This window comes from Natrix helvetica (assembly GCF_964273705.1).
Source record: "Natrix helvetica genome assembly, chromosome: 3".
NCBI lineage: Eukaryota > Metazoa > Chordata > Lepidosauria > Squamata > Natricidae > Natrix > Natrix helvetica.
This window is the reverse complement of record NC_138549.1, coordinates 176,924,068-177,059,805: the sequence shown is the minus strand read 5'-3', so window position 1 is coordinate 177,059,805 and position 135,738 is coordinate 176,924,068. Positions and strand designations below refer to the sequence as shown.

Here is a 135,738-nt window from a genome sequence, read left to right as displayed (position 1 = left end):
GAGGTGGAGGGAAACTGTGTGGGGTGCCTTGGTGTTCTTTAAACTTGGCTTCATTTTTTTGCAGATGTTTTATTATCCAACTAGGGAACTTGTATCAGTTCTGTTTCAATACCCAACTAGATCTAGCACAGATGATGTTACTAGTCAGGTAGCAAAACATCTGCAAGAAAACAGCCAAGCTCAGAGAGCACCAAGGACCCCACAGTCCTCCTTCTTCTCTTCCTCCCCCTCTTCCTCCCCTTCTCTTCCTCCTCTTCTCCACATTACCCCTCCCTTCCAACATTGATGATGTTCCCTAGTTGGGTCATGAAATGTCTGCAAGAAAACAACCAAGCTCAGAGACCACCAAGGACCCCTCAATTCAATCCTGAGCTGCAAATACTCTATTGATACCTGACCTAATTGCTCCTTTGTCCCCCACTCCTCCTCCTCCTCCTCCTCCTCTCCACAACCCTCCACCCTTCTAGCACTGATGCTGTTCCCTAGCTGGGTCGCGAAACATCTGCAAGAAAGCCACCAAGCTCAGAGAGCACCAAGGACCCCACAGATCAATCCCGAACAGCAAATATTCTCTTTTATTGGCATATGTCTTTTTTTAAATAAAAAGATGCCGTTACATAATGCCCCCAGGGAGCTCCAAGTGACCTTGGGGGCTGCTGCTTGGCCGTCTCTGATCCCAACCGAGAACATTGGAAACCTGCCTCTTGAGCCCCGAGGAAGAGGTCATGTGAATGCTCCCAGTTCCCAGTGAACGCTTGCTTGTTTCTGCCGCTTGCCTCCATCCAAACAGATCTTAGGCGTAGGGGTTGCAGCGGCTGAAGTTAACCCAAAGCCCTTGGAAGACAGACTGCAAAAGATGACTCACGGCCAGAAGGGGGGAACCTTGGTGGGTAAACAAATAGGACACTTAGCATGCAAGCACCGGGAGTAATTTATACACCGAGGTTGAACAAAGAACATATTCTGCAATGGTCCGTGGTTATGATAACTCCACAGAATTAATCTAAGGAAGAGAAAGAAAAAAATAAGGAGGTGCTTGAGTTCATTTTGCAAGCCTCTGTCCAACCAGGAGAGAACTGTGCAAAGTTTCCTGCCAAGAGCTGCTATAAGCCGGAGGGAATTGTGTGGACAGGAAACAGGATCTTCTGTTTACACCCCACCCCCCAAAATCCAGTTGGTCCTTCTCTAGCCGGTGGTCTTGGCAGAGCATGAGAAGCCCCAGTTCCAGGAAGGGTGAAACCAAGGCCAGCCACGTCTGCAATTTCCCAGCTGTGGCATCGTTGGATCCCTTCCCTCCGGCATGCTCCCTCATCTGGCTGCACCTTTGAGTCCGTCCAGGTGGTGGGAGAGATTTAGTCTAGAAAAGGACTGGTCAAGAGGTTGAGGACTGGACACTTGATAAGGACAACATTGTCTGAAATGCTGTAGGATCTCTTGCTTGAGCAGGAGGGCTGGACTAGAAGACCTCCAGGGCCCCTTCCAGCTCTGTTTGGATTGATTGAGAAAAGCAAGCTGGAAACGGCCTCCTAAACTTTGGGCTGCTTGATGAGAACAGAGAAAAACAGAGTTGGAAGGGACCTTGGAGGTCATCTAGTCCAACCCTTTGCTCAAGCAAGAGATCCTACAGCATTTCTGACAAGGGGCTGCCCAGTCTCTTCTTGAAACCCTCCAGTGATGAAGAGATCACTGGAAGGGAGGGGTGATTTGAGGGCAGGTTTGGCCAGAGGTTAGAACATAGAATAACAGAGTTGGAAGGGGACTTGGAGGTCCTCTAGTCCAGCCCCCCTGCTCAAGCAGGAGACCCTTACAGAATAACAGAATAAAAAGAGTTTGAAGGGATCTTGGAGGTCTTCTAGTCCAACCCCTTGCCCAAGCAGGAGACCTTACACCTTTTCTGACGGATGGAAGTCCAATCTCTTCTTGAAAGCCTCCAGTGATGAAGCTCCCACAACTGCTGAAGGCAATTTCTGTTCCTTTGGTTGACTGTCAGAAAATTCCTCCTTATTTCCAGGTTGAATCTCTCCTTGGTCAGTTTCCATCCATTCTTCCTTGTCTGGCCTTCAGGGGCTTTGGAAAATAGCTTGACCCCTTTCTCCTCTCTGTGGCAGCCCCTCTGTTAGATCTGGGCAACGAGAGAACAGACTGCGGACAACGAAGTGACTTAACAGCTCTTTATTAGTAGTAGTAGTGATCCAGCTTGCTCTGTGGCCGGAGGGTTCCCCTTTTATAGGGATCGGGTACGCCTCTCGACCAATCAGAGCGATACCTGTTTCCCGCTGTAGCAGCGGACCAGAGAGGAGACTTACTACGATATATGTTAATATCTAACACCCCTCCCCTCTTAGACGGAACATTGCGGTTAGTTATGTAGTCCTTAAGGTATGTTGGCGTTTGCCTTACTCGGGAGGAGCATCGCAGTTCGGTTGGTCAGAAGTAGTTGCAGGATCAGTTGCTTTCTTTGCTTCGAGTTCTGGGGTTTGCAGGCTTTCGTTGCTTGGGCGTTCAGGGGTCTACTCGCTTACGTTGCTTGGGGGTTGTTCCGTTTCGCGCTCGACCTCTTGTTCTGTCCTGGGCTCCCAGGTGTCGTAGTTCTCTGTGTTGGGGCTCTCGAGTGGCTGACTTTGCATTGGTAGGTAGCTCTCGTCCTCGGCTCGTAGGTCTGAGTGCGCCAGGCGACCCCGAAGTTGATCGATGTGCCTTTTCCAGTTCCGCCCATCTTCCAGTTCTAACAGATACGATCGTGGACCCGTGATGCCAATGACCTTTGCCGGCATCCACAATGTTCCCCCTGCATAGTTCTGGGCGTATACCGAATCCCCTATGCTAAAACTCCGAATTTTACTTGTGGAGTCTGGGGGTGCTGTGGCAGAGTAATTGGGGTGAAGACGGTCCAGGTGAGACCGTAGACGGCGGCCCATGAACATTTCAGCGGGGCTCCTACCCGTCGTTGCGCTGGGGGTAATGTGCTGAATGAGGAGGTAATGGTCAATGCGTGTTTGCCAGTCACCTGGACCCATCCTAGCGAGGGCCTCTTTTGCGGATCGCACCATTCTCTCCGCCTGTCCATTTGATGCCGGATGGAATGGCGCGACGAGGGCATGCCGAATTCCCTGACCTGCTAAGTACGTTTCGAATTGCATGGCCGTGAATTGGGGCCCGTTATCGGATACCAGGAGGTCGGGCAGGCCATGAGTGGCGAAAAGTCGCCGTAGAACCTTAATGACTGCCTCTGCCATGGTCGAAGTCATTAGGACTACCTCTAGCCATTTGGAGTATGCATCCACAACTATAAGGAAAGTCTGACCTTGAACTGGCCCTGCGAAGTCGATGTGTATTCTCGACCAGGGTGCTTTCGGCTTTTCCCATTCTGTGGCGGGCGCTTCCGGGGGTGCTGGTCTCGATTCTTGGCATGGATCGCAAGTGGCCACCCACTCCTCTATCTCTTTGTCCATGTTTGGCCACCACACGTAACTTCTCGCTAAAGCCTTCATCCTAACGATCCCCGGATGCCCAACATGTAACGCATCTAACACATTTCTACGTAAAGCATAAGGAATAACAACTCGATCCCCCCACAATAAACAACCCTGTAACACTGAGAGTTCGTCCCGTTTCGACCAAAACACTTTGAATTCCGGGCCCACGTTTCCCTTCGGCCACCCCCTCCAAACCCAAGTTTGAACATGCTTTATTATATTGTCTTTAGAGGAGAACCTTGCAACGTCGCAGGAAGAAACCGGTCCTGAGTCCAAACAGTCAATGAGTAACACCGGTACTTCGGGAGTGGGGTCTGGCAAAAGGTCCGGTAGTGGGCAACGGCTGAGTGCGTCTGCGTGTCCTAGAGTGGAGCCGGGTCGATGTATCAGCTTGTATGAGTACGCGGCCAGGAAAACAGTCCACCTGGTCATGCGTGGAGAAAGGGAGACTGGAGTGGGGCGGTTTCCCGCCAAAAGTCCCAACAGCGGCTTGTGATCTGTAATCAGTTCAAAATCGCGGCCGTAGAGGTATTCGTGGAAACGTTTTACTCCAGCTACAGCAGCTAACGCTTCCCTGTCCATCTGGCTGTAATTCCTCTCGGCCGATGAAAGAGTCCTGGAGTAGAATGCGATGGGTGCTTCGTTTCCGTTTGGCATCCTGTGGCTGAGGACTGCGCCAACTCCAAATGGTGATGCGTCGCAGGTCAATACCAGCGGGAGCGTCTGGCTGTATTGGACTAGCAGTGAGTCAGTGGTGAGCAGGCGCTTTACTGCAGCGAAGGCTGCTGCTTCGGATCGTCCCCATCTCCATGTTGCGTTCCTCTGGAGTAGTCGATGTAATGGCTCAGCAACGGTCGCCTTCTGTCTCAGAAAAACGCTGTAGAAATTAAGTAGTCCGAGGAAGGCCTGCAGCTCAGTCTGATTACGTGGTGTGGGGGCGTCCTGGATTGCCTTAATTTTCTTTGAAGTGGGGTGTATTCCCTGACCATCGACTCTATATCCCAGGAATTCTACGCTAGGCACGTTAATTTGGCATTTTTCCTTTTTAAGGCGGAGACCCTTCTCTCTGATTCTGGCCAAAACAGTTCTGACTCTTTTATTTAATTGCTCCTCGTTTGCAGCGGACACCAAGATGTCGTCGAAATAGGGGACGACTCCCGGTATCCCTTGCAAAAGTCATTCCATGACGCTCTGGAACAAACCTGGAGCAATGCTCACACCGAATTGTAGCCGGTTGCATTTGAATGCCCCTCTATGCGTCACTATAGTTTGGGCCTCCGCTGTGGCGCTATCCACGGGCAACTGCTGGTAAGCTTGTGCCATGTCTAATTTAGCAAATATCTTTCCTGGCCCCAACGAGTGCAATAAGTGCTGTACTACTGGCACAGGATATGCGCTTTGTTGTAGCGCGACATTAATTGTGCATTTATAGTCCGCGCAGATGCGGACTGACCCGTCTGGCTTGACTGGGGTCACGATGGGAGTTTCCCAGCGCGCGTGATCCACCGGCTCAAGGATTCCTTGCTCCACTAACTTATCTATCTCTTTGTCTATTTTTGGGCGGAGTGCAAAAGGCACTCGTCTCGGTTTAAGTCGGATTGGCGCCACTTTGGGGTCTAAATTGAATGAGATTGGTTTACCCACATACTTACCAAGACCGGGGCTGAACACATCCTCGAACTCCTTAAAGATCTGCTCAGCGCTGCTGTTCTCCACGGTGTTGATTCCGGTGACTTCTAGCCCCAAGGCTTCAAACCAATCTAGTCCTAGAAGGTTCTGTAACGGTGCGCTGGCGATGGTCACGGGCAGCTGGGCTACGATGTCCTTGAAACGGATCTGGAATGTGCCTTGGCCCACGATGGGGACTCGGTTCCCCTGGTAGTCTCGAAGCAGGATGTCTGGAACGCGTAGTTGGCTCTTTTTGAGGCTAGGGATAGCCTGTTTCATGGATGCCCATGAAATGATAATCAGGGACGATCCTGTGTCAACTTCCAGCTCGCAAGGTGAGCCCTCCAAGAGGACTGTGACTTTCAGCTTTTTAGGCCGCTTGGTGCGGACCTGACTTATTGTGGTGAGATACGTTCGCAATTCCTCTCTCTGGGTCAACTCTATCTCAGCATCTGTATCCTGAAAATACTCTCGTTGAGCGTCTTGATAGAACGCTCTCTCAGCTCTTTGTGTGTAATCTCTCTGGGGATACGCTCGCTCAGCTCTTTGGGGATTTTCTCTCTGGGTAAACACTTGTGGATTTCTCTCTGGGCGCCCTTTTTGACTTCGCCAAGCCCCTGGGTTGGGCTTCTGTTGGCGGTACATAGGTGGCTGCCGTGAGGCAGGGACTTCGCTCCGGCACACTCGTGCGATGTGCCCAAGTTTGTTGCAGTGTGAACAAACAACGTTCCTGAACCTACAGGTAGACCGGGGGTGATTCCCTCCGCAGCTTGCGCAGGGCGGCAAACGGAGTCCGGGTCTCCCCCTAGGCCTCATGTGACTGCTCCGCATCAGGTGACTGTCCTCGAACTCGGGATCCTCGTAGTCGGGGTTGGTGTCCTCGTAGTGAACTCTGGTGTGCCTGGGTGCTGGCTGGCTTACGCTGAAACCGCGTTGTATGGTCACCGATGATTTCTCCACTGACTCTGATGCCCTTGCTTCGTTGAGTGCTATCTGTAGGGTTAAATTTGGGTTTGCCAACAGCTTCTTTTGTAGTGAAATGTCTCTTAACCCACAAACAAATTGTGCCAGGATATGCTCGTCCAGATCCCTGAACTCACAGTGAGTTGCTGCTTTACGCAGGGCTGCAACGTATTGGTTGATTGATTCTCCCGCCTTCTGGTTCCGCGTGTTGAATTCCTGGCGGCAAACGTGGCGGGAAGGTTTTGGCGCGTAATGAGTCTGTAGAGTCTGTTGCAACGCCGTCCATGATACCGCTTGTATCGGAGTAGGCGCGGTGAGGTCTCTGGCCGTGTTGAAGACCTCTTTTCCACAGTAGCCGAGGAAGATGTTTTTCTTTCGGGCGTCGGTTATCCCCGTGTATTCGTTCGCTTCGAGAAAACATTCGAAACGGATCATGAATGCCTCCCATTCGTCGTTCGCTGGGTCGAATGGAGCGGGGGGAGTGTGCATCGCCATCTTCTCTTGTTTGAATTTGCCGCGCTGTGGTGTCCTGAGATGGCTGCCGGAATTTCTGCCGAATTCCTGGGCTGGATCAAATCCGGAGATTCTGAAGTAGCGTTCTTCGTCCTATCTGTCTCTCAATCCCACCTTCGTCGCCAATGTTAGATCTGGGCAACGAGAGAACAGACTGCGGACAACGAAGTGACTTAACAGCTCTTTATTAGTAGTAGTAGTGATCCAGCTTGCTCTGTGGCCGGAGGGTTCCCCTTTTATAGGGATCGGGTACGCCTCTCGACCAATCAGAGCGATACCTGTTTCCCGCTGTAGCAGCGGACCAGAGAGGAGACTTACTACGATATATGTTAATATCTAACACCCTCCAATATTGGAAGACTGCTATCATGTCTCCCCTAGTCCTTCTTTCTCTTAAACTAGACATATTCCCAGTTTCTGCAACCGTTCTTCATATGTTTTAGCCTCCAGTCCCCTCATCCTCTTTCTTGCTCTTCTCTGCACTCTTTCTAGAGCAGGGGTGTCCAAACTTGGGAACTTTAAGACTTGTAGACTTCAACTCCCAGAATTCCCCAGCCAGCTGGCTGGGGAATTCTGGGAGTTGAAGTCCACAAGTCTTAAAGTTCCCAAGTTTGGACACCCCTGCTCTAGAGTCTGAACCCCTTCTCAGCTATCCAGGCCCTGGTTGTCCCAAAGGTCCCTTTTTTTGAGGAGGCAACTGGATTTTCTTGTTTTTTCTTTTGAAGACGTTTCGCTTCTACTCCAAGAAGCTTCTTCAGCTCTGACTGGATGGTGGGGAAGAGCTGAAAAAGCTTCTTGGAGGAGAAGCGAAGCGTTTTCAAAAGGCACAGCAAGAAATGTCCAGTTGCCTCCTGGAAAAAAAAAAAGCACCTTTGGGACTAGCTAAAGTCCTCCTGACGAAGAAGCCACAGATGCCTCCACGGGCCCCAGCTCTAAGTTGGCTACCAGTTGACTTTCCTCAAATGTTCTTCTGTGGTCCTCCTGAGACACGCAGAAGGCTCCCCCCTCCCCCACCCCCACCCCACCCCCGGTTGAACTTTCAGCTTCTTTCCCCATGAAAGGGATATTCAGAGGCTGCTATTTGGGTACGACAGCCTGACATGCCCCATCCATAAAAAGCTCTCTGTTCTTCTCCTGCCCTCCAGTCCTTCTCTCCCTCCCCTCCCCACCCCGCTGCTTTCCAGCATATTTGCTTGGTGACCTGATGTCCAGAGAGACAGCTGAAGACACAACGGAGACCAGAAGGCTGGGCCAGGATGACCTTGAAGAAGAGAGAGAGACAGACAGACAGTCGGAGACAGAAAGAAAGAGGAAGAGAGGAGTGGGGAGAAAAACACAGAGACAGAGACATAGTGAGACAGAGAAAGAGAGGGGGGAGAGAAGAGAGAGTGAAAGACAGAGAAAGAAAAGGAGAGAGAGAAAATGAGAAAGAGGGAGAAGGAAAGAAAAATGGAAGGAAAGAGAGGGAATGAAAGGGGAGGAGAGAGGGAAAGAAAGGGGGAGAGAAAAAGAAGGAAACAGAAAGAAAAAGAAAGAAAGAAAGAAAGGAAGGAAGGAAGGAAGGAAGGAAGGAAGGAAGAAAAAGGAAGGAAGGAAGGAAGGGGAGAGACTGAGTGAGAGAGGGGGAAGAAAAAAAGGGGGGAGGGAGAGAGAGAAAGAGAGGAGACACACAAACAGAGGGAGGGAGTGAGAGCGAAAGAGACAGAGAGAAAGAAAGAAAAGGAGAGAAAAGGGAGAGAGAAAGAGAGACAGAAGGAAAGTGAGAAAGAGGCAATAAAAGAGAGGGGAGAGAGAGAGAAAGAGAGGGGGAGAGAAAGAGAAAGAAAGAAAAAGAATGAAAGAGAAAGAAAGAGAGAGAGGAGAGAGACTGAGTGAGAGAGGGTAAGAGAAAGAAAGAGAGGAATAGAGAGAAAGGGGGAAGGGAGAGAGAGAGAAAGAGAGGGGACATACACACAGAAGGAAGGAGGGAGGATGAGAGAGAGAGAGAGAGAGAGAGAAAGGAAGAAAGAAAGAGAGTGGGGGGAGAGAGAGAGACAGAGAGAAAGGAGAAGAGAGAGAGACAAAGAGAGTGAAAGAGGGGGGAGAAAAAAACACAGAGAAAGATAGATAGAGATAGAGAGACAGAGAAAGAGAGACAGTGGGGAGAGACAGAGGAAATGAACATGATAGAGAGAGAAAGAAGGAGAGAGAGAGAAAGTGGGAGAGAAGAAGAGATAATGAAAGAGGGGAGGGAGAGAGAAAGAAAGTGAGAGTGAGAGTGAGAGTGAGAGAGTGAGAGTGAGTGAGTGAGTGAGAGAGAGAGAGAGAATGAAAGAGAGAGAGAGAGGGAGGGAGGGAGGGAGGGAGGGAGGGAGGGAGGGAGGGAGAGAGAGAGAGAGTTGGCCTGGGTGACTTCTGGGGAAATCTCCAAGGACTTGAGAAGTTCCATTGAATGGAGGCTCTGTCACTTCCCAGAAAGCAGAAAAGCCACATTGGGGGTTGGGGGGGGGGCTGGTTGGAAAGGGGATTTGGGGGGGGGCAGAAGTGATGGGGAGGGAGGGAGGGAGGGAGGGAGAGAAAGACCCTCCTCTCCTCTCATCTGGGCAGCCAAAGGAGATGGGGAGGGGGTGTCAGGAGTCCTCTACCCTACCTTTCTCTTTCGAGGGGGAGGGGAAAACGTCCCGCTAAGCAAAGGCTAATTACCAAAAGGCAACTGGGGACTTGTGGTAGCAACCTGGCCAAATCCTGCTAGGGGACCCTGAGCAGGAGAGTTATAGATCCAGTGGGGGAGGGGAAAGGATCCCCCAGGACCTAAACTGGGATCTTCATCTGAAATGGGAACGGCCAGCTACCCCAGAGCTCAGGACGGGCACCGAGTTAGAGGCCGGACTACCTCAGCCATCGACAGGCACAGAGAGATAAGCCACAACTACATGCCATTCCAAAAGCTGAAAGCCCAGAACAGCCTCCTGGCCAGCCGTCCATCCCATGATTCGATTCGGACCAAGATGGACAATGGGTCAACAATCGGGAAGGACCCAACACCCCAGTCAAGGAACTCAGACAAGCAAACAGTGACGAAGAGCCTGTTCAAGGAAGCGGTAAGAAGGCCCCCACCGACACTGGGAGGGCCAGCCAATGGGTATAAATGGCCGACCCCCCCCCTCCCCTCCCTTCCAGCACTGATGGTGTTACCTAGTTGGATTGTGAAATGTCTACAAGAAAAACCCCAAGTTCAGAGAGCAACAACGACCCCACAGTCCTCATCCCACCCTTCCCCCTCCTCCTCCTCCTTTACACAACCCACTCCTTTCTAGTATTGATGATGTTACCTAGTTGGGTTATGAAATGTCCGCAAGACAAGTCCCAAGCACGGAGAGCATGAAGAACCCCACAGTCCTCCTCCCTCCCTCTCCCCCTCCTCCTCTTCTTTCTCCTCCTCCCCTCCTCCCTTCTGCTCTCTCCTCCCCATCCTCCCCTTCCTCCCCCTTCTTCCTTCTCCCTCCTTCTCCTCCCTACCTCCTCTTCTTTCTCCTCCTCCCCCCTCCTTCTCCTCCTTTCTGCTCTCTCCTCCCTCCTGCTCCTCTCCCCATCCTCCTCTTTTTCTCTTCCCTTCCTCCTCCTCCTCTTTTCCTCCTCCCTTCTGCTCTCTCCTCCCTCCTGTTCCTCCTCTTCTTTCTCCTCCCTTCTTCCTCCTTTTCCTCCCCTCCTCTTCCTCCTCCTTCCTCCCCCTCCTTCTCCCTGTTGCTCTTTCTTCTCCTCCCCTCCTCTTCTTCCTCCTCCTCTTCCTCCTCCTCCTCCCTCCTCCTCCTCCCTCCTTCTCCTCCTCCCTCCTCCTCCTCCTGCTTTTCAGAGTTCATCATATCTTTCAGCAGTTGCTAAGTGAACAGTCGTAAGGCAAGGACTTCCTGTAGTTCAGGAGAGTAGGTGAATGGGTAAATAAGCATTCTGTCGTTCCTGGGGCCTTCTGCCTGCTGGGTAATCCATTGGTATCCAAGCGACGATGCTTGCAGCATCCGGTCCAAAAAATATCCAGCACCACCAAGGGAGTTTTTGGGCCGTTCTCGGCAGGCATCCTGCAAGGACAGATCGGTTTAGAGCAGAAGAAGGGGAATTTATGGAGAGAGGAAAGGAAAAACAATGGTTGGCAGAGAGCTTTTATTCCTTTCAGCCCCCTTGAGCCAAAAGCTTTTGGCCAAAAGTCCCAACGCAGTTGCTGATAATCGTTTGATTGTACATTTTCTGAACGCCTCATAAAACGGGGCGGCCAAAGAATATGAATTTAGCTGCTGTTGTTGCTCCCCCCTGCCAGACCGAGTCTAGCAGCCCTCCGGAGAAACGGCTGCGGCATTTTCCTCTGGAACTCTGGCATTTAAAATGGGGGGGGGATTTGAGCCGGGATGAAGAACTAACCCAACAAGCAAAGAATCCCCATCAGACAGGGGCAGGGGGCTGGGGGGGCTGGGGTGGGGGCCTGTTTTAATTAAAGTCAGCGTCTCTTTGGGGGTTTCATCCACCAAGAACTTCCTCTCGGGTTGGCCCTGGAGCCTTGGCTGGAGAAAAATGCTGAAGACAGAGGTTGGAAGTGCTGCGTCTGCCTTTCAAATTACACATTGATTCACCTTTATAAATTGCACGTTTAGACTTTCAAGGTGGTTCCCCCCCCCCCTTTGCTTTTGAGCAGTTTCTGTTTTCTTTAGGATGTGTTTTGGGCCTCAGGGTTTTCAACGTTTAGGATATTATTGGCCCTTCTGATATTCTTACATTTTAGAAAAATACAGGACCACCCACACGCAAAGTATGTTTAGATGGTCTTTTCCTCCCCTCTCCCTCCTCTCTCTCTCTTTCTCTTTCCCTTCCTTCCTTCCTTCCTTCCTTCCTTCCTTCCTTCCTTCCTTCCTTCCTTTCTCTCTCCCTATGTGTGTTTCCTTCCTTCCTATTCCTTTCTTTCTCTTTCTTTCTCTCTTTCCTTCCTTGTTCTTCCTTCCTTGTTTTTTCTTTCATTCTTTCCTTCATTTCTCCTTCCCTCCTTGTTCTTTTTCTTTTCTTTCCTTCATTCCTCCTTCCCTCTTGTTCTTTCTTTCTCTCTCTTCCTTCCTTCCTTCCTTCCTTGTTCTTCCTTCCCAATCCCTCCCTTCCTTCTTTTCTTACCCAGTGATTCTTGCCATGCTGAACTCAGGATCTGGACCCATGCAATGGGGGTGCTTTCTGAGGACCTGTTTTTTTTGGGGGGGGGGGTTGAATAAACACCTGTACAACTCTTGCCATTGTGAAATATGAAGTATTTCTTCTAAAATAATATTTCATTCGAATGGAATGGAATGGAAGTAATAGAGTTGGAAGGGACCTTGGAGGTCTTCTAGTCCAACCCCCCACCCACCCAAGAAGGAGACCTTACACCATTTCTGACAGAGGGCAGTCCAGTCTCTTCTTGAAAGCCTCCAGGGATGAAGCTCCTGCAACTTCCGAAGGCAACTTCTCTTCCATCGGTTGATGGTTCTCACGGTCAGAAAATTCCTCCTTATTTCTAGCTTGAATCTCTCCTTGGTCAGTTTCCATCCATTCTTCCTTGTCTGGCCTTCAGGTGTCTTAGAGGATAGCTTGACCCCCTCTCCTCCTCTCTGTAGCAGCCCCTCCAATACTGGGAGACTGCTATCGTGTCTCCCCTAGTCCTTCTTTCTATTAAACTAGACATTCCCAGTTCCTGCAACCGTTCTGAAGCTAGTCTCTAACATGTGTGTGTGTGCCGGGGGCAGTCTAAGTGCTCTCTGCTAGCATTGTTTTGACTTTTTTGACCACACCCTGCAGACACCCCCAGACCAAACCTTAATGTTCTTACCTTTCTACCTGGGACAACCTTCTCCAGGTGTTTCCACCACGGAAGACTTCCTGCCGCCCTGCAGGTATTAATTTACCTGGCTCTCAGAAAGTGCTTGTGTTTGTTTTCCGCCAGGACCCACTGACATTTATCATGAGATCACAGACAGGCCCTTACCTGGAAGTGAGTCACCTGGAGTGTTTTTTTTTTTTTTTGAGCAGCTCCGCACCTCAGCCGGAGCTCTGAATCCTGAGCTAATTGCACATTTCGCCTTTCCTGGCCATTTAATCTCTTTAGTCTTCTACAGTGATCTCCTCTCTCTTCCCCCCTCCTTCCTTCATGCTACATGGTGGTTAGTTCAGTTGGAGATGCTTTTAATGATGGCTTGGAGGAATTATTACTTTTAGCGCCTTTTGGCTATTTTAACAAGCAAGGCAGGAGAGCAATGAGGGGAATTGCTAGTCTTGTCCCATCAATTAAGCCAGGGTCCCTCATCCCGATGCCTCCCCCTGCCCAGCTAGGCCAGGACCCTGCCTCCCCTGAATATCTTTGACAATGGGCCAGTATTACTGAAAGGCACCATGTCGGTAAAACAGTAACAAAAGTACCGCTTTATAAAGCCTCAGTGAGGCTGTTGTCCCCAAAACTGGGCTCTTGTTTGGTGTCGAAGCCGATAACTCACCGGACACAAGGGGTGGCACAGAATTATACTTTTATTTTGGTACCAAGATATAAGGACCCTGGTTTGAAAAGCTGACCGAGGGGCCAAGATTGGAATCTTACAACGGTTTTTATAGTCTGCGGGACGGTCGCCTTCAACCCTTTGCCCTTCCCCTAATAATGCACGCACAACCGATAATATTGATTGGTTATTTGGATTTCAGCCTCCTAAACCTTTAGGTTTGTTATGCTAAATAGGTAAATGTCACTCCACCTGTTTTTCACCCCAGGTATCTAGCAAAACGTGCCACCTCTATGTGGGTTTTGGGGGTTTTCTTATAAACAAGCTATTCTTGTTCCTAACATCCTGGCTAGTGGTTTTAAGGTGCTAACTTCTGTCTTGCTGTTAATGTGCAGCCCCCACCTGCCCCCCTTCCTATTGCAGAGCAGAATAAAAGAACAAACAGTTTTATCTGAGGGAGCCCACCCCTACGACCCCCCCTCCTTCCGCAGAGAAAAGTAAAAGCAGTTTAAAACTTTTGTCTGAAGCAGCAGCCCCCCCGCCCCCCACCCCCAATCCCTACACTCCCTCTTCAGTGAGAGAGGACAGGAAAGGAGCAAAGCTCTTAATTGTCAAGGCAAAGAAATGAAGACAAGAGAAAATGTTTTATCAGCATTCCTATTCCTCCCTCTCCTCTCCATTCCATCCATATCTGGGTCTTATCGCCACATATGACCCTTCCTCTGATCCCCAGGGCCTCATCTGTGCATACATTCCATCATTGATCCTTCAAGGTCACACCTGGAGTCCTGAATCCAGTTTTGGTCACCACATCATCATCAAAGGATGTTGAGACTTTGGAGAAAGTGCAGAGAAGAGCAACTAAGGTCATTAAAGTCCTGGAGACTAAAACATACGAAGGACGGTTGAGGGATTTAGGCTTGGCCAGTCTGAAGAAAAGAAGGACTAGGGGGGAACATGATAGCAGTTCTCCAGTATTTGAAGGGTTGCCCCAAAGAAGAGGGGGTCCAACTATTCTCCAAGGCACCAGAAGGGAAGACAAGAAGCAACGGATGGAAACTGAACAAGGAGAGAAGCAACCTGGAATTAAGGAGAAACTTCCTTACAATCAGAGCAATCCATCCGTGAGGTTCGGTGGTGCTCTCTGAACTTGGCAGTTTTCTTGCAGACCTTTCATGACCCAAGTAGGTCCCATCATCACTGTTAGAAGGGAGTGGGATTTGTGGAGTGGTAGAGGAGAAGGAGGGGGAGGGAGAGGGGGCAGGAGGAGGGGTAGAGGAGGAGGGGAGGACAGTGGGATCCCCCATTCAGCATGATCTCCCCTAGTTGGTTAATGTCTGCAAGAAAACAACCAAGCTCAGAGACCACCAAGGACCCCTTAGTCCTTTGCCTCCTCCTCCTCCTCCTCCTCCTCCTCCTCCTCCTCCTCCTCCTCCTCCTCCTCCTCCTCCACCTCCTCCTCCTCCTCCTCCTCCTCCTCCAAACCTCTGAGCTACAAACATTCTCTTCTATCCTAGAGTGATAAAACATCCGGATAGGGAGGGGAGGACTGGAGATAGCTGGAGTTGTGTAGCCAAAATAAAATACTTTCTCCTGGGAACCAAGGATGTTCTCACACCTGGCTGGAGGAAGCAGGAGCGGTGTCACCAGACCAGCAGAAGCTGCCTTGATTGGGCCAGGTGACTGACTGTTAGGGGAAAACTTTTGCCAAGGGGTTCCTTAGAGTTGGTTTTCACCAGCTATGTGCCCATTTGATAGCTCCCATAAAGCGATTCTTTGAGGAATCAATCGCTCATCCGCCTCGGAGTCTTTGCTTGCGATGGATCTATCACTTGGGACCCCTGGCACCCATTGAGGAATCACCCCAAAGACCAGGCCAGATCAACCCTTGAGTCCGTGCTGAAGATCCAGAGAAGATCCCCAGAGGAGGATGCTGGGAAGCCCTTGGATTTCTCCACTCCGGTCCCAGGATGACCTCTTCTCTGGCAGGCTCGAGATCCCAACGCCCGACTCTCTGCATTTGTGGCTCCTGCCCAGTTAAATTCTCCACTCTGCATTGAATGCAGGAAGACTCATAAAGAAGTCAACCCCCCACCCCCACCCAAAAGATTTTTCTCTTTGCAAGAAGATTAACAGAAGGATAGAATCAGGATCAAGGGAGGTAGTACTACTATTGCCACTCTATAAAGCCTTACTAAGACCACACCTAGAATCCTGCATCCAGTTTTGGTCACCACACAATAAAATAGATGTTGAGATTCTAGAAAAGTGCAGAGAAGGGCAACCAAGATAAGGGGATTGGAGGCTAAAACATATGATGAACGAGCAGGAACTGGGCCTGGCTAGTCTAGGGAAGAGAAGGACAGCAGTTATCCAATATTGGAGGGGTTGCCACAGAGAGGAAAGGGTCAAGCACAGGGCCTAGTTACATGCAGGATCGCATCCTGCCCCACACATCCCTACGACCAATCCGCTCTCACAGAGAGGGACTTCTCCGGGTGCCGACCGCCAAACAGTGTCGGGGGGCGACACCCAGGAGCAGAGCCTTCTCTGTGATGGGCCCAGCCCTGTGGAATGACCTCCCCCGGGACATCAGGATTACTTCCGATCTCCGCTCCTTCCGTGTACAACTGAAAACCCACCTCTTCCAACTATCTGGCCTGGCTCAACCGTAATTTTCTCGTACTCCTCCTGACTGTCTGTTTTTTAACATTTTGAATTTGGACTGTACATGGGGTTTTGTAATTAGGGTATTTTAATGGTTTTTAATTGTCTATGTATTGTATCTGTTAACCTCCTCCGAACATGTGTGTCTTTGTACTTATGTATGTCATGGATTTATGTAAATGTTATATGTTTTTTACTCCATTGTACGCCGCCCCGAGTCCTTTTCGGAAAGGGAGCGGCTAATAAATTTAAATTATTAAAAAAAAATTATTAAATTATTATTAAGCTCTTTTCCAAAGCACCCGAAGGCCAGACAAGGAAGAATGGATGGAAACTGACCAAGGAGAGATTCAACGTGGAAACAAGGAGAAATTTTCTGACAGGGAGAACCATCAACTAATGGAAGAGAAGTTGCCTTCAGAAGTTGTGGGAGCTTCATCCCTGGAGGCTTTCCAGAAGAGACTGGACTGCCCTCTGTCAGGAATGGTGTAGGTTCTCCTGCTTGGGCGGGGGGCTGGACTAGATGACCTCCAAGGTCCCTTCCGACTCTGTTCTGCTGTTCTGCTTGAGAGGGCAATGCTGGAAAGATTTTAAGAGCCATTTCTTCCCTCGCGGACAAAAATTCAGAGCTTTGGATCTCCTGAGCTGGTTTCCTTGGAAAGAGTGGGCATTTCGGCTCGCCACAGAAACGCAAGCAGCCCTTGCCGAGATGCACAGACTAGCTTTTAATCATGATTGCAACAGGAGCTGCAGGCACAATGTAGGCATGGCAATGCCAGTTCCCCTCCCCTCCTGCTGCAGCTGTGTCTGCGCCACCTGGTGGAGAGACGGGGGAGTGAATTGCAATTCAATTAATTTACGTCCTCGACATACGACCACAGTTGAGCCCCAAATTTCCGTTGCTGGGCGAGGCGTTTGTGAAGTGAGTTTTGCCACGTTTTACCACATTTCTTACCACGGTTGTTAAGTGAATCCCTGCAGTTGTTAAGTGAGTGACAATGGTTGTTAAGTGAATCGGGCTTTGCTTATCGGAAGGTTGCAAAAGGGGATCGCGTGACACCTCCCCCCCCTCAACAGAGTGGGAGGGATACAACCCAACACGTCTGTTGTGTACAACACAGGAGTCCTTTCACCCGTTCCAAGATGGCTCCACCCCCACTTGCCCCACTCAGGTGACTCTGAGGACACAGATAAAACCTCCAGGTGGCCTCAAGGACCCTCTCAAAGGAAGCAAATGACCAGCTTTGTCTGCAAGGAGCATCCATCCTTCCCTTCCCCACCCTCCAGTCAGAGTGGAGGAAGCTTCTGGGATGAGAAGAGAAACGTCCTCAAAGGAAAAACAAGAGAGTCCACAGTTGCCTCCTGAAAAAGCCCCTTTGGGACAACCCTGACTGAGAACCTCTCGAGACTTTTAGCTACACAATTTGGGATGAAGACCCTTGGAATAGGGTGGGAGGAGGAACGGATTTCCAGAGGAAAAAACTGCAGGCTACAGGAATCATTGGCACCACTCAGGTGACTCTGAGGACACAGATAAAACCTCCAAGTGCTTGAAGGAGCTTCTAAAAGGATGCAAAGGACCAGCTGTCTGTAAGGAGCATAAATCCTTCCCTTCCCCTCCATTCAGTCAGAGCGGAGGAAGCTTCCTGGATGAGAAGTGAAACGTCTTCAAAGGAAAAACAAGAAAGTCCAGTTTCCTTTTGAAAAAGCCCCTTTGGGATAAATCAGTGGAAGAGCTTGCTTCCAGATGTTGTGGGTGCCCCATCACTGGAGGTTGTTAAGAGCAGACTAGACAACTAAGGGTATGGGTCTCCTGCATGGCCACGGGGGTTGGACTAGAAGACCTCCAAAGTCCCTTACAACGTTGTTACTGTATTAGTCTACCCCACCCACCCCAGGTTTTCCCAGGTTTTCTCCTTCAGCAAAAGAGGCTTTGTTTCCCATCTTACTTTCTGCTGTGTTTGTGTGTTTGTGTGTGTATGTTATTTGTGTGTGTGTTATTTAAGTGTGTGCTTGTGGGTTGTGTGTGCGTCCGTGTCCCCCCCATTTCTTTGCAGCTGTAATTGTAATTGTACTTACAGGGAACACCCACTACTGACCTTCCTGGTTGGCTTTCTAAATTTTAAATGTTGGGGTTTTAAACTGGTTTTAGAATTGTTTTTAATTATTTAATTAGTTTGGGTTGTATATACAGACGGTATGTGTGCGTTGTTGTGTCTGATGTTTTATGTTATGTTTTGTTGTTCATACACGAACGGTCTGTACACCGCCCCGAGTCCCTACGGGGAGAGGGGGCGGTCTATAAATTTAATAAACCTAAAACCTAAAACCTAAACTTCAGTGCTGGGCGCTGGGCAGAGATGGCTCCAGGCAGGGTCTTCTCTTCCAGCCTTTGGGAGCCTTGGGGGAAATCTTTCTGCTGCTCTTCTGCTCCCCACTGTCGTCCCCCCCCCAAGGCCTTCCGGGGGGATCGACTGGGGGCCTGGGAAGCCAGGAGGCTGTCGGTTCCTGGGGACATGACCACAGAACAGGAGGCAGAAGAACCTCCCACCCAGAGCCTGGGATGACCCGAAAGGACCTTCTTGCAATAGCCTTGCCATTCCTTGCAACCCTCTCTGGAAAGGAAGGCCGTGCAAGGACGCGTGGGGTGTGAGTGGGGTGTGGGCTGCTCTTTTGCCCGAGGGGAAAGGAAAGTGGGGTTTCCCCCTGGCACCCCATTTGATATGCAGGCATCAGACACACCGGGCTCAGCATGAAGATCGGAAGCGATGCTCACATGAAAAGGTCTGCCAGGAAACCATCAAGCTCAGAGAGCACCAAAGACCTCGTAGCTCTTTTCTTCTTCTTCTGGGGTGGAAATGGGCAGCAATGGGTGGAAACTAATCAAGGAGAGAAGCAACTTGGAACTGAGGAGAAATTTCCTGACAGAACAATTAAATCAGTGGAACAGAAATTGCCTCCAGAAGTTGTGGATGCTCCAACACTGTTGGATAGCCATTTGTCTGAAATGGCATAGGGTCTCCTGCTTGAACAGGGGGTTGGACTAGAAGACCTCCAAGGTCCCTTCCAACCCTGTTCTTCTCTCCTCTCCTCTCCTATTATATTCTATCCCATCCTCTATTCGTATTCGTATTCATATTCATATTCTATTCTATTCTATTCTATCCTATCCTCTATTCCTATTCTATTCCTATTTCTATTCTATTCTATTCTATTCTATTCTATTCTATCCCTTCCTCAATTCCTATTCCTATTCTATTCTATCCCATCCTCTATCCCTATCCTATCCTATCCTATCCTATCCTATCCTATCCTATCCTATCCTCTATTCTATTCTATTCTATTCTATTCCTATTCTATCCCATCCTCTATTCCTATTCTATTCTATTCTATTCTATCCTAGCCTAGCCTAGCCTAGCCTAACCTATCCTATCCTATCCTATCCTATCCTATCCTATCCTATCCTATCCCATCCCTATCCTTATCCTATCCTATCCTATTCTATTCTGTTCTATTCTACCCATCCTCTATTCCTATTCCTATTCCTTTTGCTATTCTATTCTATTCTATTCTATCCTATCCTATCCTCTCATCCCTATCCCTATCCTATCCTATGCCATCCTCTATTCCTATTCTATTCTATTCTATCCCTATCCTATCCTATCCTATCCTATCTCATCCCTATCCCTATCCCTATCCCTATCCTATTCTATCCTATCCTATTCTATCCCACCCTCTATTCTATTCTATTCTATTCTATTCTATTCTATTCTATTCTATTCTATTCCTATTCTATTCTATTCCTATTGTATTCTATTGTATTCTATCCCATCTTCTATCCCTATCCTATCCTATTCTATCCCATCCTCTATTCCTATTCTATTCCTATTCTATTCTATTCTATTCTATTCTATTCTATTCTATTCTATCCCTATCCCTATCCCTATCCCTATCCCTATCCTATTCTATCCCATCCCATCCTATTCTATCCTATTCTATCCCATCCTCTATTCCTATTCCTATTCTTCTTCTTCCTCCTTCTCCTCTCCTCCTCCTCTCTCCCTCCCTCCCTCTCCCCTCATCTTCCTGCTCCTTTCCCCCCATAAACCCCAGTCCCTTCCAACCCTGATGATATGACCCACTTTGGTCCTGAAATGTCTGCAAGAAAACCACCAAGCTCAGAGACCATCAAAGACCACACACAGCTCTCTTCCTCCCCCTCCTCTTCCTCCCTCTTCCTCCCTCCTCTTCCACTCCATAACCCCACTCCTTTCTAGCATGAACGATGTTACCTCATCAGGTAATGAGATGTCTGCATGAAAACAACCCACCTCGTACAGCCCTGTGGGAAGCCTGGATTACGCTTTGCATAGTGAGACACCTGTTCAGTCCAAGGTTTTCTTTTGGTGCCCGTTGCTCCTCCCTGCCATCCCTGCGGAGAAGGCGAGGTTTCTAAGGAGCTTCTTTCCCTGAGACTTTTCCCGCCATCCCTGTGGGAAGAAACGTCCCTCTGGGTTCACTTCCAAGTGGGGGAAAAGACACTGGAAACACGGAGGCTGCTTGGGAAGAGGGTTTTAATGGTGGACAGGATCCCGTGGCTTCAGCTCCTGAACAGAAACGGGGGATCAGATGCTTCCAGATGTTGAGAGAAGAAGGAAAGAGAGCGAGATGCTGAAAGTTCCTGAGTTTTTAATTCCTTCTGTTCGGCCACACCTCTGTTTCCTGTTCCTGTGTAGAAAATGTATTCTGATTGGTTGTCAGACTCCCAGATGTGTGTGTTTGTGTGTGTGTGTTAGACAACTTTGTAGGTTGTGTGTCTTTTGAGTCCCAAGCTTGGTTGAGTTCCCAGATGTCATGCGGTGAGTTTCTGTAAAAGGCTAATCCTACCTTTGTTATGTAGAGTAGACCGGCTCAGGCCCTCTAATGGCCCATTGACAAAGGTGGAGGGCTATTAGGAGGGAGTCTGCTTCCTGCCTAAAAACACGTTTCTCCATTTCTCATCCAGGGAAATATAATATTCTGCCTTTTTCAATATTTCCCAGGATATTTCATTTTTCTAGGAGAGGGGTGGGTTTTTAACTTCCTCCACCCCATCGTTGTGTCTTCCAGAACTGGCCCATCCTCCTCCACCCGTCGTCTCCTTTCCTGCTCTCTCAAGGTCTTGGCTGAAGGCTCCATCCATGCCTGGTCCACCCCCCGTCCACCCGCCACCCTCTCCTCTCCCTCTCCAGAACTTTTCAGTCTTCTTCCAAAATGGAAGTTCCCCGCCCCCGCCTCTAGTTTGGATCTCACAAACTTTGGCCATTAATAATGGACTAGCTGAGAGCCCTCTGCCTCTGGCCGTAAACAAACCATCCATTACTTTCCTGCAGACCATTAAAAGGCCAAAAGCTTCGCTGGTTATTTATTGTTTAGTCCAAAAGCAGATTAACTGAGCCCCCAGACGGCTCCCAGCCTTCTTTCTATACGGTTTTTGTCACAGATGGGAGGGGGGGATTTTGTGGGGTGGGGGCAGAAGAGAGAAGGCACTCAGTCAATTTGTCATATTCAACTTTGGGACCTCTTTGCGTAGGGAGCCCATTAAGGTGGGATGGAGCCACCTGGCCTTTACGCTCTGGGGGTTCTCCTCCAGCCCCACGAGACCAAGCGGGAGGACATCCCATAATCTGAATTATGGATCCGTCCTCAATCTTCTAGGCACAGCAAAGGTCACGGGGAAACATGGCGCTTCTTCAGGGGTAAAAGAGCAGGCTCAGATTTTGACATTGAAATGGCTGGGGATGGATATCTTTTCCTCCTTCCCTCTCATCTTTCCTTCTTTCCTTCTTTCTTTCTTTCTTTCCTTCTTTCCTTTCTTTCTTTCTCTTTCTTTCTTTCTTTCTTTCTTTCCTTCTTTCCTCCCTCCCTCCCTCTCTTCCTTGCTATCTCCCTCCCATCTGTCCATCTGTCCACTCTCCCACCCATCCTCCCTCCCTCTCTTCCTCCCCTCTCCTTCTTTCTTTCTTTCCTTCCTTCCTTCCTTCCTTCCTCTACTTTCCTTCCTCTCTCCCTCCCTCCCTCCCATCTCTCCCTCCCCTCTCCTTCCTTCCTTCCCCCATTCTTCCCTCCCTCCCACTCTCCCTCCCTGTCTTCCTTCCTCTCTTCCTCCCCTCTCCTTCTTTCCTCCCTCCCTCCCTCCCTCCCTCCTGTTGGCAGACCTTCCCCTCTATATCCACAGTGATGTTCTTTGCCTTTTGATGCCAGGGCCTCTTCTTCCAGTGAAGCTGCCAGACCTCCCCATCCTTAGCCAGCCTCTCTGTGGGGCTTCCCTCCTTCCTGGAGGTCCCTGGGTCCTGGCCTGGTGCCACGCCCAATTTCTCCTGGCTTGTGGAATGTGTAGACATGTAGGACGCCAAGTGACCTTGGCAGCTTCATCACACACTACAAGGCTTGGTTTCCGACAGCTCCTTCTATCCATCAGGATGCATCCCTGATCTACATTCAACATGCTGCTGGAATATCCTAGCACCCCCCCCCCCAAAAAAAAAGACAGGTGTAAAACGGATGCCATATTTGGAGGAACAATGCCACCATCTGTAGAAACAAAAGATCTTTTTAGGAAGTTGGGCACGATTGGAGCTTCTGTTTTGAAGCAGAGCCCCACCCCACCCCCACCCCCTAGCAGAGAGCCTCCAAATCATGTTTAGGATTCTGTGCAAGCCAGGAGGGTCTTTCCTTCCGGTCTCTGAAGTCCAAAAGTCCAGTGGGGCATCACAGTGATGGGATCATCAATCTTCAGCAAGTGGAAATGATGAGTTTGATGTTTCAGCTGCCGAGGGACACATAGATGAAAGGAAGGAAGCAGGAAATCCCCATCCCTCTTCAAACAGGACCCAACCTGTCTGTGGCATGGCTCTGGCACCCTCCTTCTGCCCGGGGCTCTTTCACAAATGAAACAGAATCAGCCACCTCCTTGGCAGGCATTTCCAGACCAGGCAGGAACCACCCATCTGTCAATGTTTGGCAAGTAGATTAAATGAGTCTGAAGAGACCAGCTGGCCAAGAAACTGACTGGCTAATCAGCACAATGCTCCAGGAAGCAAGAAAAGAGAATCTTTGTGAAGTTCTGGCTAGAATGGTGAGGTCCTCTCTGAACTTGGTCGTTTTCTTGTAGACGTTTCGTGACCCAACTAGGGAACATCATCAGTGCTTGAAGAGAGTATGGTTTGGGGTGGGGGGAGGAGGAATAACAGAATAACAGAGTTGGAAGGGACTGATGAAAGAAATGTCCTTCTGGGTTCAGCTCCAAGTGGGGGAAAAGACACTGGAGACACGGAGGCTGCTTGGAAAGATGGTTTAATGGTGGACAGGACCACATGGCTTGAGTCCTGAACAGAAAAGGTGATTATTTGCTTCAGTGTTGGTGGAGAAGTTTCATATCTCAACCTGTGTCTTTCCAGTAATAGTGCAGTCTTATGTCTTTTGCCATTTGTGGAATTAATCTTCTGGTTATTTCCATGATCGAATTTGTGTGGACTTCTCTTCGCAACTTGTTGCTTTTTACATATCTTGTAAAATCTTGAGACCCTCCGTCCGCTTCTTCAATCAGCTTATCTTTGGTTATCAGTAGTGCTTTTGTCAAAGCTTCTCCTTGAATCCATCAATTCTTCTCTTTTTTCTTCTTCTATACCTTGAAATCAGGGGTAGAGCTCCTTTCCATCTATCTTCCCTTTCCTTGTTCCACTCTTTCCATCTCCAACCACACTCAGTTCACCGTCAGTATCCACAATTATCTTGCCTCTTTGTCCATTTCTCCCCTGGGTTTTTAGGACTCTAACCTCCACTTTTTCCATTTGCTGGATATCTTCAACTCTTCCATCGAATTTCACTGCATTACAATCTATATTTTCCAATCTCTTCTCAATTCTCTCTGTTGTTTCTAATAATTTTTGAATTTCAAACATAATCTGTTGTAATGTTCTTTATTTAAAGAATTTTATTGGTTTTTAAACATTTATGGGGAAAGGTAAAGGGGTACATAGAAAATTTTGGCAGCTCCCGTGCTAGTGGTAGAAATCCCTCCAAATCTCACAATTTTTACAATGTTAAAGACAACGTATAAAAGATAAGCAAAAACAGAATCTTGTTCTACATTATATCAACCATGTGTTCAATCATCTCTTTTTTTGTCACTTTCTAGTATATCAACAATTACACTAATATTTCAAATGCATTTATTTTTGTGACCTGAGCCTTTTCGATATTGCTCCCTCCTCCCTGTCCCCAGATGGAGCCACAGCCCCTCCCTCCTTCATATCTTGTACATTACTACCTTTTTCACTACCTCCCATATTTTCATCCTCTAGGAGAGAGCTGTGTTTTTTAATGAAGGCTTCTGCCTCCCCCACTGTATTAATTCTAATTCTGTTTCCCTCCCAGAAGATCAACATTCCCTCTGGCAATAACCATCTAAACCAAACTCCTTTATTATATAATTTCTTTGATAAGGAGGAGTACTTCCTCCTTTTCTCTCTTATTTTTTCCGGAATTTGCTTAAGAATGGTAATTTCTTTGTCTTTATATTTTAGTGGTCCCCCCCTTTGAGCCCCTAGCACCTCATCCCTCGTGGTCCTCCTAAGAAATTTAACATGTACCTCCCTTGGAACATTATGTGTTCTAGCATATGCTGAATTAATCCTGTAAACCAGATCCATATCCCACCACAACTGTTCTTTGTCTCTCTTAATATATTCTGCTAAAATTGTACTCATAATATCCTTAAGATCTTCATTTTCTGTCTCTGGTAAGTTCCAGAATATGAGAAAAAAGGACATTCTTTCAAGTTCTATCTTTGCCATAAAATTTTCCAATTCTAAATTCCCTTTCCAGACTGCCTTAACCTCCTTCCCCAGCCCAGCCGCCCCCTCCTCCAACACCTTAATTCTTTGTTTGTTTTCTGTTATATGATGTTGTACACCTCTGAGTTCTTCTCTGAGATCTGTCACCTCCTTTTTCAACTCATTTTGACCCCTCATAATTTCCTGAAACATTTGGGTAACGGATAAGTCTTTTGAGCTCTCTCCAGTCCCTTCTTGTTGTAACAATGAAGTAATTTTCGTCTGATGCATACTTGGGCTGGAGGTGGCAGATGTGGGAGCTGAGAATGACTTGCCCGTTGGTGGTTTTTGGGGCCCCATTTATCTGAGTTCAGAGATGGTATAAATCTTTTACAAAAGAAATGGCGTCAATGGCAATCAGCTGTGCCGATCCAAGGAGGCAGGCAAATCTGAAAGTGTAAAGTTAGTTCTCCATCACAGTTCCAAGACACGGAGGCACACCAGAAAGAGGAAAATCAAATAATCAAAATCTAATAATAATAATAATAATAATAATAATAATAATAATAATAATAATAATAATAATAATAATATTTAATGCTTCTAGACCGCCCCCTCTCCCGAAAGGGACTCGGGTGGTGTACAGTTCATACAAAATATAACAAGATACAATAAAATTAAATATGTACAGTTGACAGTTGACATGGAGGAGGTTAAAATGCCGTTAAAAGAACTGTACAAAGCAGATATAAAATAAATTCAAACCCCTAAAAACAATTACAGTAAATTAAAAAACCCCTAAAATAACCAGATATAATACGTTTGCCAGGAGGGACAGTTGAATTATGCCAGAAATCTAGGAAGACCATATAACAGGAGAGGTCCAGGGGTCCTTCAGGGGGGGTAATAATACAATGCCAGAGATTTTTTTCAAAGGTAGTTTCAAAAGGCAGACTTCATTTGTAAGTACAAAAATGAAGACGAAGGGGAGCCATCTTGGCTCCTCCTTTCACAGGGAGAAGAACAAAGATTTCCATAAAGTTTTTTTTCTTTAAGAAAACAGCTCAGCAATCACCTCTTGCAGTTGTGATATGAATCTTTCTCACATAGTTAATACAGGTGACAAGTCAGCCTTTATTCTCTCTCCATTCCGATATAGAGAGAGATAATTCAAACTTGTGAACACCTAGAAGTAAACAAAGTAATAGCCAAAAGCCAACATGGATTTGTCAAAAACAGATTGTTAGATATTAACATATATCGTGGCAAGTCTCCTCTCTGGTCCGTCGCTACGGCGGGAAACAGGTATCGCTCTGATTGGTCGAGAGGCGTACCCGATCCCTATAAAAGGGGAACCCTCAGACCACAGAGCAAGCTGGATCACTACTACTACAAATAAAGAGCTGTTAAGTTACTACGTGTCCGGAGTCTGTTCTCTCGTTGCCCGAATCTAACATTGGCGACGAAGGTGGGATTGAGAGACAGATAGGACGAAGAAGCTACCTCCAGAATCCCAGGATTCGATCCAGCCCAGGAATTCGGCAGAAATTCCGGCAGCCATCTCAGACCATCGCAGCGCGGCAAATTCAACGCAGAGAAGATGGCGATGTACACTCCTCCCGCTCCGTTTGACCCGATGAACGACCAATGGGAGGCATACATGATTCGTTTCGAGTGCTTTCTCGAAGCGAACGAATACACGGGAATAACCGATTCCCGAAAGAAGAACATTTTCCTCAGCTACTGTGGGCGAGAAGTTTTCAACACGGCCAGGGACCTCTCCGAGCCTACTCCGATACAAGCGGTATCATGGGCGGCGCTACAACAGACTCTGCAAACTCATTACGGGCCAAAACCTTCCCGCCACGTTTGCCGCCAGGAATTCAACACGCGGAACCAGAAGGCGGGAGAATTAATCAACCAATATGTTGCAGCCCTACGTAAAGCAGCAACTCACTGCGAGTTCAGGGATCTGGACGAGCATATCCTGGCAAGACTTGTTTGTGGGTTAAGGGACATTGCGCTACAAAAAAGGCTGTTGGCAAACCCAAACTTAACCCTACAAATAGCGCTAAACGAAGCAAGGGCGTCCGAATCAGCGGAAAGATCATCGGAAACCATACAACGCGGGTTCAACGCGAGCCAGCCAGCACCCAGACACGCCAGTCCACTACGAGGACAACAATCCAGACTACGAGGATCCCGAGTTCGAGGAAAGTCACCTGATGCGGAGCAGTCACATGAGGCCTGGGGGGAGATCCAGATTCCGTTTGCCACCCTGCGCAAGCTGCGGAGGGAACCACCCCCGGTCTACCTGTCGGTTCAGGAACGTTGTTTGTTCGCACTGCGACAAACTTGGGCACATCGCACGAGTGTGCCGGAGCGAAGTCCCTGCCTCCTCACAGCAGCCTCCAATGTACCGCCAACAGAAGTCCAACCCAGGGACTTGGCGAAATCAAAAAGGGCGCCCAGAGAGAAACACACGAGAGTTTACCCAGAGAGACAATTCCCATAGAGCTGAAAGGGCGTATTCCCAGAGAGATTACACACAAAGAGCTGAGAGAGCGTTCTACCAGGACGCTCAACGAGAGTATTGCCAGTATACCGATGCAGAGATAGAGTTGACCCAGAGAGAGGAATTGCGTACCTATCTCACCACAATAAGTCAGGTCCGCACCAAGCGGCCAAAAAAGCTGAAAGTCACAGTCCTCCTGGAGGGCTCTCCTTGCGAGCTGGAAGTTGACACGGGATCGTCCCTGACGATCATTTCATGGGCCTCCATGAAAAAGGCTATCCCTAGCCTCAAAAAGAGCCAATTACGTGCACCAGACATCCTGCTACGAGACTACCAGGGGAACCGAGTCCCCATCGTGGGCCAAGGCACGTTCCAAATTCATTTCAAGGACATCGTAGCCCAGCTGCCCGTGACCATCGCCAGCGCGCCGTTACAGAACCTTCTAGGACTAGATTGGTTTGAAGCCTTGGGGTTAGAAGTCACCGGAATCAACACCGTGGAGAACAGCAGCGCTGAACAGATTTTTAAGGAGTTCGAGGACGTGTTCAGCCCCGGTCTTGGTAAGTATGTGGGTAAACCTATCTCATTCAATTTAGACCCCAAAGTGGCGCCAATCCGACTTAAACCGAGACGAGTGCCTTTTGCACTCCGCCCAAAAATAGATAAGGAAATCGACAAGTTAGTAGAGCAAGGAATCCTTGAGCCGGTGGATCACGCGCGCTGGGAAACTCCCATTGTGACCCCAGTTAAACCAGACGGGTCAGTCCGCATCTGCGCGGACTATAAATGCACAATTAATGTCGCGCTACAACAAAGCGCATATCCTGTGCCAGTAGTCCAACACTTATTGCACTCGTTGGGGCCAGGAAAGATATTTGCTAAACTAGACATGGCACAAGCTTACCAGCAATTGCCTGTGGATAGCGCCACAGCGGAGGCCCAAACTATAGTGACGCACAGAGGAGCATTCAAATGCAACCGGCTACAATTCGGTGTAAGTATTGCTCCAGGTCTGTTCCAGAGCGTCATGGAATGGCTTTTGCAAGGGATACCGGGAATCGTCCCCTATTTCGACGACATCTTGGTGTCCGCTGCAAACGAGGAGCAACTATTAAAAAGAGTCAGAACTGTTTTGGCCAGAATCAGAGAAAAGGGCCTCCGCCTCAAAAAGGAGAAATGCCAAATTAACGTGCCTAGTGTAGAATTCCTGGGATATAGAATTGATGGTCAGGGAATACACCCCACTTCAAAGAAAATTAAGGCGATCCAGGACGCCCCCACACCACGAAATCAGACCGAGTTGCAGGCCTTCCTCGGACTACTTAATTTCTACAGCGTTTTCCTGAAACAGAAGGCGACCGTTGCTGAACCACTACACCGACTACTTCAAAGGAACGTAACATGGAGATGGGGACGATCCGAAGCAGCAGCTTTTGCCGCAGTAAAGCGCCTGCTCACCACCGACTCGCTGTTAGTGCAATACAGCCAAGCGCTACCACTGGTATTGACCTGTGATGCATCCTCATTCGGCGTCGGCGCAGTCCTCAGCCACAGGATGCCCAATGGGAACGAAGCACCCATCGCTTTTTACTCCAGGACTCTTTCATCAGCCGAGAGGAATTACAGCCAGATGGACAGGGAAGCGTTAGCTGCTGTGGCTGGAGTAAAACGTTTCCACGAATACCTCTACGGCCGCGATTTCGAACTGATTACTGATCATAAACCGCTGTTGGGACTTTTGGCGGAAAACCGCCCCACACCAGTCTCCCTTTCTCCACGCATGACCAGGTGGACTGTTTTCCTGGCCGCGTACTCATACAAGCTGATACATCGACCGGGCTCCACTCTAGGACATGCAGATGCACTCAGCCGTTGCCCACTTCCGGATCTCTTGCCAGACCCCACTCCCGAGGTACCGGTGCTGCTAATTGACTGTTTGGACTCAGGACCGGTTTCTTCCTGCGACGTTGCCAGATTCTCTGCTAGGGACAATATAATAAAGCAAGTTCAAACCTGGGTTTGGAGGGGGTGGCCGAAGGGAAACGTGGGCCCGGAATTCAAACTATTTTGGGCAAAACGGGATGAACTTTCAGTGTTGCAAGGTTGTTTATTGTGGGGGGATCGAGTTGTTATTCCTTATGCGTTACGTAGAAATGTATTAGAAGCGTTACATGTGGGACATCCGGGGATCGTTAGAATGAAGGCGTTAGCAAGAAGTTACGTTTGGTGGCCAAACATGGACAAAGAAATAGAGGAATGGGTGGCCACTTGTGATCCATGCCAGGAATCGAGACCAGCACCCCCGGAAGCACCCGCTACAGAATGGGAGAAGCCGAAAGCACCCTGGTCGCGAATACACATCGATTTCGCAGGGCCAGTCCAAGGTCAGACTTTCCTTATAGTTGTGGATGCATACTCCAAATGGCTAGAAGTAGTCCTAATGACATCAACCACGGCAGAGGCAGTCATTAAGGTACTACGGCGACTTTTCGCCACTCATGGCCTGCCCGATCTCCTGGTCTCCGATAACGGGCCCCAGTTCACGGCCATGCAATTTGAAACGTACTTAGCAGGTCAGGGAATTCGGCATGCCCTCGTCGCGCCATTCCATCCGGCATCAAACGGACAGGCGGAGAGAATGGTGTGATCCGCAAAAGAGGCCCTCGCTAGGATGGGTCCAGGTGATTGGCAAACACGCATTGACCATTACCTCCTAATTCAGCATATTACCCCCAGTGCAACGACGGGTAGGAGCCCCGCTGAACTTCTCATGGGCCGCCGTCTACGGTCTCACCTGGACCGTCTTCACCCAAATTACTCTGCCACATCGCCCCCAGACTCCACAAGCAAAATTCGGAATTTTAGCATAGGGGATTCAGTATACGCCCACAACTATGCAGGGGGAACATTGTGGATGCTGGCAAGGGTCATTGGCATCACGGGTCCACGATCATATCTGCTAGAGCTTGAAGATGGACGGAATTGGAAACGGCACATCGATCAACTACGGGGTCGCCTGGTACACTCAGACCTACGAGCCAAGGACGAAAACTTTCTGCCAGCACAAAGTCAGCCACCCGAGAGCCCAAATACAGAAAACCAGGACACCTGCGAGCCCAGGATAGAACAAGAGGTCGAATGCGAAACAGAACAACGCCAAAGCAACGAAAGCCTGCAAACCCTCGGAAGCGAAGCAGAAAAAGCAACCGATCCTGCAACCACTCCCGATCAACCCTAACTGCGGCGTTCCACCCGTGTGAGGCAAACACCTACTTATCTGAAGGACTATGTAACTAACCGGAATGCTCCATCTAAGAGGGGAGGGGTGTTAGATATTAACATATATAGTGGCAAGTCTCCTCTCTGGTCCGCCGCTACGGCGGGTAACAGGTATCGCTCTGATTGGTCGAGAGGCGTACCCGATCCCTATAAAAGGGGAACCCTCAGACCACAGAGCAAGCTGGATCACTTCTACTACAAATAAAGAGCTGTTAAGTTACTACGTGTCCGGAGTCTGTTCTCTCGTTGCCCGAATCTAACACAGATCATGCCAGACTAATCTTATTGCATTCTTTGATAATGTGACAAAATTAGTGGACCAGAGGAATGCCGTTGATATAGTTTACTTGGACTTCAGTAAGGCTTTTGATAAGGTAGACCATAACCTACTACAAGATAAAGTAGAAGAATGTAGGTTGGACAGCATCACCACCAGATGGATTCGTAACTGGCTGACCAACTGCACTCAATGTGTAGTCCTCAATGGAACTGCATCTACATGGAGGGAAGTATGCATGGAGTACCCCAAGGCTCTGTTTTAGGCCCAGGACTCTTCAACATCTTCATCAATGATTTGGATGAGGGAATAAATGGGGAACTCATCAAATTTGCAGATGACACCAAGCTGGCAGGAATAGCCAACACTCCAGAAGATAGGCTAAAGATACAGAAGGATCTTGACAAACTTGAACATTGGGCACTATCTAATAAAATGAAATTCAATGGTGAAAAGAGTAAGGTTCTACATTTAGGCAACAAAAATGGAATGCACAGGTACAGAATAGGTGGTACCTTGCTCAGTAGTAGTTACTGTGAAAGGGATCTTGGAGTCCTAGTGGACAACCATTTAAATATGAGCCAGCAGTGTGCAGCAGCTGCCAAAAAAGCCAACACAGTCCTAGGCTGCATCAACAGAGGGATAGAATCAAGATCACGTGAAGTGTTAATACCACTTTATAAGGCCTTGGTGAGGCCACACTTGGAATACTGCATTCAGTTCTGGTTGCCACGATGTAGAAAAGATGTGGAGACTCTAGAAAGAGTGCAGAGAAGAGCAACAAAGATGATTAGGGGACTGGAGACTAAAACATATGAAGAACGGTTGCAGGAACTGGGTATGTTTAGCTTAAGAGAAAGAAGGACCAGGGGAGACATGATAGCATTGTTCCAATATCTCAGGGGTTGCCACAAAGAAGAGGGAGTCAAACTATTCTCCAAGGCACCTGAGGGTAGAACAAGAAGCAATGGGTGGAAACTAATCAAGGAGAGAAGCAACTTAGAACTGAGGAGGAATTTCCTGACAGTGAGAACAATTAATCAGTGGAACAGAAGTTGCCTCCAGAAGTTGTGAATGCCCCAACACTGGAAGTCTTTAAGAAGATGTTGGATAGCTATTTGTCTGAAACGGTATAGGATTTCCTGCCTAGGCAGGGGGTTGGACTAGAAGACCTCCAAGGTCCCTTCCAACTCTACTATTGTATTATTATTGTAAATGCCGCTTTATCCGAGGGAGGTAAAGAGAAAGAGATATAAATTGTAAACAGTGATTAAGGTTAATGATGCTTTGTAGTGGACCAACCAGCGCAGTGGGGCACATAACAGTGTTTCCAAGGACTCTGCCCCTTTAAGATGGGTGGACTTCAAGTCCCAGAATCCCAAGCTGGGAAAATACTCCTCCGCTTCCCAACTGAGGCATTCTGGGAGTTGAAGTCCATACATCCATCTCAAAAGTGGTTAAGTGTGAAAAACAATTCTCTAGTCCTCCTGATTTCTGACTGGGGTCTTCGGGGCGGGGGTTTGAAGCCCACCCCTCTTAAAACTCCAAAGACTGAGGAAGAATGAAAGAAAGAAAGGGAACGATCCAGGCCAGAAATTAGAGGCCGGAACGTTGCTCCGCGGGCAGCGTTTCTAGAGGGGGACACTTTGGGCAACGCACCCGCAGGGCTACAGTCGCCCACGTGGTCAGAGGTTGCGCCGCGCTACCGTATGAGGAGTCGGCTCTCGGCTCTTTCCCCCCGGAAGTCCCTCTGCACTTCCGGTATCCTTCACTCAAAAGGCGCCCCCATTCGTCCCGGCCGTCCCGGGGGTCGTGGGTTGGAATCTCCCCGTCTCCTCCTGCCTCTGGTGGGCGGCGCTGCTCCCACGGGCAGCCCCGGTAAGAGACGCCCCTCTCCCGCCCCCTCCCTTCCCTGGGTGGGGGTTTCCTAGGGAAGGGGGAGGGGGTGTTCTCTGCCCGAAAAGGTGGGATAAAATTATTATTAATAATAATAATAATGATTATGGTAATAATACTAGTAATAATTATGATGATAATTTATTGAGTGAAGCAGTGAATGAAAGGAGGCTGAGGGGCTCCAGGCCAGCACCTTTCGGCCAGCCTACCTCACAGGGTTGTTGTGGGGAAGAGAGGAGGCAGGAGGATTAGGGGTCTCCTGCGCCTATAAAGGGGGCATAATGTGTGTCTGTGTGTATAATACATTACACCCACCCACAATTTTATCCCATCTTTTTAGTCACAGAAGATACATATATATATGTATATGTATATGTATATGTATATTATGTATATGTATATATATATGTATATGTATATAATAGAACCTGTAAATAGATAGTTGTAATAGTATTATAAAGTTATATCTACAGACGGATTTTCATATTTGTGTTTATGCGTATAAAAATATAAAACATGCAAAACAGGGAGGAGGATTAAGGATTACGTTCATTACGTAAAAGTCAGGATAAAATTCTATCTGTCTATTCTACCTATGTACTTATGCACCTAGTCTGCCTGCCTGCCTGCCTGCCTGTCATCTACCATCCATCTATTCTATCTGTCCGTCTATCTCTTTATATAATATGTCTATCTAATCTCTATCTCTCTTTATCTAATTTGTATCCAATATCTATCTATCTATCTATCTATCTATCTATCTATCTATCTATCTATCTATCTATCTATCTATCTATCTATCTATCTATCTTCTAATTTATCAATCTATTTCTATCTATCTAATCTCTAATTATCTATATCATCTGCCTGTCTGTCTGTCTGTCTGTCTGTCTATCTATCTATCTATCTATCTATCTATCTATCTATCTATCTATCTATCTATCTATCTATCTATCATCTATCTAATCTCTAATCATGTCTGTCTGTCTGTCTGTCTGTCTGTCTGTCTGTCTGTCTGCCTGCCTACCTACCTACCTACCTACCTACCTACCTACCTATCTATCTATCTATCTATCTATCTATCTATCTATCTACCTACCTACCTATCATCTATCTAATCTCTAATTAATTCCTCTCTCCCTCCCCCCCCTCACCTACCTACCTACCTACCTACCTACCTACACGTTTTTGGTAGAGAAAATCCCTAATCCTCTTTTCCCCACAACAACCCTATGAGGTGGGTTAGTTTGAGACAGACCTGCTCATTCATTCATACTCTCCATTCATTCATAGCAGTTTTTGAAACGATATCCCTCCCCCCCATTTTGTTTGAATGGCAGCTAGCAAGAGACCACTGATCGTTCTAATCCGTTGCTTTAGGGAGCAGGAGGGCCTCGTGCCAAGATGCTGGCTTTGCGTGGTGCGCTGGTCTGCCCGAGGCCTCTGTGTCGGTCCGTGCGCTCAGGATTCCAGGCCTGGCTTTCGACCTGTGGTCTGGATCCCGGGACCCCCCTCGAAAAACAGAAAGGGGGAGGAAGCCTCGAGGATTTCCGCTCCAAACTGGTAGGGGGTCCATCTCTGCAGCATTTCCTGCAATCGGCTGCCCCTGTGAAGGATGCCCACCGCTTGCCAGCTGATGTCTTAGAAGACCCCGCCCCTTACCTTGGACCCATCACCTTGGCAGGTTCCCCGAAGAAAGGTGAGTACGGCCACTCCATCACACCTTTCCTGAAATGTCACACGTCATTGGCTTTTAATGACCCCCATAATCCCTTGCGGGGTGGAGTCTGCACAACTGGATGAAGCTAGCAGAGTGTTTTGCCCTTCCTGTCGCCAATGCGGAGTTTTGTTCAGCAGATACATTCTCATTGTGCCCAGAGAGAGAAACATCTGCCTCTACCTAGGATCGAACTCACAGCCTCATGATTGTGAGGCGAGAGCTCTACCTCTAGGCCACCTCTGCACCACTCTCTGAAATGCTACGCAGATGCTGATTTGATTTTGTAGAGGGACATTTTTTGGGGAGATTCTGTCCTGCTGCATAACCAGTTTTCTCACATCGGCAAAATAGGGTGAAACGATGAAACAGCAGTCTGGTCCTGAGCAGAATTGAACCTGATTTGAATTTGGAAGGATGGGAGACTACTAGGAAATCCTGAGGTTGACTATATTTAATGCTGCGTATTTTAATAGTGGCAAGACTGGATTTTGCACAAAAATGGAATAATAAAGAGACTCCTTTGGAACAAGAAATAATATATAAGATACTGATGTGCACAGAAATGGACAGGCTGACTCTAGAGCTCAAAGACGAGGGGGGAGACGGGATATCACAAAATCTGGAACAAATGGTACCAGTGGTTAGAAAGGAGGGAAAAAGGCCAGGACAGAAAAACACAGACAAGCTAAGAATTGGAAAATAGGGTATTAAGAATGTGTGATAGGTAGGAATCGGATATGTATTTGTATGATTAGTAATTATATAAAAGAAAGGATCAACGGACAGGTAATCTGACTGACCACACACACCTACGTAATGGATATAAAATGTAATTGTTGCAAGATCCAAACACTATACGGAAATGTTTATGAAGAAATGTCGCACTATGTCCAATGGTTTTAATATTTATCTAATAAAAAGTTTTTTAAAAAAAGGAAATCCTGAGGGGGTAAATTAGGTCCCAGAGTCCCAGAATGAAGCTGCCAAGTTTTCCTTGTTGCTGCTAAGAAAACTGTCCTTATGGTGACCAAAAGTCGAATTGGATGAGAACTTTTATCCTAGATGGGTTTAGTTGTAGGTACCAGGTGGGCATCTCCTCTGTGAGAAATGGGCATTTGTCCAGGGACAGGGAGGGGCTGCTTACAAGTCTACAGGTAGTCCTCGACTTACGACTACAAATGATCCCACAATTTCCATTGCTAAGTGAGACAGGTGTTAAATAAGTTCTGCTCCCATTTTACAACCTTTCTTGCCACAGTTGTTAAGTGAACAGCTACAGTTGTTAAGTTACAATTGTTAAGTGAATCTCCTCCTCCTTCACCATATCTTCCTCCTCCCCCCTTCTCTTCCACCTCCTTCACCTCCTCCTCCTCCTTCACCATCTCCTCCTCCTTCTCTTTCTCCTCCTCCCCCCTCCTCTTCCTCCTCCTTCACCATCTTCTCCTCCTTCTTTCTTCTCCTCGTCCCCCTCCTCTTCCTCCTCCTTCAACACCTCCTCCTCTCTTTCTTCTCCTTCTCCCCCTCTTCTTCCTCCTCCACCTCCCCTCCTCCACTTCTGCCTCGTAGTCTACCTGGAGACGTACGGATGCCAGATGAATGTCAGCGACACGGAGACGGCCTGGGCTATCCTCCAGCGGAGTGGCTACCAGAGGACCAGCAACCTGGCAGAGGTACCCAAAGTCCAGGCTGGGCACTTTCCCGCAGTGGCCTCAGTGGCTGGAATAATGGGAGTGCCCGTTCGTTGCCCTGCCCCAGACCGACCCAGTGCACAATCTGGGGGTTGAGGGGCCCTTGGTGCTCTCTGGGCTTGTTTTGCCCCCTTGCAGACATTTCATGACCCAACTAGGTAACATCATTGGTGCTAGAAGGGAGTGGGGGTTTTCTCTCGGTTTAGATCCTAGTGGCTTGTCAGTATTGGTGTCAATGTTCCTGCTGGTGCCTTGATTAGACTATTGTTTACTGTTAGCTTGTTTATCTGTTGAGTAGTTCTTTTGATGCGGAAAACACCTTCAACCCCCAGATGAGTAGAGGCTTCACTAAGATTACCACGATATCAGCAGTCAAGAAGTAAACAATATCCCAATCAAGGAACTAGCAACCCTTGTGACATTGCCTAGTTTTTAATTTAATTTAATTTAATTTAATGCTTCTAGACCGCCCCCTCTCCCGAAAGGGACTCGGGGCGGTGTACAGTTCATACAAAATATATCAGATACAATAAAATTAAGTATGTACAATTGACAGTTGACATGGAGGAGGTAAGAATGTCATTAAAAGAACTGTACAAAGCAGATTAAAATAAGTTCAAACCCCTAAAAACAAATACAGTGAATTAAAAAACCCCTAAAATAACCAGATATAGTGCGTTTGCCAGGAGGGACAGTTGAATTATGCCAGGCCTGCTAATCGGAACAGGTGGGTCTTCAGTTTATGCCGGAAGGAGCGGAGGTCAGAAGTGGTTCTAATGTCGGGGGGGAGGTCATTCCAGAGGGTTGGGCCCATCACAGAGAAGGCCCTACTCCTCGGTGTCGCCCGCCGGCATTGTCCAGTGGATGGCACCAGGAGAAGTCCCTCCCTGTGTGAGCGTATTGGCCGCAGGGATGTATGTGGGAGGATGCGATCCCGCAAGTAACTAGGTCCCGTGCCATGGAGCGCTTTAAAGATGGTAATCAGCACCTTGAAACGCACCCGGAAAACCACAGGTAGCCAATGCAGCTCGCGCAGGAGAGGTGTTACGTGGGAGTACCTCGTACTCCCCATCACAGCCCGCGCGGCTGCATTCTGAACTAACTGCAGTCTCCGGGCGCGTCCCAAGGGCAGCCCCATGTAGAGAGCGTTGCAGTAATCCAGGCGGGACGTCACCAGCGCATGAGTGACCGTGCGTAGGGCATCCCGGTCCAGTAGGGGGCGCAATTGGCGCACCAGGCGAACCTGGTGGAACGCCCCCCTTGCCACGGCCGCCACATGGTCATCCATTGACAGCCGGGCATCAAGGAGGACGCCCAAATTGCGCGCCCGTTCCACAGGGGGCAACTGCTCGCCCCCTATGGCCAGCGATGGAATCAGCTGGCTGAATCGAGGTGCCGGTAGCCACAGCCACTCAGTCTTGGAGGGGTTGAGTCTAAGTCTGTTGTCCTCCATCCAGACCCCGACGGCCTCCAAACACCGGGACATTACTTCGACAGCCTCGTTGGGGTGGTTTGGAGTTGAAATATACAGCTGAGTATCATCAGCGTAGAGGTGATACTCAACCCCAAAACCACGGATGATCTCACCCAGCGGCTTTACATATGTGTTGAACAGGAGAGGCGAGAGGACCGACCCCTGTGGCACCCCACAAGTGAGTGGCCTCGGGGTCGACCTCTGTCCCCCTGTCAACACACATTGCTTCCGGTCGGAGAGGTAGGAGCCGAACCACCGCAAAACGGTACCTCCGACTCCCATCCCCTCCAACCGGCGCAATAGGATACCATGGTCGATGGTATCAAAAGCCGCCGAGAGGTCTAATAGGACCAGGATAGAGGAGCAACCTCTATCTCTGGCCCTCCAGAGATCATCAACCAACGCGACCAAGGCTGTCTCTGTGCTGTGCCCAGGTCGGAAGCCGGACTGGCGTGAGTCTAGATACTCGGATTCGTCAAGGTGTCGTGGAAACTGCTGGGCCACCACATTCTCAACAACCTTCGCTAGAAACGGAAGGTTGGAAACTGGACGATAGTTAGCTAGCTCCATTGGGTCGAGTGAGGGCCTCTTAAGTAAGGGCCTCACCACCGCCTCTTTCAAGGCGGTTGGTAAGGATCCCTCACCCAATGAGGCATTCACCAGGCCCAGAAGCCAGCCTCGTGTCACCTCCCAAGATGCCAGTACCAACCAGGAGGGACACGGGTCCATTAAACATGTGGTGGGTCGCAGCCGTCCACGCAACCTATCTAAATCCTCGGGGGCAACAGAATCAAACTCCTCCCAGGATGGTCTCACAAGACTCGCTGTTGGCGGCTCGTCTGGTCCACTGAGTGGGGCCCATCCGCTCCGGATCTGAGCGACTTTGTCCTGCAGATATTCCCCAAATTCCTCTGCTCTGCCCTGTAAAGGTGCCCCCTGCGTCCCCTGTGACAAGAGGGAGCGGGTCACCCTAAACAGGGCAGCAGGGCGGTTATCCGCGGACGCAATAAGGGTGGCACAATATCTACGTTTGGCCGCCCAAGTTGGGTCGTGAAATGTCTACAAGAAAGCCACCAAGCTCAGAGAGCACCAAGGACCCCTCAATCCTCTTCCTCCCCACTCCCTTCTAGCATTGATGATGTTCCTAAGTTTGGTAATGAAATGTCTGCCAGGAAATGACCAAAGTCAGCACCAAAGATCACTCAGTCCTCCTCCTCCTTCCTCCTCCTCCTCCTCCTCCTCCTCCTCCTCCTCCTCCTCCTCCTCCTCCTCCTCCCTCCTCCTCCTCCTCCCTCCTCCTCCTCCTCCTCCTGCTTCTCTTTCCTCTTCTTCCTCCTCCTCCTGCTTCTCTTTCTTCTCCTCTTCCTCCTCCCTCCTCCCTCTTCTTCCTCCTCTTCCTCTTCTGAGTCACATTGTGTCTTGTGACACAACAGTCCTGTCTCCTCCACCCTGACCCAAAATTCAATTAATGCAGGGGTGTCCAAACTTGGGAACTTTAAGACTTGTGGACTTCAACTCCCAGAATTCCCCAGCTAGTTGAAGTCCACAAGTCTTAAAGGTCCCAAGTTTGGACGCCCCTGCATTAATGGTTGTTAATGTTGTGTCATAAAATTTTGGAGCAGCAGATTCTGCCTCCCTTTTTCTGAGCGCAGCCTGAATGCTGGAGACTGCACTTTTTCTGCTCAAATGGAGCTTTTTAAGTCTTCTCTCTCTATAGATAAGGAAGGTTTGATCCCACAGAAGGAGGAAATGTTTCTTCCTTCCCCTGTTCCCTGTTTAATAATTCCAGCTCTTTCTCCCCCTCCCTCCTCTATTTCAGGCTGACGTGGTTTTGCTTGTCACATGTTCCATCAGGTAAGAGAGTTTGCTGATTTGTTTGGATTTGGAAATAATTGCAATGTGTAGCACCATTTACCTAGTGGACAACCATTTAAATATGAGCCAGCAGTGTGCAGCAGCTGCCAAAAAAGCCAACACAGTTCTAGGCTGCATCAACAGAGGGATGGAATCAAGATCACGTGAAGGGTTAATACCACTTTACAAGGCCTTGGTAAGGCTACACTTGGAATATTTACATCCAGTTTTGGTCACTACTTGTTTCTTTCTGACTCTGGTTTTTATGCAAACAGCTCCTTTGGGGAGGGTGGGGGGGGGGAGTTGCTGGGTTAGCATCCCCCCCCCCCACCCTAGAAAGATCAGTTCAGTCACAACCCCCTGTGTGAGTTGCATGGACAGCCTTAATTGATTTATGGATCCTTGTCCACACAACCTTGTGATTTGGTTTAGATGGTTGACGCCTTCCTGTGGGCCTGTCTTTGGGGGTCTCTGAAAGGGGGGAAGAAACCCCAGGTGCCCCTGAGCTGTGCCCCTTTTAGAACAGACTGAAACGTGGACTTGACTATCGAAGATGATTAGATTAGGGGACTGGAGACTAAAACATATGAAGAACGGTTGCAGGAACTGGGTATGTTTAGCTTAAGAGAAAGAAGGACTAGGGGAGACAGGATAGCAGTGTTCCAATATCTCAGGGGTTGCCACAAAGAAGAGGGAGTCAAGCTATTCTCCAAGGCACCTGAGGGTAGAACAAGAAGCAATGGGTGGAAACTAATCAAGGAGAGAAGCAACTTAGAACTGAGGAGAAATTTCCTGACAGTTAGGACAATGAATCAGTGGAACAGAAGTTGCCTCCAGAAGTTGTGAATGCCCCAACACTGGAAGTCTTTAAGAAGATGTTGGATAGCCATTTGTCTGGAACGGTATAGGGTTTCCTGTCTAGACGGGGTTGGACTAGAAGACCTCCAAGGTCCCTTCCAACTCTGTTATTCTATTCTATTCCACCTCTCCATCAAGGCTGCACCATGGAGACCTATTCTATCTAATGAAAAGGATAGCAGCCTTCCAATATTTGAGGGGTTGAGCCAAAGAAAAGTGTGTGTGTGTGTGTGTGTGTGTCAACCTATTTCCCAAAGCACCTGAAGGCAGGACAAGAAATAAGGGATGGAAACCTATTAAAGAGAAATCCAACTTAAAATCAAGGAGGAATTTCCTAAGAGTGAGGACAATAAACCACTGGAACAGAAGTTGCCTCCAGAAGTTGTGGGAGCTCCATCACTGGAGGATCTTAAGAGGAGACTGGAGAGCCACTTGGCTGAAGTGGTACATGGGGTTTCTTACCTAAATGGGAGTGGACTAGAAGACCTCTAAGGTCCCTTCCAACTCTATTATTCTGTTCTGGATTCCACATTTCCCAGAAGGGGCTGGGAAGAACCCGGGACCTCTTCTTCTACCCCGAGCAGAGTTTTGAGTGACTCTTCAGGCCTGGTCAAAGTTTCACCCATGTTTCCTTGCTTGGCAGGGAGAAGGCCGAGCAGACGGTCTGGAATCGCCTGCGGGTATTCAAAACTCTGAAGACGAAACGGCAACGTTCGCGGGGGTCTCTGCAGATCGGGATCTTAGGTAATGGGAACGCTCATAGCAAAGGGTCTTGCAGGAAGGGAGACCACCTGGGGCTTGGAGTGGGAGCATCTGGAAATCAGGTAGGTGAATTTTCCATTTTGGGGGGAGGTTGTTTTCTCCTCTGGGTTGGGAACTTAGGACTGGGATCGGTGGTTAGGCCAGGTCTTTCAAAAGCTGGAGCTACCCATAGTTAGAAGGGGCCTCACCTCGATATCCCAGGTCAGTGGTGAAGGCACCAGGCTATAGAAACTGGGAGACCGTGAGTTCTAGCCCTGCCCCAACCATGAAAGCTAGGTGACTTTGGGCCAATTACTAGGAGACAGTGAGCTCTAGTTCCCAGCTGGCTGGATTTTAGGCCAATCACCAGGAGACTGTGAATTCTAGTCCCACCTTGGCATGAAAGCTGGCTGGGTGACTTTGGGCCAATCACCAGGAAACTTTGGGCCAGTTACCAGGAGACGGTGAGTTCTAGTCCCATCTTAGACACAAAAGCCTAATTGAAGACAGAGTTCTAATTCTGCCTTAGGCCCGTGAGCCAACTCAGTGACTTTGGGCCAGTCACAGGGAGATGGTGAGTTCTAGTTCCACCGTAGGCACAAAAGCTGGCTGGGTGACTTTGGGCCAGCCCAACCCACCTCACAGGGCAGCTGTGATGGGAAATATAGGAGGAGGAAGGAGTATTAGGTATGTTCGCCACCTTGAGTCATTTATAAAAATAATAAATGTGGGATAAAATGCTAGTTGAGTATATTTTTTGGGTAAGCATTCACATGCAAAGGCGTAAGAAATGGGTGAAGATCTAAATAATAATAATAATAATAATAATAATAATAATAATAATAATAATAATAATAATAATAATAATAATAATAATAATAATAATAATAAACTTTTATTTCTAGACCGCACCCTTTCCTAGGCAGGACTCGGGGCGGTGTACAGTCATGTTAAAAACAATTTACAAATACATAGACATAAACGTAGACGTAGACATAAACGTAGACGTAGACGTAGACGTAGACGGAGGAGGTAAAAATATACTGTACAATTCTTAGTTAAAATACAAATACAATTAAAATTCCCTTAAAAAATTCCCCAATAAAATGTTTGCCAGGAGGTGGAAGATGGAACTATCAATCGGCTAAGCCAGCTAGTCGGAACAGGTGAGTCTTGAGCTTCTGTCGGAAGGAGCGGAGGTCATTAGTAGTTCTAATATCGGGGGGGAGGTCATTCCAGAGGGTTGGGCCCATCACAGAGAAGGCTCTACTCCTAGGCGCCACCCGCTGGCACTGCTTGGCGGATGGCACCTGGAGGAGTCCCTCTCTGTGAGAGCGGATAGGTCGTAGGGATGTATGAGGTGAGATGCGGTCCCGCAGGTAACTAGGTCCCATGCCATGGAGCGCTTTGAAGATAGTAACCAACACCTTGAAACGCACCCGAAAAACCACAGGCAGCCAGTGCAGCTCGCGCAGGAATGGTGTTATATGGGAGTATCTTGATCTTAATAATAATAATAATAATGAAAACTTGTGTTGAAACAAGTGTCACCCTCCTTTGAATGCTTCCCTGTAAATGGGAAACATTTTCAGCCGCGGGTGCTCGCTTGGCTGTGACTTTTAATCCGTGGGAGTATTAAAAAGTGGTTCCCCATCCTCCCCATTGCCAGACCCAAAGAGGCTCCATTTCTTCTGCAGATCAGGATTTTGAATCTGCAAAATGACCATGGAACTAAAAGGAAGAGAAGAATCGGATTTTTATAAAATAAGGAATAGAATTTATAAGTGGTTAGAAAACAGAAGCCAAAAGAGGAAATAGAAGTCTTTATTCGTGGGAAGGCAATGTAGAATGGTGAACTACAAAGGCTAAACATGAATGCCGAGACAGAAGACTGTATAACTACCATATTTTTCAGAGTATAAGACGCACCGGAGTATAAGACGCACCAAGGTTTTGAAGAGGCAATTTTTTAAAAAAGTAGGTAGGTAGATAGAGGGATAGAGAGGGAGAGAAGGAGGGAGAAATGCAGTAGGTAGGGAGGGAGAGAGAGAGAGAGTAGGTAGGTAGGTAGGTAAAGGGAGAGAGAGAGAGAGAGAGAAATACAGTAGGTAGGGAGAGAGAGAGAGTGTGTGCAGGTAGGTAGGTAAAGAGATAGAGAGAGAAATAGAGAGAGAGAGAGAGAAATACAGTAGATAGGGAGGTGTTTCTGCTGGCACAGCACCTGATCAATCTAATTCTCATCAATCAGTTAAAAGAGCTTTCCAAAAGGAAAAAAAAAGTTTTTGCACTCTGCAAACCTTCCCAAAACGGCACGTTTTTTGCAAAAACGGACCCGTTTTTTTTAAGGGCATGAATAGCCTTGCGTGGGGGCGGCTTGCAGAGTGCTCCTGCGGGGGTGGGGGGGAAACAAACAAAAAATGGCCCATTTTTCGCAAAAACGGGCCCTTTTTTGTCAAAGAAATTGCATGCATAGCCTTCTGGAGGCTTATAGAGTGCTGCTGGGGGGGGGGGGCAAAAACGCCCCTTTTTTTTGCTCATTTCTGCCTTCCCCAGCCCCCAAGAGCTCTCTGAAAGCCTCCAGAAGGCTCTGCAGGGCCATTTTGGTGAAGAGGGTGGGGCTTCAGGAGGCCAAAAATGCTGTATTCGGTGTATAAGACGCACCCAGAGCTTCAGCCTGTTTTTTTGAGGAAAAAGGTGCGTCTTATACTCCGAAAAATACGGTATTTTATATGGTTAAGCTTATCTCAGTTTTTTTCCTTTGTTTGTTGTGTCTCTTTTTTTTGTTTTTAAAGGTAAAAATGTTTAATGAAAACTATTTTTATTAATAAAAATAAACCTGTAAAATCTGTGGCAGGGAGGAGAAATCACGTGGCATCTTCAGATCAAGGTTTCTTGCCCTTCTCTTCTCTTCTGCTCACCCTTCTGCGTCTCCTTGCAGGCTGCATGGCCGAGAGGCTGAAGGAGAAAATTTTGGACGAGGAGAAGTTGGTCGACATTGTGGCTGGCCCAGACGCTTACCGGGACCTGCCCCGGCTCTTGGCAGTGGCGGAATCCGGGCAGCAGGCGGCCAACGTCCTGCTCTCTCTGGACGAGACCTACGCAGACATTTTGCCCGTCCACCTCAGCCCTGGTGCCACCACAGCCTTCGTGTAAGGGGAAACCTGGTTTGTTCCTGCTTTGATCCAACCTGGGAGCCAGGAAGGTGGAAAATGTCCGGGATTGATTGATAGATTGGTTGGTCGATTGATCAATATATACAAAGTTCATGTTTCTTAACCACCTATCTTCCTTGGGGAAGGGCTCTGGGTTAGGGTTAGGTGAACATTGATTGATTGATTGATTGATTGATGTATAGTTCATATTTTTAAGCTGGCCATCTCCCTTGGAGAGGGAGAGAGACAGCTAGAAAGGTGATAACTACCCTGTTTCCCTGGAAAATAAGACCTCCCTGGATAATAAGCCTAATTGGGGTTTTGAGCGTATGCGCTAAAATAAGCCCTCCCCTGAAAATAATGCAACACAGCAGCAGCCTTGAGGTGACCACGGTCGCCTCCTCCCGCACCTCAAAAATAGTAAGACCTTCCAAAAAATAAGGCCAAGCGCTTATTTTGGGGGTCAAAAGAAAATAAGGCTGTGTCTTATTTTCGGGGAAACACAGTAGATAGATGATAACTAGGTAATTAGCTATGATAGATTGACATAGCTAGATTAGATTAGGGAGGGAGGGAGGGAGGGATAGATAGATAGATAGATAGATAGATAGATAGATAGATAGATAGATAGATAGATAGACAGACAGACAGACAGATAGATAGATAGATATGATAGATATATGATAACCAGAGAGCTAGCTATGATAGATTGACATAGCTAGATTAGATTAGGGAGGGAGGGAGGGAGGGAGGGAGGGAGGGAGGGAGGGATAGATAGATAGATAGATAGACAGACAGACAGATAGATAGATAGATAGATATGATAGATATATGATAACCAGAGAGCTAGCTATGATAGATTGACATACATAGATTACATTAGGGGTTAGATGAGATTACGTTGATAGAGTTGATAGCTAAATAGATGATAGCTAGCCAGATAGCTAGGCAGCTAAATAATGATCAATAGAGCTAGATAGTTAGATGTAGATAGAAAGAGAGATGAGAGAGAGAGAGAGAAATGAGAGAGAGCCTTACTGGAATAAAAATGCTTCCAAGAGTTCCATTTGTGCTCCTGATGATGTCTAGCGTGCCTGGTGCTGATCTCCTTTTGCAAAAAAACAAAAACCCAACCCTCTGCAGCTCTCCGTCTTCTTCTGTGGAGATTCTCCATCGTTCAGGTCATGGTTGTTCCAGAAGTGCTTTTCCAAAAGACAGCTGGACTTTCTTGGTTTTTCCCCCCCTCAAAGACGTTTCTCTTCTCATCCAAGAAGCTTCTTCAGCTCTAGCTGGAGGGTGGGGATGGAAGGATTTCTACTCCTTGCAGACAAAGCTGGTCATTTGCATCCTTTGAGAGGGACGTTGAGGCCACTTGGAGGTTTTTCTCTATCCTCAGGGTCACCTGAGGGGTGCAAATGGGGGCGGGGCCTTCTTGGAACTGCTGAAAGGACTTGTGGTGCGAAGCTGTGCTTGCTGCAGGATGTTTTCTGAGCTGTGTCCCTTCACAGGCTGCGTTGGGAGATAAGTCTGCGTCCTTTGCAGACAGCTGCATATAAATCCCTCCATCTCTCCCCCGTCCCTCCCCCCCCCCCGCCCCATCATCCAGTCAGAGTTGAAGAGGCTTCTTGGATGAGAAGCGAAACCGCTTCAAAAAAAGACCCAGAAAGTCCAATTGCCTCTTGAAAAAGCCATTAATGCTCTCTGGGAATCGCTTTCTCTCTCGCCAGGTCCATCATGCGTGGCTGTGACAACATGTGCAGCTACTGCATCGTCCCCTTCACGCGTGGGCGCGAACGGAGCCGGCCCTTGGCCTCCATTCTCCAAGAAGTGCAGATGCTCTCAGACCAGGTAAGAGGCCTTTGACGTGAACCGTTGACCAGGCCTGATGAGTCCCTGCAAACTCTGCTGAAGGTGGAGAGAGGTTCCTCTCAGCCCCTTCTGGGCAATGGGGAGTCCAGAATAGAGCAACAGAAGAGTTGGAAGGGACCTTGGAGGTCTTCTAGTTCAACCCCTTGCTCAAGCAGGAGACCATATACCAGGTTGGGTGTCCATCCTTGAAACTTTAAGGCTTGTGGACTTCAACTCCCAGAATTCTCCAGCTTTCAAATGGGTGGACTTCAGCTCTCTGGGTTCGCAGGCAGGCAGGTGATAAAGATGATAGATAGATAGATAGATAGATAGATAGATAGATAGATAGATAGATAGATAGATAGACAGACAGACAGACAGACAGACAGACAGACAGACAGACAGATATATAGATGATAGACAGACAGACAGATAAACGTCATAGACATACAGACTGATATAGATATAGAAATAGATAAGAGAGAGCATAAAACAGAGACGCAGATAGACAGACAGATAGATGATAGAAGATAGATGATAGATAGATGATAGACTGCATAGACAGACAGACAGATATAGATATAGAAATAGATAGAGGTAGATAGCATAAAAGAGAGAGAGAGAGAGACAGACAGACAGACAGATAGATGATAGAAGATAGATGATAGACTGCATAGACAGACAGATAGATATAGATATAGAAATAGAGAGATAGCATAAAAGAGAGACAGACAGACAGACAATAGATAGACAGACAGACAGACAGAGCGAGCCTCTTGCCCCCAACAATCTGGGTCCTCATTTTACTGACCTCGGAAGGAGGGAAGGTTGAGTCAACTTTGAGCTGGTAAGAATCAAACTGCTGGCAGTGAGCAGTGAGTTAGCCCGCAGTACAGGTAGTACTCAATGATCACAAATGAGCCCAACATTTCTGTTGTTCAGTGAGACATTTGTTAAGTGAGTTTTGCTCCATTTTGCAACCTTTCTTGCCGCAGTTGTTAAGTGAATCACTTCAATTGATAAGTTGGTAACCCAGTTGCTCAGTAAATCTGTCTTCCCCATTGAACTTGGGACACAGCAATGGTCATAAACATGAAGCAATGGACAAGCCTCTCCTCGTCTCTTCTCTCCTCGTAGGGTGTGAAGGAAGTGACCCTTTTGGGCCAGAACGTCAACAGTTACCGGGACACCTCCGAGGTCCACTTCCTCTCCTTGGCATCGCCTGAGCTCAGGCAAGGATTCCGGACCGTCTACAAAGCCAAGAAGGGCGGGTTGCGTTTTGCAGAGCTTCTGGACCGCGTGGCTGCCGTGGATCCAGAGATGAGGATCCGCTTCACTTCTCCGCACCCCAAAGACTTCCCGGATGAGGTGGGTTGGGCCCCGCTGATCTCCTCCTCACCGACAGACAGCAGCAGTGCGCCAATGACGACCTCTTTGCGTTTCGCAGGTGTTCGAGGTCATGCGGGAAAGACACAATGTCTGCAAACAGGTGCACCTTCCCGCCCAAAGCGGCAGCTCCCGTGTCCTGGAGGCCATGAAGAGGGGGTGAGATGTGTGTTTGTGTGTATGTGAGTGGTACTGTAGGGGCTGCTATGCACATGGAAAACCTGCAGCAATGTGACACCCCCTCTCAGCAGCCCATTCCGCTAAAACGTTGAGGAAATTCGTGTCACCGCACAGAGCAAAGAACACAGTCACCATGTGCTTTACTGCTCAACTATATAACAGTAACAGGAAACACTAGAACTGTGATGGCGAACCTATGGCACGCGAGGCGTTATGTGTGCTGGCCAGCTGACTTCTTTTGAGGCCATTTTTCGCCTCCATTTTCCCTGAAGCCTCTGGAGCGCAAAAAAACAACCCTATGAGCAAACTGGAAGTAGGGCCGGTTTTAGTCCTCCGGAGGGTTCAGGAACCTTCAGGAGTAAGTCCCTGAGCTTCCGCTTTGCCCGTAGGGCTGGTTTTTCGCACTCCAGAGGTTTCAGGGAAGCTCCTGAAGCCTCCGGAGGGCCTCGGGGGGTGGGTGGGTGGGTGGAGGGGCTGTTTTCGCCCTCCCCAGGCTCCTATAAAGCCTCTGGAGCCTGGGGAGCGCGAAAAAAGCACGCCAAAAATGGGGGAGGGAGCGCTGGTCATGCTCAAAGCATTATGGGTGTGGCACGCCTGCGCACGACACCCCCCCCCCCTGCGCTCCCCCTGTTTTTGGCAGGCGAGCCACAAAAGTTTCCGCATCACTGCACTAGAACAAAAAGAGTCTAGACTAAAGCAGGGGGTCTGCAATCCTACACACTTGGATCCGTTTCCCACAGAAAAGAAAACACCCGGAGCCACAACACCTGGGTGGGCGTGGCCAACTCAACATCACTCCCACCTGGTCACATGGCATCCCCCCCCCCCCGCCATGCCTACCCAGGTTTCATGGCTCAGTGTTTTCTGTGGGAATAGGGTCTCTCTCTCTCTTCTCTCCCTCTCATTTCTGTTTTTCTCTATTTTTCCTCTCCCTTTCTCTTCTTCCTTCCTTTCCTTCCCTCTCCCTCTTCCTTTTTCTTTCTTTCTCATTGAATACGATAGCAAATCCAAAATAAAGTTATTAATTGTAGGAAATTGCTTCTCTGTAATCTTTTCATAGAGAACTCTTAAGTTGATAGGAGCTGGCAAGATTGCACTAACAGCAATAGGATATATATGTTTTGATTTCTTTTGGGTTTGACAATATAATCCGTTATCCAAAATTGGCCACCACGCACATCCATGCTGGAGCTGACAGCTGGTGTGCCATCAAATGCGGCTCCGTGTGCCATTGGTTCCCCATCACGGACCTATCCTGTTTCAGCACATGTCCCTGTGCGTTTGAAGAGGATTTGAGGCTGCCTAATTTTGCCACCTGGATAGAATGAGGTCAGGAAATGGATCTCCCAGGAGGGAGAAGTCAGTTTCCAGAGGAATAAGAGGCAATTCAGGCCAGATGTTATTTGTGTGTGTGTGTGAAAGAGAGTGAAGACAGCCTCTCCCTAATAATTCCCCAGAGTATATTGTGGATTCAGATAGTAGAGTCTTTAGTCTGGCAAGATTCTGTCTGTAGGTGTGAAACAATACTCAGCTTGGAAGAATCACTCTTGGTTTGGGGCCTGAGACAGGGCGACTGAGGAATTCTGGGAGTTGAAGTCCACAGGTGAGGGAGTGTACACATGATGTGATGGAATATAGTTAGGAGGTTGGCATGCTAAGAGGGAGGGGGGCATTGCAGAGGAGTAAGAGATAACAGATAGCCTGTGTGAGAGAAAGAGGAGGAAGACAGTCCCTCCTCAACAGTTCCCAGAGTTTATATGCAGAGCGTTGAGTCTTCAGCCTGGCAAGATTCTGTCTGCAGGTATAGAACTCACTTTGAAAGAATCCTTGCGTCATTCTTGGTTTGGGGCCTGACACCCACATTCTCATCCTCCCAGGTACACGCGGGAGTCATACCTGGAGCTTGTATACCGTCTCCGCGATTATTTACCAGGTGAGTCTCTCATTTATGCTTTCCGATGGCTTCCAGACTCAAATTACATTCCATGTTTTATTGATACATTTTTTTCCTTTGAAACATAGAAAATTCCATCTCTATCTGAACAGCCTGTTGTCTGGGTGCACAGTTTATTTTAAGTAGAGATACAACAATAATTGTACTAATAATCTTAATAAACATATTCATGTTGCTTTGTCATTTTTTCTAACCTAGAACTGTATTTTTCGGAGTATAAGACGCACCTTCCCCCCCCCCCCCCAAAAAGAGGCTGAAAATCTGGGTGCGTCTTATACACTGAATACAGCATTTTTGGCCTCCTGAAACCCCGCCCCCTTCGCAAAAATGGACGTGAAGAGAGTTTGGGAGGCCTGCAAAGTGCTCCTGAGGGCTGGGGAGGGCAAAAGCGAGCAAAAAAATGTGCTGGTTTTTGCTCATTTTCGCATCCCTCCCAGAAATACTCTACAAGCCTGCTAAATGCATGCCCTGTTTTTTGCTCATTTTTGCTCCCCCCCAGCCCCCCAGGAGCACTTTGCAAGCCTCTCAAACTCTCTACATACCCCTGTTTTTCACAAAAAACGAGATGCGCAGAGGGTTTGGGAGGCCTGCAGAGTGCAAAACCCTTTTTTTAAAAATTTACCTCTTCAAAATCTTGGTGCGCCTTATAGTCTGAAAAATACGGTATGTATTTTAGTCCAGTATTTTTCTTCCCTTTGGGCACGTCCACCACATAGGAGCATAGGAGCATAGGAGCCTGGTGTCTGATTACTCTTCCAACATTTAGCGGATAGATTTTGAAACGTCTTTGCTAACCTCGCTGGAGGTAAATGCCGCCCATAAAACAGTCCAATCTCTTCTTGGAAGCTTCCAGTGATGAAGCTCCCACCGCTTGGGGAGAGATGCGGGCGGGTGAACTTGGAAATGGGGTCATACGTACCCTTGGGGGGGATTCGTCATATAACTACAAACGGTCGCTAAATGAGGACTCTCTGAAAATGGAATTCACCTATAGGTGAAGCACCTATTCTAAGCAGCTGGCCTGGCTTAACTTTGATTTAACCATATCGCTCCTGACGGGTTTTTATTGGGTATTTTAATTATATTTTATTTAATTATCTAGGGGTTTTTAAATACTGTATTTTAATTGTTTTATTTGTCAGCCGACCTCCTCCTTGTGTATGTCTCGGTATATGTCTCTGTTATATGTTTGTTTTGTCCACATATTTATTTCATATGTTTCGTTGTACGCCGCCCCGAGTCCTTCGGGAGAGGGTGCGGCTAAGAAATAAATATTTATTATTATTATTATTATTCCTGTTTGCAGGGGCAACGCTGACCAGCGACTTCATCACCGGATTCTGTGGGGAGACGGAGGCCGATCATCTGCAGACGCTCTCCCTCCTCCATGAGGTCGGCTACAACTTTGCCTACATCTTTGCCTACAGCCAGCGGCAGGTGAGGCCTGGGCACCTTAGGGGCTGATTTGCATCTGTGGCAGATGTGCCCATTAGCAGAATAACAGAGTCGGAAGGGACCTTGCAGGTCATCTAGTCCAACCCTCTGCCCAAGCAGGAGACCCTACAGCATTTCTGATAGAGGGCAGTCCAGTCTCTTCTTGAAAGCCTTCAGAGATGAAGCTCCCACAACTTCTGAAGGCAACTTCTCTTCCATGGGTTGACTGTCAGAAATGTTCTCCTTATTTCCAGGTTGAATCTCTCCTTGTTCAGTTTCCATCCATTATTCCTTGTCTGGCCTTCAGGTGCCTTGGAGAATAGCTTGACCCATTGCCTCCTCTCTGTGGCAGCCCCTCAAATATTGGAAGGTTCTCTCCTGTCTCCCCTGGTCCTTCTCTTCCCTAGACCAGCCAGGCCCAGTTCCTGCAACCGTCCATCGGATGTTTGAGCCTCCAGTCCCCTCATCATCCTGGTTGCTCTTCTCTGCACTCTTTCTAGAGTCTCAACATCGTTTTATAGCGTGGTGACCAAAATTGGACGCAGTACTCTAGGTGTGGCCTTACTAAGGCTTTATAGAGTGGTATTAGTACCTCCATTGATCTTGATTGTATCCCTCTGTTAATGCAACTGAGGATTGCATTGGCTTTTTTGGCTGCTGCTGCACACGGCTGGCTCCTATTTAGCTGGTTGACCACTAAGACTCCAAGATCCTCTCACAGTTCCTGCTTTTAAGCCTGGTTTCACTCAGTTAATATGTGCACTTTTGGTTTTTCTTGCCTAAGTGTAAGACTTTACTTTTCTCTACTTTGAATTGCATTTTGTTAGATGTTCCCATGTTGCAGCTGTGAGCTGAATTGTTATTTCTTTTCTTTCTTTTCTTTCTTTCTTTCTTTCTTTCTTTCTTTCTTTCTTTCTTTCTTTCTTTCTTTCTCTCTCTATCTCTATCTATCTATCTATCTATCTATCTATCTATCTATCATCTATCTATCTAGGCGGGATTTGAACTCACTGTCTCCTGGTGATTGGCGTAAAGTCACCCAGCTGGCTTTCACGCCTAAGACAGAACTTAGGAGGGCTTGCACTGTTCTCGGGGTCACACGATCCCCTTTTGCGACTTTCTGACAAGCAAAGTCAGTGGGGAAGCCAGATTCATTTAACAACCATCTTAGCAATTTCTCTGCAGTGATTCACTGCCGTAAAACGAGACAAAATTCACTTAGCAACAGAGATTTTGGCTCCAGTCGTGGTCGTAACTGGGAAACTACCTGTCATTCTAGATCCACCTGGCGTTATTTTCTTTGTCTGGTCTACCCTACAGGGCTGACCAGTGCAGAGGCATCTCCCAGGGGCTTTCCTGGATAAGTTGGATCTCAGATTACCGCAGCAGGCTTGGGAGGGGTGCACCTCATTGGGGAATGTGATTTATGACACAGACTGAGGGGAGGGAAGGAACAGGGGCAAAATTCAGCTATAATTCAAACGAGGCTTAGATCTGACTGCAATACGGTATTGACGAAATGGTGCTCCTAATAAATGACTGGATTTCTTTTGAAACTTGGCTCGAGGCTCATGAATCAATTAGGGCATTTTTTGGAAACATGACATCTTCCTGCTTTCACTAGTCCTGACCTCCTGCTCTTCATCGCTCTGCTCTCCAGAAAACGCGGGCCTTCCACCGGCTGCTGGACGACGTCCCACCCGAAGTGAAGCACCGTCGGCTGGAGGAGCTCAACGTCGTCTTCCGGGAAGAGGCCTCCCGCCTCCACGCGGCAGCCGTGGGTCAGACACAAGTGGTGCTGGTGGAAGGGGTGAGTGTGTCCTGGGGCTAGCTGGCTCTGGCTGGTCAGGGGGCTGGTCAGGGCTTCAGGGCAGGTGAGGAGGGGAGATGAGAAGGCCTGGGATTCCACCTGGAGGTCACAGCTCCCTCCAGGGTCACTTGGGAGAGTGAAGGGAATGGCATGAAAATTTGAGAGAGAGGGGGGGGGAGGGAGGGAGGGGTTGGAGATGATGGATGGGAAGAGAGGGAGGGAGGGAGAGAGAAAAGAAGGAAGGAAGGCAGGCGAGGGAGGTGATGGAGATGATAGAGATGATGGGAAGGAAAAGAAAAAAGATGGATGGATGGATGGATAGATAGATACAGTAGATAGGGAGGGAGGGAGGGAGAGGGGGGAGGAAGGAGATGGAGATGATGGATGGGAAGGGAGGGAGAGAGGGAGAGAGGAAAGAAGGAAGGAAGGAAGGCGAGGGAGGTGATAGAGATGATGGGAAGGAAAAGAAAAAAGATGGATAGATGGATGGATGGATGGATAGATACAGTAGATAGGGAGGGAGAGGGGGGAGGAAGGAGATGGAGATGATGGATGGGAAGGGAGGGAGAGAGGGAGAGAGGAAAGAAGGAAGGAAGGAAGGCGAGGGAGGTGATAGAGATGATGGGAAGGAAAAGAAAAAAGATGGATAGATGGATGGATGGATAGATACAGTAGATAGGGAGGGAGGGAGAGGGGGGAGGAAGGAGATGGAGATGATGGATGGGAAGGGAGGGAGAGAGGGAGAGAGGAAAGAAGGAAGGAAGGAAGGCGAGGGAGGTGATAGAGATGATGGGAAGGAAAAGAAAAAAGATGGATAGATGGATGGATAGATACAGTAGATAGGGAGGGAGGGAGAGGGGGGAGGAAGGAGATGGAGATGATGGATGGGGAGGGAAGGAGGGAAGAAAAGGAAGGAATGAGAAGAAAGTTGATAGAGATGATGGGAAGGAAGGAAAAGAAAAAGTAAGATGAATAGATGGATGGATATATTCAGTTGATAGACAGGTGGAGAGAGAGAGAAAGAGAGAGAGGGAGAGAGAGAGAGAGAGAGGGAGATGGATAGCAATAGAATATAATAAAACAGAATAGGAATAGGGATGATAAGAATAGGGATACAGTTGGGACTTGAAGGTCTTCTAGTCCAACCTGCAGCCGAAGGCAGGAAACCTTACACCGTCCTGACAAATGCTTCTCCAGCGTTTTCTAGAGGTATAGGGAGGGAGGGAGGGAGGGAGGGAGGGGATGAGAGGGAGACACAGGGAAGAGAGAAAGAGAGAAAGAAATAGAATGAATGAGAGAGAATGAGCGAGAGAGAGAGGATGAAAAAGGGAGAGAGAAGGAGAATAAAAGAGAGAATGTGGAAGAGAGAATGAGGGAGAGAGAATGAGAGAAAGGGGGAGAGAGAGAATGCGAGGGAGACAGAGAAAGAGAGAGAAATAGAATGAAATAGAGAGAATGAGAATAAAAAAGAATGAGAGAGAGAAGGAGAAAGTGAATGAGAGAGAAAGAGAAAGAATGAGAAAGGGAATAAAAGAGAATGAGGGAGAATGAGAGAGAGAGAAAGGCAAAATTCCCCAATTGTGAGTCGTTCTCCCTCCCCCAGGACCAGTGGGACGCAGTGGGCACCTCGGAGCAGCTGGCATGCTGTGGCTGCCCGGTCTCTTGACGTCCGTTTCCATCCCCCCCCACCCCCCCACCCCCATCTCTTCTAGCCCAGCAAGCGCTCCCCTCTGGATCTGTGGGGCAGGAACGACGGTGGGGTCAAGGTCATCTTCCCGGACGTGGAGATGAGCAACGGGACGGAGGGGCTGTCAGCTGTCCGAGCCCAGCCGGGAGATTACGTCCTGGTGGAGGTGAGTCCCGTGGCCGCTACTCCAGCCCAGCCACACCAGGAAATCCAAACCCTGCAAGCTTTCATGCCTAAGGCAGGACTAGAACTCCCCGTCTCCTGGTCATTTGGCCCAGAGTCACCCAGCTGCCTTTCATGCCTAAGGCAGGACTAGAACTCCCTGTCCCCTGGTGATTGACCGCTTCCCCCTTCTTTCCTCCCCCTCCCAGATCTCCTCGTCCTCCCCCCTGACCCTGAAGGGCAGCCCCCTCTGCCGGACCACACTCAGAGGCAGCTCATTCTCGGCAGAGGCCACCCGTGGAGCAGCCCCGGGGGCAAGGGAAGGATTTTCGGCACCCTCCAGACAATGAGCAGCTGCCAAGGACTGGTGAGCAGCGGCTGCACCCGGCCTGGCCCCCTCTTGGCGAGAGGCTGTTCGCCCAACCGAGCCCTCTGGCGTCATTATCCGAAGCAGAGGCCGTGAAGGAGAAGCTGCGTGGCTGGACAAACAGCCTTGGAAACCAGGAGCCCATATTTTCATCCGTCAGAGGATGCATTCAGACACGCAGGGAGTTCCTGCCCGTTTTCTTCCAGGGATGGTTCACAAGTGGACGCTTTCCCCCCCCCTTCGTCTCAGACTTACGTCCGTTGGCTTCAGAGCCAACAGACTCTTGATGAGCCCACCTTCCTCCTGCAAGATTTGGGAGGTTGTGCATTGCGTGGAGAACCTTTGGGGCGGGGGGCTCTCCTCTCCCATGCAGGGGACTCTCCAGCGGGGCTGCGCAGCCCGGCTTTTGGCTCTTTAAGGATGATGGGAGTTGTGGTCGTGGAAGCTGCTGGAATTCATCAACAGGGGTTGGGACGGGAAGCAGTGGAGTAAATAAATCAACGTTTGCAAAAATCTGTTTCCTTATTTGATTTTGCTGCCATTTAATGCCACGTCTGTCCTCCAGTGCTGGGAGGATCGGCCCAGGGAGTCCTCGACTTACGACCGCAACAGAGCTCGGAATGGAGGGGGGGGGTCTGAGGGAAGTCTGAGCACTTGGTCACCCACGGGTGATGTAGTGCTCGCCACACCCATCCTGGCCCCGCCCACTCCATCCTTCCCCCCTCCCTCCCAGGTCAAACACAACCCTGACGTGGCCCTCCATGAGATGGGGCTTGAGGCCCCCTGGGCTAGGGGCTTTCACCCACCGTGACGTCCCATTTAAGCAACATATTCATTTTTTTTAATGTATGCATTTATTTTGCCTTAGGTGCGCTATCGTCTCCCAGGCGGGTTTACAAAGAGCGTGAACAGCTGGGGGAGGAAGGCACTCCAGATGTTGGCGGCGTGAGGCTTCCGCAGACAGGCGAGGTCCACCAGGGCTCCTTGGGAAGGGCGTCCCTTGGGCGATGCTCAGGAGTCGGGCATCCGGGGTGGGCGGCCTCTGTGGCAGAGAAAAGCAATGGGGGAGGGAGGGGGATGAAAGAGAAGCCCCACGGAGCACATGAGTTACAAGGTGGGAGCATAGAATCAACGCATTGGCTCCAAAGATACCCCAAGATACCCCATTTTTATGTATCTTTACCTCGCCGGTGGCTTGCTGGAGCATCTCACCCAGTCTTCGGGTTGACCTTTGCATCTGCAGAGAAGGAAGACAGTCGTTCATGCCCTGGTCATGTCTGGGTTGGACTACTGCAATGTGCTATACGTTGGGCTGCCCTTGAAGGGGATTCGGAAGCTACAAGTGGCGCAGAATGAAGGGGCACGCACAGTTCTGGAGACCTCTTGGGTGGTGTGTTTGCACCACTGTTGTGTAAACTGCACTAGTTGCCAGTTTGCTTCCTTGCAGTTGAGGTCATGCCCCTCTTCTTCATGCAGTCACAGTCACACACACACACACACACACACACACACACATGCACTGAGAAAGAGAGAGAGAGAGAGAGACAGACAGACAGACAGACAGAAACAGAAAGGGACAAAAAAGGAAACGGAGACAGACGAAAGTGAATGAGACAGAGACAAACAAAAAAGAAACAGACACAGACACAGAAACAGAAAGAAAAAAAGAAACAGACAGAAAAAAGACACACAAAGAAAAAAAAGCAGAGAGATAAAAGAGACAGAAAAAAGAAAGGCAGAAACACACAGAGAAAAATAGAAAGACAGACAGAAAAAAGAGAAGAGAAATGACAGACACAGAAAAGAAAAAAAGAAAGACAGAAACAGACACAGAGAAAAATAGAGAAAAGGACAGACAGACAGACAGAAAAGAAAGAGTCAGAAAGAGAAACAGAAAAAAGAAACAGGGACAGACACAGAAAAGAAAGAAAGAGAAAGAAAGAGACAGAAAAAAGAAAGACAGAAACAGACAAAAAAATAAAAAGACAGAAAAAAGAAAGCATTTTGTAATCCCCTCTCCCCAAATAAAAGCCTTTTGTGTGTGTGGGAAGAGAGGGCCCCCTCTCCTCTCCCTCTGCTTGCTTATTGGGAAGGATGGGACTTGTAGTCCAACTCCTTTGGGAGGCCTGGGTGTGGAAGGAAGAGGTGACCACCAGGAACTTACGGCCAAGGAGCCACTTGAGGAAGAATCCCGGGAATGGCTTGTCCTGGAGACAGAAAATCAGAAAATGATCCTTGCAAATTGTTGCTTTTTGTGCCTTTTTATTTACCCCAGCAATTTTTCATCATTGTGAGAGGCCTTTGCTTTATATATATAAATACAGTTTTACTTTGAAAAGTTTTATTTTTATTTTCCCATTGCCTCTCTTCCACCATTAATCTGACAGTGTGTCATCTGGATACAGTCTTTGTGTCATCATATTTCATAGTTACATCGTTTTAAATCTATTTTTATCTTGCCTTTTATATTTACATTTCAATTGCCTTTTCATTCAACTCTCCTCCCCTATAATTCTGTGGGGTTTTTTTCCTCCCAAATTATTCAATTTTCTGTTTCTTTTTTGTCTATATTCATTTTCTACCCAGGGATAAAAACATCCCCATATCTCATAAGACCCTGATTCTTCCTTCTCTTTCATTGCCAACCTTAATCTGTTCATTTCTGCACAGTCTAATATTTGTTTTAATTACCTTTCCCTCGGAGGGAATGTTTTTCAGTTTTGTGCAAATGCAATTCTAGCTGCGGTTATTACATGAAAAACCAAATATTTATTTTCTTTACTATATTTCTCTGGTAAAATACCCAACGAAAACAGTGCCGGCTTTAAATCAATATGCTGCTGTCTCATCCTTTCCAACCACATGCAAATTTTTGCCCAATATTTTTTTGCCTCTGCACATGTCCACCCCGTGTGATAATAGGATCCCGGCATCTGGTGACATTTCCAATCCTTGCTTGGTTTATCTTTAAACATTTTTGCCAAGATATATCAATATAATTTTATTTATAGCTTTTTCTTTGTCATGCATAAGTATTGAGCTTGATTCCCAGCTAGGGGGGTGGGGGCCGTCAATGGAGAGAGGGGGTGGAAACACTAAGGACCAAGAGGAAGAGCCCACCGACTCGTGACCCACCTTCAAATCCAGCTCAGAGAAATGCCCGGTTGAAATTGGCATGGTGGTGAGAGCGGTGTGGATTTGGCCCAAGAGCCCAGAGGTGAAGTAATCTGAAGGGGGGGGGAAGCAATGGGGGTGGGGGGCAAAGGAGAGGGTTAAATGTGGGCCCCCCATTCCTTCCCTTCGTCTCCCTGTGCCGCCTTCTCTTGTCCAGCCCCACTGAGGAGAAGGGGGCAGGCGTGGCTCTCCACCCACTTTTTGCCCTACACGGGATTGGAGATCCAGCTCCCTCTGGGTTTATGGGGACCTCCATCTCGGTTGCTGTTGTGTCGTTGTGTTATTTCTGCTTTCTCTTTCCAACTGGGGTGGGAGGGGGGCAGATGGGTCAAGGACCCCATAGTTCTCATCCCCTCTCCTCCTCCTCTCTGCATACCCCACTCCCTTCCAGGGCTAATCATGTTCCCTGGTTTGGTAATGAAAGGTTTGCAAGAAGAACCCCAAGCTCAGAGAGCACCAAGGACCCTACAGTTCTCTCCCCCCACCCCCACTAAACTCCACTCCCTTCTAGCACTGATGATGTTACCTAGTTAGGCCATGAAACGTCTGCAAGAAAACAACCCAGCTCAGAGACTACTAAAGACTCCATAGTCCTCCTCCTCCTCCTCCTCCTCTCTGCAAACCTCACTCCCTTCTAGCACTGATGATGTTACCTAGTTGGGCCATGAAATATCTGCAAGAAAAGCACCCAGCTCAGGGAGCACCAAGGACCCCACAGTGCCCCTCCTCCTCCTCCTTTCCCTCCCTCTCTCCTTCCTTGCTTCTTTCCTTCCTTCCATCCTTCCTTCCTTCCCCTCTTCTCTGCAAACCACACTTCCTTCTAACATTGATATTGTTTCCTAGTATGGTAATGAAACGTCTGCAAGAAGAACATTCAAGCTCAGAGAGTGCCAAGCATCCTACAGTCCTCCTCCTCTTCCTTCTCCTCCCCCTTTTTCCTCCTCCTCCTCACATACCCCACTCCCTTTCAATACTGATGATGTTCCCTAGTTGGGTCATGAAACGTCTGCAAGAAAGCTCAGAGAGCACCAAGGACCCCACAATTCATCCCCTTCCCCTTATTCTTCCTCCCCCTTCATTCCTCCTTCGCCTCCATTTAAACCCTCCTTCCTTCTAGTGCTGATGATGCTCCCTAGTTGGGTCATGAAACGTCTGCAAGAAATCTACCAAGCTGAAGAGAGCAGCCAGGACCCCTCAGTGTCAAGTTCGCCCAAGGACCCTGAGGTACGCCTAGGCAGGCAAAGAGAACTTACTGTTGAGAATCTGGAGTTGCATGTTGATGGCGTCAATCCAGACTTGAAATATGGGACACAACTAGAAGAGAGCAGAAATATAGAAGCTGAGAGAGAGAGAGAGATAAAGAAAAGGCCACAATGGGACCAGAAGACCTTCATCTAAGAGCTGAAGGAATCGAAGGAGAACCTTCTGGAAAAATTCCCAGCTCCTGGGTCTTCTTGGGTCTGTCCTTGGAGATGATCTGGAAACTTCAGTTGGTGTCTACACATTGACGGGTGTGACCCGGCATAACATCTTCACTGTGGACACTTCATTGGCTTCCAATAGATTTCCAAAGATCCTTTAAGGTGCCAAGATTAACATATGACAGAGGTCTTCAAACTTGGCAACTTTCAGACTTGTGGACTTCAAATCCCAGGATTCTCCAGCTGGCTCAAGCAGGTCTCTAGAACTTCACAGGTCAACTGGCTGGAGAATTCTGGGAGTTGAAGTCCACAAGTTGCCAAGTCTGAAGACCTCTGACCTGTGAAGTTCTAGAGGCCTGCTTGAGCACAGGGATTTTGGAGACTGTCTTCTCCAAACAGCTGATTCTTCTGCTTGGGAGGAGATGTTCACCTGGGAGGTGAAGACGTAGGAGCCTTGAAGTAGAACGTCTCCCAAAGGGGTGGAAGAACTCCTGGCCCTTTGAAGATAATCCCTTTGCCAAGTTCTGCCTCATTTCCACCAAAGACCCTTTGAAGCTTCCTTTACTGTTCTTGCCAAACTAAAGTAGACTGCTGGGAGCATCAAAAGGACACTCTGGGAGCTATTAGGGAGGAGCTGCTTTCACCCTCTTTCTCACACACAATCTAAATTGTGCTGGCTCAATGCAGACTACATTCCACCGCATCATCCGATCTACCAACTTTAGAAGAGCAACAGAACAACAAGAGCTGGAAGGGACCTCAGAGGTCTTCTAGTCCAACCCCTTGCTCAAACAGGGGATCCTATACCATCCCAGGCAAGCGACTATCCAGTCTCTTCTTAGAAACCTCCAATGATGAAGCACCCACAACGTCTGGTGGCAAGCAGTTCCCCTGATTAATTGTCCTCACTGTTATGAAGTTTCTCCTTAGTTCTAGGTTGCTTCTCTCCTTCTGCATCTTTAAAAAAGATGTTGAGACTCTGGAAAGAGTGCAGAGAAGAGCAACCTGGATGAGGAGGAGACTGGAGGCTAAAACATATGAAGAATGGTTGCAGGAACAGGGCATGACTAGCCTAGTGAAGAGAAGCACCAGGGGAGGCATGATAGCAGGTTTCCAATAGTTGAGGGGCTGCCCCAGAGAGGAAGGGGGTCAAGCTATTTCCCAAAGCACCTGAAGGCCAGACAAGTAATAATGGAAACTGAACAAGGAAAGAAGCCACTGGAAATAAGGAGGAATTTTCTGGCAGTGAGAACAATCAACCGATGGAAGAGAAGTTGCCTTCAGAAGTTATCAGAGCTTCATCCCTGGAAGTTTTCAAGAAGAGACTGGACTACCTTCTGTCAGAAATGGTGCAGGGTCTCCTGCTTGGGTGGGGTGGGGGGGGGTTGGACTAGATGACCTACAAGCTCCCCTCCAACCAATGGAACAGAAGTTGCCTTCAGAAGTTGTGGGAGCTTCATCACTGGAAGCTTTCAAGAAGAGACTGGACTAAGAGTTGGAGAGAGGGTAAGAAAGAGGAGAAGGGAGGAAGAGAGGGGAAAGAGAGAGGAAGAAGAAAGAAGGAAGGAAGGAGAGGAGTAAGGAAGAAGGTAGAGAGGGGAGGTTGAGAAGATGGAAGGAGTAAGATTGTTGCAAATAAGATGGAGACACAAGGTGGAAAGAAAGCAACCCAAACTGTACTATATATATATGTGTGTGTGTGTAAAAATGAGTATAGAGACTATGATAAATAGACAAATGTTAAATAGCAATTATAAGAATAGACATGAATGAATTTGAAAGGGAACAAAATATTTTTTTTAAAAAAAGGAGAGACTAGATGGCCACCTGTCACAAATAGTGTAGGGTCTTCTGCTTGGGTGGGGGGGTGGAGTAGATGACCTACAAGGCCCCTTCCAACTCTGTTACTCTGTATCTCCTTCTGATCAAACATCAAGGCCCCTTCACCTCGTCTCATTAATCACCCAAAACCTACCAGGGCTTGACTGGCAAATAGCCAAATATCACGTGTTCAGAGTTAAGATTTAAAAATAGGACATCGCGATACTGTATGCTCTGATGGGTTTGGGCTGAGGACACGATCTGAAGTGAAGCCTTCTGGATGAAAACTTCGGAAACAACTTGAACCAATCTATTTACTTTCTGCAAATGTACCGTTTCAAATGTCCCCTCTTTGTGTTTGCACATCTCTTTCTTTCCCCCTTCAAAATAGGTCCTTGTTTCCAGGATTAAGTAATAACATTTTTTTAAAAAATTGGAAACTTGTAGCAAGAGGCTAATTTAAATCAGTCCAGTGTCGTGGTGCCTGTTGTAGTGATGTTGTAATGCAGGCATTTGTCCAGAATGATCTAGGGTTTTCTGCTTGGGCAGAGGGTTGGACTAGATTAGATTAGATTAGATTAACAGTTAGAAGGTACCTTGGAGGTCATCTAGACCAGTGGTTCTTAACCTGGGCGATATCACCCCCCAGGGGGTGATTTCATTTTTCAAGGGGGTGATGGAACAAAAAGGGGAGACGTGGGGACGAAGGAACGGAAGGGGGGGGTGATGGAGCGAGAAGTTTTGGGGACACTTTTGAGACTTTTTTCATACAGTGAACCGCTGTATATCTGTCGTACAAAAACATCAGATCGCTCACTATTAGTGGATTGAACTGTGTTTTAAAATGTTCCTCCAGCTAGCTTCAGTACAGAACCCGGTACATATGTGAATACACATCGCTCATCTTCATACACGTTGCGCAGCAGCCTCTTATCACTCTACCCATACAGTGGCGCACCATAGTGATGGAGGGGCGAGCACTTCTTTCGAAACATCGCATGCTGAGTGGCTGTCCCCTGTGGTGTCAGCTGCAATGTCAATGTAATTGTTGAAACTAGGCTTATTGACGTCCTCGTGTGTTTTATAGTGTGCCAGTGCAGTCAAAAATTTAATTTGCAGTCAGTGCCTTTCATTTCGAAGACCTCTCAACATGGCTGAGAAGAGGAAGCATCGCCAATATTCGACGGAATACCTAAAATTGGGATTCATTCCATCTCCTTCCAACGTACGTTTTGCCGTTTTGCGCAAGCTGTGGGGGAGACCATGCCCGGTCTACTTGTCGATTCCGAGACGCAACCTGTCGGCTTTGCGAACGAAAGGGGAACATTGCCAAAGTGTGCCAGAGTGAATTCCCTGCCACCACATGGCAGCCCAAAGATATGCCTAACTGCCAACAGAGGCCCACCCCAGGGGCCTGACATAAATCGCAAAGGGGCCCAGAGAGAGAAACAAAGGTTACCTATCACACTGCGATAGGACAAGTCCGCACTAGGCGGCCAAAAAAACTGAAGATCACTGTCCTCATAGAGGACACTCGCTGTGAGCTTGAAATAGACACTCGATCGTCATGAACGATCATGTCTTGGTTGACCCTGAAGCAAGCCATTCTGAGCTTGAAAAAGCAGCACCTTTGCACCCCTGACAGCAGCCTGAGAGACTATCAGGGGAACCAAGTCCCCATCGTCGACCAGGGCACCTTCTGTGTGAGGTTCAAAGAATTCTGCGCAAAGCTTCCCATGACAGTGGCCCGTGACAACCTGCAGAGCCTCCTGGGGCTTGATTGGTTCCAAGCCCTGGGGTTGGAAGTGACCGGAATCAACTCCGTGAAGGAAGATGGCGCTGAGGCCATCTTTAAGGAGTTCAAGGACGTCTTCAGTCCCAGTCTCGGTAAGTATGTGGGGACGCCAATCTCCTTTAACTTGGACCCCAACATAGCGCCTATTAGGCTGAAACCCAGGAGAGTACCTTTCGCTCTGACAGGGAAATTGACAAGCTCGTGAGCCAGGGAATCCTAGAACCAGTCGACCATGCTCGCTGGGAGACCCCTATTGTGACCCCGGTCAAGCCTGATGGGTCAGTCCGCATCTGCACGGACTATAAATGTACAATTAACAACAAAGCGCATACCCTGTACCCATTGTACAGCACCTACTACATTCGCTAGGCCCAGGAAAAATCTTTGCTAAATTAGACATGGCGCAGGCATACCAACAGTTGCCTGTAGATGGCGCTACAGCGGAGGCTCAAATCATTGTGATGCACAGGGGTGCATTCAAATGCCACCGCATGCAATTTGGAGTTAGTATCGCCCCTGGACTGTTCCAAAGCGTCATGGAACATCTTTTGCAGGGGATACCAGGAGTCGTCCCCTAATTCGACGGCATCTTGGTATCGCTGCAAACGAGGCGCAACTTTTAAAACTTTCCTCGTAGTTGTGGACGCTTACTCGAAGTGGTTAGAGGTAGTCCTGATGACCTCCACTACGGCAGAAGCGGTCATCAAGGTGCTACAGAGACTTTTCTCCACGCACCGCCTGCCCAATGTCCTGGTCTCTGACAACGGGCCCCAATTCACAGCCATGCAATTTGAGACCTTCTTAGCAGCTCAGGGAATCAGACATGCCCTGGTAGTGCCATTCCATCCGGCCTCCAATGGTCAGGTGGAGAGAATGGTGAGATCTGCAAAAGAGGCCTCTGTAGGATGGGCCTGGGAGATTGGCAAACACGGGTTGACCATTATCTGCTAATTCAACACAACACGCCAAGTGCCACTACAGGGAGGAGCCCCTCCGAGCTTCTCATGGGTCGCCGGCTAAGGTCCCACTTAGACCAGCTACACCCAAACTATTTTGCTGCATCGCCCCCTGACTCCACAAGCAAAATTTGGAACTTTAGCATAGGGGATTCAGTTTACGCCCACAACTACACCGGGGGAACTCTGTGGATCCCTGCCACAGTGATAGGCATCACCGGGCCTCGCTCTTATCTCTTAGAGCTCAAGGATGGTAGAAACTGGAGGAGGCATATTGACCGACTCTGTGGCCGCCTCTCCAACTCCACACTTAGAACACCAGATGCAACTCCTGAACAAACCAGCCAAAGCCCTACCCAAAAGGAGCAAACACTCACTCCTTCTACAGCCAGCTCAAACCCAAGGATACCAAGGGACTTATCTGAATTTGTTGCAGGCCCACAGCAAGCTCCAAATGAACAAATCCCAGAAGCTCCAGCCGCGGCCTGGGAAAAGTTCCAGGAGGTTCCACCGAGCGGAGCTGGAGAGCAGACAGATCCGTCTGACCTGCCCAAAGAACCGGTTCCAAATGAACTGCGCAGGTCTGGTAGGACTAAACAAAAACCCGCCTACCTGCGTGATTACGTGACCAATAGAAACATCCCAACTAAAAGGGGAGGGGTGTTAGATATTCACTCTGTCTACCACGGTTTCCACCAAGGTCCTCTGTTCAGGCGGGAACAGAGGTTCAATCCTTTTGGTTGAGAGGTCTGACAGCTCCCTGTAAAAGGGCTGCTGTCAGACCGAGCAGTTGCTGGATTGTACATACTGTTCTACTGTTTAATAAAGAGCTGTCGTTACTATAAGCCTGTCTCTGCCTTCTCAATACTCAATCTAACAATTTGGATAAAGCCGACAAACTGCTATCGTTTTTCCAATCCTTAAAGGCCAAGTTTGAGGGTCGCAGCACTGTTGAGAGGTTATTTGGAAAATCGTCACTCAACGCCGACAAGGGGCCCATTTGTTCCTATGAAGTATCTTTGTTGAGAGCAAAATGTGGCAAACCTCACACTATCGGAGAAAGGCTGATTTTACCAGCAGTGAAACAGATTGTTGCCACCATGTTGGGGCCCAGCGCAAGCCCTTTCACACAATCGATTCCTTTGAGCAATGACGCCGTGTCAAAAAGAATTGATGAAAGGGCTGCTGATGTGGAAGAAAGGCTTATTGACACCTTGAAAAGTACAGAATTCGTGATGCAGATTGATGAGCCAACGAGTCGTGAAAATGAAGCCGTGTTATTGGCTTATGTCCGTTTCATCAACGGGAATGAAGAGTTCGGGGAAGAACTGTTATTTGCTCGAAATTTAGCCACCAACCCAAAAGTTTCTTCGATATTTAAAAAGGTTGAAAAGTTTTTTAATGAGAAAAACATCCCTTTGACAAACGCCGTGGCATGTGCAACCGATGGAGCTGCATCGACGGTTGGACGATATCGCGGATTTCAAGCTCATCTAAAATCGGTTGTACCTGGAGTTATGACTGTCCATTGCGTCGTTCATAGACAGCACCTTGTCTCAAAAAATTTGAGTGGCGGTTTGCACGACTCTATACGTTACGTCATTAACGCTGTGAATAAAATTAAGTCGAATGCCTTGAACAACCGACTTTTTCACAAGCTTTGTGAAGAAAATGACGAGGAATTTGACCATCTCCTTTTGCACACCGAAGTAAGGTGGCTTTCAAAAGGAAAGTGTTTGCGGTGATTCCATGAACGTTTTGACACACTTGTCCAATTTCTTGAATCCATTGATCCAAGTCTAAGCAATTCTCTTAAACTTCGACGTCTGGATGCAGCTTATCTCGCTGATGTTTTTGACAAGCTGAATGAAGTGAACATAAAGCTGGAAGGAGATAAAATCAATTTTCTTAAGGTCAAAGGAGTCATCTGCTCATTTATTTCCAAATTGGACCTCCTTGCAAGCAATATGAGTCGCCAGGAGCTGCATCAGTTCCCAAGCCTTGGTAATGAACATCAACTCCAAGCAGAAGATGTGGACGTTTTTTGCTGCCTTTTGAAGCAACTAAAAGAAGACGTGGAAACCAGATTCTATGATCTGAGAAATCTGGAAGTGCCCACTTGGGTGCTAAATCCTTTCACAGCAGACTTTGCACAACTTCATCCCAAACTGCAAGAGCCACTGACAGATCTGAAATACGACTGTGAAGCCCAATCTTTTTCAGAGTTACGGCTGCGAAACCTTTTGGGTGAAAATGAGGAACACTTCCCCAATATTGTGGGAGGAAGTTAAGTTGCTTCTTTTAGCCTTTCCTTCCACTTACTTAGTGGAGAAGAGCTTCAGCGCCATCCAACAGATCCTTTCTAAGTCAAGGAACATGTTGAAGATCACTGAGAGCGGCAATTTAAGAATGAGATTAACAAAAATGGTTCCAGACATCAAGAAATTGGCATCAGCTCACCAAGCACAAGGCAGCCATTGATGTTCCTTTTTTGCTTTTTGTGTACATACATTTTCTTCGTTAATAATTGTCTCAGCTCTTATAGTATTTGCTTGCATTGGATTTTACGTTCCAGTTTGAGTTTTTGGCTTCGTTTTCGAATTCTTGTTGTGCTCTGTAAAACTGTATTGTACTTCTTTAGCATGCACTCCAGTTCAATATTATATTTTCTTGGCTTTATGGTTTCAATTTTTGTTGTTGTGCTCTTCGTGTAAACTTTTTGTGTAGATATATATATATATTTCTTCAGTTTAAGGCATTAAATTTGTTGCTCTGATTTTTGTTGCTTTCCTTCTGTAAAAAATTTCTTTGTGTCTTTTTAACCCTTTTTACAGTGTGCATGAATATATATTTTCCTCGAATCTTAATTTAGTTTCAAAGTTTTCGTCTTGAAATTCTAAGTTCCTGCATTGGGGTTTTATATTTATTTGTGCGTCATAAAATTCACTTGTAATTAAAGCATTAAATGTTACTGGTTTTTTCAGGCATTTCATTTTCTTGCAATTGAATGTTGTTTTCAGTGGTCATTGCATTTAAGTGTCTTGAATAAATAAGATAATAATGAAATACGTGTATCACAAAGTTTGGGAGTAAAGTGATGGGTGGCATCAGAATTTTTCACACAGTTGAGATAGGGGAAAAAGACTTGAAATAAATTATTTGCATCGATATGTCCTGATGACAATTTTAAAGGAAACAAAAAATGTCTTTGCATAAATTGAAGAATTATTTCCCCGTGTTGTGATTGAGAGGTTATGTTGGGGGAGGGGGGCGATGATAACTTCCTCAATGGCTCAAGGGGGCGATTCTTTCAAAAAGGTTAAGAACCACTGATCTAGTCCACCCTCCCACCCGGCCCAAGAAGGAGACCCTACAGCATTTCTGACAGAAGGCAGCCCAGTCTCTTCTTGAAAGCCTCCAAGCATGAAGCTCCCACAACTTCTGAAAGCAACTTCTGTTCCATGGGTTGATTCCCAGTAGTTTACATTCACTAAAAATTAATAAGCTATGCAAATATGCCCAAAATCAGAATAGAGCTGGAAGGGACCTTAGAGGTCTTCTAGTTCAACTCCTGCTCAAGCAGGAGACCTTATACCATAGACTAATGTTTGTCCAATCTCTTCTTCAAAACCTCCAGTGAGGAAACAACATCTGAAGGCAAGTTGTCTCACTGGTTGATCGTTCTCACTGAGGAGAGGTTTCTCCCTATATCCAGGTTGAATCTCTCCTTGGTCAGTTTCCATCTGTTGTTCCTTGTCTGGCCTTCAGGGGCTTTGGAAAATCGCTTGACCCCTTGCTCTCTGTGGCACCCCCTCAAATATTGGAAGATGCTCTCCTGTCTCCCATGGTCCTTCTCTTCCCTAGACTAGCCAGGCCCAGTTCCTGCAACCGTCCATCATCTCCAGTCCCCTCATCCTCCTGGTTGCTCTTCTCTGCACTCTTTCTAGAGTCTCCACATCTTTTTTACAGTGTGGTGACCAAAACTGGATGCAGGATTCTAGGTGTGGCCTTACTAAGGCTTTATAGAGTGGTATTAGTACCTCACTTGATCTTCATTGCATCCCTCTGTTATTGTAATTTAGGATTGCATTGGCTTTTTTGGCTGCCACACTGTCTATCTTGTTGAATGCCTTGCTAAAGTCTAAATAATTTTTGTCCACAGTATTTCTCTGGAAGACTCCCCAAAGTCCCTTCCAATTCTGTTATTCTGTTACTCTTTTAAAGTTGGGAGATCTGATGACGTGGTGTGGAATGTAGCCATGATTCCCGGGAGGGAGGGGCTGCATTCCAGAGGAGGAGGAAGCGACCCAGTTTAGATTGGGCTGGGGAAAGAGGGTGAAGGCAGCTCCTCCCTAATAGTTCTTGGACCATACTTTTTGTGGACTGTGGCGCTAGAAGACCCCAAGGTCCCTTCCGACTCTATTACAAGTAGTCCTCGACTTACAACAGTTCGTTTAGTGACCACTCGAAGTCACAGCAGCTGTGAAAAAATGACTTATGACAGTTTTCCTCACTTACAACATCGTCCTCGTGCTCACGTGCTCAAAAATTGTGTGTTTGGCAATTGGCATGTACAGAGGGTCCTCAACTTACAACAGTTCATTTAGTGACCGTTTGAAGTTCCAACAGCACTGAAAAATGTGACTTGTGACCATTTTCGACACTTGGCAACTGACTTGTATTTATGACGGTTGCAGTGTCCTGGAGTCACACAATCCCCTTTGTGACTTTCTGACCAGCAAAGTCAGTGGGGGAAGCCAGATTCACTTAATGACCATGGTAGTAGTTTAACAACGGCAGGGATTCAGTTAACAATGGTGGTAAGAAAGGTTGTAAAAACGGGGAAAAATTTGCGTAACAATGCTCTCTCTTCGCAAAATAAATGGGCCACAGGTTGAGAGCCACTGGTATCGCCCTTTCTGTTCAAGCAGGGGGTCGGACTAGATGACCTTCAAAGTACCCTCCCAGCCCCTAGGATTCTCTGCTCTGTAATTCTTCCAGATCTCTAGGTTGGAGGAGAAGGTGAGACGGAAGACGCCTGCAGGCGGGTTGTAAACTATTCTTCCGGCCCCCACCCCCCACCCCCCCACCCCCCACCCCCCATCCACCCCCCCCCCACCCCCCCCCCACCCCCAGCGGGTACCTGGTCACTCACCGTCGCAGGCAGGGTGTTCTGAATGGCCGAGTTGACCACGTTGCTGACCAGCAAGGAAATCAGGCTGCGGAGAAAAGGAAAGCGGAGGATCGGAGTGAGGAGCTGAGTGGCGTTTCAGCTCCCCTGGGGAGGAGAGGGGATCAGCCCCCATCTTCCAAGGCTGCAGCCCCAGAAACCAGGCTCAAATGTTCAAGTGGGGAGGGGGAGAGAAAGAAAGAAAGCTGCACCTCTTGTGAGATCACCTGACCTCACAAGTCCCCTAAAGTCTTTCCTTTAGAGCATTTACTATTTACTTTTGCCCTGTCTGTCTGTCTATGCAGTCTATTTATGTCTGTCTGTCTGTCTGTCTTCTATCTATCTATCTATCTATCTATCTATCTATCTATCTATCTTTCTATCTATCTATCTATCTATCTATCTATCTATCTATCTATCTATCTATCTATCTTCCTATCTTCCTATCTTCTATCTATCTATCTATATATCTATCTATCTATCTTCTACATCTATCTATCTTCTATCTAACTTCTATCTATCTATCTATCTATCTATCTATCTATCTATCTATCTTCTATCTATCTTCTATCTATCTTCTATCTATCTATCTATCTATCTATCTATCTATCTATCTTCTATCTATCTTCTATCTATCTATCTATCTATCTATCTATCTATCTATCTTCCTATCTTCTATCTATCTATCTATCTATCTATCTATCTATCTATCTATCTACTATCTATCTATTTATCTATCTATTTATCTATCTATCTATCTATCTATCTATCTATCTATCTTCTATCTATCTTCTATCTATATCTATCTATCTATCTATCTATCTATCTATCTACCTACCTACCTACCTACCTACCTACCTACCTACCTACCTACCTACCTATCTTCTATCTATTTATCTATCTATCTATCTTCTATCTATCTTCTATCTATTTTCTATCTATCTATCTCTATCTATCCATCCATCCATCCATCCATCCATCCATCCATCTATCTATCTATCTATCTATCATCTATATCTATCTATCTATCTATCTATCTATCTATCTATCTATCTATCTATCTATCTCTAGTCATCGGTCATCTGTCATCTATCATCTACCATCTATCTATCACCTATCTCTCTCTCTCTCTCCATCTATCTATCTTTTATCATCTACCATCTACCATCTATCATCATCATCTATCATCATTATCATCTATCACCTATATCAGTGATGGCGAACCTATGGCACACGTGCCACAGGTGGCACGCGTAGCATTTGTCAGGGCACGCGAGGCGTGCTAAGTTCACTGTTTTAAAAGCCATTTTCCGCCCTCCCCAGGCTCCAGGGGCTTTATAGGAGCCTGGGGAGGGTGAAAAGAGCCTCCCCCGCCCCCCGGAGGCCCTCCGGAGGCTTCAAGGACCGTCTGGAGGCTTCCCTGAAGCCTTCGGAACGCTTAAAACGACCCTCCGAGCAAACCGGAAGGCTTCAGGAAAGCCTCCGGACGGTCCCTGAAGCCTCCGGAGGGCCTCCGGGGGGGGGGGGGGGAGGCTCTTTTCGCCATATAAAGCCTAGGGAGGGCGAAAAATGGCTTTTAAAAACAGTGAACTCAGCTGGCCAACGCGCGCAGGCATGCTGGCCACCTGACAGGGCAGCGCCTCGCGTGCCCTGACAATTGGCTACGCGTGCTACCTGTGGCACGCGTGCCATAGGTTCGCCATCACTGACCTACCGTGTCTCTCTCTCCCCTCAATCTATCATTTCCATGTGTCTGTCTGTTCATCCATCTATCTGTCTCCCTCTCCCCCCTCCTCTCCATCTACAGTGCTACCGTATCTCTTCCCTCAGCCCCTCTAACCCTGAATGATCTGAGCTCACCCAACTAAGCTGCTAAAATTCCCCAAACTTTGTCTAAATAACACCGCTCAAGGTCTCAAGATGGCCTGGGAAGAATATGGTGTGGAGGCAGCTTCTGGGCCCCCTGGATGGATCCTTAGACCCCCCCTCTCTCTCCTCCTTTTTGCCAGCGTACCCTGCAGGCAGCCTGACAGCAAAACCAGCCACAAGCTTTTTGCAATTTTTAAGGACCAACTTCAGGTCACCAGGTTTGTCTTGGGTGATGGCCAGGTCTGCAGTGATGTCCACATCCACGTTGATAGTCCGAAAGAGCAGCCTGTTGAAGACAAATAGGAAAGGTGTCAGGCCTGCAGCCATCTTGTCTTTTGGGTCTTTGGCCTGACACACTTTCTATTCTTCTACTATGCATTTTCTATGGTGGGGAAATGGAGGGGGGGGGAGGTTGCATGGAGTTAGATGTGATGTAGCCATAACAAAATTCTTTCTAGAAAGCCAAGGTCATCCTTTGTCTCTGCACCTGTACACCTGACTGGAACTAGATGGGTGGAAGCTGCCAGCATGGCAGTGGGAGATTGGACCATGGGATGGGCTTGTGGGTGTGGGGGCAAGATCCTGAACTTACAACTGGGTGGGAAAAATTGGGAAGCCTTCAGATAATAAACAATTGTTGAAAACATATCAAGGGGAGAAGCAACCTGGAATTAGGGAGAAACTTTCCAACAATGAGAATAATCAACCAGTGAGACAGCTTGCTTTCAGAAGTCGTGGGTGCTTTAAAAGATGCTTTTAAGAAGAGATGGACAGCCACTTGTCTGAAATGGTGTAGAGTCTCCTGCTTGAGGAAGGGGCTGGATTAGAAGATCTCCAAGGTCCCTTCTAGCTCTATTCTATTCTAATTCTTATTTTTGGACACCAAGCTGCTTCATCAATTAAAATATCCCTCTCTGCACCAGTGGGAGAAATTTTTCAAGGGAGAATGGTGCCAAGAGATCTGTTGGTTTGTTGAGGTTCTCCAGAAGCTCATTGTAACAGACATGGCTTTCCTTCCTCCTATTCCCCCCCCCCAACGACCTTCTGTAGGAGCCTGGCCTGAGAGAGAGTGACTGACCTTGAGTTCTCTCTAGAACTTTGATTGCTAAGAATGGACTAGAACCTCTATGGGTGAGGAGAGAACTATGAGAGAATTGAATCTCCTTTCCCTCAATCCAGCACTCTCCTCAATACTCCCTCTTGAATGAGAGGGAGAACTCAGCCAAAATCTCTCAGGAAGCTTCTCTGGCTAAGATGGAGACCAGAACCCGGGTTGTCACAGAGAAGAGGGGTGGTTGTCAACCTGCAGAGCAACTGGGGGCAGGACAAGAAGTAAGAGATGGAAGCTCATGAAGGGCAGAACCAAATTAGAATTAAGAAGGAATTTCCCATCAGTGAGAACAATTAATCAATGGAATAGCTTCCTTCCAGATGTTGTGGGTACTTCATCACTTGAGGTCTCAAGAAGAGCCTGGACAACCCATTTGTCCAGATTGGTATTCCAGGGTTTGGACTAGAAGACCTTCAAAGTCCCTTCCAACCTTATTCTACTTTTTATGTCCTGTCTCTCTCCTCAATTGGTCTAGTTCCCCTTCTTCACTCCTCTTTATTGAGTCTTCAGTAGAGATGGAGAGATACTCATTACAAGTAGTCACCAAGGAAATTCCATATCTATCAGGAGAATAAAATCTGGGTCTCTCCCCCTTCAAGTCCAGACCCTTCCTCACTACTTCGGCTTGGCGCCTCACAGCTGGAAGGGGGAAGAAGGGAAGGGGGAAGGACGAAAGGAGGAAGAAAGGGGGAAGGATGAAAGGCCAATAAAGGTTTGTGTGTACACGATTGGAAATTGGGAGGAGGGAATGACAGATGATAAACATTATCTTTGTACTACCCTGTTTTTGCAAAAATAAGACCTCCCCGGGGTTAAAATAGAATGGAAACCTGAATTTTTTTTATTAGGAATAATGTCTGCGAAATACAAAAAAGAAATCCAGTATTTAATACTACATATAACTACGGTGGCAAGGATTGCTTTTGCCCAGAAATGGAAAAACAAACTAACTCCAAGTGAAGATGAAATAATAAGAAAGGTTATGGACTGTGCTGAAATGGACAAACTAACTAAAGAAATTCAGGGAAAAGAAGAATCTGAATTCTACCAGATATGGGATAAATGGTAGAGGTGGTTGGAGGTAAGAAACAAGAATCAATGGAGGAATGTAAGAAAACTCAAAAATAATAGTTATGAGTAAAATAAGAAAGTTAAGAATGGTGAAACTCGGACTTCCGGTGGTGACGTCGAGGCAAGTGCGGGGAAGAAAACAGGGCTCTGTCTTCAAACCCCGATTTGCGAGTTTTGGAGGATCCCCCCGGGGATACACTGATCCTGAAGGGAGACATGGAGAAGCAGGGATACCCCAGAACTAACGAGGCGGAGGGCAATCGCCCGTTATGACTGGGGATACCCTTTTCAACCCAGCGTGTAAGCGTCTGCCGCTCTTCTTTTATGGCGGACCCGAAGCCTCAGCAAACCGCCTAATAGGAGAAGGAAGGAAGATTTAACTTGTTTCAACTTGTTGCTACATTGTTATAACGCCGTGAGAATCAACAGACCGGCTTACAAGCGAAAACAGCGGAGAGTATAGGCTGGAAAAAGATGGATCGCAGACCGCAGAGGAAAGCGGGCAAACAGGGAGTCTCCAGGGACCGGGTGAGAGAGCCCTACAACCGAAAGGCCACTGGAAGAGGTGAGAGCGACAACTTCAAAGGTAAAAACAAACCCGAAGAAACGAGGAGAAAAAAATACGAACTGACCGGGGTCTTGTAGACTCGGGTAGAGAAGAAAGAGAGCCAGAGGGAGACCTTGGTGGACTGTGTTATACCGGAAAGCAGCGGTAGACGACCATTAATTAGGAAGAAGAAAAGAGTAACAAAGTAACAAAACGGAAGAGAAAGCTGACGAAACAACGATACAGAAACAACTTAGAAGAGCCTGGACAATTTTATAAAAACTGAAAGAAAGGAACTTAAAAGAACTTAAAGAAACCCTGAGGAAAGTGGTGAATGAACTAACTATATTAATAATACATATCTATATATAATTGTATAATATTTATAAATAAGTATTTAAATCAATATTTAATATAAATATTTCTATTTATATTTACTGTTATATTCACAAATAAGTAAGTTTGAAAATCTGTGGCAATCACTATTTATATATACCTATGTTACAAATGTTTAATCAACTTAAATCTTAGTAATTTCAGTAACACTAAGGACATAGTGAACAATTTAAATATTTAAGATATAGTATTGTGGATGTTGATATGAATAAGTATTGAGTTCTTTCCCCCCCGTCCTTCCTTTCTACCTATATAACCCCCCTTGCTACCATTTCTAGGCACCATTGAATAACCTATATATATTATTTAAGACTTTTATATTGTACTAAGATTAAGACTACTGTTGATATATTAATACAGGGGGGGAAAGGGGGGGGAAAGATATTGAATGCTAATCTGGGACAATATATATAAGATACTTATAGAACAAGATAAAACCATAAAAGAAATGGCAAATATAACATCAACAGCACTAAGGACCGGAAAAAAGACAAACGTTAATCCTGAGATAAATCCGGCAAAGGTACCGACTGCCTCCCCAGCACCCAAAGGGTCAACAGAAGAAATGAATGCAACAGAAAAACCAAACCCAGGGCCGAACACTGAAAATGTACAGGCAATGCTGCAAATCATCCAAGAAACCATGTTAAAACTTCAAGAAACAGCAGCAAAAAATCACGGTGAAATGAAAACAGACATGAATGAAATGAAGTCAGAGATGTGTGAAATGAAAAGTGAAGTCAAGAATGACATACAGAAATTAGATAATAAAATGGAAATTATACAACAAACTTTGGAGAAAAATGAACAATCAATAAAAGCAGTAGAAAAAAGAACAGAACAAACAGAGATGAAGATAAACCAGGTTGAACAACAAATGAAAATATCAAACCAAAACTTAGAGGAATCGCTTATTCATATGGAAATGGACCGTGCAGCTTTTTACCTCCGCTTTCAGAATGTGACGGAGGCAAAAGATGAAGATTTAACGATAATGTCAGTCCTAATAGCAGAGACACTAAATAGAGATAAACAAGAGATTTTAAACGAATTGGACGACATATATAGAGTTAGTACTAACTATGCTAGAAAACATCGACTACCCAGAGAAGTGCACATCAGGTTCGCAAGGAAAAAAGTAAGAGACATAGTATATAAAATAACAAGAGACGAAGCAATGTTGTACAAAGGGAAAGAGATACAAATACTAAAGCAAATTCCACGAAGAGTGAGGGAGCAAAGGAGAGAATACCAATTCTTGGTGACACAATTAATCAAGCACGAAATACTATTTAGAGGATTAATACCAGAAGGGATGCTGGTAACATGGCAGGAGAAGAGGATCAAAATAGACAATTTGGAGAAAGCACATGAACTATATGAGCAACTAATAGATCCGGAAGAGAAACAAAACAGTAAAGAGGAGATAGAATATAGAAGTAAGGAGGAAAGACAACAAAAGGTAACGGAAAGAAAACAGGGAGGACAAAGCAGGGAAGAGGAAGAACAACAGAAAGAGGAGGAAGTAAGACCAAAAACAAGAAGCCAAAAAAGAAACTAGAGTCAATAAAAACAAAGACAAGTAGAGAATTAGGAGAATGGAAGAAGAAATCCGATTACTATCAGTAAATATTAATGGATTAAATTCGCCAATAAAAAGAAAACATATCTGGACAAAATTAACAAAACAAAAAGCAGACATAATATGCCTACAGGAAACACATATTAAACAACAAGATACAAAATACTTGGAATGTCCAAAATTAGGAAAACTGTATACAGTATCGGCAGAAGAAAAAAGAAAAGGGTTAGCAATATATGTTAAAGATAGGATAAAGACAAGCTTAATATACGCAGACCTAAAGGGAAGAATATTAATAATAGAGATATGGATAAATCAAAACCCAATACTGCTGGTAGTAATATATGCCCCAAATGAAGACCAGCATTTTTTAAATAAAAAATTACATGAAAAAATTAGAGAAATCGGAAGGAGGAACATCTGTATAATAGGAGATTATAATGCCATAGTAGATAGTAAAAAAGACTACGTAAGTGACAAAAAAACTAAAAATAAAAAAAAAATACCAATAACATGTTTTGAGATGATGGAGGAGTTAAATCTGATAGATATCTGGAGAAAAATGGAACCAGAAAAAAAACAATTTACCTTTTACTCCAATCCACACCAATCTTGGTCACGGATCAACATGGCATAGATGAATGGGGAAATTGGGGCAGAAGTACATAAAATTGAAATACTACCAAATACTTGGGCAGACCACAACCCCATTAAAATAATCTGGAAAGGGGGAAAAAACTAGATGAAGATGGACGTTAAATCTGCAAATACTAAAAGAAAAAGAATTTATTCAAAAATGTAAGAATGAGCTGGAACTATTTTTTAAGGAAAACACAAAAGAACAGACATCAATACAAAATTTATGGGATACTATGAAAGCCTATAAATGAGGAATCATTATAGCGTATTCAGCAAAAAGAAATAAAGAAAAATGGGCACAACAGAAGAGATTAGAGGAGGAAATAGTAGTAACTGTGAAAGGGATCTTGGAGTCCGAGGGGACAACCATTTAAATAGGAGCCAGCCGTGTGCAGCAGCTGCCAAAAAAGCCAACACAGTTCTAGGCTGCATCAACAGAGGGATAGAATCAAGATCACGTGAAGTGTTAATACCACTTTATAATGCCTTGGTAAGGCCACACTTGGAATACTGCATTCAGTTCTGGTCGCCACGATGTAAAAAAGATGTGGAGACTCTAGAAAGAGTGCAGAGAAGAGCAACAAAGATGATTAGGGGACTGGAGACTAAAACATATGAAGAACGGTTGCAGGAACTGGGTATGTTTAGCTTAAGAGAAAGAAGGACTAGGGGAGACATGATAGCATTATTCCAATATCTCAGAGGTTGCCACAAAGAAGAGGGAGTCAAACTATTCTCCAAAGCACCTGAGGGTAGAACAAGAAGCAATGGGTGGAAACTAATCAAGGAGAGAAGCAACTTAGAACTGAGGAGAAACTTCCTGACAGTGAGAACAATTAATCAGTGGAACAGCTTGCCTCCAGAAGTTGTGAATGCCCCAACACTGGAAGTCTTTAAGAAGATGTTGGATAGCTATTTGTCTGAAACGGTATAGGGTTTCCTGCCTAGGCAGGGGGTTGGACTAGAAGACCTCCAAGGTCCCTTCCAACTCTACTATTGTATTATTGTATTATTGTATTATTGAAATTAAAAATTTAGAAATACAACTGCAAAACAAGCCACAAAACGATAAAATTAGAAAGGATTGGATGCTAGCGAAACACAAATTAAATATACTAGCCCAGGAAGAAATAGTAAAAGATTTAAAATTAACGAAACTAAACTTTTTTGAGCAAGCAAACAAACCAGGGAGGTGGCTATCATACAGATTGAGAAAACAAAGAGAGAAAAGATTAATATATCAACTCCAAGAGGAAACTGGCGAATTACAACATACAACGGAAGGGAAGAAAAAGATTATACATAAATACTTCGAAAAACTATATAAGGGGGAACAAATAGATGATAAACAAATAAAAGAATATTTAAACGGAGAAGAAATCCCATCAATACCGGAAGATATGAAAGAAAGGTTGACAAAACAAATAACAAAAACAGAACTAAAACAAGCAATCCTGAAACAGAAAAATAATAAAACACCAGGCCCAGATGGATTCCCAGCAGAATGGTATAAAATAATGGATGATTTGAGTGAATCAATAGAACCCTTGATGCTGGAGATGTACAATGAGGCATTGATGAAAGCAAAAATACCACACTCATGGAGGGAAGTGCACATCACGTTAATATCTAAAGAAGGTACAGATCAAAACCAAATTCAAAACTGCAGGCCAATCTCGTTGTTGAATGCCGATTATAAAATATTTGCAACAATAATAGCGGAGAGACTAAAAAGACTACTAAACGATTACATACATCCAGACCAAAACGGGTTTCTCCCAACAAGACAAATTAGAAATAATACCAGAATAATAGCTAATATCTTGGAATATTATGAGGTGCATCCAGAGAAACAAGTGGCACTTGTTTTCCTGGATGCACAAAAGGCATTTGATAATCTAAATTGGCAATATATGAAACAACAAATTAAGAATATGAACCTAGGAAACAAATTTGAAAGATTAATAGAAACAATATACTCCACTCAAAAGGCAAACATACTATTAAATGGGGAAAACACAGAGTTTTTTGAGATAACGAAAGGAGTGAGACAGGGCTGCCCACTATCACCTCTGCTTTTCATCCTGACACTAGAAAGTCTTCTGAGACGAATTAGACAAAATCCAGAAATAAGAGGAACCAAAATTAAAAATGAAGAATACAAAATCCAAGCCTTTGCAGACGATTTGGTATTTATTATAGAAGATCCATTAGAAACAGCAAACAGTTTAATGCTAGAACTAGGAAAATATGGAAATGTGGCAGGATTAAAAATTAATAGAGAAAAGACTAAAATAATAACCAAAAATTTGAAGGAAGAACAAAATAAAGAATTAGAAAAAATAATAGGACTCCAAGTGGTAAAGAAAGTCAAATATCTTGGAATATGGCTAACTGCAAAGTGCTCAACTATAAAAGAAAATAATTATACAAAATTAGTGCAACAAATAAAAAAAGATCTAGAATTATGGGGGAAATTACAACTATCTTTATTAGGGAAAATAGCAACCAGAAAGGTGAATATAGTACCAAGAGTGCTATATCTATTTCAAACTATCCCCATAAAATTAGAGAAAATTTTTTTCACTGAACTGAACAAAATTATACTAAAATTTATCTGGCAAGGGAAGAAAGCTAGGATAAAATTGAAAGCATTACAGGATGATAGAAGCAGAGGTGGTATGGGGCTACCTGACTGGGAACTCTACTACAAAGCAGCAGCATTAATTTGGATCAAAGACTGGATAAATTTAAAAAACAGAAGAATATTAGCATTAGAAGGCCATGACCTGCAAACAGGATGGCATTTTTCTTATGGGAAGAAAGTAAAAAGAAACAAAAATATTTCCATAGACATTACATTAGAGAAGCATTGATTCAGGTCTGGGACAAAATTAAAGCAAAACATTACATGAAAATACCGATATGGCTCTCCACTATGGAAGCTATGATACATCCCAATACGCTAGATCTATCAAAAATGATTAGATACAGTGAAATTTTAGATAACCAGGGGAATTTGAAAACAAATCAAGAACTAAAAGAGAATAATATAAATATAGATTGGTGGCCATATCTGCAATTACAATCAAGATACAAAAAAGATGTAAAAGAATATGGAATATATACAGAATTGCAACAAATAGATAAAATCTTAATTGGCCCGGAAAACAAATTTATAACGAAAATGCATAAATATTTGCTAGAAGTAACATTAGAAGAAGAAAAAGTTAAAGGCTGTATGATAGCATGGGCCAAAAATTTTGGTTATAATATAGATCTAGCGGATTGGGAAAGAATTTGGAACAAACTATAAATTAACACAATCAGCAACATTGAAAGAAAATATATACAAAATGTTTTCTCATTGGCACCTATCACCAACAAGATTGGCTAAAATATACCCAAATTTGAAACCGACCTCCTGGAAATGTAAAAAAGAACAAGGGACCTTCTATCATATGTGGTGGTCTTGCCCGGAATCACAAAAAATATTGGAAAAACATTTGCAAGAAATCACGAGAGAACAAATAAAATATAAACCCGAAACCTTCTTGCTGGGAATAATCAAAGGGAAATACACACACAAAAAAAATCAAATATTTACTAACACATCTTCTAACTACAGCTAGAATTGCTTTCGCCCAATACTGGAAACAAACTACTACTCCCCCGGACGAATTAATGATAAAAAAACACTGTACTGCGCAGAGATGGACAAATTAACTCTAAAATTAAAAGATAAAGAGGAATCGGAATATTATGAAATCTGGAATAATTGGTATGAATGGTTAGAAAACAAGAAAAGTAATTAAGCCAAAAACAATATATATATAAATACGTATAGAACTGTGTATAAAAGTATGTAAATATAGAAGCGGAATATTATAAACATGTATAGATAAGATGATATAACAAGGTACAAATGTTAACATAATGATTGTAATATATGGTGAAAAGAGAAAAACATGTATAGATAAGACGATATGACAATGTACAAAATGTTGACATAACGACTGTAACATACGCTGAAAAGAGAAAAACAATAAAAATTACTAGGCAAAAAAAAAAGAATGGTGAAACTCAAATGAAATACAATTGAATGGGAAATAATATAAAGTGAGCGCTATCGATTGATAACTGCTAGTAGAAAGAACAGGAAGCTCCTGTTTGTATTGCATTGTGTAAATGTGTTGTACGTCTAAGTTTTGTGTGTGTGTATTTTATAGGAGGAGGAGCTTCCGGCGATGGCGGTCGCCTCCTGAGCTCCTAAGAACGCCATGGAGCTCCCAACCGGGTAAGGGATTGCTGCCGGCCCTCATGTCATCGGAGGGCCGAGAGTTGGACAGCTCGACCACCCTGGCTTGTTTTGGGCTCGTTTTGGCCCGCCAGGGTGGTCGGGGGAGATTGGAGGAAAAGGAGGAACGGAAGGCTGTAAACGGCCGGGGGAACAGCTGGGAAGTAATGGCGGCGGCGCGCGCAGCGCAGCGCGGCGTGAGGATTGCGCTGGCGGCGAAAAAAGGCACCGGGGAGAAGAACGAGGCACCGGGGAGGAGAATAAGGCTGGGAGGCAATTGGGAGAGGCAGTTGGAGACGGCTGCGGCAGCGGGACGAGTGGAAAGAGTGGCGCCGCTGCCAGGGACTCCTCTGTGGTATTCTGCCGTATCCTGGCTGCTCCCATGCCCCCCCCCCCCCGGGCCTTGCCGGCGCCAGCAGAGGACGCCGAATGGTTTACGATCTTGGAGAATTTTGGAGAACTTTATCCTAATCCGTGGAGAACTTTGGAGCGCCGAGTGGGGGGGCCAAGGTGGAGTGTGCCCACCTGGGCGTTCTGGATGGAAACCAGGAGTGAGGGCGAAGGTATAAAACAACGGTTGGGGGTGGCCTGGAACACCGGAGGCCACTGGAGGCCCTGTTTCAGGGCCATGGATAGGCCTGAACAGTTACCTAGGCCAAGAACAACTGGGCCAAGAACGCCCCCCCCCATCTGGAACCACCTTGGACTGTCTCCCACCTTTCTGTCATCTCTGCCATCTCTCACCACTTGAGGATATTCGATCATTTCCCGCCCCCCCCCCTTATCCAAGTACTAATCTGGACATTGAAGCCTCCTACTTCCTATTGAGACTCTAACCCCCGTTTACCAACTTTTCATTACCAGCACCCTTACCCCACTGGGTTTTTAACAATCTACTCGAGGTCAGACCTGCTCCGCCTGCGGGAGGCCCCTCTCTCGCAGGCATGGCCCTTGGCTCTTTCAAGGGCCCGCCTTGATGACGGGTTCGTGGACCTCGAGAGGTGCAGGAACCGGAAGATAAGGGGATTTTTAGTAAAATGTTTTTTATCTTTTTTAGGGGGTCCCAGGGTGGGGGGGAGGGTTAATCAGACCGGGAGGAGGGCCAGAGCCGGACAGACAGGTGAGTCCAGGAAGGACGGGGATGCGGTGGAGGGGGGGAATATAAAGGTCACTAAAGCAGAGGGTTGTCCTATTACAACGGTCGCGGGGAGGAGGGGATGCGAGGACAGGATAAGATCCCAAGGTCGGTTGGGAGACCGCGGCTGTTGGTTACGCCCGGTCGCTTGTACCAACCCCTGCAGTCTAGGTGGACAGGTCCTACAGAGCCAGGGCCTGCGGCTGATGCTTTGCAACGCAAGGTCTGTCACCAACAAGGCCCCCCTCATTAATGAGTTGATCTCAGAGGGGGAGCTAGACCTTGCAGGGATAACGGAGACCTGGTTGGGCCACGAGGGTGGTTTACCCCTCGTGGAAATGTGCCCACCGGGTTTCCGTGCATTCCATCAGCCTCGGGCCCTGGGTAAGGGTGGAGGGGTGGCGGTGGTTATGCGGGAATGTTTGGAGCCGAGGGAGTTCACTGTCCCTCAGATACCCGGGTGTGAGTCCCTTGGTGTGAACTGGGGCCCAGGGAGGCAGTGGGGCTTGCTGATTGTATACTTGGCTCCTCGCTATGCATCAGCAGCCCTGCCCGAGCTCCTCGAGCTAATCTCAGCGACGGCAGTTGAGACTCCCAGACTTTTGGTCATGGGGGACTTCAACTTGCCGTCAACGGGAGCGGCTTCCGAGGTGGCTTGGGAGTTCATGGCTTCCATGACGGCCATGGACCTGACCCAATTAGTGCAGGGCCCCACTCACGAAGGGGGCCACACACTGGACCTCATTTTTGTATCTGAACAGTGGACGAGTGATCTGGGAATAGGGGATTTAGTCATCACGCCCCTGTCATGGTCAGACCACTCATCCCTCCGGCTGGACTTCCCTGGCGCTATCCCCCACCGCGAGGAGGCGGAACCAGACTCTATAAACTGGTACCGCCCCAGGCACCTGATGGAATCTGATAGATTCCAGACGGAGCTTGGGCCAATTCCTGTAGCCTTGTCCCGCTCCCGCTCCGAGGACCTAGTGACTGCCTGGAATAGGGCGACGACTGGGGCCTTGGACCGGGTTGCGCCTTTGCGACCTCTCCTGCGGCATCGACCCACCCGGGCTCCTTGGTTTACTGAGGAGCTTAGGGTGATGAAGCGCCACAGGAGACGTCTAGAGAGCAGGTGGAGGTCCTCACGCTCCGAATCTGACCGAACACAGGTAAGAGCCTATTTGCGGACTTACCCTTGTGGCAATAAGAGCGGCCAAATGTAGACACTGTGCTGCTCTTATTGCGTCCGCGGATAACCGCCCTGCCGCCCTGTTTAGGGTGACCCGCTCCCTTTTATCGCAGGGGGCGCGGGAGACACCCTTACAGGGTAGAGCAGAGGAGTTTGGAGAATATCTTCAGGACAAAATCGATCAGATCCGGAACGGGTGGGCCTCCGTCAGTGGACCAGACGAGCTGCCAACAGCGAGTCTTGAGAGACCATTCTGGGAGGAGTTTGACTCTGTTGCCCCCGAGGATTTGGACAGGTTGCGTGGACGGCTGCGACCTACCACATGTTTAACGGACCCGTGCCCCTCCTGGCTGGTACTGGCAGCCTGGGAGGTGACACGAGGCTGGCTCCTGGGCCTGGTGAACGCCTCATTGGGTGAGAGATACTTACCTACCGCCTTGAAAGAGGCGGTGGTGAGACCCTTGCTCAAGAGACCTTCGCTCGACCCAATGGAGCTAGCTAATTATCGTCCAGTCTCCAACCTCCCCTTTTTGGCAAAGGTTGTTGAGAATGTGGTGGCGCAACAATTTCCACGACACCTAGACGAATCCGACTATCTAGACCCACGCCAGTCCGGCTTCCGACCCGGGCACAGCACTGAGACAGCCTTGGTCGCGTTGGTTGATGATCTCTGGAGGGCCAGAGATAGGGGTTGTTCCTCTATCCTGGTCCTATTAGACCTCTCGGCGGCTTTTGATACCATCGACCATGGTATCCTATTGCGCCGGTTGGAGGGGATGGGAGTCGGAGGCACCGTTCTGCGGTGGTTCGGCTCCTACCTCTCCGACCGGAAGCAATGTGTGTTGACAGGGGGGCAGAGGTCGTCCCTGAGGCCACTCACTTGTGGGGTGCCACAGGGGTCGGTCCTCTCGCCTCTCCTGTTCAACGCATATGTGAAGCCGCTGGGCGAGATCATCCGTGGTTTTGGGGTTGAGTACCATCTTTACGCTGATGATACTCAGCTGTATATTTCAACCCCAAACCACCCCAACGAGGCTGTCGAAGTGATGTCCCGGTGTTTGGAAGCCGTCGGGGTCTGGATGGGGGACAACAGACTCAAACTCAACCCCTCCAAGACTGAGTGGCTGTGGGTACCGGCGCCTCGGTTCAGCCAGCTGACCCCATCGCTGGCCATAGGGGGTGAACAGCTGTCCCCTGTGGAGCGGGCGCGCAATTTGGGCGTCCTCCTCGATGCCCGGCTGTCAATGGAGGACCATGTGGCAGCCGTGGCAAGGGGGGCGTTCCACCAGGTTCGCCTGGTGCGCCAATTGCGCCCCCTACTGGACCGGAGTGCCCTGCGCACGGTCACTCATGCGCTGGTGACGTCTCGCCTGGACTACTGCAATGCTCTCTACATGGGGCTTCCCTTGGGACGCATCCGGAGACTGCAGCTAGTTCAGAACGCAGCCGCGCGGGTTATTATGGGAAGTACTCGTTACTCCCACGTAACACCTCTCCTGCGCAAGCTGCACTGGCTACCTGTGGCCTTTCGGGTGCGTTTCAAGGTACTGATTACCATCTTTAAAGCGCTCCATGGCATAGGACCTAGGTATCTGCAGGATCGCATCCTACCACACACGTCCCTGCGACCTATCCGCTCACACAGAGAGGGGCTCCTCCTGGTGCCGTCTGCTAGGCAATGCCAGCGGGCGACACCTAGGAGTAGATCCTTCTCTGTGATGGGCCCAACCTTCTGGAATGACCTCCCCCCAGACATTCGAACTACCACCGACCTCCGTTCCTTCCGGCAAAAGTTAAAGACTCACCTATTTCAATCAGCTGGCCTGGCACTTTCTTAGTTTTACCTCCCGGGGATTTATTCATTTTAATTGGGTTTGGGGTTTTAATAAGCTTTTAATGTACTATATTTATTATTCTATATACAGTCTTACAACCTCCTTCACCTACGTATTTAATTATTTAACTGTTTTATGTATGTATTTTATAACGCATTTTAATGACTGTACACCGCCCCGAGTCCCTTTCGGGAGAGGGGGCGGTCTATAAATATGAATAATAAATAAAATAAATATGTTTGTTATTAAAATTGAAAAAAAATTGAAAAAAAAGACCTCCCCGGATAATAAGCTCAATCGGTTCTTTTGAGCACATGCGCTAAAATAAGTCCTCCCTGAAAATATTGCAGCACAGCAGCAGCCATGAGGTGACCACGCTCGCCGCCTCCTGCCCCTCAAAAATAATAAGACCACCCCGAAAATAAGGCCAAGTGCTTATTTCGGGGGTCAAAAGAAGACCCTGTCTTCATACATATATATTGCCCCGCCCTCCACCCTAACCCTCCCCCACCTCCCACACAAACCCACCCCCCTGACTTCCGCTGTATACCACGCTAACAATTCCAAACATCCCATATATTATTTACTCTGATCATCTATCAATCTAAACATTCTTACCTAAAGGCTAGATAATAACTCCTGGTCTGGTATTTATTCTGTATATAATCAATCCATTTTGCCCATTCCTGTGTGTAATCCTCCTGTTTCTGAGCTTTTAAGAAAGCTGAAATTTTTGCCATTTCAGCGAACCCCGCCACCTTCTGAATCCATTGATCAATTGTCGGTAAAAAATCTTTTTTCCAATGTTGCGCAATCAACAACCTAGCTGCTGTGACCATATACAAAACCAATTTTGTTTCCCCTTTGGTAAAATCCTTAGCTATACCCAATAAAAACATTTGGGGAGTGAATTGTATTCTTTTCTTAAATACATTCTGCATAACCCACCATATTTTTATCCCAAAAGCTTTAACCTTATTGAAATATATGTATGAATAAATTAGAAGATGGGATTAAAAAAAAGAAAAAAAAAAGAAGACCCTGTCTTATTTTCAGGGAAACAGGGTAGCATCCCACAGCCGGGCACCATGAGAAATATGTGGGTTACCCCCAAACATTTCAGAGTTCTCCAAACATCTTGGCGAACTCCGGTTGGCTGGAAACGGACTGCTCATGGTGGGGGGGAGGGGGAGGGAGGGATGAGCTGGGGCGAAACCTACACCTTATTTTTGTATCTAGTGAGCATGGGAGATTTCAGAGCTGGTTCGAGTTTACTGCAACCAACATCCCTAGTAAAAGAGCCATTTGCTTTAAACCAAAGGGAGTCAAGGGTTTCTCTTTTCCAAGGGACCAGATTGGGGCAGGTCTGACAGCCTTTTCTCCGTCAAGCAAGTTCACCTAATGACTCACCCTGGCAATTTCATGACGATCTTTGATTTCAAGTTGAGGATTAACTGCGTCCCGTGTACGATCTCCCAAGATCCTCTGATAAACTCAAGCTTCAGTAAATCGTGCCTACGAAGGAAATAGAAGGGAAAGGGGTCACCCCAAAATTGCCCTTGGCTTTTCAAGTTGGTCTCACCAGTCCCCCTCGTTTCTATCTGCCAAGGGATCCCTTTTGCTCGATAAGGGTAGGGCTCTATCAAGTGATCATCTTTCAATCAGAATCTCACTTGTCACCTGGGGAGGTCTACTGGTAGTCCTCGACTTATGACCACAACAGAGCTCCAAATTTCTGCTGCTAAGCGAGATGTGTGTTAAGTGAGTTTTGCCTCATTTTGTGACCTTTCTTGCCCCAGCTGTGAAGTGAATCACTGCTGTTGTTAAGACAGACACATGGTCGCTAAGTGAATCTGGCCTCCCTATTGATTTTGCTTGTCAGGAGGTTGCAAAAGGAGATCACGTGACCCCGGGACACTGCGACCGTCATAAGTACATGCCAGTGGCCAAGCCGCTGAATTTTGATCACATGACCACGGGAATGCTGAAACTGTCATGTGAAACGGTCATGCCTTTTTCATATCATTGTGACTTCGAGCGGTGGCGCGGTGGCCTAGAGGTGGAGCTCTCGCCTCACAATCCGGAGGCTTGTGAGTTCAATCCTAGGTAGAGGTGGATATTTTTCTCTCTGGGCACAATGAGAATATATCTGCTGAACAAAACTCCTCATTGGCGACAGGAAGGCATCTGGCCAGTAAACATTCAGCTGCATTTAGTTGCCCCGACTTCACCCCAATGCAAGGGATTAAAAGAAGACGATGATTATAACTTCGGTCATAAAATGAACTGTGATAAGTTGAGGACTGCCTGTAGTAGCATTGGTGTGATTTCTTTTAAACAACCTCACATTCAAATCAGCCGCCACGAGGCTGACGTGAATAATGAAGCTCCACCCGGTGTGGAGAATCAGTTTGTCCTGTGCTGTGAATTATCTCGAAATAATCTCCTTTATCTGGAGAGAAATTTATGGCGCTTTGCTCACCGGCATCTTCTAGTCTCTATCTAGACACACGGACGTTCCAGGTGAGGGATTAGGTCCGCAGGAAACCGCCAGGCGTTTTCTCACGCTCCATAATCTGATTTATTTTTCCCAGCTCAAACGTGAAGGATATTTTTCAATGAAGAAAACAATGTGAAGCCGTTCCGAGCCATATCTTGAAATATGCTTCCCATAACTTTCTCCTGCATCTCTCCTGCAATAAATGCCACCTTCTCAAGTAGACGTTGAGACCCTGGTGTTTTGGGACTCCTCAGCCAGCAAGAATTCAAGGAGCTGAAACTTAGGCTTTCTTCGAGGCTTCAAGTGGGAGGAGACCAAGAATAAACAGGTCATCCTGAACTGAAACCGTTTGTTTACCTGAACTCCAGCCACTGCGACATCCCCGTGGTCATGTGACCAAAATCCAGATGCTTGCCAACTGGCTTCATATTTGTGATGGATGTAGCCTCCCGGGGTGTGTGTGTGTCACGTGATCCCCCTTCTGACAAGCGAAGCCAATGGGGAAGCCAGATTCCCTTCACAACCATGTTACTAGGGATCTTGGAGTCCTAGTGGACAACCATTTAAATAGGAGCCAGCCGTGTGCAGCAGCTGCCAAAAAAGCCAACCCAGTTCTAGGCTGCATCAACAGAGGGATAGAATCAAGATCACGTGAAGGGTTAATACCACTTTATAAGGCCTTGGTAAGGCTACACTTGGAATATTTACATCCATTTTTGGTCACCACGATGTAGAAAAGATGTGGAGACTCTGGAAAGAGTGCAGAGAAGAGCAACAAAGAGGATTAGGGGACTGGAGACTAAAACATATGAAGAACGGTTGCAGGAACTGGGTATGTCTAGCTTAAGAGAAAGAAGGACTAGGGGAAACATGATAGCAGTGTTCCAATATCTCAGGGGTTGCCCCAAAGAAGAGGGAGTCAAGCTATTCTCCACGGCACCTGAGGACAGAACAAGAAGCAATGGGTGGAAACTAATCAAGGAGAGAAGCAACTTAGAACTGAGGAGAAACTTCCTGACAGTGAGAACAATTAATCATCAGTGGAACAGAAATTGCCTCCAGAAGTTGTGAAGGCCCCAACACTGGAAGTCTTTAAGAAGATGTTGGATAGCCATTTGTCTGAAACGGTATAGGGTTTCCTGCCTAGGCAGGGGGTTGGACTAGAAGACCTCCAAGGTCCCTTCCAACTCTACTATTGTATTGTATTGTATTGTATTGTATTGTATTGTATTGTATTGTATTGTATTGTATTGTATTGTATTACTAACTCAAGAGCGCACCTTCAGAGGTTGTGGGTGCTTCCTGGCTGGAGGTCTTTAAGAAGAGACTGGACAGCCACTTGTCTGAAATGGTAGAGGGTCTCCTGGTTGAGCAGGGGGTTGGACTAGAAGACCTCCAAGGTCCCATCCAGCCACTAGGATGGATAGATAGATGATAGATGGAATAGATAGCTGATAGATAGGTGATCAATAGGTGATGATAGATGGATGGATGGATGGATGGGAGGGAGGGATGATGAAACAGCTTGCCTTCAGCGGTTGGTCGGTGCTCCATCACTGAAGACTTTTAAGAAGAGACTGGACATCTGCTTGTCTAAAATGATGTAGGGTCTCATGCTTGAGCAGGGGGTTGGACTAGAAGACCTCCAAGGTTCCATTCGGTCCCTAGGATTTTATGATTCATAGATAGATAGATCTATGATAGATAGATAGATAGATAGATAGATAGATAGATAGATGGATGGATGGATGGATGGATGGATGGATGGATGGATGGATAGGACAGCTTGCCTCCAGAAATCATGGGTGCTCCATCACTGGAGGCTTTAAAAAGAGACTTGTCTGAAATGGTATAGAGCGTCGTGCTTGAGCAGGGGGTTGGACTAGAAGACCTCCAAGGTCTCCTGAAGCTCTATTCTGAGATTGATTAAGAACCGCAGTGATTCACCTCCCAACTATGGCAAGAAAAGTCGTAAAATGAGTGAAAGCTCGCTTAACAACTGTCTTGCTTTTGGGCTCAATTGTGGTTGTACGTTGAGGATTGCCTGTGCCTGCATGAGCAGGTAGGGATACCAAGGGATGTCCCCGGAGCTACATTTGGAGGGACAGGGGAGGCGGCGTTGGCCTCTTGGTCCTTATCCACTCACCACTGGAATGGCTCTTCTGGGCCTCTGCTTCCCAGACCGAGTAAGTTGAGGACATCTGTCAGTCCAAGAAGACCGTTCTGACCCGTCAGGAGATCAAGAAGTTGCTTCTGATTCAAAACTCCATTCAGGAGACCACCAGCTCCATTTAGGACTCCATTGGCTGTATTGTTGAGAAGACCCCCGACACCCCCCAGAAGACCTCCTCCATCCCCACCAACTACACCACCAAGCACGCCTTTGTCTCCACCTCCAAGGACACCACCAAGAAGTCCTCCACCTCCTTTCTCTCCACCTCCAAGGGCACCATCTCCACTGCCTTTGTCTCCACCTCCAAGGACACCACCAAGAAGTCCTCCACCTCCTTTCTCTCCACCTCCAAGGGCACCACCAAGAAGTCCTCCACTGCCTTTGTCTCCACCTCCAAGGAGACCACCAAGAAGTCCTCCTCCTGTTCCAAACAAGCCTGTGTCGAGAAGAGAATGGTTCCCATTAATCTTTTCCCCATCAACAGGACTTGCATTAATCAGACCTTCTGGGTCCAAGTGTCCCTGATATCCCTCTCTGGAGGGAAAGTTTTACTTCTTTCTTTTCTCTCTAGTTCGGTTCTCAGCAGCTTGAACTCAAGTTTCCATCGGGTACCTGCCAGGAGGTCCTCTCCACCATCTGCTTGGCTCCTACAGCCTAGCACCAATCATCATCCCCTTTTAACGACCCCATAATCCCTTGTGGGGTGGAGTCTGGGTAACTGAACAGAGCTAGCAGAATGTATGCTGGTCGGATGCCTTTCTTGTCACCAATGTAGAGTTTTGTTCAGCAGATATATTCTCATTGTGCCCAGAGAGAGAGAAATATTTGCCTCTACCTAGGATTGAACTCACAGCCTCCTGAGTGTGAGGCGAGAGAGCTCCACCTCTAGGCCTTCACACTACTCTGCATCCTAGCACTAATGCTATTACCTATTTGAGTATGCATGCATGCATGCGTGTAAGCATGTATCTATGCATGCATGCATGTATGTATGTATGTATGTATGTATGTGTTTGTTTGTTTGTTTTTTGTTTTATTATGGTGGTATTCCACCCTTTATAATATTTTTGTTACCAACAACTCAAGATGAAAAACATATCCAACCACACTTCTGATATTGCCCATCACAACATTCCTACATGGTGGGTTGGGCCAAGAGAGATTGATTGGCCCCAAATCACCCAGCTGGCTAAGGTGGGAACTAGAACTCACTGTCTTCTGGTGTGATTGACCCAAAGTCACCCAATCAGCGTTCATACCTAAGACAGGACTAGAACTCACAGGCTCCTGGTGATGAGTGCAAAGTTACCCAACTCACCGCCTCTTGGTGATTGGCCCAAAGTCACCCAGTTAACTTTCATACATAAAGTCAGACTAGAACTCACCATCTCTTGGTGATAGCCCAAAGTCACCCAGCTGGCTTTCATGCTTAGCGCGAGACTAGAACTCACGGTCTCCTGGTGATAGGCCCAAAGTCACCCAGCTGGCTTTTATGCTTAAGGTGGGACTTGAACTCATAATCTCCAGTTTCTAGTCTGGTGTCTTAACCATTAGATCAAGAGTCTCCAAATTTGGGGACTTTCCAACGCGGACTTCAATACCCAGCATGGTTGGCTGGGGAATTCTGGGAGTTGAAGTCCACAAGCCTTAAAGTTTAGAAACCGCTTGCACCAGACCAAACCAACTGTCCAATGAAACCTCAGCATGGCTGTCTGAGGAATTCTGGGAGTTGAAGTCCACACATCCTCAATTTGCTGAGATTAAGAAATCTATCCAGATTGTAACTTTAGTTTTTTTGTATATATACTCTTATGCAGTTTGGAATGTCTGCTTTCATGTTTTGGAAGAGATTATTTCTTGCTTAAATATAATTAGCTATAAGATTAGTGTCAGGTTTCCAAAAGATGCCCTAATTGATTCATGAGCCTCAACCCAAGTTTCAAAAGAAATCCAGTCATTTATTAGGAGCACCATTTCGGCAATAGCGTATTGCAGTCAGATCTAAGCCTCACTTGAATTATAGCTGAACTTTTCCCCTGTTCCTTCCCTCCCCTCAGTCTGTGTCATAAATCACATTCCCCAATGAGGTGCACCCCTCCCAAGCCTGCTGTGGTAATCTGAGATCCCACTCTAGTCGAAGGTGTGCGTGGAATGCTCTCCCGCCCCCTTTCCTCACCATGGCAACTTTATGAGTTGATGCTTAGTTTCTTCGTGAAGTTTTTTTCTGAAAACACTACGGTGGGAGATACTTAGACTCAATCTCCTTACCCAGATACGCCCATGGATGCAAAGGTAGCATTCCTGCCAGGATGAACCATTGTTCAATCATGGTTTTAGTCGGATGGAATCTGCCCAAAGGAGAAAAATGCCATTTCAGGGGATTCCCTGAACATTTGACTTACCCCTTCGGGTTCTTGCAGAGTTTAAATCTTGGAGGCTGCTGAGCCCAAGCGCTGGTCCTAGCAAGCAGCAGAAGAGGGCCAGGCAGGTGACCTCAGCCATGGTCAAGGTGGACATCCTGAAAGAGAAGGAAGGAAAGAATGGGTGGAGATGATCTGGATGGGTTCTCAGCATGTGAAGACCTTGGGACATCTATGGAGATGTCCATCTCCCGTCATCCAGATCACGGTTGTCCCAAAGGTGTTTTTTTCAAGAGGCAACTGGACTTTCTGGTTTTTTTTTTGAAGATGTTTCACTTCTCATCCAAGAAGCATCTTCAGCTCTGACTGGATGGAGGGAAATGGAAGGATTTATACTCGTTGCAGACAGCTGGTCATTTGCAACCTTTTAGAGAGTTGTTGAGGCCCCTTGGAGGTTTACCTGTGTCCTCGGGGTCACCTGAGGGGTGCAAATGGATGCAACTACAAAACAGTCCTTTCAGGAGTTCCAAGAAAGCTCCACGCTCATCTGTAGTATTCAGGGGACCCTGAGAATAAACCTCCAAGTGGCCTCAAGGACCCTCCAAAAGGATGCAAATGACCAGCTTTGTCTGCAAGGAGTATAAATCCTTTCCTTCCCCACCATCCAGTCAGAGCTGAAGAAGCTTCTCAGATGAGAAGCAAAATGCCTTCTAAGAAAAACCTTCAAAGCCACCGGTTGACATCTGCTGACCAGAATTAATGACTGCCTTTAACAACTTTTAAGTTGTGGGCTCAACCTCAAAACCATGTCAAAATCAGGAGTCATCCTTTCTGCTCAATGAAGGAAGTTGGAGAGGTTTGGAAAATTGGACACAGTTGGCTACAGAGGTGTTGTAGACTGTGATCGATGCTGCATCATTGGAAGCCTTGAAAAAGAGTTGGATTAGCCATTTGTCCAGAATAGTAGAGGGTCTCCTGCTTGAGCAGGGTGTTGGACTAGAAAACCTCCAAGGTACCTTCTGACTCCTTTGTGTTACAATACAATGCAATAGCAGAGTTGGAAGGGACCTTGGAGGTCTTCTAGTCCAACCCCCTGCCTAGGCAGGAAAACCTATACCGTTTCAGACAAATGGCTGTCCAACATCTTCTTAAAGACTTCCAGTGTTGGGGCATTCACAACTTCTGGAGGCAACTTCTGTTCAACTGATTAATTGTCCTCACTGTCAGGAAATTTCCCCTCAGTTCTAAGTTGCTTCTCTCCTTGGTGTTGTTCTGTTCTGCTCTGCTCTTTTCCTGTTCTGCTCTGTGCTGTGCTGTTCTGCTCTACTCTGCTTTCTGTCTTGCTCTGCTCCTGTTCTGTTCTGTTCTGTTCTGTGCTGTTCTGTTCTGCTTTGCTCCCGTTTTCTGTTCTGCTCTTCTCCTGTTCTGTTCTGCTTTACTCTGCTTTCTGTTCTGCTCCTGTTCTGTTCTGCTCTGCTTTTCTCCTGTTCTGTTCTGTGCTGTTCTGTTCTGCTTTGCTCCTGTTCTGTTGCTCCTGTGCAGGATGGTAGAGAGTCTCCTGCTTTGGGCAAGGGGTTGGACTACAAGACCTCCAAAGTCCCCTGCAACCCAGTTATTCCATGACTGATATTGATATTGATATGATTGACCAGTAAGTGAGAATTCAAACTCTCTTCTTCTAACTGTCCATCAAAAGTTATTCTGTTATTCCCTAATTCCACTATTCTGTTCTAATTGCTTCACCAGTAAGGGCAGGTAGTAGAATACTATCTGATTAACCTCAATGAGCCAACTACCTGCTGAAGTTTCCCCAAGGGGAAGGGCCAAAAGGGGGGAATTTTTATGGGAGGCCCTCCGCTACCAAAAGGTAAAAGGTGAACTCCATTGGCCACTGTCTTTTTCCAGAATTTTCTTTCAGTTTCCCAGTTTTAGCCTGCAGCCCTGGGATTTCCTCGTTGTCTTCTTTCTAAGACCTAAGGAGGACCGGTGTTCTGCTTAGCTTCCCAAGATCAGGCAACCCAGCTAATATTTCACATTTCCTCTCATTTTCGTCAATGTCTCCAGCAGGTTAATTAAGGCCTTTTAAAGAAGGAGAGGAAGATAACTTTCCCTCAGATGTTTCGATGCCCACTGTTTAATTTAAACCAGCGGTATTTTTCCCCCACCACCGGAGAGCATTTGAAATCCTTCCGGTTATTAATGCAACAACGCCTTTCGAATTAATGTGTCACCTTTGCTCAAGACTTCAGTTCAGGCAGAACATTTAATCAACACTTCACAGTTGCATCCCCTCCACCTGCCTTTGTGAGTTTGGAGATGATTAAACTGCGCTTGTTTCTTTCTGCCTCTGATTTTTATGCAGACTCAGCTCCTTTGCGGGGGGCTTAGAATAGAATAGAATAACAGAGTGGGAAGGGACCTTGGAGGTCTTCTAGTCCAACCCTCTGCCTAGGCAGGAAACCCTACACCACTTCAGACAAATGGCTATCCAACATCTTCTTAAAAACCTCCAGTGTTGGAGCATTCACAACTTCTGGAGGCAAGCAGTTCCACTGGTTAATTGTCCTCACAGTCAGGAAATTTCTCCTTAGTTCTAGGTTGCTTCTCTCCTTGATTAGTTTCCACCCGTTGCTTTTTTTCCTACCCTCAGGTGCTTTGGAGAATATTTTGACTCCCTCTTCTTTCTGGCAGCCCCTGAGATATTGGAAGATTGTTATCATGTCTCCCCTGGTCCTTCCCTTGCACCGGAAGACATGACAAGAAGCAAGCGATGGAGACGTATCAAGTTGAGAAGCAACCTAGAATGAAGGAGAAACTTCCTGACTGTGAGAACAGTTAGAGGAATGACTTGCCTCCAGACGTTGTGGGTGCTCCATCACTGGAGGTCTTCAAGAAGAGATTGGACAACCATTTGTCTGAAATGGCATAGGGTCTTTTGCTTGGACAGGGGGTTGGACTAGAAGACCTCCAAGGTCCCTTCCAACTCTGTTCTTCTGTTCTGTTCTCTACTGAGATACTTCAGACAGGACCAAAATTACATGGGAAGGTCTTCTGCTGATGTCTCAGCCTCCTTCAGTGGAGGAGTAACTCAACCGCCAGTTATTCAGTGGAACAACCTGCCTCCAGAAGTTGTGGGGCTCCAGCACTGGAGGTCTTCAAGAAGAGTTCCATTAATCTGGAATGGAATACAGTCTGCTGCTTGGGCAGGGGGTTGGACTAGAAGACCTCCAAGGTCCCTTCCAACCCTGTTATTCTATGTTCTCCAGAGCTTTAGTCCTCAAAACCCCCATTGAAACTGACTCTCCTGCCTGCTTCTCGAGACCCACCTTCTCCCTGTCTGGTCCTAGGAGAAGAAACTGAATGTGCTTACCTGAGAGTCTTCAGCTTTGGCAAATAAGGTTTCCTTGCCACCTTTCTTATATAAGCAAGCCGTGGGCAGGTAGAAGAGGAAGAAGGGTTGAATTTGAAACCTCTCAGCAGAATTGTTTCCTCCTCCAGTGACTTTGTGTAAGTGTGTAAAATTGAGTTCTCCCAGGACAATTTTTTTCTTCAACAAAGTCAGGGGTAGACCTGCTCCTGGTTGAGCGACAGTGGCTACAGTTCTTCCTTGGCCGGTGGAAGGAGCCCAGCAACTTGGAGAAAGGGAGTGATGTCCTTACGGTGTTATCCCCATGCTGGGAGGGGAAGGTCTACCTCACCCAAACATCCAGGGGTTGCAAGGAAGGCAGGGGTAAAAATTCAGCAGGTTCTGACAGGTTCTGGAGAACCGGTAGCGAAAATTTTGAGTAGTTCGGACAACCGGCAAATACCACCTTCAGACAGCGCTGGCTCTTTCGCTTTGAAGCGGAGATGAGCACTGCCCCCTAGAGTCAGGAACGACCAGCAACATATGTGCCAGAGGAACCTTTACCTTTACTTATTCAGGTAAAACCTCTGAAAAAGTAAAAGACTACAGCCATCCCAATAAGTTCCCACTTCAAACTCTGGAAGTCTGGAAGAGGGGTCATTGGTGCCAAGATGTACAACAGCATCAACATCACCGTCCTTACTGGCATTGTTGACTACCAGCCTCTTGACCCTCCTGGCAGTAGCACCTGGCAGACACTTCACCTTTTCCCAAACATCCAGGTCCTTTCCTAAATTGACATATCTAACAATTGAGTCACCAACCAGAAAGTGGCTTCTCTTTTTACATACTTTCCTCACCTGACTAATGTACAATACCTGATTCTGTGATGTCCGGCTCACTCACTCATATGCACAGGTAACTGTGGTTTGGTGCATTTATTAATAAGGTAAAGGTAAAGGTTTCTAGTCGCTCCCAACTCTAGGGGGCGGTGCTCATCTCCGTTTCAACACCAAAGAGCCAGAGCTGTCCAAAGATGTCTCCGTGGTCATGCGGCCGGCATGACTCAATGCCAAAGGTGCACGGAACGCTGTTCCCTTCCCACCAAAGGTGTTCCCTATTTTTCTACTTGCATTTTTACCTGCTTTCGAACTTTTAGGTTGGCAGAAAGTTGGACAAGTAACCAGAACTCACTCCGTTACGCGGCGCTAGAGATTCAAACCGCCAAACTGCCAGTCTTTCTGATCAACAAGTTCAGTGTTTTAGCCCCTGAGCCCTATGGGTTTATTAATATTCCCCAGCAATCCCCTTCACCCAAACCCCAGGACTGTCCTAGTGATGTCCAGCCCAAAGCAGACCGTTACTAGTCCACAGAGCAATGGCCAGTGAGTCCACAAGACACTTGAAAGCTTCCCAAACAAGAACAAATCCACCAGGCAAAATTAAATCCACAACACAAGAGGACTCACAAGGCACGGGGTCAATCCAAATCCAGAGAATCACAACAACCAGGAAACACACAGCTGTGAAGTGAATGCCTTGTTCCCACCATCGCGTCCATCTGTCTGCTGTGCTAAATAGCCAGCTTCTGGTGCAGCCCACCGAGAGGGGCAAAGCTGCCTCCTCGCAAGTCATCGGGCTGACCTTCTCTGCTCCTGCCTTTTCTCTGCCCTACGTGTTCTGGAATGGAGTTTGGAAGGCAGTTCCTCTTCCTCATTGCTGATGGGCTGCAGCTGCGTGCTTTTCCCACCTGAAGCTGTGCTTCAACCAAATCCCTCTTTGCCAGCTGTTCAGACCCATTGATCAGCTCCTGATGGGCCCGGGACTGGTTCACCATCCTATGAATTGACATCTGGAGAGGTGTCAGGGGAAGCGTCCGGGGAGAGTCATCACAGAGTCATACCTTCTCCTATCCAAAACAACTTCTTCCTGTCGGACCACAATCTCCTGCTCAGGTGAGTTATCTTCCTCATCGCAAACAGCTGCCCCCTTAGTATATTGATTAAGGTCATCAAGGCTTGTGTCTCTTAGGCAGGGACACCCAAAAAACTTTGTGTTTGTGGTTCACGGCTCTCACCCTGGATGTGTCCTGACTGCCCTTCTTCTTCTGCAGGACCTTTGTGGTGGAGTGGGAGCAGAGCGGGACATCTCCATGGAACAGAAGGGTTGAGCTGGACAACTAATTTTGGCTTGGAGAGCACAGACCAGAGACTCTAGATCAGGGGTGCCCAACCCTTGGCCCACGGCCTTCTATTGGGTCTTGAACTGTTTGGAACTGGGCTGAGGAAGTGGTGAGTGAGCTCACCCACGCATCCACACTCTAGGCAGTGGGTGAGCGAATTTACTCCATTTGTGTGCGTGGTGGGTACATGCTCAGGCAGATGGAGGTGCGTGCATACACTTGCATGGAACCATTCCTTCTCCCTCTCCCCCCGCTGGTCCACAAAGGCAGAAAGACCGGGGAACGTTAGCAATCTGCCCAGGTAGCTTACAAATAGGACAGTATCCAGATTTAAAAAGAGCACCACGAAAGGCAGCTGCAACATGGTGACTAAATTAGTAGACCAGCGAAGTACTGAGGACATAATATACACAGACTTCAGGAAGGCATTCGACAAAGTAGACCCCCACCTACTTCTTGGTGAGCTAGAAAAAAAGTGGGCTAGATAGCATCACCACCAGATGGATTCATAACTGGCTGACAAACCGTACTCAACGAGTAGTCCTTAATGGGTCTACGTCTACATGGAGGGAAGTAAGCAATGGGGTAGCACAAGGTTCTGTCTTAGGCCCAGGACTCTTCAATATCTTCATCAATGACTTAGATGAGGGAATAGAAGAGGAACTTACCAAATTTGCAACAGTGTAGGGTCTCCTGCTTGGGCGGGGGGATGGACTCGATGACCTACAAGATCCCTTCCAACTCTGTTAATCTCTAATCTGTAACGCAAAGGGTTGCATTAAACGAAGCCAGACATTCTGGAATCAAATTGCAACCGCAGAAGTACTTACCAAGGATGAACTAGTTCTCTTTGAAATTTCTAGCTATATGATTCTCGCACCGTTAGGCACATGGGTCCAATGGACTCCGTCTCGGTCCTCCTGAGCGCACAGTGAGCGGCTTTTCCCAGCCAGCCTCTGGTGCTGTGCCAATGCAATGCAGATGCCACCGGATGAGGGGGCTTCACCAGAGAAGCCACTAAAATTTGGGGGGACAAGACTGGAGCAGACGCATCGCCGGCACACTCAAATGCATCTCTCTGAGTTCCTAAGAAGGCAGGAGAAGCAGCCATGGATGGCTGGATGGAAACACCCTCCCTTGGTTGCCACGCCCAGTCGTTGGTATTTCAACTTGAATGACTTCGAGGACTTCTGGAACGTTCCATGCTGGAATATTCAGTGCTATGTCTTCATTGATCAATCAAGCAAGTGGGAGTTTTGTTTTTTTTAATTTGGAAATGCTGCCAGGGTTCTAGTAGTAGACCCAAAGCAATCAAAACCCTGAGGCCTAGAGCTTCCTCAAAGCCTAATTTTATTTGGGATGTCATATTGGCACAGCTGGTGAAAACCCAACTCTGAAGGACCAGGGGTTTCCCCACCCAAATCAAAACCCAAAGGTCTTGCTCCCCCCCAGGTCACATGTCCATCACGTGGCCGACTTGTCCACGCCCCTCCAACATCTGGTAACATGTCATTGGTTCTCATGAGAAAGAACATCATTTTGGCTACACATCTCCCCAGCTATCTCTACTGCCCATCTTAGGTTCCCACAGCTCCACCCAGCCTTGCTGTGGCAGCCTTGAAAATGCTCCCAAAAGACGGCTTTGGGGATGACAGGCTTCCACCTTCAGATGAGGAGGACCTCCTGCAAGAGAAAATTAAAGGGGGGCTAGGTAAAGGTTCCCCTTGCACATAGGTGCTAATCGTTCCCAACACTAGGGGGCGGTGCTCATCTCCGTTTCAAAGACGAAGAGCCAGCTCTGTCCGAAGACGTCTCCGTGGTCTTTTCCCTTCCCACCAAAGGTGGTTCCTGGTTTTCTACTTGCATTTTTTACGTGCTTTCGAACTGCTAGGTTGGCAGAAGCTGGGACAAGGAACGGGAGCTCACTCCGTTACGCAGCACAATGGATTCGAACCGCCGAACTGCTGACCTTCTGATTGACAAGCTCAGTGTCTTAGCCACTGAGCCACCACATCCCTTCATTTTTTGGGGAGATTAGATGCTCCCACAAAATAGCTTCAGGACTGAGAGATGCACTGGTGGTAGGGGAGATTACCTTCTGCTGATGGACTCAACACCATGATCAGTAAAACAGGTGGGAAGGAGAGAGGTGGATCCTAACCTCTGCAGGAAGTTCACACTCACCCCTCTTCCAGAAGAATGAAATATTTTAGGAAATATTTAAAAAGGCAGAATATTCTACCTGCCTGGATGAGAAAAGGAGAAACATCCTCTTTGAAAGCAGCCCCCACCTTTGTTAATAGCCCCAGAAAGGCTGGGCCAGCTCATCTACAACACAGAAGACCATCAGCTCCAGTGTGAAGGGATTAAGACATCAGGACATGATAGGATTAGCCCTCTACTCATCTAGCAACAGAACCCACCACATGGCACCTGGGGAGATTACATCACCGAGCAAAATTCAACCAAGCCTGGGACTCAAGACAACCTACAAAGTTACCTCTGTATGGCCCCTGCATGGGAGTCTGACAACCAAACAGAATACCTTCCCTTACACAGGAACAGGAAGCTCTAAGGCAGGGACCAAGAGAGGGTATAAATCTCTCTCTCTCTCACCCTTTGGCTCAAACCATGTGGTCCTCTCCAGCATTAAACCATCTTTCCAAATAGCCTCCATGTTTTCAGTGTCTTTTTCCCCACTTGGAACTGAACCCAGAAGGACCTTTCTTCTAACACCTCAAAGCCTTTATTCCCTATCTCTCAGGGATGGGTTGCTACCATCATCATCATCATCTTCTTCTTCTTCTTCTTCTTCTTCTTCTTCTTCTTCTTCTTCTTCTTCTTCTTCTTCTTCTTCTTCTTCTTCTTCTCCTCCTCCTCCTCCTCCTCCTCCTCCTCCTCCTCCTCCTCCTCCTCCTCCTCCTCCTCCTCCTCCTTCCACATAGTCTTGTTTTGGAGTGTTATTCTGGACACAAACATCTCTACTCAATCTGGTGACCTGAAGCTGATCTTTAAAAGGCAACATGGGATCAACAGTAGAGACCTTCAAGTTTCTAGGTTCTATAATCTCCCAGGACTTGAAATGGACAACTAACATTAGAACCATTTGTTAAAAAGGCACAACAAAGAATGTTCTTCCTGAGTCAACACAGAAAGCTCAGGCTGCCCAAGGATCTACTGACCCAGTTCTGCAGAGGAAGGATTGAGTCTGTGGAATTACATTCAAATGCATTTCATTATCGAGTCTCTCATCTGCACCTCGATAATTGCCTGGTTTGGCTCTGCAGACACAGACTTCAGAGGATAATTAAGGTAAAGCTTCCCCACGCACATATGTGCTAATCGTTCCTGACTCTAGGGGGGGTGCTCAACTCCGTTTCAAAGCCAAAGAGCCAGTGCTGTCCGAAGATGTCTCCGTGGTCATGTGGCCGGCATCACTCAATGCCGAAGGTGCATGGAACGCTGTTACCTTCCCACCAAACTGCTAGGTTGGCAGAAGCTGGGACAAGTCATGGGAGCTCACTCCGTTACGCGGCGCTGGGGATTCAAACCGCCGAACTGCCGACCTTTCTGATTGACAAGCTCAGCGTCTTAGCCACTGAGCCACCGCGTCCCTCTAAGGGATAATTAGAACTGCAGAAAAAACAATGACTGCCAACCTGCCTTCCATTGAGGACTTTGTACACTGCAGGAGTCAAAAAGAGGCCCGTGAAAATATCTACAGACCCCTCGCATCCTGGACATAAATTGTTTCAACCCCTACCCTCAAAATGATGCTATAGAGCACTGCACACCAAGACAACTAGACATAAAGCTCGTTCCCCACCCTACCATGTGCTGTCATTCTGCTGAACAACTAATTTCCACAGCACTATCTCATTTCTCGTCTTTTCTCATCTTCTCGTCTTTCCTACTATCTTCTCCTGTTGTTTTTTTAAAATTTGTCAAATGTATATTAATCATTAATTGTACGTTAAAATCGTTCATAACATGATTAATGATTGTAACGATGATTTATGATCTATGACCGATTTATCTGATGTTTATAGGTACACTGTGAATGTATGCAGCAGAGACAAATTCCTTCTGCGTCCAATCACATTTGGCCAATGAAGAAAGAAAGAAAGAAAGAAAGAAAGAAAGAAAGAAAGAAAGAAAGAAAGAAAGAAAGAAAGAAAGAAAGAAAGAAAGGAGGGGGGAGGGAGGAAGGAAGGGGGGGATGGATGGAAGGATGAAAGGAAGAAGAGAGTGAGAGAGAGAGAGGGAAGGAAAGAAAAAAAGGGGAAGGAAGGAAGGAAGAAGAGAGAGAGAAAGGAAGGAAGAAGAGAGAGAGAGAAAGAAGGACAGGAAGGAAGGAAGGAAGGAAGGATAAAAGGAAGGATTGGAGGATGGATGGAAGAATGGAAGGAAGGAAGAAGAGAGTGAGAGAAAGAAAGAGAGAAGGAAAGAAAGAGAGAAAGAGGAAGGAAGAAAGAGAGGAAAGAAGGAAGGGAGCAAGGAAGGAAGGAAGGAAGGAAGGAAGGAAGGAAGGAAGGAAGAAAGAAAGAAAGAAAGAAACTGCCAGAACCTTGTGGCTGTTTTTACCATCAAGGTGCCTCCAAAATAGGCCAGCATAAAGGAAGAGAAATGGGGTCTATCTGGGGGGGGCATAACCCCCCTAAAAGATGAGGTGGGATCCTTCTGTGCTTCTTCCTTGGATTCTTGTTCTAAGGTAACCTCCATGTCTTGCCTTCAGCAGTCTTCCAATATCTGAGGGGCTTCTACGAAAAGGAGGGGGGGGCGACCTATTCTCCAAAGCGCCAGAAGGCAGGACAAGAAGCAACGGATGGAAACTCATCAAGGAGAAAAGCAACCTGGAACTCAGGAGAAATTTCCTAACAGTGAGGACAATTAATTAACCAGTGGAACTGCTTGCCACCAGAAGTTGTACATGCTCCATCACTGGAGGTTTCAAGAAGAGCAACTGGGCAGCCGCTTGTCTGGAATAGCACAGGGGCTCCTGCTTCAGCAGAGGGTTGGACTGGAAGGCTTCTGTTCCGATTGACCCCATCTGAAACCCCGGGGCTTTAGAGAGTCAACGCACAACTCTGCTCCACGTTGATGCAACCCTGGGGAGTCAATCTGCCTCTGATGCAACCCTGGGGAGTCAGGTGCAGGCCCTCTTGAGAGGAAAAAAGATACGTGGGCAAATATTTGATCTCAATTAAGGAAGAACAAAACCCTGTTCTAAGGAAGCGGAAGAAAATGCAAAAGTCAAGAGGCTCCTTTTTATGGCCCCAAAAACTCCACGTAAGCCCTCCAAAGGAGCTTGGGGGATAATGCTTGAATCTTTGTTTGATTTGGTGCCAGGTTTCAGAGAAGACACGAGAACTTGGCGTCCGGGGTGGGAAGCCTCTGTTCCTTCCTCCTGGAAACTGGAGCAGAACGAATTGGGCAGCCCTGCCGTGTTTGCTCTCCCATCGGTGCTTTTTAAGGTAACTGGTGCAATTAGGGGACCTTGGGTTGCCCTCAGATGGAAGAGAGAGTCTCCCCCATCCAGGTCAGGGTTGTCCCAAAGGTGCTTTTCTCCAAGAGGCAACTGGACTTTCTGGGTTTTATTTTTCTATTTTGAAGGCGTTTCGCTTCTTGTCTTCGAAGAAAAAAACAAAAAAAGTCCAGTTGCCTCCTGAAAAAGCCCCTTTGGGACATTGGAGTAGTTCGAAAGAAGGAAGAACAATATCATTTCTTAGAATACAGGTAGTCCTTGACTTAAAATGAATTATTCTCTGTCTCTTACTCTGTCTCTTTCTATCTCTGTCTCTCTCTTTCTCTCTCTTTCTTTCTCTGTCTGTCTTCTGTCTATTTATTTCTCCATCGCTCTCTGTCTGTCTGTCTCTCTCTCTCCGTCTGTCTGTCTGTCTCTCTCTTTCTCTCTCTGTCTCTCAGTCGCTCTCTCTGTCTCTTTCTCCGTCTTTCTTTTTGCTTTCTCTGTCTCTGTCTGTCTGTCTGTGTGTCTCTCTCTCTCCCTGTCTTTCTGTCGTTCTCTCTGTCTCTCTCTCTGTGTCTCTTTCTCCATCTCTCTTTTCGTTTTCTGTCTCTGTCTGACTGTCTGTGTCTCTCTCTCTCTCTTTGTCTCTCTTTCGCTCTCTCTGTCTCTGTCACTTTCTCCATCTCTCTTTTCACTTTCTCTGTCTCTGTCTGTCTGTCTGTCTGTCTCTCCTACCTATATATTACATGTATTTCTTGAGTTATGACCACAATTGAGCCCAGCATTGTTAAGTGAGATGGCTAATAGCACTAGCTACAGCACCTCACACTGCTTTATGGCCCTCTCTCAGCAGTTTACAGAGTCAGCCTCTTGCCTCCAACAATCTGGGTCCTCATTTTACTGACCTCGGAAGGATGGACGGCTGAGTCTACCTTGAGCCACTGAGAATTGAACTGCTGACAGTTGGCAGAATTGGCCCTGAGATACTACCATATTTTTCGGAGTATAAGATGCTCCGAAGTATCAGATGCACCTAGATTTTGGGGAGGAAAACAAGGGAAAAATATCTGCCTCTGCCTCCCAGCAATTTGCCTCCTTGCAACAAACAGTACAGACAATATACACTGTTTTTAGTGTTATATTTCAGATTACAGATGCTGTTAAAATGTACTTTCTGGAAGTATAGTTATTCTCTGTTATTTAAAAGAATAGGACTTTTTAAAACAATAGCACTGGACCTCTTCAGATCAAGCATTTGTTTTAAAAAGCTTCTTCATTTTGTTAAGTTGTCTAAAACAATAATAAAGCACAGTCTTTAAAAAATAGGTCTAACAATTTGAACATTCTATTTCAATCAGCTGGCCTGGCACCGTCTTAGTTTTACCTCCCGGGATTTATTTATTTTAATTGGGTTTTAAGGGTTTATAGGCTTTTAACGTATTATATTTATTATTCGATTACAGTCTCATAACCTCCTTCACCAGTATTAATTTAATTGTTTATGTATGTATTTTAGAATGTATTTTAGTGACTGTACACCGCCCCGAGTCCTTTCCGGGAGAGGGGGCGGTCTATAAGTGTGAATAATAAATAATAAATAAAATAAATATAGGCATTTATAGTTGTTGACTTACCTCCTTGCAGCAAACAGCCTGATTAGCATAAGAAAAAAATCTGCTTCCCAGCAATTTTCCATGTGGAGCAAATAGCTAGTTTCACTTTCACTTTCTCCCCATCATCAGCTGTTAGAGGCTGCAGGGATTGCTATAGCTCAGCCATGGCGAATCTTTTTTGGCTTGCATGCCATAAGTGTGGGGAGCGCAGGGGGGTAGTATGCAGGCATGCCGCACCCATAATGCAATGCGTGATCCCCCCAGTGCGCATGCGCGCACTACAAGCGCTCCCCCACATTTTTTGCATGCTTTTTTACCCTCCCCAGGCCCCAGAGGCTTTATAGGAGCCTGGGGAGGGCAAAAACAGCCTCCCCCGCCCCTCTGGAAGCCCTCTGGAGGCTTCAGGGACCTTCAGGACACTTCCCTGAAGCCTTCTGAGCGCTCAAAACGAACCTTTGAACAAATCGGAAGTCCGTTTCCGAACTTCCGGTTTGCCCGTAGGGCCGTTTGTTTGCGCTCCGGAGGCTTCAGGGAAGCTCATGAAGCCTCCGGAGGGCCTTCAGCGGTGGGTGGGGCGGGGGAGGCTCTTTTCGCCCTCCCCAGGCTCCTATAAAGCCTCTGGAGCCTGGGGAGGGCAAAAAATGGCTTTTAAAAAGGGTGAACTCAGATGGCCAGTGCTCGCATGTGCGCTGGCCAGCTGACAGGGCAGCACCTCGCATGCCCTGACAAATGGCTCCATGTGCCATCAGTGCTATAGCTTATTGAAGCCTCCGCAAACCCCCGTTTGCTGCAAGGAGGTCAATTGCTGGGAGGCAGAGGCCAAAGGGTGGGGGCCGGTGGGTGGGTGGGGCTACCTTCGGTGTATAACACGCACCCAAATTTTCACCCTCTTTTGGGAGGGGGGGGGAAGGTGCGTCTTATACTCCAAAAATATGGTATATTCTAACCACTGGGAGGAAAGGAAGGAAGGAAGGAAGGAAGGAAGGAAGGAAGGAAAGAAAGAAAGAAAAAAGGAAGGAAGGAAAACAGCAATAGCACTTAGGGTTGTTCAGTGAATCCCCATTCAGTTTGCTTGTCAGAAGGTCGCAAAAGGGGATCACGTGACTCAAACCCCCTCCCCCCCAGGACACTGCAACCATCATAAATACGAGTCAGTTGACAAGTATCTAAAATTTGACCACGGGTGGATGCTGCAACGGTCATAAGGGTAAAAAAAACAGTTTTAGGTCACATTTTTTGGCACCATCATAACTTCGAATGGTGACTAAGCGAGCTGTTGTAAGTTGGGGACCGCCTGTAAGGACGTTTCCTCCACCCTCTTTCCCAACGGCCGACGATCTTTTGCAGACTACAGACTTGGAGTGCAGTGAAATCAGAAGCTTTTATTAAAACGGGTCAGGCCAGAAACACAACTTTGTTGGCTGTGTGTGTGTGTGTGTGTGTGTGTGTGTGTTGGTTCAGGGATGGCTGGTCCACACCCGCTTGGAAACGACAAAGCTGTGCGGAGGCCTGGTGAGGACAGCTCAAAAGGCCACCATCTTCCCTTCTGGAGAAGCGACGCCTTGTCTTCCTGCGTACGAAGTTAGGAAGTTGTGTGGCTTCCTTTTGTCCGGAAGGAAGGAGAAACTCAAAGCTGTGTGTGTGATGAGGAAGGGGAAGGACGGATCCTGCTACAAGAAACTTGCTTCTCCTCCTCCTCCTCCATCGTTGTCCTCCACCGAGGTCTTCTCTTACGCAGACAACACCAGCAGATCCTGAGCAAAACAGACCCAAAGGAGGAACTCCCGTATTGTGGTCCCTTCTTCTTGCAACTTTCACCGGGGGTGTGGGGGGATATCATCCTGCCTAGGAATTTGGAGGAATGCCACCCGACGCCACCCGGGATGGTTGGGATCCTTTCCCACTGCACCCACCAAACCCTGGGAAGGGTCTCAAGACCTTGGGGTTTAGGTGGGCTCTCTCAGTGATTCTATGAGTCTGCTAAACCATTCCGTGAACAGTTCAGAAGATCAGTTCATAAAATTTGTGGTCTTCCTTTCTCATGCACCAAGAGGGGTGACCACAAAGCACCCTCACCCTTTCGGGAGAGGGGGCGGTCTATAAGTGCTCAGTAAATAAATAAATAAATAAATAAATAAATAAATAAATACTAGTGGCAACCACACAGTGCAGCAATGATCATTTAACAACCCCATAATCCCTTGCATTGGGGTGGAGTTGGGGGCAACTGAATGGAGCTGAGTGTTTAGTGGCCAGATGCCCTTCCTGTCACCAGGGCGGAGTTTTGTTCAGCAGATATAATCTCATCGTGCCCAGAGAGAGAAAGATCTGCCTCTAGCTAGGATTGAACTCACAGCCTCCTGATTGTGAGGCCAAAGCTCCCGTTCTAGGCCACCAAACCAATAATGGTGACCACAAACTGACCAATGATGGTGGCCAAAAAGCACTAAGACCTTTTAGTCTTCAATTGGGTCTTCCAGAAAGCAATGAAAGGTCCTGACAATGGGACATCTTGACCATCTAACTCTCCCAACCACTCACTTCTTTTCTCTCTCTCCCTTCCCTCCCGCCCTCTCTCTCTATCTCTCCCTCCCTCTCTCCCCCTCACCCTCCCTCCCCCCTCTCCCTCCTTCTCTCCCTCCCCCACCCTCTCTCTCTCCCTCCCCTCTCCCCCTCCCTCCCCCTCCCTCACCTACACATACACCACCAGCTTCCTCCTGTAGCACTTACTTCAATGACGTCGACGGAAGCATTGTTGAAATCGATGTTCAGCAGTTTGGGGAGAGGGACCCCTCCGCCCAGGACCTCTGCAGCCAGAAACAAAAATGGGTCAGGTTTCTAAGCTCAAAAGCAAACGAGCTTCAGTTTTGACTTCCTTCTCTTTCCCCCCTCCGGCCTCTGCTGTGCCTCAAATAAATCCTGCCTTTTGCAATGTCTTGTGTGGCAAACATTTGGCCCCCTGGGTGAGGCCTGGGGCATTTCTCCCTAGCTGCCAAGGGGACACTTTTCTTCGCAACCTGAAAATCTCAGCTGTTGTGGTCCTCTCAACGGGCCATCAATTTAAGGCCCAACTTCCCCCAAAGGGGGAAGGACTTGGCTACCTATGAAACCTTAATAATGACTTCTAGCATTGACTGTCTGGATCCTCTTCTTATTTTCTACCAGCCGAAGGATTTATGGGTCTTAGAAAGACGGCAGGAGCATCAGCGTTAAGGGCTGAAATTTATGATTTCAGAACAGGGGATTTTAAAGCGCGTTCTTCTCCTCTTCCCAGGACGCTCAGGAAAGCCACTCACACAACCTGAAGTCCTTAAAGGTCCAGCTTGCATGTGGGGAATGGCCCTTCTGTTCACCTGTCCTGAAGGCATTTTGGTCTAGATAAGTTAATGGAGGAGCCATTTAATTAGGTTGTTATTGGGGGTCCTTGATGCCCTCTGAGCTGGGTGGTTTTCTTGCAGGCATTTCATGACCCAACTAGGTAATATCATCAGTGGTAGAAGGGAGTGGTGTTGGCAGAGAGGAGGAAGAGGAGGAGGAGAGGAAGGGGAAGGAGAAGAGGAGGAGGTGGAGGTGGAGGAGGACAACTGGGTGGTCCTTAATGCTCTCCGAACTTGGTGGTTTTCTTGCAGGCATTTCATGACCCAACTAGGTAATATCATCAGTGCTAGAAGGCAGGGAGGTTTGCAGAGAGGAGGAGCAGGGGAGGAGGAGGAAGAGGGGGAGAAGGAAGAGGACTGTGGGTTCCTTGATGCTCTCTGAGCTGGGTGGTTTTTTTGCAGACATTTCATGACCCAACTAGATAACATCATCAGTGCTAGAAGGGAGGGAGGTTTGCTCCATGTTCATATTCAAGTGGTTTCTTGATTAGGTTATGTATTGTTAACTTGTTGGTCTGAGTTGGTACTTGCTTGATTGGGGTATGGTTTACTTCTTGATTGTTGGGCTAGTATTAATCTTGGTGTTAAACCTCAACCAAGGAACCACCAAGAATACTTCCACCAACACTGATAGAACAAGCCACTTGTGCATAAATAGAGTGCATACCCCAAACTCTTCTAGCACTGATGAAATTACCTAGCTGGGTCATGAAATGTCTGCAAGAAAACATTAAAACTCAGAGAGCACCAAGGACCCCACAGTTTTTCTCCTTCTCCTTTTCCTATCTCCATCTTCCTTCCTTTCTTCCTCCTCCTTCTCCTCCCTCCATTTACTTTCCTCCCCCTCCCCCTCCTCCCCACAAATCCCTTCTAGCACTGATGATGTGATCCAGCTGGATCATGAAACATCTGCAAGAAGATAATCAAGCTCAGAGACCGCCAAGAATCAACCCTGATATTCCCTTCTATTGATCTCTTATTATTAATTTTCAGCCATTTTAATGGGACCTTTCCTTCAATTCAACATATATCGCTTGGAATGAGACAGATGACAAGGCAGAGGCAGAGAGAACAGACTTCGTGTGACAACATGGGCTGTTGTGTTCATTTGAACCTCCCACAACTTCCGAAGGCAACTTCTGTTCCATGGGTTGATGGTTCTCCCTGTCAGAAAATTCCTCCTTATTTCCAGGTTGAATCTCTCCTTGGTCAGTTTCCATCCATTCTTCCTTCTCTGGCCTTCAGGGACTTTGGAGAATAGCTTGACCCCCTCCTCTCTGACTATTATCCCTCCATTGCCCACAAAGTATCTAGAACCCTGTTGGCCAACCTAGGAAGCTTCCAGGGTTCTCTGGACCTCTGCTCCCAGAATTACTGTAGCCAACATTTGCTGTGGTAGAGAATCCTGGGAGTTGAGGTCCACGGCTCTGGCAATTGTCCCGGTTGAGAAACGCTGACTTGAAGTCTCTCCAAGAAGTTCTGGAATTCTCTTACCGTTCATGGCAGGAAGGAAGGCCACTTCAAAGATCTTGCCCACCAGTCCCTCCATCAGGGAGACCTGCATCCAGACGACAAACATTTTAATGCCCTCAACTCATCCAAAGGGGGTTGAAGACAATGGAGATACCCTTTGATTTACAGTTATGAGCCCACCTGTCAGGCCTGCAGCCATCTTTTCTTTTGGGTCTTTGGCCTGCCACACTTTCTATTATTCTACTATGCATTCTCTATGGTGGGGAAATGGGAGGAGTCAGATGACATGCAGCCATAACAAAATTCTTTCTGGAAAGCCAAGGTCATCCTTTGTCTTTGCACCTCTGCACCTGACCGGAACTGGATGGGTGGAAGCTGCCAGCATGGCAGTGGAAGATTGGACCATGGGATGGACTTGGGGGTGTATGGAAGATCTTGAACTTTCAACTGGGGGTGGGGAAAAACCGGGAAGCTTCCAAATTCGGGTTTTCCCAGATGTGCCAACATGGCCCTCTTCATAAATTGGAACTTTGAGGAATGTTTTGCGTGGGATTCTGATTTAATTTTGGATGCTATTTGGAACCCGGGCACCAGCTTCCCATCTCTGAACTTAAACTTAAAGCAGAAAGGACTCTTCCTAGCAAACATTCCTAGAATCCAAAATCTACCTTCACAACATCTAAGAAAGGACATTGAAATAAGATTGTTGCTAAGTCATACTCCAGTCTTACATGTCCGTGTTGGGTCTTTGAGGCATGATTTAAGTAAATGATGTCCAACCCTTGGCTGCTTTAAGACCTCTGGACTTCAACTCCCAGAATTCCTAAGCCAGCTGGCTGGGGAATTGTGGGAGTCGAAGTCCAGAAGTCTTAAAGGTTGTCCAAGTTGGAGACCCCTGTTCTAAAAACCTTTCAAGAAGAGCAGAATGAGAAGTATAGAGACTTCACTGGTCTTCGTTGGCCATGCTTCCACCATGCTGTTTGGGGAATTCTGGGAGTTGAAGTCCACAAGGCCAAATTGGAGACCTGCTGGCTGGGGGATTCTGGGAAGTCCACAATATTGACCAACCTGGATTTAAGTTAAGCCTTTCATATCCATAAGCCTTGGCAATGCCCTTAACGCATAAGGCATGCAGTTAAACACGTTATGTGTGAACGTACACGCATGCATTAGGAGGCACAACCATGCCAAAATTTCCATTGCAAAGCTCGTTGTTAAGCGAGTTTTGTCCCGTTTTACAACCTTCCCTACCATAGTTGTTCAAGGAATCGCTGGAGGTGTTAACTGAATAACATGGTTGTTAAGCATCTAAAAACAGTGAAATCATGGCAAAGTTGATTAAACTGAGAATTTTGTTACTTATCCAAGTCTTTTCTTCAGTCAAAATCAACATTTTGGGAAGGCAGAGAATCAGAGAAGTTGTTGGAATGTACTAACTCTTGCATACCGGCTGCAGGGGTTTCTCCCAAAATGTATTGCAGTACAGGTAGTCCTCAACTTACGACCACCGTCGCGAGGCCAAATGTACGTTGTTAAGTGAGAAATTTGTCAAGTGAGTTTTGCCCCATTATATGACTTTGCTTGCCACGGTTGTTAAGTGAATCACACAGTGGCTAAGTGAATAACACTTGGTCCCCCCGTGGCCTTTGCGTCTCAGAAGGTCGCAAAAGGCGATCACATGACCCTGGGACGGTCATAAATGTGAGTCAGTTGCCCAGTGTCTGAATTTCGATCAGCTGACCAGGGGGATGTTGCAACGGCCCTTGTGGAAAATGGTCATAAGTCACTTTTTCCAGTGCCGTTGTAACTTTGAATGGTCACTAAATGAGCGGTTGTAAGTGGAGGACGACCTGTCTGTAAACAAAGACTCCATCATCCAGGCCAAAAGTATCTCTAAAGGTTAAATCGTGGCAATTAGAACCAAAGCTTCTAAAAACAAGACGTTTCGTTACTCATCCAAGTAATTTCTTCGGTCAAAATCAAAATCTTAGTTAGGCTGAGAGCCAGAAAGTCTTTGTAGATATTTTTGGCCTGGATGATTGATTGGTCTTCCTTTACAAATGGTTGTTAAGTCAACCTGTTGAGTTATTAAACTTACTATTAGAGTTGTTAAAATGGTTATTAAACTGGCGATGGGGCAGCAGAGACTTTCTGCCAACTCAAGGATTCAGCTGGGCAAAAGGCCCAGAGGACACAAGACTCAAGGCCCAGCAGAGGGCAACCTCTGGCCAGGTCTCTCCACAGCTGCCCATCAGGCCATCACGGATGAAGGCTGACCTCTTCCATCCTACTCCTCCCAGAAAGAGGCACTGCCTTTCCCACACCCCAACGAAGAGTCAAAAGTCTATTCTTACGTCAAATTTCCCAACGTTGGAGGAAACCAGCTTAACCCGGGACCTGCAGGAGCAAAAGGAAAGGGGGATGAGAAGACGGAGGGATCTGCAGGAAACCTGTGAGATGGTTGGACTTGGAGGGAGGGAGGCAGGATAGAAAGGAAATGAAGGAAGGTAAGCAGGTAGTAGGAAGGAAGGAAGGAAGGAAGGAAGGAAGGAAGGAAGGAAGGAAGGAAGGAAGGAAGGAAGGAGGATAGAGATGAAATAGGAAGGGAGAGAGGGAGGGAGGACGATAAAAATAAAATAGGAAGGAAGGAAGGAAGGAGGCAGGAAGGAAGAAGGGAAGGAAGGAGGGAAAATAGAGAAAATGTCAGAAGGAAGGAAGGATGGAGGAAAGGAGGGAGGGGAGGATAGGGAGAAAAAGATGGAAGGAAGGCAGGGAGGGAGGGAAGAAGGAAGGAAGGAAAGGAGGGAGGGAGGGAAGGATAGAGAGGAAATGATGGATGGATGGAAGGAAGGAAATGACATGGAAGGAAGGGAGGAAGGTGAAGGGAGAGAGAGAGAGGGAAGAAGGCTGAGAAGGAAGGTATGGAGAAATTAAGAGTCCTTTATGTGCAATTATACATGAATAAAATGTGACTGTTTGTCTGTAACTGGACAAAATGGTGCATTTTAGGGCAACAGTTTCTCTCCCCAAATACCTCCAAGGGGCCAACTTACAAAAGGTGTACAAACTCCCAGGACTCCCCCGGGGTGGACAAACCTCCCGTGGTTTCATAAAACCTCCCAGGACGTCAATCTTGTCCCAGACCGTGGATGACAACCTGCAAAAGGCCACACAAGGTTTCACGTGGCCCACGGCGGATCTTTGGATGGCTCCTTTCATGGCAGATCCATCTCCAAATACAGGCAGTCCTCGACTTACGACCACAACAACTGAGCCCCAAAGAGTGGACTTAGGACCACAATTGAACGCAGAAAACCAGACATTGGTTAAGTGAGTTTTGACCCTGTTTTAGGACATTTCCTGCCACCGTTGCTAAGTGAATCCCTGCAGTTCTTCAGTTAGTAAGATGGTTGTTAAGTGAATCTGGCTTCCCCATGGAGGAAAGAAGGAGGAAAGAGGGAGGGAGGGTGGGAGAGAGAGAGAGAGAGAGGGAGAGAGACAGAGAGAGGGGAGAGTATAGGGAGGAAATGAAGGAATCAGGAAGGAAGGAAGGAAGGAAGGAAGGAAGGAAGGAGGAAGGAAGGAAGGAAGGAAGGAAGGAAGGAAGGAAGGAGGATAGAAATAAGGAAGGAAGGAAGGAGGAAATAGGGAGGGAGGGTGGAAGAGAGTGGGGAGTGAGACAGAGGGGGGAATATAGGGAGGAAATGAAGGAATCAGGAAGGAAGGAAGGAGGGAGGATAGAGAGGAAATAAGGAAGGAAGGAGGAAATAGGGAGGGAGGGTGGAAGAGAGGGGGGAGTGAGACAGAGGGGGGGGAGGAAATGAAGGAATCAGGAAAGAAAGAGGGAGGGAAGGAAGGAGGGAGGATATAGAGGGAGGGAGGGAGGGAGGGAGGGAGGGAGGGAGGAAGGAAGGAAGGAGGAAAGAGGGAGGGAGGTGGGAGAGAGAGGGGGCAGTGAAATAGAGAGAGGGAGGAGTATAGGGAGGAAATGAAGGAATCAGGAAGGAAGGAGGGAGGGAAGGAAGGAGGGAAAAAAGTAAGGTGGATGGAGAGAGAGAAGAAAAAACGAGCGCAGAAAGCCAGACATTGGTTAAGTGAGTTTTGAGTCTTTTGACCCTGTTTTAGGATATTTCCTGCCACCGTCGCTAAGTGAATCCCTGCAGTTCTTCAGTTAGTAAGATGGTTATTAAGTGAATCCGGCTTCCCCATGGACTTTGCTTGTCAGAAGGTCGCAAAAGGGGATCACGTGACCCTGGGACACAGCAACCGTCATAAATACGAGTCAGTTGCCAAGCGGCTGAATTTTGATCACATGACCCTGGGGAGGCTGCAATTGTCATTAAGGGTGAAAAAAGGGTCATAAGTCACTTTTTTCAGTGCCGTTGTAACTTTGAACGGTCACTAAATGAGCAGTTGTGAGTCAAGGACTACTTGTATTGCATTCTTAAGAACTTTTATATACCGGAACAGAATTACAGAGTTGGAAGGGACCTTGGAGGTCTTCTAGTCCAACCCCCTGCCCAAGCAGGAAACTGTCAAGTCTCTTCTTAAAAGCCTCCAGGGATGGAGCCCCACAACCTCTGGTGGCAAGCTGTTCCACGGGTTAATCCTTCTCACTGTGAGGAAGATTCTCCTTAGTTCCAGGCTGATTCTCTCCAACCTAGAAGAAATGGGGAAGGGGAGAAGCTGGACCCCCTCCCCCAAAGTCAACCTCGAAGGGGCCACTACTTTATTAAAAAAAAGTAGAAAATTAAAAAGTTAAAACAGCTGTTCATTAAAAAAAGGGCACAGAGAATGGGAAATGATAAATGCCTTGACTTACCTGTCGAGCTGAGTGCTGATTTTGAGCTTGTTGTCTTCGACAGAGAATTTGGCCAGCAAAGAAGCTTCCTAGAATGACAAAAACCGACACAGTCTGACAATATCGCAAAGGTGCTTTTTCCCAAAAAAAACCCCACACTTTTATTGTGTATTTTCCCCACAAAAGTCGCCAATTTTGGCCTAAATGTGCAGGAATAAGATATACAGGTAGTGCTTTGTTTAGTGACCATTCAAAGCTACTACGGCACTGGAAAATGGGACTTAGGGCTGTGGCAGCATCCCCACAGTCACGTGATCAAAACTGAGACGCTTAGCAACCGACTCATATTTATGACAGTCGCAGTGTCCCGGGGTCATGTGGTCCCCTTTTGCGACCTTCCGACAAGCCCATGGGAGAAGCCAGATTCACTTAACGACCGTGTGAATAACTTAACCACCACAGAGATTCGCTTAACAACTGTGGTGAGAAAAGTCCTAAAACGGGGCAAAATTCACTTAGTAACCATCTCACTTAGCCACATTGGTTTTGGACTCGATTGTGGTCGTAAGTCGAGGACCAGCTGTACACAGAAGCAGGGCTTTGGATGACGATCCGGCTAGCGTGAAATTTAGGCAGACTGGAATGCTGTGGTAGCATGTCCTCATGTTATGGCTATAATGGAGTCTGCCCAACACGGTCCTAACTCATAATAGTCATAAATTTTGATTATTTTCATTTTTTGGTAGCAATCCTTTGAACAAGCGCTGAGATCTTTAAGTTTTGTTTTCAACAAACAAGCTGAATAATTGTTGTGGCCGGTGCCAGTGGCCAGTGGAGCTGGCAGCCGATTCGGACAGTGAGGAGGTTGGGGAGGAAGCGAGGGGCCAGTCCTGGAGTCTGGGGAAGGGCTTTGTGTCGGAGGCAGAGAAGGGGCCAGGGCCATGTGGGAGTTATGTGTTGCCTGTGGAGCCTCCAGAGTCGGACATCAACGAGGCAGAGGAACAGGCTCCACCTATTCCCAGTGCGCACATGCGCAGAGCTGCCAGAAGGCAAGAACAGTTAAGATAGAAGGGAGGACTCGGGAGTAAGGCTTGGAGGTGATTGGCCCCTCCCATAGGACATAAAGGAGGAGCAAAGACACTTGAGCCTTTGCAGGAAGCAACCTGGTTCATGCTGGTCAGTTTACCTTCTGAAGCTCTGTTTTGACTCTGTGCTCCGTGTGGCCAATCTACTTGCCAATTCAGTCTTTGGCAGCGTTTCAAGGGAGATAAAGTTGGGTGCCTATCAGCCTTATCCCGAAAGACTTTGGCAGCCTACTGTAGGACTCTTTACAACTATTTGGGAATGAACATAATTCGCAGCCTTTGAAATAAAAAGAGGATTTTTGGGGACTAAGCGTGTGCTTTTGACTGTATCAGGAAGCCTCAGTCAGAACAGTAATACTGTATGACCCTGGGGTGAGATCAGCAGCCAATAAATTTGATTAAAAAATTATTTTATAAAGAATATGTCGTAAAATGGAGTCACGTGGCCCCCGGATGCTGCAAACGGGCATAAATGCTGGAACTTTGACTCTCCATCGTAAGCATTCCCCAAGTAGGTCCGTTGGAACTTTGAGAGGTGACTAAGCAAACTGTCATAAGTTGAGGACTACCTGGAACATGGCTCAGAAGATGGGTGGTTAACTTGCTATGGTCCGGGATGAAATCTCCGCCTGCCCCTCCTCTCCCACATCAGGAAAAACGGTTTCCAGAATGCAACCATCATCATTTCCTACTCACTATGTTCACCATGCAGAGATTCTTCTCCGCGCCATCGGGCTCCGTGGCCAAGATTTCTGCGGCGGCTTGAAGTTGAATCAACCCCATGCCTTTCTGCAGTTTCACGGTTGGGGCCTCAGGGACCGAGACCTTCAGCAGGAGGGGCCGAGGCTCGGGGAACTTCTGGAAGATCTGGGGATCCCACCCGTCGGAGAAAAGATGTAAGATTAGGAGACGATCTCTGCAGCTCGCGATTACGCCTGGGGTCCCTGGTGCTCTCTGAGCTTGGTGGGTTTCTGGCAGGCGTTTCGTGACCCACCTAGGTAATACCACCAGTGCAGAGGAGGAAGACGAGGAAGAGGAAGGGGAGGAAGTCCTGAGCTTGGTGATTTCCGTGCAGATTTTTCATGACCCAACTAAGTAACATCATCAGTGATAGGAGGGGGAGGAGATTGGGAAGGGGGAGGACTATGACTGTGGGGTCCATGGTGCTCTCTGAGCTTGGGGTTTTTCTTGCAGACATTTCTTGACCCAAACTAGGTAATATCATCAGTGCTAGAAGGGAGGGGGGTTTGAGGAGAGGGGAGGGGAGGAGAGAGGGGGAGGAGAAGAGGAGGAGGAGGAGAGGAGGAGGAGGAAGACTGTGGGGTCCTTGGCACTCTCTGAGCTTGGTGGTTTCCTTGCAGATGTTTCCTGACCCAAACTAGGGAACATCATCAGTGCTAGGAGGGAGGGGGTTGTGTGGAGGAGGAGGAGGAAGGCTAGAGGGAGGGGGAAGAGGAGGAGGAGGAGGAGGAGGAGAAGGAGGAGGAGGAGGAAGAACAGGATTATGGGGTTTTCTTGCAGATGTTTCATGATCCAAATCGCTAACATCATTTCAGAAGGGAGGGGGGTTGTGGAGAGGAGGAGGAGGAGCATGTGGGGTTTTCTGGTAGACCTTTCATTACCCAACTAGGTAACATCATCATTTCAGAAGGGAAGGGGGTTTGAGAAGAGGAGAAGGAGAAGCTTCGTTGCTTCCTCACAGACATTTCGTTTCCCGACTAAGTAACATTATCACGGCTAGAAAGGAAGGGGTCTGCTCTCTGCTTATTGTCAGGGTTGACACATATATCCAAGCACCCAATCAAGGAGCTACCAAGTACCCCCCCCTGCCCCCCAACACGGTCAGAGCAAGCCTCTTGGGTGAGACCTCACCCCCCTCACAGGCGCAACTGCTGAGCCAGAGGCTAGGAGGTACAATGGGAAGGACACTGGGTGCAAGCTATTCACGCACATCAATGCCCAGCTAAGGTCTTTAAAAGCATCGCTTTATTTTCATTTCCCCCCAAAGCCGAGGAGACTTACCGCCGGAATCAGTGCCCCAAGAGTCGAGGTCATCAGAGGAGGAAGCTCAGGATACTGGCAGAAGGAAACACAAGAAGCCCATAAGTGTACATAAACCATTGTGGTGCATTGTTTATTTCTGGCTACAAGGGCTTTGGTCTCCACCCGTGTCCCAAACTTTAGCCCCTTTCCTCTGATAAGGCTCAGGGTGGAGCCTCTTGTAAGACTGACAGAGCTCGTTTTAGCCAAAGGACCATCATTTCGGTTAAAAATAAAAAAAGACCCTTCATTTTGCATTAAAGTATTATTATTTTTTTCCTTTGGGACTCCCGTCCTTCCCTAAAATTCCAGGGAGATTCCCGGATAGCCTTATCCAGGAACTCAACCAGGCCAGGGGTAGATTCAGGACTTATGTCCCTTGTCTTGTTAGCACTTAGCACTTAAAGCTTCACGGTGCTTCACAGCCCTCTCTAAGCGCTTTACAGAGTCAGCCTCTTGCCCCCAACAATCTGGAACCTCATTTTTCTGACCTCAGAAGGACAAAGGATTGAATTGATCTTGAGCCTGTCAGGATCGAACTGCTGGCAGTGTTAGTCTGCAAAACTGCATTTTAGCTACTGTGCCACCACAGGAAGGAAGGAAGGAAGGAAGGGAGGAAGGGAGGAAGGAAGGAAGGAAGGAAGGAAGGAAGGAAGGAAGGAAGGAAGGAAGGAAGGAAGGAAGGAAGGAAGGAAGGAAGGACAATAGCAATAGCAACAGCCCTTAGACTTATATACCACTTCAAGTGCTTTTACAGCCTTCTCTAAGCAGTTTGCAGAGTCAGCCTCTTGCCCCCAACAATCTGGGACCTCATTTGACCCACCTCAGAAGGATGGAAAGCTTGAGTCAACCTTCAGCCTGGTGAGATTTGAACTGCCAAAGCCTGCAGTACTGTACTCTAACCACTGCGCCATCGAGGCTCTTAATTTATTGATTGTTGCAAATAAATCAGCTAGAGCAATTTGCATAATTAATTAGCAGCCTTTTCGGTTAGGGGCAGAAGTGTGAGGGATGTAATACTTTAGAATTAACCCCATCTTTCTCTGAGAGGTAGAATCATAGAGTCATATGGTTGGAAGGGACCTCGGAGGTCTTCTAGTCCAACCCCCTGCCTGCTCTAGCAGGAGACCCTATACCAATTCAGACAAATGGCTGTTTCTTTTCGAAAAACCTGGAGTGATGGACCATTCTGGAGGTAAGCCGTTCCACTAAATAACAGAATAGCAGATTTGGAAGGGACCATGGAGGTCTTCTAGTCCAACCCTCTACTCAAGCAGGAGGTCTAATAATGTTCCGGATAATTGGCTGTCCAATCTCTTCTTAAAAGTGATGGAATGCCTACAACTTCTGGAGGCAAGTCGTTGCACTGAATAACAGAATAATGGATTTGGAAGGTACCTTGGAGGTCATCTACCCTAACCCTTACCCTCCTGCTCAAGCGAGGGACCTTATGCTATTTCAAACAAGCGGCTGCTCAGTTTCTTCTTAAAAACCTCCAATAATGGAGAATTCACAACTTCTGGAGGCAACTTCTGTTCCACTGATTAATTGTCCTCACTGTCAGGAAGTTTCTCCTCAGTTCTAGGTTGCTTCTCTCCTTGATTGGTTTCCACCCATTGCTTCTTGTCCTGCCTTCAGATGCCTTGGATAATAGTTTGACTCCCTCTTCTTGGAAGATGCTATCCTGTCACCCCAGGTCCTTCTCTTTATTAGACTAGACATACCCAACTATTTGGAGCTAACCCAAGTGGCATCCAGATTACGGGATTCAGAGGTCAGAAGATCCCCCCTTTAACCCCAAAAGTCCTGCCAGGCCAGCAGTCATATTCCTTTTAGGATCTTTGGCCTGTCACTCTCTCTCTCTCTCTCTCTCTCTCTTTCTTTACTATGCTGTTTCATTAGTGGGGAATTGGGAAGGGGGAATAGTAAGGAGTAGAATGTGTTTGTTGTCAAAATAGAACATTCCTTTCTAGAAGCCCAAGGTCATCCTTTGTCTTTGCACCTCTGCACCTGACTGGAAGTGGATGGGTGGAAGCTGCCAGCGTAGCAGTGGGAGATTGGAGCATGGGATGGACTTGTGGGGGTGGAGGCAAGGTCTTGAATTTTCAACTGGGTGTGGAAAACCCAGGAAGCTTTCAGATTCGGGTTTTCCACAGATGTACCAACATGTCTCTCTTATTAAATTGGAACTTTGATGAAAGCTCTGCCTTGGATTCTGATTTAATTCTGGATGATATTTGGAACGCTGACATGACCTTTTCAAGAGGCAACTGGACCTTCTGGTTTTGCTTTGAAGATGTTTCGCTGAGAAGCTCCGTAAACATCTCCTCTTTAGGAACCAAGGATCCCGTTGGCTGAAGTTCTGGATTCTTCAAGGCTCTGAGGAGCCACCTTCTTCTGTGTCTGGCTTGAAGGCTACCAAGACCAACAGCGTTGATAAAGGCCGCCCTATCGAAATACATCAAGAATCAAGCCAACTCACCATCCCATCAGTGAGATCAAGGTTCAAGGCCCCTTGCCTCTGCAGGACACCCAGCACGGAGCTGAGGAAGTTGACCGACAGTCCCAGCTGAGAGTTGGCTGTGTCTTCCATGGGTGGCATAGGTGGCATGGGCACCCTGCGTGGCAGAGGGGGGGATTCCGGCTTGCCCAGGGGGTAGTCGATGAGGGGGCCGGCGATTTGCCCAACCACAGTCTAGGAGGAAGAGGTAAAACAGTGGTGAACCCCAGAAAATGATGGAGAAGCATTTTCAGGTTACAAGGAGTCCTCAACTTACAGCAGTTCATTTAGTGACCAAAGCTACCATGGCACTGGAAAAGGTGAGCTATGGTCATTCTTCACACAACCATTGCAGCTTCCCCGTGGCCACCTGATCAGAATTCAGACATTTGGCAACTGACTCATATTTATGACGGCTGCAGTGTTCCCGGGGTCACACGATCCCCTCTTGCGACCTTCTGACCAATGAAGTTCAATGGGGAAGGCGGGTTCACTTAACAACCATGTGACTAACTTAACAACTGCAGAGACTCACTTAGCAACCGCAGAAAGAAAGGTCGTAAATGGGGTGGGTGGGGGGAATTCATTTGACAGTGGTCTCACATTGCAACAGAAATTTGGGGCTCAGTTGTGGTCGTAACTCAAGGACTCCCTGTGTTCTCTCCTTCGGTCTTATGGACGTCTTGGTGGAAACCACAGTGGAGATGCCAGATGTATGAAACCGTGACTGATTTAAGCATAGTTTTTTGTTTTAAAAAATTACATGTATTATTTATACACATTTGGTTCTTTTTTTGCATTACTCTGACCAAACCCTCACAACTCACAGTATGTGTGGCCCTTGTTGTATAATTGCTCACTTAGCGACTGTCCAAGTGGACCTCCCTTATTCCGAGTTCCGATGGCTGTTTGACGGCCTTCACCAGGAGGCGAAGAGTTCTAGTCCCACCTTAGGCATGAAAGCTGGCTAGGTGACTTTGGGCCAATCACCAAGAGATGGTGAGTTCTAGTTCTGCCTTCATCATGAGAGCCAGCTGGGTGACTTTGGGCCAATCACCAGGAGACAGTGAATTCTAGTCCCACCTTGGCATGAGAGCCAGCTGGGTGACTTTGGGCCTGTCCCTCTCTCTCTCTCAACCCACCTTACAGGGTTGTTGTTATGGCAAAAGGAGGAAGGTGCATTGACTATATTTACCACCTTGAGTTGTTTCTAAAAATAATAAAGGCGGGATCAAACAAACAGACAAATAAATAAATAAAAAGATCCCACATTCCCTGCAAAAGCAGAAAGTCTTTGGCCAGGCTTCCCAATTTGCAACGATCTTCCTCCTGAAATTTTGTTCAATCGCATGAAAAGTTGCTCTTTCCCTGGCAGGAGAGATCAGAGGAGGAAACTCACCTGGGGGGGGGGACTTTTATTTAGGACACCACACCTGCCCTCCCCAGAGCAAACCCCATCCCTGTTCTCAGTAATGTGATCTTCGCTTCGACTTTGGATTGCAAAATGAAAAATAATAATATTCCTGTCTCCCGCTATCTATCACGGCTTCCCCTTCTTCTCAAATATCAACATAAACATCTTCCTTGTGGGTTACCACCAGTGTAAACTACTTGGAGATCTTTTGTCAGATAGTTGGATTTTTGCCATGGTCACCACACCTGCAAATCTTGCCCATCAAAGTTCCCTCGGTGTATTTGCCCAATCAGCTTAAATGGGTCAGTTAGAAATGTAGTACAGGTAGTCCTTGATTTACAACAGTTCATTTAGTGTCCGTTCGAAGTTACAATGGCACTGAAAAAAAATGAACTGATGAACAAGACAAGTTCTTCTTGGGCCTTGTTTGGTGGCACCAGAAGGCAGCTGAAACTCACATTTAAGACTTACATTTAAATCAATTTCCAGGAAATGTCCTGTGACCAACGGCAGGCTGGAGACCGTATACTGGACGCTTCCCAGTATGCCCAGAGGAACCAGAGCTGTAGAGAACAAGAAGGTCAACAGATACCATGGAACAGGTGGCATCACTTGACAGCTCCCTATACTGGCACTATCAGGTGGCTTATCCTCAGAGCAACATGATCTGGCCTTTGTAGGTGCCATCTATAGCTCCATTTCTCTCCTGAAGTGGAGGAAGGGGAGGAGGAGGAAGAGGAGGAAAAAAGAGAACGAAAAAGAATGAGGAGCAAGATGGAGACAGGAGGAGGAAGGAGAGGAAGAGGAAAGTGAGAGGAGGAGAAGGAGAAAGAAGGAGAAGGAAAAGGAGAAAGAAGGAAGGAAGATGGAGACAGGAGGAGGAAGAGGAGGACAAGGAAGGAAAAGGAGAAGAAGGGGAAGGAGAAGGGGGAGGGGGAGGAAGAGAAGAAGAAGAAGAAGAAGGAGGAGGAGGAGGAGGAGGAGGAGGAGGAGGAGGAGGAGGGAGGGAGGGAGGGAGGGAGAGAGAGAGAGAGAGAGAGAGAGAGAGGGAGAGAGAGAGAGAGAGAGAGAGAGAATGTTGCCCTGCATCCTGGTATGTTTTCAGTCTCTCTAACATGAAGAAGAGTTTTCAAATATATGGAAAGAAGAAAGCAAAAACTCACAATTCACAAGTCCAAGCTGGTCATTTACAAGGCCCAGGACAACATCAAGGACGGGACAAAGCTGGAAAATTTAAAATGTGAGTGACTTTCTTGCAGCAATTATCAGGAAACAAACTGGCAAAAGAGACAAAGAAACCATCCTATTCATGGTTATCTCCATGACTTCCGTCCTTGCTAGTTTCTTCATTCCATGGAAGAAGGCAGCCAAGGTCACAGCCACACCTGGACAAGTTTTGTGTTTGTCCCAAATGTGCTTTTTCAGGAAGCAACTGGGCTTTCTGGTTTTTCTTTGAAGATGTTTTGCTCCTCATCCAAGAAGCTTCTTCAGCTCTGACTGGGTGGCAGGAAAGGATTTATACTCCTTGCAGACAGCTGGTCGTTTGCAACCTTTTAGGGGGACATTGAGGCCACTTGGAGGTTTAACTGTGTCCTCAGGGTCACTTGTGTGATGCAAATGCTTATGGAGCCTTTTTGGAATTGTTGAAAGGACCGTGTTGTAGACTGGAGATAGATGATGTCGTACCCCTCCCCCTCTGTCGAGAGAGGTCTGTTCAATTTGGACACAGATGGCCCCTTTGACCCCTCTTCCAAACTAGTGATCCTCTCTGGCCAAAAGGTGGACTTTGCTATCTTCAAAAGAGGGGCCTTTGTCTCTTAAATGCAGATGGACGGCTGGATCTAGTCCTGATGGGTTTGTTCTGCTATGTTACGCCATGTGTTTGTGAAGTGGCTGTTTTGTTTCCCCAATGTACAAATCTGTCTTCAAATAAAAACAAGAACGTCCAGTTGCCTCTTGGAAAAAGCAGCTTTGGGACAACTATGACCTGGATGGTTGAGAACCTCCGCAGACCTTACGTTTTGTGATTGGGAGCCTTTGTGTCGTCTTGGGGCCTTGGTTGCCACACAAGTCTTGTTGGGTTTATGGTTCTGAGTTACTTGCCTCTCCAGACCCATCACCTCACTTACCAGATCAGGAAGGAGCCTGTTGAGGACACGGGCTAATAAGTTGTCCACAATTGGAAGAAGGCTGCAGAGAAGAACGAAGCAAGGATGTGAGGAACAAATTTAACAAATTGGCAGAAGAACTTTTGAGGAGCAAAGTAGCATTTCCGTTAGCATAGCTGCTGACTCTGATTGAGTCAGATCTTCTCATGTTAGCTCTCACAAATCTTCAAGCCTTCTTGCCAAGAAAGAAACTTCAAATTGACAAGCATTTCCAGGCTCTTGATTTTCCTCCTCTAAGTTACAGTGGACCTGATGTTCAGAAGACTAAGAGAGATAGCCTTCAGCACTTCTTGGAGGAGGCAAGAGTTTCAGGGGCCCATGGAAGCTGTCCATGTGCGGTCCAAGAAGACCTTCTCCAACTGTGCACTTCAGATCATCTTTCCCTAATTTTGTGCCTCTTTACGAAGCTGTGAAAACACGCACAGGACCTTGCTAAAAGTTCAAAGCCACCTTGAATTGTATGCTGGCATAATTACAACTGTCCCTCCTGGCAAATGTATTATTATCTGGTTATCTTAGGGTTTTTTAATCTGTTGTGTCTGTTTTAGGGATTTTAAAAATTATATTTATTTAGCTTTGTACAGTTCTTTTAATTGCATTTTAACCTCCTCCAAACTGTACATATTTAATTTTTTATTGTATTTTTGTGATATTCTCTATGGACTGTACACCGCCCCGAGTCCCTTCTGGGAGAGGGGGCGGTCTAGAAGCACAAATAAATTGAAATTGAAATTGAAATTGAATGCTGATGGGTATGGAAGTCAGTAGGAAGGGTCGTTCTTGGTACATATATTACTTTTTAAAGAATAAGTTGTCAGGCCTGTAGTTATGTTCCTTTTAGGATCTTTGGCCTGCCACACTTTCTATTATTTTCCTATGCTGTTTCATTAGTGTAGTAATTGGGAGGGGGGAATAGAAAGGAGTAGAATTGTGGAATGTGTTGTTGTCATTCTTTGCTTTTGCATTCATCTTTTGTCTCCGCACCTCAACACTTGACCGGAGGAAGCTGGGTGGAGATGCCAGCGTGGAAGAAGAAGATTGGGCCATGTGATGGATTTATGGGTGTGGGGATAAGATCATGAACTTTCAACTGGGTGGAATCCCAGGAAGGTTTAGATTTGGGATTTTCACAGTTCGTTGTCTGTCTTATTAAATTGGAACTTTAGGGATATCTCTGCCTTGGACTCTGATTTAATTCTGCATGATATTTGGAACGCTGACATAAGAAGGCCTCATTAAAGGACAGACCTAAACGAAGGCCTTCGAGTTGACTAAAATAAACATAATTGTCCTCATGGGCCTGTGATGGTGAACCTATGGCGCGATTGCCACAGGTAGCACACAGAGCCCTCTCTGCGGGCACATGAGCCGTTGCCCAGCTCAGTTCCATTGTGCACGTACATTCGCCTCCTGCCAGCCAGCTGATTTTCAGATCTTTGCTGCGCATGCGAGAGACGCGCACTCATGCGTGGGGGGGAGGGGGGTCATGTGCGCATGTGGGGGGAGCATGGGGGACTGCACTATTCCCCCCACGACCCGTTTGGGGTCCCAGGAGACTTCAGGGAGGCGCAAAATGGGCCATGGGGTGTGTGCATGCGTGGGGCTGTGCAGGGGGGATTGCATGCATGGGTAGGGGGGTGGGGATGGGGGAGCATGGGGGGTCATGTATGCATGTGCAGGTGCTTTGCATTATGGGTGTGGACACGCGTACTGTCATGCGCATGCGATTTTGGCACACAAGGACAAAAAGGTTAGCCCTCACTGTCATAGGAAGTCCTTATTAAATGATGGTAACTGGGACTGAAAACTCTACTGCTAAACAATGAGGTCATTAAGCGTGACTTCACACAACTGCAAAGGCAGTTCCAGCAATCCTGGTTATTTTTGTTAAGCGCATCACCACGGGCTGTTAAGTGAGGATCTGTTATTTCCCGCCGGCTTCCCCAGTGACTCTGTGGGAAGTCAGCAGGAAAGGTTGCAAATGGAAATCGCATGAGTGTGGAACGCTGCAACGTCATAATCGAGGAGCACATGAACCGTGACCTGGTGACCGCAGGGACACTGTTGACAGCTGCCACTATGCAGATCAGACACAAATTGCATTCATTCAGCACTGTTATTTGGAAGGGCTGCTGAAGGCGTGGATGTTCTGAGGTCCACCTGCATTTATATCACAAGCTATAAACAGCACGGACAAATGTTAGGGATGAAAATGCAAAGGTGGCCAGGAAAGGGATGGCACAGGAGGGGCTGAGGATGCTCACCCTCTAAGAAGTCTAATTTTAATGCCTCCCAGGAGCGTGTCACAGTGGTCAATCACAAGGGTGGGGTAGCCAGTGCCGTCCATCGTCAGGCGGACAATTGCTGTGATGTTCACCTCCACTGCAACGTCAAGCAAACCGAGGAGGCTGAAACAGAAGGGGAAAAAAATGTTGTCCAGGTCACCCAGGTTTGTGGGGGTCCTGGGTGCTCTCTGGGTTTGGTAGTTTTCTTATAGATGTTTCATGAACAACACGTGAGACGTCTGCAAGAAAGCTACCAAGCTCACCTCCTCCTCCTCCTCCTCTTCCCAAACCCCCCTCCCTTCAAGCACTGATGATGTTCCCTAGTTGGGTCATGAAACGTCTACAAGAAAACAACCGAGCTCAGAGAGCAACCAGGACAATCATCCTCCTCCTCCTCCTCCTCCTCCTCCTCCTCCTCCTCCTCCTCCTCCTCCTCCTCCTCCTCCTCTCCACAAATCCCACTCCGTTCTAGCATTGAGGGGGAGGGGGAGGGGGAGGCGGAGGAAATTAAATGGAGACAGGAGGAGGAGGAGGAGGATTGTCCTGGTTGCTCTCTGAGCTCGGTTGTTTTCTTGGGACACAAAATGACAAAACTCAGCACAAACGGCCCCACAGTCCTTCCTCTTCCTTCCCTCCCTCCCTTTCATTCTTCCTCCCTTCTTTCCTTCCTTCCTCCCTTCTTTCCTTCCTTCCTTCCTCTATCCCTCTCCTCTCCACAAACCCTTCTTCCTTCTATCACAGATGATGCCAAAGTAGCTCTCTCAAGCCTTCCCTATACATTCTGCTCACCTCTTCCCGTTAAGCGCCACTCGGGTGTATAAATCCAGGTGAACCCCAATGCCAGGTAGAAGCCTGAGGCTGATCTTGGGAAGGGTCAGTTCCACAATTCGCAATCTGCAGGTAGAAGCCATGACAGAGTCAGTAGTTGTCCACTGTAGAAGCTTCCGGTGTAGACTGGAAATCAGAAAGGCTCCTAGCTAAATGCACGCCATCCAATCCCAAATTACGTTTCATGCTACAATTAGATAAATTTAATTTATATGCTTGTTTTATCATATTTCTAGTTTGTCACAATTAGTCAAATCCCAAGCAAAGGACCAGTACAGGAAACAATTAAAATCAAGACAACACTCCATAAAAAGGTCAATGTCCACTCAAAACCTTCACCTCTGACCAAAAACGATGAAGAAGATAGTATAGAATCGAATAGAATAACAGAGTTGGAAGGGACCTTGGAGGTCTTCTAGTCCAACCCCCTGCCTAGGCAGGACACCCTACACCACTTCAGACAAATGGTTGTCCAACATCTTCTTAAAGACTTCCAGTGTTGGGGCATTCACAACTTCTGAAGGCAACTTCTGTTCCAATGTTCTAACTGTCAGGAAGTTTCTCCTCAGTTCTAAGTTGCTTCTTTCCTTGATTAGTTTCCACCCATTGCTTCTTGTTCTGTCCTCAGGTGCCTTGGAGAATAGTTTGACTCCCTCTTCTTTGTGGCAACCCCTGAGATATTGGAAGACTGCTATCATGTCTCCCCTAGTCCTTCTTTTCATTAAACTAGACCTACCCAGTTCCTGCAACTGTTCTTCATATGTTTTAGCCTCCAATCCCCTAATTCTCTTTGTTGCTCTTCTCTGCACTCTTTCCAGAGTCTCTACATTGTGGTGACCAAAGCTGGATACAAATATTCCAAGTGTGGCCTTACCAAGGCCTTATAAACAGAGGGAGAGAATTAATACCACCCTTCACGTGGTGTTGATTCTCTCCCTCTGTTGATGCAGCCTAGAACTGTGTTGGCTTTTTTGATGGCTCCTATTTAAACGCTTGTCCACTAGGACTCCAAGATCCCTCTCACAGTTACTATTATATAGTCTTATTGTATTTTTCGGACTATAAGACGCACCCCCTCCCCCCAAATGAATGGAAATGTCAGTGCATCTTATAGACCAAATATGGCCTTGTTTTTGGCCTCCCAAAACCCCTCCTCCCCAGACGTCCCAGGGTGTGCGAAGGGTTTGGGAGTCCTGCAAAGTGCTTCTGGGGGGATCAGGGAGGGCAAAAACCAGACACAGGGACTCCACGGAGGCCGAAAACTATTTTTCCCCCTTCTTTTCCTCTTCAAAATCTAAGTATACTTATACTCCGGTGCGCCTTATAGTCTGAAAAATATGGTAAGTATTTTCTGGAATGTTAGAACGCTCAGAGGACTGGGGATAGACAATGAGGAAGTCTGCTAGAAAAAGTTCTAGTAATCCTTAATTTGAGTTACATTTTGGAAGTTGCAACGCATTAGATCCAGAGGTGGATTAAGGCCGGTTCGCCCCAGATCAGTGGCGATGGCAGGAGGCTCTGCCCTCCCCCCCCCCCCCGGACGCTTTCCGGATGCATATGCAGAAGTGTTGCGCTTTTACTTGCCGAAGGACCCAAGTCCCTATGAAGAGAATAAATCAACACTTTGTTCTTACCCTGTCAGTCCTTGGACTGTGCTGAGAAGGCCTCCTTCCCCAAGGATGCCGAGGACTCCACCTCCACCGAGGAGGCCTCCGTTGCCCAGCAGGCCTCCATTCCCGAGGAGGCCCCCACCGCCACCAAGAATTCCTGCAGTGCCAAGCAGACCGCCATCACCCAGCAAGCCTCCTTGGCCCAGCAGACCCCCGGCACCTGGACCTCCACTGTTGCCCCCCACAGCAGCATTAATGCTCCTCCCTCTAAACATGCCTGCAGGGGTCCCACCAAGAGGCACCCTTCCTCCTGCTCCACCACCATCGCCACCACCAAGCACACCCCCAGGAAGTCCTTTTCCTCTTCCACCTTTTCTTCCTCTGCCACCACCAAGCACACTTTGTGAGCGTTCTTCTCCACCACCACTTCCTTCTCCTCCCCCACCACCAAGCACACCTCCAAGAAGTCCTCCTCCTCCACCACCACCAACTCTTTCTCCTCCTCCTCCTCCACCAAGCACACCTCCAAGAAGTCCTCCTCCTCCTCCACCACCTCTTTCTCCTCCTCCTCCACCAAGCACACCTCCAAGAAGTCCTTCTCCATCTCCTCCTGCACCACCACCACCACCAAGCACACCTCCAAGAAGTCCTCCTCCTCCTCCTCCACCACCTCTTTCTCCTCCTCCTCCTCCACCACCAAGCACACCTCCCAGAAGACCTCCTCCTCCTCCACCACCTCTTTCTCCTCCACCACCACCAAGCACACCTCCAAGAAGTCCTCCACCACCACCTCTTTCTCCTCCTCCACCACCAAGCACACCTCCAAGAAGTCCTCCTCCACCTCCTCCTGCACCACCACCACCACCAAGCACACCTCCAAGAAGTCCTCCTCCTCCACCACCACCACCTCTTTCTCCTCCTCCTCCACCAAGCACACCTCCAAGAAGTCCTCCTCCACCTCCTCCTGCACTACCACCACCACCAAGCACACCTCCAAGAAGTCCTCCTCCTCCTCCTCCTCCTCCTCCTCCTCCATCACCTCTTTCTCCTCTTTCTCCACCAAGCACACCTCCAAGAAGTCCTCCTCCTCCACCACCACCTCTTTCTCCTCCTCCACCACCAAGCACACCTCCAAGAAGTCCTCCTCCACCACCACCACCTCTTTCTCCTCCTCCTCCACCAAGCACACCTCCAAGAAGTCCTCCTCCTCCTCCACCACCTCTATCTCCTCCTCCTCCACCAAGCACACCTCCAAGAAGTCCTCCTCCACCTCCTCCTCCTGCACCACCACCACCAAGCACACCTCCAAGAAGTCCTCCTCCTCCACCACCACCTCTTTCTCCTCCTCCACCACCAAGCATACCTCCAAGAAGTCCTCCTCCTCCACCACCACCTCTGTCTCCTCCTCCTCCACCAAGCACACCTCCAAGACGTCCTCCTCCACCTCCTCCTGCACCACCACCACCACCAAGCACACCTCCAAGAAGTCCTCCTCCTCCACCACCACCACCTCTTTCTCCTCCTCCACCACCAAGCACACCTCCAAGAAGTCCTCCTCCTCCACCACCACCTCTGTCTCCTCCTCCTCCACCAAGCACACCTCCAAGAAGACCTCCTCCTCCACCAAGCACACCTCCAAGAAGTCCTCCTCCTCCACCAAGCACACCTCCAAGAAGTCCTCCTCCTCCACCAAGCACACCTCCAAGAAGTCCCCCTCGTCCTCCACCACCAAGCACACCTCCAAGAAGACCTCCTCCACCACCACCTCCTCCTCCGAGTAAGCCTCCAGTGAGGCCTCCCAGAAGGCCTCCACCCCCGCCGCCCCCCAGGAGGCCTCCTAGCAGACCACCGTCTCCACCACCTCCATTGCCAAGGGGCACTTCTCTCATGGCGCCTTGAAGGGCGTTGCTTTGGGCCATCGAGTTGCTGACAGCTGGAAAACAAAAGAACAAGGAGGTTGCAGAAACAACGGGGACGGACAAGACAACCTCACTCCAGTTCCTTCTTGGCTCTTTGGGGATTAGCAGGTTCCACATCTGAGGTGCCCTTTTGTAAATAAGACGTAGTTTTTATTTCGAAAGCAGGGGAAGACCTTCCATCGCTTCTTCATCTCTTTCCTTTCTTGCCCCCAAAAATCAGGAATAGGAGGATGTCCTGGATGTCCTGCCCCTTGGAGCGTCCTACCAGAGTGATTTTGAGGTCGACCACTTGCTTTAGATGCAAAGATCCCAGATTCAACCCCCAGCATTTCCAAATAGGGACCTTCTCTACTCCTGAAGACCATGGACAGTCCACAAGCTTGCATCAATGGGACAGTGAGGAGGTTGGGGAGGAAGATGGGCCAGTCCTGGAGTCTGGGGAAGGCTCGGACGAGGGCTCTGCGTCAGAGGCAGAGAGGGGGGGAGAGGGCCATCTGGGAGTTATGTGCTGCCTCTGGAGCCTCCAGAGTCGGACAGCAGTGAGGCAGAGGAACAGGAGGAGCCTGTTCCCAGTGTGCACATGGGCAGAGCTGAGAGAAAGCAAGAAAAGTTAAGACAAAAGGGGTGACTCGGGAGTAAGGCTTGGAGGTGATTAGCCCCTCCCATAAGACATAAAGGAGGAGCAAAGGTACAGAAGCCTTTGTAGGAAGCAACTTTGTTGGTTCTGGTCGGTTTAAATTCTGAAGTTCCATTTTGACTCTTTGCTCCATGTGGCCTTGCAAAGCTAACTGCCAATTCAGTCTTTGGCAGGGTTTCAAGGGAGATAAAGGTGGGTGCTTATCAGCCTTATCCCGAAAGACTTTGGCAGACTTCTGTGGGACTCTTTACAAACTATTTGTGACTCATTAAGGGCTGTGAATGAACATAATTCACAGCCGTTGAAATAAAAAGAGGGTTTTGGGGACTAAGGGTGTGCTTTTTACTGTATCAGGAGGCCTCATGGGACCAAAAACAGGGCGCAGGGGGTGCACTGCACCCCCCGCAAACTCCCCCTGGCATGCGTGTCTCCCACGTGCACCCCACCCCCACGTATGCATGGCAGAGAATAATAGAAAGGGTGGCAGGCCAAAGATCCAAAAGAAAAGAGGGCTGCAGGCCTGACAAAATCTTTTTCTCTTTCATTTGCCTGAGGAGGTCGTTTCTAAAGCTGACCCCCTCCCCCCAAAAAAACCCTCCAGACTTATTTGAACTCCTTGCTCCTTGCTTGTTCTCTTGGACTTACCATTATGCAACACTCCTTGGTTGACCCGGATGACCGCGTCGGTTGGAAGGAGTTGACTTTGGGAGGGAGTCAGCAAAGCACAGGCCACGAAGACGCCCCAGGCCGCTAACATCTTTGGTCAAGTGGGACCTGCTGAGATGCAACCGGAGCTGAGTACAGACATCCTCTCAAAATTTCTCTCCATCTAATTAGCAAGGAGAGAAACCGAGTGGAAGATTTCTCTGAAGGGGAAATGGCCAACCCATTGTGAAGAGCTCCAGCAAAAAAAAAAAAAAAAACTTTCCGAAAAAGGCCACCAGGAGAACTTCTTCTTGAGATCTTCCCTTGGGATGGAATGGAAGACTGGAAGACTGGTGGCAAACCGTAGCAAGTGGTCCCAACGGTGCTTTTTCCATAAGGCAAGTGGACTTCCTTGTTCTTGGTTTTCCTTGAAAGCACTTCACTTCTCATCCAAGAACTGAAGAACCTTAGAAATGAAGAAGGTTCTTGGATGGGAAGTGAAGTGTTTTCAAGGAAAATCAAACACAAGGAAGTCCACTTTCCTGATGGAAAAAGCACCTTTGGGACAAGCATGACTTGGGTGGTGGAGAAGCCCCATAGGCACATAACAAAATGAAAGATAGGACACCTGAGCCTTCCTTGGCCTCCTCACTGCTGTGGCCAAGAACAGGAGATCCATTGGTGAAATGTCCTCTGATATTTATTTTTTACCTCTGTTAAGAGCCTTTTCCTAAAACTGAGTTACAATTGGTAGTAGATCAAGCTTTTGTTTTTGTTTTTTAAATAGTATTTATTGAATTTTCTAACATTTAAAAGACAAAACACAAATCTACACTTATAACAGCTTTTCCATATCGGTAGCCGTATCTTTCATAACAATCTTATTTACAAAAAATTATATCTCTATATCATCATCCTAAGTTACGTGCTTATTTAAATACACTCTATATGTTATACTTTTACCCTTTGTACCTTACGTTTTACGTTCAGGCTCAAGCAAGGAATACCATCTATTCCGACTGTGATAGCACTCGGTTTCGTCCCTCTCCTTCATTTCCACAGTCTATCCATTTCTGCACATTCATAGGTTTTCCTTCTTATAATTGGGTCTGGGGGAGTATCTGTTTGTTTCCAATTCTTTGTTAAAACTATTCTGCTTGCAGTTAATATGGGTAGTATTGTGTATTGTAATTTTTTTCTCCATTTTCCCATCAAAGGTTCCCAGGGGGCACAATACCAGCTTCAACTCTGTCCTCTGCTCTTCGCGCCACTTTCTTATCTTACACCAATATTTTCTAACCTTGGGGCAGGTCCACCACATGTAGTAGAACATTCCCTGCTTATGCCCACATCTCTAGCAATGTGGCGATTGGTTTGGGAACAAGTAGATCAACCTTTTGGTGCCGTATACTTTTTCAGTAGGAATTGAGAAAAGGAGGTACAATTGTTGGTAGGGTTGTGTCAATCCCTAACATTTATCAATCCTGTACAAAAAGAAGATTCAGGTGGCATATTCTTCAGGAAATCCTCAGAGATTCAGGTGGCACCAATCTGGGGAGGGGAGCACTTGTTCCAACATGTCTGGGGCATTTGCATCCCCCCCCAAGTGAAAATCAAAGACAAAACCCACCACTGATTGGTTGTCATTTAGATACACTTTGAATTCAATTAAATAGATTCTACCAACAGAATATTTGTAATTTAGAGTTGAATTCCAGAAGTTGTGAGTGCCGCAACACTGGAGTTTTTCAAGAAGAGAAAGGACAGCCAGTTGTCCAGAATGACACAGGGCCTCCTGCTTGAGCAGGGGGTTGGGTAGTACCGGGCATGACTGGTCTAGTGAAGAGAAGGACCAGGGGAGACAGGAGAGCAGCCTTCCAATATTTGAGGGGCTGCCACAGAGAAGAAGGGGGTCAAGCTATTCTCCAAAGCACCCGAAGGCCAGACAAGGAATAATGGATGAAAACTGATCCAAGGAGAGATTCAACTTGGAAATAGGGAGAAATTTTCTGACGGTGAGAACAATCAACCGATGGAACAGGAGTTGCCTTCAGAAGTTGTGGGAGCTTCATCACTGGAGGCTTTCAAGAATAGACTGGACTGCCCTCTGTCAGAAATGGTGTAGGGTCTCCTGATTGGGCAGGGGGGTTGGACTAGATGACCTACAAGGTCCCTTCCAACTCTTTTAATCTGTACCATAGTTCTGAACTCTGGGCCCCGGATAATCCCTGAGCTAAGTACGTTGTGTTATTAGGATTTTTGCATGTTGATGCAATAATTCTCTCGTTCCTATTCGAAATTATAATTTGGGAAAGTTTGAAGAAAAGGTGATTGACAGGGCAAAAAGACCCCATCCCTGTATTGTCTGTCTCTTGTTTCTTGGTTTGCCATATAGTTCATTTAAATTTTTTTTTACATAGCTTAACAACTTCTACCCTTTTTCTCTTTCATCTTTTTAAGATCTGTGAGCCATTCAGGGTCACCTTATTGGGAAGATGGTGGCTGCTAAATTTAATAAAGAAATTAAAGGAATAGAAGGAATAAATCAAAGAAATGTACCCCGTCAGCCACCCCACTCTCCTTTACCTGGATGTTTCCTTCTCAGGGAAATTGAGAATGGAGAATCTTGGCTTTCAACCTGCTAAATTTCAGTCGGTTTCTAGGCTGTTCATAGCCTCCTCACCTCCTCCTCCTTCGCTGGGTTCTAGAACTGTAGAAGTGACACCACCATTTATATCAATGGGAGGCAGTGGGTGGTCATGGATTGGGTGCCAGGGATATGGTGATAAGGGGCACAGTCTTCTCTTTTTATCTGATGTCTCAAAGTTCAGTCTTTGTAATGAGTTGTAATTCTGGAACAGGGTGTTAAACCAGAGGTATCAAATGCCCAGCCAGTTCCACAATCTGAGACGCATTGTCTCTAACAGGCGGGATGGAAGTGTTGGTTTTGTCACACTTACAAAAATTTGGAAGATACAGATACAGATTAATAGAGTTGGAAGGGACCTTATAGGTCATCTAGTCCAACCCCCCCTCCCCAAAGCAGGAGACCCTACACTATTTCTGACAAATGGAACTCCAGTCTCTCCTTGAAAACTTCCAGTGATGAAGCTCCCACAACTTCTGAAGGCAACTTCTGTTCCATAGGTTGATGGTTTTCACTGTCAGAAAATTCCTCCTTATTTCTAGGTTGAATCTCTCCTTGATCAGTTTCCATCCATTGTTCCTTGTCTGGCCTTGACCCCCTTCCTCTCTGGGGCAGCCCCTCAACTATTGGAAACCTGCTATCATGTCTCCCCTGGTCCTTCTCTTCACTAGACTAGTGATGCCCTGTTCCTGCAACCATTCTTTGTATGTTTGAGCCTCCAGTCCCCTCATCATCCTGGTTGCTCTTCTCTGCACTCTTTCTAGAATCTCCACATCTTTTTTATAGTGTGGGGACCAAAGCTGGATGCAGTATTCCAGGTGTGCCTTTACTAAGGCTTTATAGAGTGGTATTAGTACCTCCTTTGATCTTGATTGTATCCCTCTGTTAATGCAGTTTAGGATTGCATTGGCTTTTTTGGCTGCCGCCGCACACAGCCGGCTCCTGTTTAGCTGGTTGTCCACGAAGACGCCAAGATCCCTCTCCCAGTCACTCCTTTTACTGCCTGGTATCACACAGTCTGTATGGGCACTTTGGGTTTTTCTTGAAATGTCTACTTGGCAATGGTAGGATTCAAATAATCCAACAACCGGTTCTCTGCCCTAATGGTTTCTTCCAACAACCAGTTCACCAAACTGCTCAGAAAGTTAACAACATGTTCTCCTGAAGTGGTGAGAACTGGCTGCATCCCACCACTGACTTGGGGCCCCTCAATACTGCAACTTTGTCCCCCACCCTCCTTATGGGAAAGGGGTCCTCCGTGAAGACTTCTCTAGAAAGATCTGGCCAAGAAAATCCAGCACGTGGTTTTAGAGCTCTCAAAGGTCTCCTCCTTACTATCTTAGGTGACAATCCACAACATTTGTCCCCATGACTTCAGGGTACAAAGCCAGAGAAGGGGAAAGCTGACCACTAGCTGCAGGCCTAATCAAACATGGTAAGGATGACTCACTGGTTGGGTTCAGGCAACCATGTTTCATCAGGTGAATTATAGAAGAGGTGGACACTTAAGTATGAAGAACAGTTGCAGGAATTGGGTTTGGCCAGTCGGAAGAAAAGAAGGACCAGGGGTGACATGATAGCAGTCTTCCAATTTTTAAGGGGCTGCCACAAAGGAGAGAAGGGTCAACCTATTTTCCAAAGCACCTCAAGGCCAGACACGGAATAATGGATGGAAATGAATCAAGGAGAGAGGCAAGCTGGAATTGAGAAGAAACTTCTCCTCAGTGAGAACAACCATCCAGTGGGACAACTTGCCTTCAGACGTTGTGGGTGCTCCATCATTGGAGGTTTTGAAG

The 135,738-nt window shown here is 47.3% G+C and overlaps 3 protein-coding genes across 3 annotated transcripts; 1 reads left to right on the top strand and 2 right to left on the bottom strand.

The window, feature by feature from the left end:
• Nucleotides 1-32,424: 32,424 nt before the first annotated feature.
• Nucleotides 32,425-55,377, top strand: CDK5RAP1 (CDK5RAP1 mitochondrial tRNA methylthiotransferase). The gene is made up of 14 exons (XM_081948101.1): nt 32,425-32,531; nt 33,930-34,248; nt 35,836-35,939; nt 39,251-39,285; nt 40,787-40,887; nt 43,823-44,033; nt 45,764-45,884; nt 47,022-47,252; nt 47,332-47,429; nt 49,328-49,383; nt 50,711-50,841; nt 52,499-52,648; nt 54,361-54,501; nt 54,707-55,377. Exons 2-14 carry the CDS (start codon nt 33,954-33,956, stop codon nt 54,845-54,847), a joined length of 1,815 nt encoding a protein of 604 aa, XP_081804227.1. The 5' UTR covers nt 32,425-32,531; nt 33,930-33,953; the 3' UTR covers nt 54,848-55,377.
• Nucleotides 55,378-55,699: 322 nt separating this feature from the next.
• On the bottom strand, nt 55,700-95,413 carry LOC309390161 (uncharacterized protein). The gene is made up of 11 exons (XM_081949248.1): nt 95,276-95,413; nt 91,948-92,063; nt 89,519-89,981; nt 86,283-86,387; nt 71,216-71,356; nt 69,187-69,250; nt 59,292-59,352; nt 58,000-58,091; nt 57,029-57,071; nt 56,048-56,101; nt 55,700-55,906 (listed from the first exon to the last, which is right to left on the bottom strand). The coding sequence occupies exons 2-10, from the start codon at nt 92,060-92,062 to the stop codon at nt 56,073-56,075; spliced, it is 1,113 nt and encodes a 370-aa protein (XP_081805374.1). The 5' UTR covers nt 92,063; nt 95,276-95,413; the 3' UTR covers nt 55,700-55,906; nt 56,048-56,072.
• Nucleotides 95,414-106,243: 10,830 nt separating this feature from the next.
• LOC309390115 (uncharacterized protein) lies at nt 106,244-131,407 on the bottom strand (the record flags this gene model as incomplete). The annotated part of the gene is made up of 22 exons (XM_081949195.1): nt 106,244-106,267; nt 107,244-107,320; nt 109,385-109,448; nt 111,718-111,760; nt 112,398-112,520; nt 114,186-114,253; nt 115,946-116,116; nt 117,272-117,325; nt 119,772-119,984; nt 121,675-121,766; nt 122,367-122,427; nt 123,333-123,393; nt 125,636-125,779; nt 126,446-126,550; nt 128,119-128,371; nt 128,600-128,759; nt 128,801-128,941; nt 129,134-129,265; nt 129,344-129,544; nt 129,635-129,931; nt 129,975-130,027; nt 131,296-131,407. 22 exons carry the CDS (start codon nt 131,405-131,407, stop codon nt 106,244-106,246), a joined length of 2,649 nt encoding a protein of 882 aa, XP_081805321.1.
• Nucleotides 131,408-135,738: the final 4,331 nt, after the last annotated feature.

Bases quoted from the DNA above. Each gene is read 5' to 3' on its own strand.
- CDK5RAP1 (XM_081948101.1), top strand. From the start codon at position 33,954: ATGCTGGCTTTGCGTGGTGCGCTGGTCTGCCCGAGGCCTCTGTGTCGG. The intron at 47,430-49,327 runs GTGAGATGTGTG...TCATCCTCCCAG, and splicing joins CTGGAGGCCATGAAGAGGGG to GTACACGCGGGAGTCATACC. The intron at 50,842-52,498 runs GTGAGGCCTGGG...TCTGCTCTCCAG, and splicing joins TTGCCTACAGCCAGCGGCAG to AAAACGCGGGCCTTCCACCG.
- LOC309390161 (XM_081949248.1), bottom strand. From the start codon at position 92,062: ATGTCCACCTTGACCATGGCTGAGGTCACCTGCCTGGCCCTCTTCTGC. The intron at 71,357-86,282 runs GTGAGTCATTAG...TGTCTTCAACAG, and splicing joins ATCGTCATGAAATTGCCAGG to GCTGCTCTTTCGGACTATCA. The intron at 59,353-69,186 runs GTGAGTGACCAG...GCTCTCTTCTAG, and splicing joins AGAACACCCTGCCTGCGACG to TTGTGTCCCATATTTCAAGT.